Source organism: Dendropsophus ebraccatus, chromosome 4, assembly GCF_027789765.1.
Source record: "Dendropsophus ebraccatus isolate aDenEbr1 chromosome 4, aDenEbr1.pat, whole genome shotgun sequence".
Classification (NCBI taxonomy): Eukaryota; Metazoa; Chordata; class Amphibia; order Anura; family Hylidae; genus Dendropsophus; species Dendropsophus ebraccatus.
This window is the reverse complement of record NC_091457.1, coordinates 94,971,801-95,115,979: the sequence shown is the minus strand read 5'-3', so window position 1 is coordinate 95,115,979 and position 144,179 is coordinate 94,971,801. Positions and strand designations below refer to the sequence as shown.

The following is a 144,179-nucleotide window of genomic DNA, read 5'->3' as shown; positions in this document are numbered from 1 at the left end:
GAAGCATGGGGAAGAGAAGCACGGGAGAGAAGTATGGTGGAGAGAAGCACAGGAGAGAAGTAGGGGGGGGGGGGGGGAAATATGGTGGAGAGAAGTAGGGGGGAGAAGTATGGTGGAGAGAAGCACAGGGGGGAGAAGAAAACAGGCCTATGTTTCACACTGAGTATAAAGACATTTAGAATCTATATTATTAACTATATGTATAATATGTACTGTTTTAGTGTCATTTTGGTTGGTGGTGTGCCCCGGGATTTTTTAAGTATAAAAAGTGTGCCGCGGCTCAAAAAAGGTTGAAAATCACTGCTCTAATACACTATAAAAAAGTGGGATATGTAAAAGTAAGTACTATGCAATTGAACAAATGCAATTGGGCCAAGTGAATACGTGAGGTGAAAAGTAAGATGAGTGTGACCCCAAAATCATCAATGTGAAAGTGAATATGATTGTGTACAAGGATGTGGTGATTAATAAAGAGTACCCTACAAACTAAACGTGCAAAAGAATAGAGTGCACGTGAAAAAATTAGTAAGAATAATAAAAAATATTAAGTGCATAGAAAATAATAATAAAAAAAAACAATGGAAAGTGATGAGACGTAAGTATACAATACATAAGTGTATAGGTGACATTTAAGTGTTTAAATAAGTTTGTATGAGTTATATTCGCCGTAGAACAACTTTGCGCTAGCATTTTCGTTTGTTATGCACAGTATATGGTTATTTATAAACAATGCGCTCACGTGACCTGGTGAGCTGCGATCTCACTTCCGGTTCCGTGCGTTTCACAGTGGCGTGCGCTCCACGGTCTTGCGGGATCCACGGCAGGTAACCATTATCTTAATTATGGATGATATATATATACACCACCATCAACTACCCCTGATTATAACTCCTGATAAAGTTATGGTGTCATAACGGAACGCATGGGGTGTAGGTGCTATGTGCCGGGGTGCTCTTGCTAATACAGTTATTTGTTTACATTTTGGAGCATTTCATTGATTTTGTATATACTTGGTATCATAACTTGATTTTTTTATTTCAAACTTATTGCATGTGTTGGCTCCATGTTATAGTGTATTAGTAGCAAGATTTGTTATATTAGGAGAATTTTTCCCACCTGGCAGATTACTAGTTGCTCTGTTTATTGTAGGGGCACTTGTGAAGTTCTATATGGCCTTTTAGGCTTTTTTTAAATGGTTTTAACTATGTTTTGTCGATGTAGGTTTTTCAAATAAACAATTGCTATATAGTTGTGTATTTTTGAGTGTGCATATATCTGTGATTAGTCTAGTCGCTTTTCCTTTGTTGCCATAGATGCTCACAGTGTTATGTAAAGATCAAAGGTTTCGTACTCTCCCCAGCAATGAGAGAGTTAACCTGTCCACATAGCAGATTAAGGGTATACCCAGCAGCTGTTGGGGCAGCATGCCTTGGCTTGAATATCCAATTTATGATAACACTGTGGAGATCAGATTACAGGGCAGTAATGTAGCCTAGAGAAATACAGACTTTACAGACAAGGAATAAGACACAGAAGTTTGCAAGTTCTAGGAGGTTTTCTCTAAAGCCGCATCTATGGGGTATCACAATGACAAATGCCCCTTCCCCCATTAAAACTGTTTATAGAGATTACAGTGATATTGTCACCCCCTTTCCATATAAGAAATTTTCAGCACCATTCTTAAGGATTTCTTTGTGGTCTCTCTGCTCAAAAATGCATGTTACTGTTGGTAAACAATGCCGTAGGGGCGGCACCTCCCCCGTGACCTCATTGCCGTCTATTCTCCACCCCCTCCACATTCAGTGGAATAGGCAGATCTAGAGGTCTAGGCCCCGCACCCTCTAGGTCAGCCCATTCCAATGGCTCCAGAGGGGGCAGGGCTTAGACGGTGACGACTTCACGGAGGGGTGCCGCCGATGTGGGCATTGATATGGGGTTCCACGGACATAAAGCCCTGCCCTTACACCACTGTCCACCAACAATAACATGCTTTTCTGAGCAGAGAAACCACAAAGAAATCCTTTATACGGTAAGATATGAAATGACCACAATATAAGCTTAAGTGGTTGGCCATTTTATAGTAAAATAGTTCAGTCTACAGTATTAGTAAGTGTACTCACTGTATATACTGACAGCAGCTCCCTGTGTACATCATAGAGCTGATATCAGACTCCTCTCCTTAAGGCTGTACTGCCCTGCTCTGTGGTGCGTCTGACCATAAGATGGCCGACATGGAGGAGCATGTGACCATGCCCCGTCTCTAGTGTCCTCCATAGGCATATGCAAACTCAGTGATGTGCTTCCAGCAGGTATAGATTAGTAACAAAGAGTTATGGAGGCAATCCTGGCGGCTGCTCCCTGCCCAACCCCGGTTTCTGACCATTTTTAAAAACTATGACCCAGATTTATCAATCTGCCAGAGACAAAAAATCTCTTATTTTGCACTAAACAACCAATTACCGCTCAGCTATTATTTTAGCAGACCTCAATATGATAGGAAAGCTGAGCTGTCACTGACACTTGTGAACACACCCTAACAGTAGGTCTTCACAAAATATATATTCAAGGGTTTGAAGTGAATGTACAGCTAGATTTACTCAATAAACAGTTCCATATTTCCAACTGTACTGGTGCAATCTATTCCTCATATTGCTGCCTGGGTCCTGAGATTTGTATATATACAAATTTGCTAGTTTGGTGGATTGAAGGCAGTCCCAGCAACCCCAGTTCACCAATATCTCCTCCCCTCAGTGATGCACCAGGTAAGGGAAAGACTTCGGAGCACTGGGGAAGAGATATCTGTGTACTAGGCCCGCTTCCAGTGCAACAAGCACATTTGCATATATACAAACCAAAGATCTTTGGAATGGCACTGCGCAGCTATATGAGAAATAGAGGGCACACTTACAATGTGGGCAGTGGCAACGATCAGGCTATATTGAGTAAATCTAATGGTATAATCGCTTTAAGGGTACAAACACACGCAGCAGATAATACGCAGCGTATATGCCGTGTGTGTTTGTACCCTTATGCTGGTCAGTAAAAGATAAAATCTATAGCAGAAAATCCACAGCATACAGCGTGTGTGAACTCTCCTAATGTTGCATGCAATGATTGCAATAATTCTGCAGCATATATAGGGCGTGTAAATATAACCTAGGGTTACAATTACCGTTTTGTATTAACTAGGGATTACTATGCTACAGATGTGCTGTACTGTGTTTATTTGCATCAATACAAATCAAATGCATTGAAAACCAGTTGCATATCTGCTGCAGATTGGTTGCACATCTGATGCAAAAAATCCACATCTGCAACCGAACGGCCCCTGTGAATGCACCCTGAGGCTATTTTATCATGTACTTAAGGGGGGGGATTTTCATCTGGTTAGGGAACAACCAAGATCAGAGGGAGGGGGGGCTTGATAGAAAATGAACAAAGCAACAGTGCAAATGAGTAGCCTGCAGCTTCATTCAGCCAAGATTTTGGGGTCCCCAGTGTTCAGACCCCTCCACTATCTTAGTTATGTCCTATCCTGTGGATACTCTGGACAAAGTATAGCTCCTCCAGATGGGAATACTTCTTTCATGTGTCGCAGATTTCATGCTGTAGATGTTCAGCTATTTATTTTGATAAAATCTGCAGCAGATTTAGTACGTGACGAAATACCCAAACAGCAAGTTCACATGGGTGGGGTTTGTTATGGATTTCACCTGCATTTATTTTTACATATATACCAAAGCTAAAAATACATGGTGAATCAACAGCAAAATCTGCATTTGAAACCTACAGAGGGAGTGTAACACATTACTATTGTCCCGGCCAAAAACATAGCTACAAGGCAGAGATTAGTGAGGAATTCACCTTAAGGGTGCCTTCACACCTAGCATCTCGCAGCAAAAATTACGCTGCGAGTCGGCTAGGTCCTGGCAGATCACTTTCATTACATACACGCTGCGGTCTGAACGACCGCTGTGTGTATGTAATTCTGCCGGCCCCTCTACCCCTTCAGCTGCCGCTCTGTATACATTACCTCTCCTCGCTGCACGGGTCCCGGCGTACTGCTCTCCCGCCCGGCCAATCAGTGTGTTGCCCTGCCGCAGCCACTGATTGGCCGGGCGGGAGAGCAGTACGCCGGGACCCGTGCATCGAGGAGAGGTAATGTATACGGAGCGGGAGCTGAAGGGGTTAAGGGGCCGGAAGAATTACATACACGCAGTGGTCGTTCAGACTGCTGTGTGTATGTAGTGAAAGTGATCTGTAAGGACCTGACAGACTCGCAGCATAATTTACGCTGCGAGTCGCTAGGTGTAAAGGCATCCTAAGGGTAGCTTCACACGTACCGACTCGCAGCATTAATAACACTGCGAGTCGGCTAGGTCCTGGCAGATCACTTTCACTACATACACGCAGCGGTCTCAACGACCGCTGCGTGTATGTAATTCTGCCGGCCGCTTAACCCCTTCTGTTGCCGCCCGGCTCCCACTCCCGCTCTGTATACATTACCTCTCCTCGCTGCACGGGGTCCCGGCGTACTGCTCTCCCGCCCGGCCAATCAGTGGCTGCGGCAGGGCAACACACTGATTGGCCGGGCGGGAGAGCAGTACGCCGGAACCCCGTGCAGCGAGGAGAGGTAATGTATACGGAGCGGGAGCCGGGCGGCAACAGAAGGGGTTAAGCGGCTGGCAGAATTACATATAAGCAGCGGTCGTTAAGACCGCTGCGTGTATGTAGTGAAAGTGAACTGCTAGGACCTAGCTAACTCGCAGCGTTATTAATGCTGCAAGTCGGTACGTGTGAAACTACCCTTAACATGATGCATCTCCAGGCAGGAGAGTCACTATCACTGCGGGCCATTTTTTTTTTGTTGAAAATTATTGCAGTCTTACCACTGCACCAGAATTCAGAGGTAATTTGTGCCAAAAAACTGAAGCACCATGTGCGCACTTTAAGGGTGCCTTCATACATAACAAGTTAGCAGCAGCTTTCATGCCGCCAGTTTTGCAGCAAATACTTGGTACCATTATACTCTATAGCCCTGCCTTCTCACAGCACATTTTCATTCTGCTGCGAGTATGCATTGACAACCGTATTCAACTAATTAGCTGTTGTGCCGCTAAAAATGTAAACAGCCCATGTTTACCTGTCAGTGCTCCCTTGTCGCGCTCCTGCCTGAGTCTCCATCCCTGCTCACTGACGACTTGCTCAGTCAATCACTGGCTGCGGAGGGACAGCGCACTGACTGGCTGAGTGGGCTGTCTGTAAGAGGGGACAGAGACTAGGGCAGGAGCGCGGGCAGGTAAGCATGGGCTGTTGATATTTTTACTGGAACAGCATTTAATTAGTTAACTATGGTTGTCATTACGTTCTTGCAGCAGAATGAAAATCCATAAGAGTGCAGGGCCATAGACCATAATGGCATTGCATGCAAACCAGTTACGTGTGAAGGCGCCCTAAGCCTAATAGTTAGTCTAAACTTAGAATAACCAATGTAAGAACACAACAGATCAACCAGCATGATACACCTTGATAAATCCTGTGCATTTTTGTCAAGTCTACATTTACTTGGTTTTAGTAAATATTGGCCAATTTTTCCTGCAGTGACACTGCCACTGCTCCTACTGAATTCTCCATATTGAAAACTGCTCATTACAGCACATCTCTCCGGAGACTAGTCCTGAGGGGTCCACAAGCAAGAAACCTTCCTTAAAATCTCTAACTAAAGAGGGGATTTATCAAGAGAAGCAATCAACGCCCTTCCCACTAACTTGGCAATAGGGCAGAGAATGGTGAAAAGTTGCACATTGTAGGTAGCTTCTACTAGGATTAGAGGAAATTATTAAAATCAGCCCATTTGGAGGATTTTTGACAATTAGAAGTATATTACTCTGTGAATGGGTAAGAATGTCCAGTCTTACCTTTGGAGTACTTTCCGGAAGGCCTCTTGGGTATCGGATCTTCTATGGAATGTGCCGATGTGTATAGTGCATTTGCTAAACTGTTACCAACACTGCTTATTGAGGTTTCTGTTCTTGTAGTCATCTGTGAGACAGAGCAGATACAATACATCATGCAAGACAAGCCACTGGGAACAGTCACTGCCTGTGACATCAACTGGGAAGGATTACATTTTGGATTTTCTATTAGAAACATTGGGGACTGGTTTTATGTATATAAAGCTTAAAGGAGAAGTCCCATAAAACAAAACAAAAAACAGAAAGGCAGAGGGGTGAAGGGACATAATAAAGTATAATTTTCACCCAGCAATCGGCTCCTCCTGCAGCAATGTCACACACCTAGATGGCTGAGCGGCAATCCATCAGCCGGGTGTGTGACGCTGCAGCTGGAGCCAGGTGCTGGCTGAAAATGAAAGCCATCAGAGAGGTACAACGGAGGCACGGGGATAGGTAAGTATACTTTGTTTATTGTGTTCCCTCTCCCCCCGTCTTCCTGTATTTTTTTCGCAGCTCTGATTGACTCCATTTTATGGTTTGCCAGATTCCGCGTCTGCCAAAAGAATTAACCCACTCATTCTTCGGGCGAACGGCGCAATCTGGCAAACCATAGAATGAACCCTATGGTAGCAGCAGAGATGTGTGCGGCAGATAGATTCCGCAAGCAGGTGTGTGCTGCGGAATCTGTAACGGGTGTTCTGTCTGGATTCCGTAGTGTGCACATTCCCTTAGATTGAAAAGCATGACCTCATACAGCCCAGATGATTATGTCATCATTTACACAAAAAACTCACATTAACTGTACCTGAAAACTATACCAGCTCATAGCCGGCATGAATTGCTATTTGTGGCTCGTAGAAAGCCACTGACATAATGTTTTTCTTAGAGGGATTGTTTAGGCTTAGAAAAGCATGGCTGCTTTCTTTGAGAAATGGCACCTACCAGTCCTGATTTTGCAGCTCAGTTCCACTGAGAACAGATGTGATGCTGTTTTTACAAGAATTCTCTCAGTAAAGTCAAATTATGTTGATGTATGTACCCCTAGAAATGTAAAGGGCTGCTGAATATGTTGGTGCTATATCAAATTATCATTATATATAAAGCAGCTGTGCTTTTTCTACTCCTGGATAACCCCTTTAAGAACAGAACATATAATGCCAGTCTTTGGTAAACTCACGCTTTTTGTTTAAAGGACACCTGTCATCCCCCGTGCTGGGGTGACAGGCTCCCGACCCCGTTAGATCCCCCTATACTTACGCGATCCCGCCGGGTCCCGCTTCCTGAGCCGGCTGGGTCCCGGAGATATCAGCTCCCGAAGCTCGGCGCGCGCGCTGACAGCAGAGTCAGATGCCCATAGAGAATGAATGGGGAGTCCGATGCTCCGTCATTCTCTATGGGCATCGCGCGCCGGGCTTCAGGCGCTGAAATCTCCGTGACCCGACCGGCTCAGGAAGCGGGACCCGGCGGGATTATGTAAGTATAGGGGGATCTAACAGGGGGTCGGGAGCCTGTCACCCCGGCACGGGGGGTGACAGGTCCTCTTTAATGCCTCATTATTAAGATCTCTGCTTGCTCTGAGTGAATTAAAACATTCTTGTTTAGACCCAAAAGCTAAAAACCTGTTTATACCTAATACTCCTCACAGCTGAGGGACTGTTACATTGCATCAGTTTAGACAATCCTGTGTGAGTTACACATGAGCAGAACCGCTACCTCCTGGGAAGGTGCTAGATATCAGTGTAACTAGAAAGTGTCAGGAGTCCAGACTGTTAAAGTAGTCAAGATTATTTCTTGATGAGCCATGCTGCCAGGGCTTGGGGAGACAGGACATTAAAGGGAACCTGTCACCCCCCGTGCCGGGGTGACAGGCTCCCGACCCCCCGTTAGAGCCCCACATACTTACCTAATCCCGCCGGGTCCCGCTTCTGGATCCGGTCGGGTGACGGAGATCTCAGCCGCTGCAGCCCGGCGCGCGCGCTGAGAGATGAGTCCAACACCCATAGAGAATGACAGGAGAGTCCAGCGCTCCGTCATTCTCTATGAGCGTTGGACTCATCTCTCAGCGCGCGCGCCGGGCTGCAGCGGCTGAGATCTCCGTCACCCGACCGGATCCAGAAGCGGGACCCGGCGGGATTAGGTAAGTATGTGGGGCTCTAACGGGGGGTAGGGAGCCTGTCACCCCGGCACGGGGGGTGACAGGTTCCCTTTAATGTATATTTACCTGCCCCGCACCACTGCAGCGGCCAGTCCCCGGGCAGCCTGCTTCGCACTATGGTCAGCGTTTTCCAACATCTGTTGATGTGCCGTTTCTATAGGAAATGGCCAGTCAGCAAGGACTCTATGCTCACCAGCCATTTCCCTGTGGGAATAACACATCGGCAGAAGTTTTCAAAATGCTGACAGAGGAACAGAGTCGGCGGCCTGGGAACAGACTGCTGCGGAGGAGCAGGACAGGCAAGTACACATTACTGTCGTGTCCCCTGTAGCATCGCTAATTAAAGAATCGCTAATTAACTTTTCATATGTTGCTGCCCATGGTGAGACTAAATATCTATTCAGTCTCCTTTCCCCAGTTCTGAGCTGCTTCTTACTGCTAGGAACACAAAACTGTGTGAGCTTTTCTCTCCATATCCCCCTCCTCCTGCCTCCCTTCTGAGACAGCTGATGTAAACAAGTTCCTGGCAGGCTTTATCTGCAACTTTATGGCTTCTCTGTAATGCTGGGAGGATTAATGTGAGGTCAAGTTGCTGATAAACTCACTGCGATTATCCTTCCCAGCATTACAAAGTTGTAGATAGGGACTTATTTACAGCAGCCATCTCGGAAGGGGGGGGGGGGGGGGGGGGGGGGGGGAGAGAAAAGCTCACACAGTTTTTTTTTTGTCTTCTCAGCAGAAAGCAGCAGCTTATAACTGGAAGAAGGAGACTCAATAGATAATAACAGGAATGAAAGAAATTGTTAGTCTCACCACGGGCAGCAACATATGAAACGTTATATTTTTATATTTGAATGGAATACCCCTTTAAAGTGATATTGTCACCCTCTTCCTTTATGTGCGGCTCCCTGCACCATCCACAAGCTTAGATGCTGCACATTTAATATATACCTGTATAACACTTGTCTGTGTCTACTTTCTGCTCTAAAATCACTTTGTTTTATCAGTGGACAGTGGCACCTAGCCGGGCTTCATGGCAATTGGGCTCCAACTTCTGCCTGGGTAGAGTGCCACAAAGCACCTAGGTGCCACTGTCCACTGATAAAATGAAGAAATTTTAGAGCAAAGGGAAGACACACAAACACACACAAGTGTTATACAGGTATATATAGAATGTGCAGCATCTAAGCTTGTGGATGGTGTGGAGAACCACACATAGAATAAGGGAGGTGACAATATCACTAAGCATTTATACTGGACAACCCCTTTAAAGCTATAAAGCATTGTTTTGACTGGATACAACCGTAACAAAACAATGGTCACATTCACTGACAGCAGAGGACCTCAAAATGATCAGAAAATAAAAACACATAGGGGGAGATTTAACAAACTGGTGTAAATTAGAAGTGGCTCAGTTGCCCCTAGCAACCAGTCAGATTCCACCTTTCATTTCCAAAGAGTCTGTCGGGAATGAAAGGTGGAATCTGGTTGGTTGCTAGGGGCAACTGAGCCAGTTTCACTTTACACCATGTTTTATAAATCTCCCCCAAAATCTACTAGAAAATGGCAGAACCTTATTATACACACATTAACCTTTATTGCATCAAACTTGACACCAGATCAACTCAGCACTTATATATAATTTAGTTACTTAAAAAAGCTACAAAAACCTTATTTGGTTTACCAACATGGAAGTGATATGGTTCATCAGGAAGGGATTTGTACAGCACAGAACTAGTGATGTTCTCAATCTTTCCACTCACATGTGGTGTGAGCAAAAATATTTAAAGGGAAATTCCCTCTAATTGCGGCCAGCTCTGCTATATTTATACAGCAGAATGGAAGCACAGGAAGCGAAGTGACCATTACTCCTGTATACCTGCAGGCACTCTCCCCCAGTGCTATCTATAGAAGGCTTTGCCTGACTGCCAAGTAAGTGACATTTCACTGATAAGCCCCCAGCAAGACACAAATTGATCATGGCCGCCTCTTACACCAAGGTCAGCAGGTGGCAAGTGTGTGACCACAGGCTGTGACAATCACCCTGGAATTCACTGTGGGCAGTCACAGGCCTGGGGTGAATATGCCAGGCTGTGTCCTCACCTGACATTTGGGTTCACACTGAGCTCTGTAACCAATCCCACTGAATGCAAGGAAAGACTGCAGCAAATCAAGTGACAGCGGCCGCATGTGCTGGTGAATAAAGTGAAAGACAGGGGGCTGGTAGGTAGACCTACAAAAGGCAGCTGGAGGGGGTATTGTGACAGGCGCCATAGCGAAAGAAGCAAGGTAAAAAGGTGCCCAAAGGGGGGGCAAAGTGGTACGCTGCCAGACAGAGGAGAGGCACAGCAACAGGCAGGCAGAGAGGTGGGCACTAAAAATGACTCCAGCAGGGGCACAGGCAGGGTGAGTGGCATAGTGACAGGCAGATGAGGTGGGGATACAGTGACAGGCAGGGTGAGTGGCATAGTGACAGGAAGATGAGGTGGGGATACAGTGACAGGCAGCCAGGCAGGGTGAGTGGCATAGTGACAGGCAGATGAGGTGGGGATACAGTGACAGGCAGGGTGAGTGGCATAGTGACAGGCAGATGAGGTGGGGGTACAGTGACAGGAAGCCAGGCAGGGTGAGTGGCATAGTGACAGGCAGATGAGGTGGGGATACAGTGACAGGCAGCCAGGCAGGGTGAGTGGCATAGTGACAGGCAGATGAGGTGGGGATCGGTGACAGGCAGGGTGAATGGCATAGTGACAGGCAGATAAGGTGGGGGTACAGTGACAGGCAGCCAGGCAGGGTGAGTGGCATAGTGACAGGCAGATAAGGTGGGGGTACAGTGACAGGCAGGGTGAATGGCATAGTGACAGGCAGATAAGGTGGGGGTACAGTGCCAGGCAGCCAGGCAGGGTGAGTGGCATAGTGACAGGCAGATAAGGTGGGGGTACAGTGACAGGCAGGGTGAATGGCATAGTGACAGGCAGATAAGGTGGGGGTACAGTGACAGGCAGGGTGAATGGCATAGTGACAGGCAGATGAGGTGGGGATACAGTGACAGGCAGGGTGAATGGCATAGTGACAGGCAGATAAGGTGGGGGTACAGTGACAGGCAGCCAGGCAGGGTGAGTGGCATAGTGACAGGCAAATTAGGTGGGGGTACAGTGACAGGCAGCCAGGCAGGGTGAGTGGCATAGTGACAGGCAGCCAGGCAGGGTGAGTGGCATAGTGACAGGCAGATGAGGTGGGGATACAGTGACAGGCAGGGTGAGTGGCATAGTGACAGGCAGATGAGGTGGGGATCGGTGACAGGCAGCCAGGCAGGGTGAGTGGCATAGTGACAGGCAGATGAGGTGGGGGTACAGTGACAGGCAGGGTGAGTGGCATAGTGACAGGCAGATGAGGTGGGGGTACAGTGACAGGCAGACAGTCAGGGTGAGTGGCATAGTGACAGGCAGATGAGGTGGAGATACAGTGACAGGCAGGGTGAGTGGCATAGTGACAGGCAGATGAGGTGGAGATACAGTGACAGGCAGGGTGAGTGGCATAGTGACAGGCAGATGAGGTGGGGATCGGTGACAGGCAGGGTGAGTGGCATAGTGACAGGCAGATGAGGTGGGGATACAGTGACAGGCAGGGTGAGTGGCATAGTGACAGGCAGATGAGGTGCGGGTACAGTGACAGGCAGATGAGGTGCAGGTACAGTGACAGGCAGGGTGAGTGGCATAGTGACAGGCAGATGAGGTGGGGGTACAGTGACAGGCAGGGTGAGTGGCATAGTGACAGGCAGATGAGGTGGGGGTACAGTGACAGGCAGGGTGAGTGGCATAGTGACAGGCAGTGGTAGGAGGAGGGGGTAACAGTGACAGGCCTCTGGAGGGGCAGAATGACATGTAGCTTGGTGGGTGCACAGTAACAGTTACCTTGCTGCTGCTGCTGACAGTGGTGGTGGGCAGGGTTGGGGGCCCCGAGCTGGCACCGTGCCTCCCCTGGATGTGGGCCAGCTCCTTGCGCAGCAGCTGCTTCTGGTGGAAGCTGAAGGCCGGGTGGTTGGTGGCCATGGTGAAGAGCAGCAGGAACTCGTCCCCGGTGCGGCCCTCATTGAGCTGCAGGCCCAGGTTGTTGATGATGGAGTCGATGTGGGTGAGGGTCCGGCACAGCACGCCCGCCGCCTCCCGGTTGTCGGAGGCCAGCAGCGCCAGGGACACGAGCAGCTTGCTCCGGACCACCTCGTCCGCCAGGTTGGTGAGGCTGCCCAGGTCGGCCGGGTTGTTGGCCTTGATGTCGGAGTCCCGCAGCGAGTGGTAGTCCTTGCGGGCCAGGTCCTCCAGGCAGGAGCCCAGGAAGCGCAGCTCCAGCGGGAGGCACAGGTCCAGCAGGCCGCACAGGAACTCGATGCGCTGGGAGGAGGAGAGCTCGGAGAACCAGCGGTACACGCCGTCCCTCTGCAGGGGGCAGCGCTGCTTCTCCACCATGGTGCCCCGGGACACACCCGGCGGCGGCTGCTGAGCCCCAGCTCTCTGCGATGCACCGAATCGCCGCCTCCCGCTCCGGCTGGGCCCGCCTCCTCCGCTCCCGCCCTCCCTCCGGGGCTGCTGAGCGCTGCTGCTGCTGCGATCTCACCGAGCCGGCCCCGTCTGCTGCATCCTCCGCTCACCGAGCTGCGGTCATGACACCTGCGGGGACAAGGAGACTTGTAAGGGCGGCTGGAGAGCACCGGGGAGCACCGGCTATACAGCGACCTCTAACATCACCGTATACACGGGTCCCCAACTGACGGACCGTCACTGGAGTGCCGGCGCCAGGACAAGGGAAGAGCGGCCTCTTGTGACCGTTTCAGTGCGGCCACGAGAAGAGGAGACGCTGGACCCAGGTGAGTATAAGTGTTGTTTTTTTATGCTATATGGGAGGGGGAGCTCACAGGAGGGGGGCTATATACTACTGTGGGGAGCTCACAGGAGGGGGGCTATATACTACTGTGGGGAGCTCACAGGGGGGGCTATATACTACTGTGGGGAGCTTACAGGGGGGCTATATACTACTGTGGGGAGCTCACAGGAGGGGGGCTATATACTACTGTGGGGAGCTCACAGGGGGGGCTATATACTACTGGGGGGAGCTCACAGGGGGGGCTATATACTATATAGCTCACATGAGGGGGCTATATACTACTATATACTACTGGGGGAGCTCACAGGGGGGCTATATACTACTGGAGGAGGCTCACGGGGGCTATATACTACTGGGGGAGCTATATACTACTGGGGGGAGCTCACAGGGGGGCTATATACTACTGGGGGAGCTCACAGGGGGGCTATATACTATATAGCTCACATGAGGGGGCTATATACTACTATACACTACTGGGGGGATATATACTACTGGGGGGAGCTCACAGGGGGGCTATATACTACTCGGGGGAGCTCACATGAGGAGGCTATATACTACTGGGGGGAGCTCACAGGGGGCTATATACTACTGGGGGAGCTCACAGGGGGGGCTATATACTATATAGCTCACATGAGGGGGCTATATACTACTGGGGGAAGCTCACATTGGGCTATGTACTACATGAGGAGCTCACAGGGGGGCTATATACTACTGGAGGAAGCTCACAGGGGGGGCTATATACTACTGGCGGGGAGCTCACTGGAGGGGGGGCTATATACTACTGGAGGAAGCTCACGGGGGCTATATACTACAAGGGGGGCTCACAGGGTGGGCTGTATAGTACTGGGGGAGCTCACGGGGGGGGGCTATATACTACTGGAGGAAGCTCACAGGGGGGGCTATATACTACTGGGGGAGCTCACAGGGAGGGCTATATACTACTGGGGGGAGCTCACAGGGGGGCTATATACCCTTAAGGACGGAGCCAATTTTCATTTTTGCGTTTTAGTTTTTTCCTCCTTGTGTTTAAAAGGCCATAGCAGTTGCATTTTTCCACCTAGAAACCCACATGAGCCCTTATTTTTTGCGTCACTAATTGTACTTTGCAATGACAGGCTGAATTTTTGCATAAAGTACACTGCGAAACCAGATAAAAATTCAATGTGTGGTGAAATTGAACAAAAAAGGCATTTTTTTTTTTTATTTAGGGTTTTTTTGTTTTTACGCCATTCGCCCTGGGGTAAAAATGACTTGTAATGCATGTTCCACAAGTTGTTACGATTACAATGATATATAACATGTATAACTTTTCTTTTATCTGATGGCTTGTAAAAAAATTCAAACCATTGTTAACAAATATATGTTCCTTAAAGTCGCTCCATTCCTACACTTATAGCGCTTTTATCCTTTGGTCTATGGGGCTGTGTCAGGTGTTATTTTCTGCGCCATGATGTTTACTTTCTATTGGTACCTTGATTGCACATATACGACTTTTTGATCACTTTTTATTATATTTTTTTCTGGATTTGATCCGACCAAAAATGCGCAATTTTGCACTTTGGGATTTTTTTGCGCTTACGTCGTTTACTGTGCGAGATCAGGAATGTGATTAATTAATAGTTTGGACAATTACGCACGCAGCGATAGCAAACATGTTTATTTGTTTACTTTTATTTAAAACCTGGGAAAAGGGGGGTGATTCAGATTTTTATTAGGGGAGGGGGCTTTTTACTAATAACAATACTTTTTTTTTTTTTTTTTACACTTATACTAGAAGCCCCCTGGGGCTTGGAAGGTGTCTGGCAGCCACAACCTCCTGTCTCCCCAGTGATGGCACAAAGCTGGAGCCAAGCAGGCAGCTACCTGGCAGCCGGGTGTATGGCTGCCTCACAGCCTCCATATTATAGTCACTACTGGCATCCCTATAGAGAGGGGAGGTTAACATAATGGGGGAGGGACATGCAGTGTAACCATGTGCCCCCATATTCCCAGCATCTGCTACCACCCCCACCATGACCCACAGTAATCATCCCCTGTGTGCCTCTTGTCTCATATACCCCCTGTACAACCCTTTCTTGGGTGATTCGTGTGCAAGGCCATAGAGATCAATGGGGACACATTCTGCAGCCAGGGGACAGAGGGTACATCCCATTAGATGGGTCCTGCCAACATAAATCCATCTGGTCAATGGCCACAAATCTAGTGGATCAGCCAAGCATCTGTGTATGGGGTCACCACTCCCGCCCTGTGACTTTTAGAGGATGTTGGATCCCCACCTGCCCAATGTTCAGGAGAGATGGCTGAAAGCCAAACCAACAGCTATCCCAAATGTATGGCAGTGATAGCTACTGCAGTATAGAGGGCCTCAGGGGGTCGCTTCTTATAAACCTAAAAAAAGACAGAAAAGAAACACAGAGGGACATTATCTTTTTTGCCCCCTGACACCCCACAGGTTACACCATAGACCAGCTAAACCTTACACACTGCTGCCAGGGGGCCTACATAACTAATAGGCTATGTTACAACAATGTACTAAAGATCGCAAACAACGTCTGTTGTTGGAAAACAATAGTTAGAATTAATGATCATTTACAGTAACGGACGTTTGCCATCTTTAGTGTGTTCTGGGAACATAGCCTTAGACCACATTCAGACGCTGTAAAAAACAGCGGCCGCTGTGTGACATGGCCCTGTCACACAGCGGCTGCTGTCTGTGATGTTCACCCACTGCCATTGTATCTGCTTTGTGTGTATTGGTATGTCGGCCATTGACTCACTATCATCCTCATCATAATCTCCTTTGCTGTTTTGTATGGGTCCTATTACACTGAGCAATTTTTAAGGATTAGCGATAAACGATCGCAAACGAGATTGTTTATCGTTAACCTGAAATCATTCACCATATTACACAGAACGATAATCGTTAGTTACGATCGTTACTATGATCGTTTATTCCTTCTAATCCCAGAAAAACAATGAACAATGTGCTATTACACTGAACGATTAGTGAAAAAATGCAGTATCGTGGAATTACAGCGAACGATTAACAATAATTTTAGGTTCAGATCTAAATCAATGGCATACAAACGATTTTCGATTGTTGCCTGCAAATACACAGAACAATTATTGTTTAAATTCGGACGATTTAACTATTTCTTTCACGATAATCATCCCATGTAATAGGGCCCTATCTGTTTTGTGTCTAGTATGTCTTGACTGATTTTTATTACCCTTCATTTGGCCTTTTTTGTAACAACCCACTAGCTCTGTGCCCTCTGACTCACTCTTACCCCTAATTGCCCCTCCCAAATTGACACCTGGAGCCTGACTCTAGCCTTTTGGAGTCAGGTAATCATAGCCATAGAACTATATCAGTGGGCACACTGGTCTTTTGAATATTCCATTGTTCGCTCCATCGCAAGTGACCCCTTTAGAATTAGACCAGAATTAAACCAGAAAGAAACCAAATGAAACCTCTGAGGAAAAACCTGTGAGTACTTCACATGCATTCCATAGACCTATTAACCGCTTAATTTTAATGTATTTTATTTTTTCTACCTGCATTATGCTGTGTATTTCTTTATACATGCTAATCTTATGTCTATATACCTATCCCCCACCCATCCCCCCTGTGGACTCTGTCCACATCAGCCCCTCTCTCCTTCCGTCACCTATGTACTGTGCACATTCACTCTTTACCTTCCTGAACCCCCATCACCTTTCTTTCTCCAAGGTGCAGCACAGATACCGTCCTTATAAGTCACTAAATCATTTAATATCTCTTACAAGGACTTCTGGTTCCGGCGCGTATGGGATGGCAGCAGTGTGAGTGAGCTCCTCCACCCTCCGCTCATAATATCGCTCCCCGCTCTGACTCCTGACATTACCGGCCCTGCCGAACCACATCTCTGACTTCTCTAAGTGCCGAGGAGTCGGAGGCACCACTTCATTAAGCGGGGAACCAGTTATACACCTCCCCATAAGCCCTCCTTCATTTAGCTCACAGCTCTGTCCCAGGGACACCTAAGATGGCGCCGACACGAGGTGCTGCTGCTGAGGCACACACAGAGGAAACACATACCTCACAAACCCCAGTGCCGGACCTCTGTGACACCATAATACCAGGACTAAATATGTCTTGCAAGGCCCTGGCAATTCAAGTGTCCAAGATGATATTAAATGACATAAAATCCTCTCTTGAGGCCACTATAGTTTCCTCCCTAGCAACCATACAAGGAGATATAGCAACGCATACCTCACAGATTACTGAACTTCAGGAGAGAATCAGCCTGCTAGAAGATGAAATACATTCTACAAAAATAAAACTACAGACTATAAATGTCACAGCTTCATTGCAAATTAAGACTGATGATCTAGAGAACCGCTCTAGGCGCAACAATTTACATATTTGGGCTGGGTTCACACTATGTATATTTGAGGCTGTATTTGTGAGGCTGTATAGCAACCAAAACCAGGAGTGGATTGAAAACACAGAAAGGCTCTGTTCACATAATGTTGTAATTGAGTGGATGGCCATCATTTAATGGCAAATATTTGCTGTTATTTTAAAACAACGGCTGTGGTATTGAAATAATGGCCGTTATTTACTGTTATATGGCGGCCATCCACTCAATTTCAACATTGTGTGAACAGATCCTTTCTGTGTTTTCAATCCACTCCTGGTTTTGGTTGCTATGAGGACCTGACATGAGGACCAAATACAGCCTCAAATATACATAGTGTGAACCCAGCCTATAGGTTTACCTGAATCCATTCCAGCCATGCAATTACATGCTATATGTTCTCTAGAAATTCCCCAAGCCTTGGGTATCCCCGGTCACATTACTGTGGAAAGAGCTCACCGTATGGGACCCCCACCAGCGAAACAAAAGCAAGATGCAAATAAAAAAGAACAGAAACCCAGACAAGTGATTGTCAAGTATCTGAATTATAATGATAAAAACAACATTTTACAAAGCTTTAAAGGGAACCAATCACGCCGAAATTGCCCCCATTGATAAGGAAACGTGGTGGTACATCAGCCAGCACGCTTCCCAAACATCCCCCTGTCCCCTCCGTCCCCTCCTTTATTACCCCGTAATCTTACTTTTGTGATGTCCCGCGCCGTATGCTAATCAGCCCCAAGTAGTCAAGGTGGGCTGAACTAGTCGCGGTCCCGGGCGCTGTAATCACGCCCAGAGGGGCGTGATTCGCCGACGTCATCTCTGGCCCGCGTTCACGTCACGTCTGGCGGCGCCGCGTCTTTCGCATGCCGCGCATGCGCAGTACGGCGGGAGAAGACGCTGACGTACTGCGCGTGCATGGCGACGTTGGCGACGCTTGCGCTCCAAGACGGCGGCGCGACGATGTCTTCCGCACGCGCAGTACGTCAGCGTCTTCTCCCGCTGTACTGCGCATACGCGGCATGCGAAAGACGCGGCGCGCCGCCAACGTGATTGCGGGCCAGAGATGACGTCGGCGGAGCGCAGGTCTTTGAATCACGCCCCTCTGGGCGTGATTACAGCGCCCGGGACCGTGACTAGTTCAGCCCACCTTGACTACTTGGGGCTGATTAGCATACGGCGCGGGACATCACAAAAGTAAGATTACGGGTAATAAAGGAGGGGACGGAGGGGACAGGGGGATGTTTGGGAAGCGTGCTGGCTGATGTACCAGCACGTTTCCTTATCAATGGGGGCAATTTCGGCGTGATTGGTTCCCTTTAAAAATCTACAGTTGATGTTGCAATTTGTGGCCACAAAATCCTTATGTTTAATGACTACTCCGCAGCAGTGGTTCAAAAACGTAAAGCTTTTGCACACATTTGCTCGACATTGGTGAAAAATCAAATACGATTTGCTCTTCTTTATCCTGCCATACTGAAAGTTTTCAAATCGGATGGTTCAGCCTCTCTTTACAGTTCTCCTGAGGAAGCCATTTCTTCCCTTAAAGATGTAAAGGGTCTCACTCCACCTATTCAAGACAAGAACAAGAGACGACGTTTGGATAGTCCTACTGACACGGTAGAAAAAATTGAATGATTATGAATGCCATCTCTATTCTGTTGGACGCTATGTTGCTCATTAAAACTGAGTATTTTTTCTCTATTTAGTCCTATATACAGTATGTTGACTAAATACTATATTAGGGACACCTTGTTACTACATTATTATTTTCTTTAGTCTAGGTAGTAATGCATTTGGTGGTGTGTGTGTGTGTGTGTGTAAGTATGTATTTACTGTATGTATGTGTATATATATGTATATGTGTGTGTGCATGTATATGTATAATTCCACCTTGTATGGTTTTAGGTTTAACCCCTTAGCGACCCATGACGTATCTGATACGTCATGGTGCCGCGGGGGGTGTTCAGAGCGGGGTCCCGCCGGGACCCCGCTCTGAACGGCGCTGATCCCGGCTGACATGTGCAGCCGGGCAGTGCCTCTATTAGCCGGCGCGGGTCCTGTTGCCGCGCCGGCTAATTAAGCCTCTAAGTGCAGCTGTCAAACCTGACAGCTGCACTTAGAGGCTTCAGACCTCACGTCCCTGGTGTCTAGTGGGACGGATCTCCCCCCCCGCGATGCGATCGCGGGGGGGAGATCCGTTCTTCTGCCCGTGCCGGGCCTCAGCGTCGGAATGACGCTGATCCCGGCTCGGCAATAGATTGCTATGCAAGCCTGCAGCAGGCCATAGTAATCTATGACCGATCTAATCGATCTTTGCTGTGTATATACACAGCATTGATCTCTATGAGAGATCAGTGCTGTCTATATACAAGTCCCCCAGGGGGACTTCTAGTTACAGTAAAAAAAAAAAGTTAAAAAGTGTTTTTATTAATAAAAAATCGCCTCCCCTAATAAAAGTCAAAATCACCCCCCTTTTCCCATTTTATAAATATAAATAAATAAACATATTTAGTATCGCCGCGCGCGTAATCGCCCGAACTATTAATTAATCACATTCCTGATCTTGCACGGTAAAAGGCGTCAGCGCCAAAAAATTCCAAAGTGCAAAATTGCGCATTTTTGGTCGCATCAAATCCAGAAAAAATGTAATAAAAAACTATCAAAAAATCGTATATGCGCAATCAAGGTACCGATAGAAAGAACACATCATGGCGCAAAAACTGACACCTCACACAGCCCCATAGACCAAAGGATAAAAGCGCTATAAGCCTGGGAATGGAGCGATTTTAAGGAACGTATATTTGTTAACAATGGTTTGACTTTTTAACAGGCCATCAGATACAATAAAAGTTATACATGTTATATATCATAGTAATCGTAACGACTTGAGGAACATGCATAACAAGTCAGTTTTACCATAGGACGGACGGCGTAAATGCAAAACTCCCCGAAATCAAAACAAATTCGTTTTTTTTTCAATTTGACAGCGCAAATGATTTTTTTCCGGTTTCGCAGCATATGTTATGGAAAAATAATGCCTGTCATTGCAAAGTACAATTGGTTTCGCAAAAAATAAGCGCTAATATACGTCTCTAGGTGAAAAAATGCAAGCGCTATGGACTTTTAAACTTAAAATGGAATAAGCAAAAGCGCAAAAACGAAAGTAGGCTTAGACCTTAAGGGGTTAACCCCTTAGGGACCAAGCCTGTTTGGGCCTTAATGACCAGGCTCATTTTTCAAAATCTGACCTGTCTCACTTTATGCGCTTATAGCTCAGTGATGCTTTAACGTATGCTAGCGATTCTGAGATTGTTTTTTCGTAACATATGGTACTTTATGTTAGTGGCAAAATTTGGTCACTGTCTTGTGTGTTTTTTGTGAAAAACATCAAAATATAATGAAAAATTTGAAAATTTTGCACTTTACGAACTTTGAAATTCTTTGCTTCTAAAAAAAAAAAGGCACATGACAAAAATTAGTTAGTAAGTCACATTATCAATATGTCCTCTTTATTCTGGCTTCATTTCGTAAACATATTTCACTTTTTAGGGTGTTATGGGGCTTAGAAATGTATCAGCAAATTATCAAATTTTCATGAAATTTCCAAAACTGATTTTTTAGGGACCAGTTCTTTTTTAAGTTGATTTAGGAGGCTTGTATACTGGAAACCCCCATAAGTGACCCCATTTTGGAAACTAGACACCTTAAAGAATTAATCTAGGGGTATAATGAGCATTTTAACCCTACAGGGGCTGGAGGAAAGTATTCACAATTAGGCCGGAAAAAAATGGAAAATAGAAATTTTCCAATAATATATTTGTTAAGATTAAAGTATCTCATTTTCATAATAAACATGAGAGAAAATGCACCCCAAATTATGTAATGCAGGTTCTCCTGAGTAGAACGGTACCCCATATGTGGGCGTAAACCACTGCATGGGCACACAGCAGGCCTCAGAAGGAAGGGAGCACCTATTAGCATTTCCAGTTCAGATTTTGCTGAAGAAATTTCTGAGCGCCAGGTGCGTTTGCAGAGCCCCTGTAGTGTCAGCAGAATAGAACCCCCCCAAAAGTCACCCCATTTTGGAAAGTACACCCATCAAAGAATACATCTTGGGGTGTGGTGACCATTTTGACCCCACAGGTATTAGAGGAAAGTATTCAAAAGAAGACAGTAAAAATGAAAAAATAGAATTTTTCCAATAATATGTTTGTTTAGTTTGAAATTTCTCAATTTCACGAGGAACAGGGGAGAAAACTCACCCCAATATATGTAACGCAGGTACTCCTGAGTAGAACGATACCCCATATGTGGGCATAAACCACTGTGTGGGCACACAGCGGGGCTCAGAAGGGAAGGAGCGCCAATTAGCATTTCCAGTTCAGATTTTGCTGAGGAAATTTCTGAGCGCCAGGTGCGTTTGCAGAGCCCCTGTAGTGTCAGCAGAATAGAACCCCCCCAAAAGTCACCCCATTTTGGAAAGTACACCCATCAAAGAATACATCTTGGGGTGTGGTGACCATTTTGACCCCACAGGTATTAGAGGAAAGTATTCAAAAGAAGACAGTAAAAATGAAAAAAATAGAATTTTTCCAATAACATGTTTGTTTAGTTTGAAATTTCTCAATTTCACGAGAAACAGGGGAGAAAACTCACCCCAATATATGTAACGCAGGTACTCCTGAGTAGAACGATACCCCATATGTGGGCATAAACCACTGTGTGGGCACACAGCGGGCCACAGAAGGAAGGGAGCGCCAAGCATTTTCAGTGCATGATTTTCCTGAAGAAGTTTCTGAGCGCCAGGTGCGTTTGCAGTGCCCCTGTAATGTCTACAGAATAGAACCCTCCCCCCCCCAAAATCACCCCATTTTGGAAAGTACACCCCTCAAGGAATTTATCTTTGGGTGTGGTGAGCATTTTGACCCCACAGGTATTGGAGGAAAGTATTCAAAACTAGACCGTAAAAATGAAAAAAATAGAATTTTTTCAATAACATGTTTGTTTAGTTTGAAATTTCTCAATTTCACTAGGAACAAGGGAGAAAAAGCACCCCAAAACTTGTAACGGAGGTTCTCCTGAGTACAATGGTACCCCATATGTGGGCATAAACCACTGTATGGGCACACAGCAGGGCTCAGAAGAGAAGGAGTGTCATTTTAGTTACAGGCAATATGTGGGTGTTTACTGGTTATCTGGGGTGGTAATAGACAATCTCAGGGTGTTTACTGGCTATCTGAGGTGGCAGCAGGCAATCTGGTGGGGTTACGGTCAATCTGGGGTGGTTACGGTCAATCTGGGGTGGTCACAGGCAATCTGGGGTGGTCACAGGCAATCTGGGGTGGTTACGGGCAATCTGGGGTGGTTACGGGCAATCTGGGGTGGTTACTGGCTGTATGGGGTGGTTATGGGCAATCTTGGGGTGTTTACTGGCTATCTAGGGGTGGTTACTGGCTATCTGGGGTGGTGATGGGCAATCTGATGGTGTTCACTGACTATCTGGGGTGGTGACGGGCAATCTGGTGGTGTTCACTGACTATCTGGGGTTGCAACGGGCAATCTGGGGTGGTGACGGAAAATCTGGGGTGGTGACGGGAAATCTGGGGTGGCTGCGAGCAATCTGTGGTGGTTACAGGCAATTTGGGGTAGTTACAGGCAGTCTGTGGCAATCTGGGGTGGTTACGGGCTGTCTGGAATGGTTATGGGCTATGGGGGGGGGATACGGGCAATCTGGGGAGGTTACGGGCAATCTGGGGAGATTACGGGCATTCTGGGGTGGTGACAGGCAATCTGGGGTGGTTATGGGCTGTCTGGGATGGTTATGGGCTGTCTGGGATGGTTATGGGCTGTCTGGGATGGTTATGGGCTGTCTGGGATGGTTATGGGCTGTCTGGGATAGTTATGGGCTATCTGGGATGGTTATGGGCTGTCTGGGGTGGATACGGGCAATCTGGGATGGATACGGACAATCTGGGGAGGTTACAGGCAATCTAGGGTGGTTACGGGCAATCTGGGGTGGTTACGGGCAATCTGGGGTGGTTACGGGTAATCTGGGGTGGTGATGGGTAATCTGGGGTGGTGACGGGTAATCTGGGGTGGATACGGGTAATCTGGGGTGGTTACAGGTAATCTGGGGTGGTTACAAGTAATCCAGGGTGGTTACGGGTAATCCATGGCACTTGACTTTGGTGACAGGCGTAAAAAAGTGCCGGCACCATTTGGAACAAGCGATCAGTGGTATATAGTATATACCGCTGATCACTTGTACTAGGACCACACCGGGTGGTCACCGATCATTGCCCCATGCTCTCTGCCACCTCCGGTGGTGGAGAGAATGAAGCTTGGATCATTTTTAGGAATCCATCACTGTGAACAGAGTCTGTTCACAGTGATGACGGCGGCCATCTTGGATCAGATGGCCGCCCTGGGAGGGGAGGGTCAGTGGCCAGGTCACTAGGGTTAATTCTGGGGATGGGGGGACATGTTTTCATCTCCTCTCACTGTGGATTCACGGTGAGAAGAGATGAAAGCGTTCAGCTGCACTTGCAATGCCCGTTACCGGTAGCCGCCTTTATACTGATAATAATGGCGATCACCGGTGAGGGGACTGGCCGGGACTGACCCCACACTCTGCCCCAACCCCTCAGCTACCTCCGATAGCTGAGAGGAGGGGGCTGCGGGCATTACCGGCGCCGCTGCACTATTCTGCACCATCGCCATAAAGAGCTGATGGCAGCAGAATAGAGCCCATTAGTGATCGCCGTAAAAATCCGTATCGGCGGTCACTAATAACATAATAAATGTATTCTCTGGGTCGCTACGGTTACGGCGATACCACATTTGTATAGTTTTTTTTTAACTATTACCGCTTTGGCGCAATAGAAACTATCTTCCTAGCCAAAACCCACAAAAACTGTCCCTGCATTGCAAGATCCATAGCGTTCTCATCTTTTGCGCGACAGAGCTGGTTTTGGGCTTATTTTTTGCGGGAAGATCTGTAGTTTCTATTGATACCAAGTTTTATATGTATATGACTTTTTGATCTCTTTTATGACGTATTTTCTAAAGTGGATTGATAAAATACAGCTATTCTAGTACTGTTTTTTTATTTTTTTTTTACAGCGTGTGTCGTGCGATATAATTATTGATATAGTTTTATAGATTGGGTTGTTACGGACGTAACGATACCAAATATGTATAGGATTTGTGTTTTTGATCACTTTTATGTAATGTTTTATAGTGTATGGGGAATGTAATGCATCTTTATTATTGGGGGGGGCTGGGGGGGGGGCTGTGTTGTGTTTGGTGCACACTTTTTTCACTTTTTTTTACTTTTACACTAGTGTACATTACTGTACACTAGTGTAAAATACTTTGATCACTGATACAATACATTGCAGTACCTGATGTACTGCAATGTATTGTATCATGCCTCATGCTGACAGGCAATAGCCGCGGCCACCCCTGTCAGCATCAGGCATCTCCATGGTGACCCCGGGGACCTTCATTAGGACCCCGGGATCACCATGGAGACATCGGGACCCCGGACGGCGCTGCGGGACATCACGATCATGTAAGTGACCCACGGCGCCGTCCGGGATCCACCGGGACCCGTTAGATGCCGCTGTCATGGTTTGACAGCGGCATTTAACGGGTTAAACTGCCCAGAGCGGAGAATCCTCCGCTCCGGGCAGTTACAGGAGGGTGTCAGCGGTCACACTGACCGCTGATCCCCCGTCCTGCAGCCGCCGCCGGGCGGTAATTTATTCCGATGCGCCCACCGTTAAAAGGCGTACGCATCGGAATAAAGCCCATTAGTGGCCGCTGTGAAAAGGCAGCATGGCGGTCACTAAGGGGTTAAAGTGTCACTGTCGTGATTTTTTTTTTTTTTTTCAGAAATCAATAGTCCAGGCGATTTTAAGAAACTTTGTAATTGGGTTTATTATCCGAAAAATGCATTTTTATCATGAAAAAGCAGTTTGAAGCTCTCCCCCCTGTCTTCATTGTTCTCCTATGGAGAAAGCTAAAGAAAAGACCAAAACAGGACAACAAAGAGTTAATCTACAAATCCCTCACGGGATATCTCCTGTGACAGTCACCAGTGACCTGTCTGAGCTCAGATTACAGCTGTCACCCAGCTCTGTGCCTGTAATCCTCTGTTATCTGCTTTCTGCTGCCGGCTAACTCCCTCCTTCCTCCTCCCCCTCCCCTCTCCCTAGAACAGACAGGGTACGTCTCCTGCAACAAGTCACAATTTTCAGATTTTTCAGAGTGGATGAAAAAGAGGAAGGAGGGGGGGACCTGGGAAAAGGCTTTTTACATGCAGATAATGGCAGATTTGGCTAATAAACCCAATTACAAAGTTTCTTAAAATCGCCTGGACTATTGATTTCTGCAAAAAAAAAAAAAAAAAAAAAAAAAATACGACAGTGACTCTTTAACCCTTTAAGGACATGGCCCATTTTCGTTTTTACGTTTTCGGTTTTTCCTCCTTGTGTTTAAAAGGTCATAGCACTTGCATTTTTCCACCTAGAAACCCACATGACCCCTTATTTTTTGCGTCACTAATTGTACTTTGCAATTACAGGCTGAATTTTTGCATAAAGTACACTGCGAAACCAGAAAAAAATTCGAAGTGTGGTGAAATTGAAAAAAAAAACGCATTTCTTTTATTTGGGGGAAATGTGTTTTTACGCCATTCACCCTGGGGTAAAACTGACTTGTTATGCATGTTCCTCAAGTCGTTACGATTAAAACGATATGTAACATGTATAACTTATATTGTATCTGATGGCCTGTAAAAAATTCAAACCGTTGTTAACCAATATACATTCCTTAAAATCGCTCCATTCCCAGGCTTATAGCACTTTTATCCTTTGGTCTATGGGGCTGTGCGAGGTGTCATTTTTTGCGCCATGATGTGTTCTTTCTATCGGTACCTTGATTGCTCATATACGTCTTTTTGATCGCTTTTTATTACATTTTTTTCTGGATTTGATGCGACCAAAAATGCGCAATTTTGCACTTTGGGATTTTTTTGCGCTGACGCCGTTTACCGTACGAGATCAGGAATGTGATTAATTAATAGTTCGGGCGATTACGCACGCGGCGATAGCAAACATGTTTATTTATTTATTTATTTGTTTACTTTTATTTAAAACCTGGGAAAAGGGGGGTGATTCAGACTTTTATTAGGGGAGGGGGCTTTTTACTATTAACAACACTTTTTTTTTTTTTTTACACATATACTAGAAGCCCCCCTGGGGGACTTCTAGTATATACACTGTGATCTCTCATTGAGATCTCTGCAGCATAGATATGCTGCAGAGATCCATGAGATCGGCACTCGTTTGCTTTCGGCTGCTGCAGCCGGAAGTAAACGAGTGCCGAGCCGAGGACGGCGCCATCTTGGACGCGTCCCCGGCCGGCATCAGTAACGGAGATCGCTCCTCCGGGACAAGGTCCCGGAGGAGCGATCTCCCCCACTAGACACCAGGGAAACGTTGCCTCCGGTAATCGGAGGTAGCTGTCAACTTTGACAGCTGCCTCCGATTAGCTAATTAGCGGGCACGGCAATCAGACCGTGCCCGCTAATAGCGGCGGTCCCGGGCTACACGCGGCACCCGGGATCGCGGCACTTCAAAGCGGGGCCGCCGCGCGGCCCCGCTTTGAAGTGCAAGTGAGGACATAGGACGTACCGGTACGTCCTATGTCCTTAAGAGGTTAAGTACAACTCCATTAAGTACTAATCATTATATACTGGCTCTTCCTTTTATTTTGTTTTATTTATTTGCTTCCCTGTGACAACTCACACATTTCTCAGGAGGGTAGGGATGTGTATGTCTTTAATTTTAATATATACTCATTTAGTGGAGCGGAGGTTGATGTGACCTCTCCACCAGTTATTTCTTTCTCTTTATTTCTTCTCCATAATGCGGAGTTTGCGAATGCTCCGAACATTGGACAATACGAAAAAAGTCCACATCTCACTTTATTCGCTTAGTTTATATTGTTAACTGTTTTATTCTTAGGTATATCACCTTGAGTTTGTCTGAATATGCTACATGCTATCCTCTTTTTTTCTGCCTGAAAGGGTTACCCACTATATTATTGTGCTTCCACGCAGTGGCGGTCTTTGGCACCAAGCACCCCAAGCGATCGCTTGGGGCCCCCCAACATCCAGGGGGGCCCCCACGCCCTGCTCTTGCGCTCAAGACGGCTGGACAGGGCCGCTGCCCCGCTCGCTGCTGCCATCTGAACTGTAAATATGAGCACTCGTAATGAGCGCTCATAATTACATGCAGCAGCACTGACAGGGCGGGAGACATTGGCTCCCTTCCTGTCAGTCACTCTTGTGGCCGCAGGAAGGGTTTTCCCTGCGGTCACAAGTGGCAGCTTTGTCCTTGTGGTGCAGGCGCTCCAGTGACATCACTGGAGCATCGGCGCCAGGACAAGGGGAGTGCGGCCTCTTGTGATCGTGAAGAGATTGTGAGTGACGAGAAGAGGAGACGTTTGTTTGTTTTATTGTGTTATATACTATATGGGAGGGGGAGCACACAGGGGTCTGTTTAACTGGGGGAGCGCACATCGAAGGTCTATATAAATGGGGGGAGCACACAGGGGTCTGTTTAACTGGGGGAGCACACAGGGGTCTGTTTAACTGGTGGAGCGCACATCAGGGGTCTATATAAATAAGGGGAGCACACAGGGGGGCTATATAACAGGGGGGAACACACAGGGGGCTATAGACTACTGGGGCTTCACAGAGGGGTCTACATACTACTGGGGGCAGCACACAAGGGGTCTATATACTACTTGGGGCTATATACTACTTGGGGCTGCAGAATGGGGTCTATATACAACTTGGAGAGCACACAGGAGGTCTATATCCAAGTCGGGGAGCACACAGGGGGGCTATATACTACTGGGGGAGCACACAGGGGTCTATATACTACTGGTGGGGCACACAGGGGGTCTATATATTACTGGGAGAACATATAGGGGGTCTATATACTACTTGTGAGGCACACAGGTGGTCTATATATAACTGGGGGAGCACACAGGGGTCTGTATACTACTGGGGCAGCACACAAGGGGTCTATATAATACTGGTGGGGCACACAGGGTTTATATACCCCTGAGGGAGCACACAGGGGTCTATATCCAAGGGGGGAAGAACACAGGGGGTATATACAACTGGGGGCAGCACACAGGGGGTCTATATACAACTGGGGCAGCACACAGGAGGTCTATATACTTCTGGGGGAGCACACGGGGGGGGCTATATATAACTGGGCGAATACACAGGGGTCGATATACTACTGGGGGAAGCAAACAAGGGGTATATACTACTGGGGCAGGACACAAGGGGTCTATATACTACTGGGGGAACCACACAGGGGGGTTATATACTACTGAAGGAGCACACAGGGGTCTAGATCCAAGTGGGGTAGCACACAGGAGGTCTATATCCAAGTGGGGGAGCACACAGGGGGGCTAAATACCCCTGAGGGAGCACACAGGGGGCCTATACACTAGTGGGGAAGAACACAGGGGGTATATACAACTGGGGGCAGCACACAGGGGGTCTATATACAACTGGGGCAGCACACAGGAGGTCTATATACTTCTGGGGGAGCACACGGGGGGCTATATATAACTGGGCGAACACACAGGGGTCGATATACTACTGGGGGAAGCAAACAAGGGGTATATACTACTGGGGGCAGGACACAAGGGGTATATACTATTGGGGGCAGCAAACAAGGAGTATATATTACTGGCGGTATCGCACAAGGGGTATATACTACTGGTGGCAACACACAGCGGTCTATTGTTTTGGAACGCGTGTCGAGGGGGGGGGGCCCAGACATAACTTCCTTGGGGCCCCAGAAATGCCAAGACCGCCCCTGCTTCCAGGGTCTCTTCTTAACACCTCCTCTTCTATTAATATTTTATGAAATTAATCACTTGGAATGTTAAGGGAGTACGTTCCCCATCTAAGAGGACTTCTATACTGAAACACCTTAAGAGACTTAGGGCCGATATAGTATTATTGCAAGAAACATATTTAACTGAATCAGATTATTTCAGACTCAAACGTTTTTGGGTTTATGGTTCACCAGCTATTAACCGTAAAGGCGGGGTAGTTATTCTTACACATAAAAATTTAGCCTGTACGGTATTATCTCAATATCAAGATGATGAAGGCAGGATATGTCATCTTCTTATTGATACTCCAGCGGGCAAATATAGCATATATAACGTTTATGGTCCCAACACTCAAGAGACCTGATTTTTAAAAAAAATTGGAAAACCTCATTCTGCAAGATGACAATAATCTTAAAATAGTTGGTGGAGATCTAAATACTGTTCTTAATACAACTGAAGATAGAAAAAGAACTAAGACCCCTACTGTATATACTTCATCAGATAATATTTTATCCAACTTCCTTAATTCTACCTCCCTATCTGATTCTTGGCGTCATCTACACCCAGATGGTAGAGAATACTCTTTTTACTCTCACTCCCAAACGGCCTGGTCAAGAATAGACTACTGTTTAGTGTCACCAGACTCTCTTGGCAGAGTAGAAGACTCTGAAATTCATGATAAAGTAATTTCGGATCACTCCCCTGTTTACAATTAAGAGATTTTTCAGAAGGGATCCGATATTATTTGGAGATTTCCTTCTCATTTAGCTAATGATGAATCATTTATCAAACTATTAAAAAAAATGGTGGTCAGACTTCTATTCTAACAATGCTGAACATACACAATCCCCAATACTTTTCTGGGAGACTGCAAAAGCAGTTCTAAGGGGCCAAATAATTTCTTATGTGGCTGCCCAGAAACGTGAAGCACGTAAAAACTATCTTCAACTTTCCCAAGATCTGCGCTCTACATACTCTTTTCCTGTCTTCCCCTACAGATGACAATAAATCTAAATGGACAGCAGCTAGACAAGCTTTTGAAATTGCACAGGAAAAACTCAATGCTACAGTATATATAGAGATCAATACATATCCCGTTTATTCCGCTATGGTAATAAATCAGGGAAAATGTTAGCTAACCTTGCTAAAGGACGTAGACCTACTACACATATCCCTGCTCTCAAAGATTCAGCGGGTAAGGCCCCGTTCCCACTGAGCAAAGCTAGCGGAATTCCGCGACGGAATTGTCCGCCGCGGAATGCCGTTAGCCTCCCGCTCATAATGGGAGTCTATGGGAGGCGCGCGCTGCTGCTCTGTACGCGCTTAAGAATGAACATGTTCATTCTTCAGCGCGGACAGGGCAGGAGCGCGCGCCTCCCATAGAGTCCCATTATGAGCGGGAGGCTAACGGCATTCCGCGGCGGACAATTCCGTCGCGGAATTCCGCTACCTTTGCTCAGTGGGAACGGAGCCTAATATACAAAAAGATCCTAAAGTCATATCACAACTTTTACAACAATTTTACCGCTCACTATATTCCAAAGATAGGCTTGATCTAGCTGCTGGTAAGAACTTTCTAGAGTCATTAACTCTACCTTCTCTTGATACACCTTCTCTTGATTCTCTCAACGCCCCAGTCACATTGGAGGAAATTACTGCCACTATCTCTACACTTAAAAATAACAAAGCTCCAGGCCCTGACGGCGACATCTCCTAATTCGTACAGGCCAATCTCTTTAATAAATTTAGACCTAAAATTGTTGGCAAAGATTATGACCAATAGATTGGCAGACATCCTACCATCACTAATAGGCAGCCATCAAGTTGGCTTTATAAAAGGACGTTCTGGTGTCACTAATATAAGAACGGTACTAGCGGCCCAGTCTGGTGTCTAATCTGGGGGTCGTTCCAGCCACTCTCCAGGTCTGTTGGCAATTGACACTGAAAAGGCTTTTGATAATATCAGCTGGGAGTGGCTGGAAATGACCTTAACAAAATTTGGTATCACAGGTCAATTCAAAGATTTTATTTCCATAATATACACATCTCCGAAAGCTAGAATTCATACCCCGGGTTTCCTTTCAGATAGCTTTCCCTTACAAAAAGGTGCCAGACAGGGTTGCCCCCTATCCCCTCTATTGTTCAATTTGGCGATGGAGCCTCTGGCTAGATATCTTATTTCTTCTGACTTTTTCTCAGGCATACGGGTTGGTTCCCAAATCATCAAAGTTACATGCTTTGCTGATGATACTTTAATATATTTAGATAACCCAGATCTACATGTTCCGGCAGTATTAGATGCCTTAAAATTCTTTGGTTCCTTCTCTGGGTATAGAATCAATATACATAAAAGTCAACTTCTTTACCTAACTGCACATAAGAGATCTACTTTGGGTCTTGCAGGGGGTCTCCATCGCTAAATCCTATATTACTTATCTTGGAATCCAGATTGGCAGAACTCCCTCCTCACTATATTCCCTGAACTATCGCCCTATAATTAAGAGAATAAAACAAGATCTCCAGAGATGGGAATCTCTACCATTGTCAATTCTAGGCCGTACCCACTTAATTAAAATGATGTGTTTTGGAAAACTGTTATATCCAATGCAAACAATACCCCTTTTACTCAAACATTCTGACGTTTCCCTACTCCAATCATATTTCACTAAATTTATTTGGCAATCAAAGAGACCTCGTATTGCTTATTCCACTCTCTGTCTCCCTACTTCTAAAGGTGGCGCTCAATGCCCAGATATTAGATTATATAATTTAGCCGCTCTCTTTCGCCATGCTAAAGATTGGATTATGGACACGTCATATTTCTCCAATATTTTAATTGAGAAAGCTTTAGCAGCACCTTGGCCTTTACCCACCCTGCTACATGCTAAATTACCAGAACTCCCCCCAGAAATTAAGAGAAGTGTTATCTTTAAAGACACCATTGCCACATGGAAGGCGATACGAAAATTATATGGTTTACCCTTTTGCCTATCGAAAAGATTTCTTCTGTGGCATTCACCACTTTACCCATCTGACTCAGACAAATTGGACTACTCAGAGTGGCAGAGTGCACATGTTTCTTCTGTTGGGGATCTGCTGGATACTAATTCCAACACTTTCTTATCATGGGATATCGTCAGAACACGATTTAAATTGTCTTCATTTCATTTACCTCAATACGATTCTATAATTGAATTTCTTACTTCCAGAGTGCGGGACATAGCAGAAGCAGAAAGTGATATGGAATTTGATAATCTATTCCCAACACCACCGGTACATAATTCTTTATCACATACATATGGAGAACTTAGCTCACGCTCTCAAAAGAATTTATCTAGACAAGTTTGTTTTTTTTTTAAAATGGTCCTCCCGTGATTTTTTCACAGGATCTGACCCAACAAATATTGAGTTGAGAGGATCTCAACTAATGCATTCTGCCACACCTAATGTGGTTCTACGTGAAATACATTTCCGCTTTATACACAAGGCTATATATGTCTTTAATATTCCTTTTTCCAACTCCCACACTGCTCACATAAACAGTTGCCCAAAATGTTCACTTCCTAAAGCAGACTTGTTTCATTGTGCCTGGGCCTGCACGCGAGTGCAGGAATTTTGGGACTCTGTGCGGCTCTATCTTTTGTCCACTTGGGGCCATGCCATACCACTTCTCCCTCTTAGTTATCTTTTATTAACTCTATTAGTTTCCCTGAAATGTTTATTAAGACACTGGATACTCTACCAGACATTTCTGAGTTAATCTCCGCTCTGAAGGAGATCTTTCATTGGGAACTTTTGGATGTATTGCGCACCAAAGAAAAATCAACAAAAACATTTATGCCCAAATGGACACAATTTCTAATTCATGATTTTACTATAGAAGAGAGAGACTCTGTCATTAATAAATTTGACGACACTGATTGGTATTGCATGGCCGCCCAAAAGGGAACTCTGGGAGCACTCCAAATATCTTAAGCTTTTCCCTTTCTCTGTTAAAGACAATTCTCTCCATTCTATTGGTAGCATATTTGAATATCTGACATCTATACCATGTTTTAAGGTGATATTTTAGGTTACAGTTTTTCTACCTATGTTTTTTGGTAAGACTACGTTGTATTGTATATGATATGTCTTTTAAAGTTATTACAAAGGCTCATTGTATCTGTATGATATTGTAAACATACAATCCTTTGTTGCCTGTGAGCGACTTTCTTTTTGAATATGTAATGAATTTTCAATATGTATGTTCAAATATAACATAAGCCACTAATAAAATATCGTTAAAAAAAAATATCCCTTACAATTCTCCTCCTTCTAGCAGCAGGAGACATTTCTCCTAACCCTAGTCCTCCCATGTTCACTAACAGCTTCTTTTCACCTACCACCTACAGAAACCCTGAAAACCTTGTCAGGATTTGCTGCTTGCCAGATCCTATCCACATTAAAGGGGTTATCCAGCACTACAAAAACATGGCCACTTTCTTCCAGAGACAGCCCCACTCTTATCTCCAGCTTGGGCGGGGTTTTGCTGCTCAGTTCCATTGAAGTGAATGGAGCTTAATTGCAAACCGCACCTTTAGCTGGAGACTAGTCGTGTTGCCTCAGAAAGAAAGTTATCATGTCTTTGTAGCACTGGATAACCCCTTTAACTGTGCTCTGTGAAATGCCCGGTTTGTCTGTAACAAACTTACCGAAATTCATGCATTACTAAATCGCTCGACCTGCTGGCTCACAGAACCATGGCTACAAGAGTCAGACACAGCCTCACCCGCCGCTCTTACCTATGGTGGTCTACACCTTTCCTATACCCCTAGACCTTATAGCAGGCATGGTGGAGGAGTGGGTGTACTTCTCTCCCCAAACTGCTCTGGACATGGTCTTCTCCAGACTTTGCCCAGTTTTCCACTTTACGAACTCTGCCAATGATCTCTCAGACCACAACTTCCTCTCCTTTATGGTCACAAATTCTCATCCTCCTCTTGACTCCCCAACCTCACTCACATACAGGAACCTACATGCTCTAGACACCCAACAATTCTTAGACACGGTACAGTCATCACTACCCCCATCTCTTCCCTCTCCTGTCCTAATCTGGCTGCCAACCAATACCATGATACCCTCAAAACCACCCTGGACATACTTGCACCTCCCATACCCCAAAAAGCCTGACACAGACAGCCACAACCCTGGCACACATCCAGAACTCGTTTTCTTAGACTGTGTTCTAGGTGTGCTGAATGCTCGTGAAGGAAATCTAAGACAACAGCCAACCTTTTACATAAGTTCATGCTTAGAAGCTACTACTCTGCTCTTCATTTTGCTAATGAATCCTACTATTGCAATTCCTTACTAATCGGCCTTCCTTCCTCTAAGCTCTCCTCTCTCCAGTCCATTCTCAATGCAACAGCCAGGCTCAACTCCCTGTCCAGCAGCTATACCGATGCCTCCCCCCTGTGCCAGTCACTGCACTGGCTCCTTATTAAACACAGGATACAATACAAACTCCCCCTGCTCACCCACAAGTCTCTCCACAGTACCGCACCTCCCTACATCTCCTTTCTCATCTCTGTCTACTGTCCTACCCGTGCCTTACGCTCCTTTAATGACTTATGACTAACATTCGCCTTAAAGTGACTGTACCACCAGGCCCAGGCTGAAGCACTGGAGGCGGGCCGATCCATCCTCAGTGGGAAGAAACCCCAGCCCCTTCATGACGTGACTCAATTAGAATCAATGGAACCCTATCATAGAGGGGCGGGGGTTTCCTCCCACTAAGGGTGGGTCGGCCCGCCTCCAGTGCTTCAGCCTGGGCCTGGTGGTACAGTCACTTTAACCCTGCTGTTTGGTCAAAAGTTACCAAATTTGAAATTTGATATTTTTTAAAATATTTCATTCATGAAACTTGTGGTTCATTGACTTTTCCTCATTTGAGGGGTGCTTACTAATAGCAGTTTTTATTTATTTATTTTTTGTTTACTTTTTGCTCCACGTCTTTTTTTACACTTTTACTATTTGAGCAAAAATGACCGATAGCCTTTTATGCTAATCCCCAGCCATTTTTTGAAAAAAATAAAGCAGTTATAATCTCATTTTGGTCTATATGGTTCCTCTACTACTATTTATCAGTTTATCTAGGACCTTTTCGTCCATGCAGAGTTACACATACATACATTTTATATAATGCTGGTGAAAATGTGACTGTAAGTGAACAACTGGTGTCATTCAGAGGTAGGTGCCCATTCAGACAGTGTATTCCAAGTAAGCCTGCAAACGATGGCATCAAAATATGGACTCTGTGCGACAGCAAAAGTTCATACACTGTAAATGCTCAGGTATACATAGGAAAAAGAGCTGAAAAAAAATCAAGATATGCGAGTAGTTTTGGATTTGACACATGGGATCAAAGGACGAAATGTTACATGTGACAATTTTTTCCCATCACAACAACTAGGGGAAGATGTTGCTGAAAAGAAAAATGACCATGCTGGGTACTGTTAGAAAAAAATGAGCCAGAACTGCTGCAAGGTATCCTCAGTGAGAGACGTTTATAGTTATATGTTTTATTTAACAACAGTAGTTTCTTACGTTCCCAAAAAACACAAACGTGTCATTCTGATGAGCACCGTGCACCATGATAATGCAACCAGTAACCGAGACAGTAAGCCAGACAGGATTTTACATTACAATGCCACAAAAGGGGCAGGTGATACTCTAGATCAGGTCGTGGGATAGGGGAGAAGAGGCAGCGGCAGCAGGTGGATGTGGGGGTTCCATCTCCTGGTCCACAATCAACTGCTGAAGGAGCCCCGGGCGGGGTAGCCTGGCGCACCACAACCCCCTCGCTGATGTGGTTTCCTGACCGGGAGCTGGCCGGACCCCTAGCATACCCCCCTCCCCGAATAGCACATGCTTCTCCCCCACGTCAAATCCACCCACCTCCACCTCCTCCATGCCTCCTCTCTCCCACCTTCACCTCCTCCATACCCCCATCACCTCCTCTTTCCCACCTTCACCCCCTCCATCTCTTTTCTCCTACCTCCACCTCCTTCTCCTCCATACCCCTCCACCTCCTTTCTCCCACCTCCTCTCTCCCACCTCCACCTCCTCTCCCACTTCCACCTCCTCCATACCCCCTTCATCTCCTCTCTCATACAGTGGGGAAAAAAAGTATTTAGTCAGTCACCAATAGTGCAAGTTCTCCCACTTAAAAAGTTGAGAGGCATCTGTAATTTACATCATAGGTAGACCTCAACTATGAGAGACAAAATGAGAAAACAAATGCCGAAAATCACATTGTCTGATTTTGTAAAAATTTATTTGCAAATTATGGTGGAAAATAAGTATTTGGTCACCTACAAACAATCAAGATTTCTAGCTCTCACAGACCTGTAACTTCTTATTTAAGAGTCTCCTCTTTCCTCCACTCATTACCTGTAGTAATGGCACCTGTTTAACCTCTTAAGGACCCATGTCGTACCGGTACGTCATGGATCACTGTCACTTAAGGACCCATGACGTACCGGTACGCGGGTCCTTTAAGAGGGCGCCGCGGACCGGACGCATGTGATCGGGAGAGATGGCCTGCAGAAATACACTGCAGGCCATCTCTCCCTGTCGGCATGGGGGGTTGTTAACCCCCCCCATGCCGACGATCGCCGCTATTGGCTTATCAGTTCAGATCAGCCAATAGCGGCGATCGGAACCTTTCCGGGTCATCGGTAACCCGATGACCCGGAAAAAATGGCGGTCGGTGCTGTCCGAGGACGGCACCGACCGCCATTACTGTAAAAAGTAATGGTGGCCAGGTGCAACCGGCCCGATCGCCGTGAACGGCCGGCCGCTACCGGCCGGCCGTTCACGGCGATCAAAGTCCCCAAAAGTTATAAATACCTGCTCCGGACCCCTCAGCTAGGTAGCTGAGGGGTCCAGAGCAGGTATTCGTACATTACTCACCTGTCCCGGGGTCCTGATCGGCGTCTTCCGGGTTCGCGGCGTCCTCATGGTCTCGTTCGGGTCTTCTGCTTCTTCCGTGACGTCACGTTCGGCTATTTTCGGCTCCAGCGTCGGGTTTTCGGGATTTTCCGCTCTGCTGCCCTCTAGCGGCTGATATGTGTAATACACTTATCAGCAGCTACAGGGATGTTCAGTATGTAATAAAGTTTTTTTTTTTTTTTTCTATTTTTTTTTTTCTATTTTCCGCACCCTATCGCCGCTGAGTGTTGATCAGCATCGCACGAAAGTGCGCTGCTAATCAGCAACTCCTCCTTCTTGGCGTAGGGTGTTTTTTTTCTCTATCCTACTGCCACGGTCTGCTGATAATTGCCGCACATAAGTGCGGCATTTATCAGCAACACCATTTTTGGCGTAGTTTTTTTTTTTTTATACTTACTGTAAAAAAACACGTAAAAAACACTACGTTACACCACACTACATTGAATAAAGTTTGACACTACACCACTACATACCCCATATACTAGTCCCCGTATAAAGATGACCCCCAGGGTGTTTTCGGCGTCAGAGGGATACGTTATTATTGCCTCCGACACCGAAACAGCCAGTGAGGATAAATGGGGGGATCCTTCGTTCCTCCATTCATCCTCATCCTCCAGTGACGTGTCTGGGGGTAGCGTAGTGTATGCTGCCTCCCAGACACGTCTTTTCCGCCAGTACCGCCAGATCACGGTATGGCGTGAAATTCTACAAACTCTGTGAGAGTACCTCAGGGTACTCTTACAGATCCAGGGTACGTGCACACTGCGCAATGGCGAAGATAAACCTTTGTGCATTCCGCAGCTGGCACCCACCGGCGGACTGATGCAGGCGCGCGTCTCCACCCGTGTCATAGACTCCATGTTATGCACAGGCGGATTCCATCGTCCGTCCAAAGAATGAATACGTTGGACAGAGAGCGGAATCCGCCCGTGCATAGAATGGAGTCTATGACACGGACGGAGACGCGCGCCCGCATCAGTCCGCCGGTGGGTACCAACTGCGGAATGCACGAAGGGTTATCCTTCGCCATTCCGCAGTGTGCACGTACCCTTAGAGTGTATGAAGGAAGGGACACCCGAATCCAGCCCCAGATGCCCCCTCCCCCCCATCCTCGGAACAAGTGGGAAGATCGTCCGGGAACTGATCTTCCCACTGCTGGATAAAGGTCACCACCTGTACGGGGATAACTTTTATACCAGCACCCCCTCTTCCGCTCCCTCGCTGCCTGAGCTACTGTAGCTTGCGGCACGATCCGTAAATATCAGAAGCCGTAATATCGCCCTAATATTTAGCAGCCATGGAGCGGACCCAGCGCTTCTGGCTATGTGGGACCCCGTATCGCACCAGGACAACATTTTCCAGGTGACGTCCCCCACACTGGAGAACGGGAGACCCCAGAAGAAGTGCAGAGTGTGGCGTAACAGGGGGATCAGGAAGGACACCATTTTCCAGTATGACGCCTGTCCTGATCACCCCGGCCTCTGCATACTGGATCGCTTCAAGGCGCACCACACGTCATTGGGGTTCTACATTATCTAAATTCTGTCCCTTATTCCTATTTCAGGGGTCACGTTGATCCAGGGATTATTCTGATCGCCATTATGGAGTCGGGAAGGAATTTTTTCCCAGTGATGAGGCTACTGTCGTGTGCCTCACGAGGGTTTTTTTGCCTTCCTCTGGATCAACACAGGTTGAGTTTTATGGACACCTGTCATTTTCAACCTTATAAACTAATAGTTGGCCTAATATCCCCAAATAAATTAGAATTGTCCCTTTTTCCCAGCTAAGTAGGTATGGCCGCCATTCCCATTAGAGGATGCCATGATGCAATTACAAAGCCTCTGTGCGGCCAGGACAGTAGAAACCCCCCACAAGTGACCCCATTCTGGAAACTACACCCCATAAGGAATCTAACAAGGGGGGCAGCGGGTATATGGCCCCCTGGTGACGGCCACATTTGGGACGTGAAAATGAAAAAAATTTTATTTTTTATTTTCACGGCACATGTTCTACACATGTGCCCGTCACCAGTGGGGTCCATATGCTCACTGCAACCCTCGTTAGATTCCTTATAGGGTGTAGTTTCCAGAATGGGGTCACTTGTCGGGGGTTTCTACTGACCTGGCAGCACAGGAGCTTTGTAATTGCGACGTGGCCTCCATCCTCCATTCAAGCCTCTAAATGGCGCTCTGTACCTTTGGTGGCTTGCCCTGTGCCCATATGGCACATTATGCCCACATGTGGGGTATTTTCGTACTCAGGGGAAATTACCCTACCTGTTTTCTGTTCATTTTCTTTTTTAACCCCTTGTGGAAATGGAAAAAAATCAAGGCTAGACCAACATTTAGTGTAATTTTTTTAAAATTTTTACTCTAAATCATTAATCTTGTCATGATTTTTTCATTTTCACAAGGGGCTAAAAGGTAAAAAAAAACACTAAATGTGTAGCGCAATTTCTCCTGAGTACGGAAATACCCCACATGTGTACATAAAGCGCCATGCGGGTGCAGGGTAAGCCTCCAAAGGGAAGGAGCGCCATTTGGTTTTTTGAGGCTGGATTTGGCTGGATTGGATTTCGAGGGGCCATGTTGCATTTAAAAGGCCATTGTGTTGCCAAGACAGTTGAAACCCCCCACAATTGACCCCATTATGGAAACTACACCCCTCAAGGAATGTAACAAGGGGTGTAGTGAGCATATGGACCCCACTGGTGACGGGCACAAATGTGGAACAATGTGGCGTGAAAATGAAATATTACATTTTTTACACTATAATGTTGGTCTAGCCTTGAATTTATCATTTTCAAAAGGGGTTAAAAGAGAAAAAAAAACACAAAATGTGTAGAGCAATTTCCCCCGAGTCCGTAAATACCCCACATGTGGACATAAAGTGCCATGTGGGCGCAGGGCAAGCCTCCGAAGGGAAGGAGCGCCATTTGGATTTTGGAGGTTGGATTTGGCTAGAATGGATTATGAACGCCATGTCGCATTTACAGAGCCCTCGTGCTGCCAAGACAGTGGAAACCCCCCACAAGTGACCCCATTATGGAAACTACACCCCTCAAGGAATCTAACAAGGGGTGTAGTGAGCAAATGGACCCCTTGATGACGGGCACATTTGTGCCGTGAAAGTGAAAAAATGAAATTTTTCACTTTCACGTCACATTGTTCCACATTTGTGCCCGTCACCAGTGGGGTCCATATGCTCAATGCCCCCCTTGTTAGATTCCTTGAAGGGTGTAGTTTCCAGAATGGGGTCACTTGTGGGGGTTTCCAGTGTTTTGGCAGCACGATGGCTTTGTAAATGCGATGTGGCCCTTGAAATCCATTCCAGTGAAATCCAGCTTCCAAACGCTCCTTCCCTTTGGAGGCTCGTCCTGCGCCCGCTTGGCACTTTATGTCCACATGTGGGGTATTTCTGTACTCAAGAGAAACTGCGCTACACTTTGTGTCTTTTTTTTCCTTTTATCCCTTTGTGAAAATGAAAAATTGAAGGCTAGAACAACGTTTTAGTGTAAAAAATACTTTTGTCTTTTTTTACGCCACATTGTTCGGAAAATCTGTGAACCACCTGTGGGTTCCAAATGCTCACCGCACCCCTTGTTACATTCCTTGAGGGGTTTAGTTTTCTAAATGGTGTCCCTTTAGGGGTGTTTTTTATGTTTTGGCAGCCCAGAGCCTCTGCCAACCTGAAGTGGTACAGTCAGAAATGACCAAATATAATGGAGCCATTGAAATTCACTAGGCGCTCCTTTGTATCTGAGGCTTGTGGTTGCGTCAAATAGCGCAATAGGGCCACATATGGGGTATTTCTATAAACTGCAGAAACGGGGCAATAATTATTGGGGTGCATTTCTCTGGTAATAGGGTCATAATTATGAAAAATATTGGATTACAATAAAATCTCTGCACAGAAAATAAAAATTTTCAAATTTCTTACACACTTAGCTTTTATTTCTGTGACTCCCCTAAAGGGTTAAAAAACTTTCTGGATGTGCTTTTGCAGAGTTTGGGGGGTGCAGTTTCTGAAATGGGGTGCTTCGTGGGGCTTTCTAACACACAGTCCCCTCAAATACACTTTAAACCTGAACAGGTCCCTAAAAATATCTGATTTTGAAATTTTACCGAAAATTTGGAAATTTGCTGCTAATGTTTTACGCTTTCTATTGTTTTAAAAAAATGAAAGATAGTTTAATAAATGCCGCCAACATAAAGTAGACATGTTGCTAATGCTATTTAATATATAATTTATGTGATATAACCATTTTCTGTATAAGCAGAAAAGTTTTAAAGTTGGAAAAATGCATTTTTTCACAATTTTTCAAGCTATTTTGTTTTTTTTCATAAAGATTTGTTATAAGTATCGACTCCAATTTACTAGAAATGTGAAGTACAATATGTCACGAGAAAACAATCTCAGAATCAGCCGGATAGGTAAAAGCATCCCGAAGTTATTAATGAATAAAGTGACACTGGTCATTTTCATAAAATTTACTCCGGTCCTTAAGGCCATTTCAGGCCCGGTCCTTAAGGGGTTAAACTTATCAGTATAAAAAGACACCTGTGCACACCCTCAGTCAGACTCCAAACTCCACTATGGTGAAGACCAAAGAACTGTCAAAGGACACCAGAAACAAAATTGTAGCCCTGCACCAGGCTGGGAAGACTGAATCTGCAATAGGCGACCAGCTTGGAGTGCAGAAATCAACTGTGGGAGCAATAATTAGAAAATGGAAGACATACAAGATCACTTATAATCTCCCTCGATCTGGGGCTCCACGCAAAATCTCACCCCGTGGGGTCAAAATGATCACAAGAACGGTGAGCAAAAATCCCAGAACCACGCGGGGGGACCTAGCGTATGAACTGCAGAGAGGTGGAACCAATGTAACAAAGCCTACCATCAGTAACACACTACGCCGCCAGGGACTCAGATCCTGCAGTGCCACATGTGTCCCCCTGCTTAAAGGACAACTCCCACGGGACCCCCCCAAAAAACCACTATATTCACCATCCCTCTGGTGACGATCGCCACTTGATTCACTCACCGTCACCTCCGTCAGCTGTCCAGCGATGTCTCTCACTTCCGGGTCCATGAGAGAGAAAAGGCTGCCAGTTTGCTTGCGCATCGGCAGCCTTTTCATTGGCTGGAGCGCCTCACATGGCTTCCAGCAAGCTCAGCCAATCAGGGCTGAGCAAGCTGGAAGCCATGTGATGCGCTTCAGCTAATGAAAAGGCTGCTGGTGTGCATGTGCACCAGCAGCCTTTTCTATCCCATTCACTTTCCATGTTACACCGAGGAGGAAGAAGACCCGGACCGCCCCCCGGCTCTGACGTCGTCGTCACCAGATGGCACCCGAGAGAAGAGGACCGTGACGATCGTAATAGGTAATGTATACATTCTTTAACTTCGGGGGGGGGGGGGGGGGGGGGGTGTCGGAATGTGGGGGAAGGGGGCCAGACCGGGTATTTAACCACATTACAAAGTTATATAACTTTTTAATGTGTGTTAAATAGTCCTTTAAGCCAGTACATGTCCGGACCCTCTTGTCCTCTTCACTATCACCTATTTCCTCTCCTCTCTTCCCTCTACCCCTTTTACCTCCTCTCTCCCCCATAACCTTCTCTCTGCCCCCTCACCTCCGTTACCTCTCCCCTATCACCTGCTCTATCCCTCTCTACCCCCTTCACCCTCTCTCTCTTCCTCTCCCCCTCACTCCTCTCTTGTTCTCTCCACCATCACCTCCCCTTTCCCTCTCTCCCCCTCACCTCCTCCTTTCTCCCCCTTTACCTCTTTTCTCTTCATCTCCCCCTTTACATCCTGTCTCCCCCTCACCCCCTTTCCTTCCTCTCTCCCCTCTGACCTCACTCTGCAGCGCCGAGCTTGGACTTGATTTTTCCCGTGGCTCGGAGGCTGGAGAAGAGAGGAAGGCCCGCTCCATGCCCAGATGAGTATGACTTTTTTTGTGTTGGAGCGGGGAGGGTGGAATGGTGGGCTTTGCTATGGGGCTCAGGGCAGTATTATGGGGGCACAGAAGGGTAGGGGACATTTACTATGGGGACATAGCAGGTGAGGACATAACAGGGGGCAATATTACTATATGGAGGCAAAGTAGGGGGTATTATTACTATATGGGGGTACAGCAGGGGTCCTTATTACTATATGGAGGGCACAGCAGGAGACATTATTACTGTATGGGAACACAGTAGGGGACATTATTACTATATTGGGGCACAGCAGGAGACAATATTACTATATGGATGGAACAGCAAGAAGCATTATTACTATATGGAGGGCACAGCAGGTGGCATTATTACTATACAATCCACACACCTAGTCACTTAATTGTAGAGTATACTAAAAAGCAGAATTACTACTGTATGGGAGCCTGTAAGTAGGAAAAAAAAGAAGGAAGTTAAAGGAAAAGTCAGGAGCTTAAGATGTTTGTCTGGCAACAGATGAATTGTAGCTGTAAGAAGTCATCATGGTGGTCTGGGCCAGATGGAGAAGAAAACATGGGGAGGTATCTGACTACATGAGGACATATTTGGCAGCAATGAGAAAGTATCTAGCTACATGGGGAAGGTATCTGTGTACATTGGGGGAAGTGTCTGGCTGCATAGAAGGAGGCATCTTGACAACATGGGGAGATATCTGACTACATGGAAGGACTTCTCTGGCTACATGGGGGAAGGTATGTGGCCACGAAGAAGGAGCTGTCTGGCTTCAGGGGGACATGTCTAACCCCATGGGATGGATCTGGCGGAAAGGGGCATATGAAGCTTCAGGGAACAAATCCGACATATCCACCTACGGGGACACACCTAGCATCTAGAAACATATCTGACTCCAGGGGGGCACATTTGGCTCCATGGGACATATCTGGCTGCAAGAGGCATATCTAGCCGAAAGGGGTATATGTGGCTGGAAAGGATGTATTCGGTTGCAGGGGACATATCTGGCTCCAGGGGCATACCTAGCTGAAAGGGACAATATCATGCTTACCTGCCCACACTTCCACCTGCTTCTCTGGCTCACGGCTCTCTGATGGCCTGTCAATGACCTCAGAGGCTTAGAAGCAGATAGGAGTGCGGGCAGGTAAGCATGATCTGTTCAAGGCCCGGCAGCTAACTAGTTAAATAGGCCGTACAGAGTGTCACAGCAGATTTTGCTGCGAAAAGTATGTGTGAATCTACCCTAAGGCAATGTTTTTAATGGATTGCATCCTTGGGGGTACTCAGCTTCAGCACCTCGTCGCATAGGGGTACTTGGCTCGAGAAGGTTGAGAAACACTGCTCTAGATCAACTCATAGGCCAATGGTTGTTTTTTATAACATTCTTGATGTGTTGGCGTACAATGCATTTGAGTTATGGCGCGAACTAGACCCAATTTTTTTTTGCAAATGTGCAAATACATGAATAATGCTATAAGGCCATGTAACATTTTTTGACACAAAAAAATAAAAATGAAGTTTTTGATTTTATTTTTAATTTGTTTATGAACAACCATGTTCACACACAATATAATAGTGCAAAAAAATTCAAATAAAACACTTAAATTTGTTAAAAAATCCAGACTTTAATAGGCCCGGTCAAAAATGACCGGAACATTATATGTGTATAGTAGAACCGAACAAAACAGCGGGGTTAATCCGCACCTCTCACTCCCATCTCCAGGACTTCACCCGAGCTGCACCAGTTGTATAGAATGCATTACCCAAGACTGTCAGCTCATCTCCAATACACAAAGCTTCAAACGTGCCCTCAAAACACATCTGTTTAGCAGGCTTACCAGGTTCCCTAATTTAACTGCTACCCTCAAACCCCCCCCACCTCACACACACAGACACACACACACCTCCACCACGCGCACACACACAGACACATACATACACACATACACACACACACGCCAAGCATTCAAGCACTTAGACCTGTGCATGCAGGCATTGGCTGGTGACAGGTTCAACCCCCTTACCTGCACTGCCTTTTTTATAAGATGGCCGGACCATAAGAACAATAAGCACTTTGCCCCTCTGCTTTTTTGTCTCGCACCCCCTCCTGATAGTCTGTAAGCTCATGCATGCAAGCAGGGCCCTCATTCCTCATGTATGTATAATTATATGTATCTCTGTAATGTCTGATTTTTGTCTATCTATGTACCGCCAGATTTGTAAAGTGCTGCGGAATCTGTTGGCGCTATATAAATAAAATTTATTATTATTATATATCCTGCAGTATGTTACATTCCAGACTATACAGCCGTTCTAGCTCACACAGTATACAGCCGTTATATATTATGCAGTACATTACAGGACCATACCAGACTATACAGCCGTTCTAGCTCACACAGTATACAGCCGTTATATATTATGCAGTACATTACAGGACCATACCAGAATATACAGCCACTCTAGCTCACACAGTATACGGTCGTTATATAACAGGTAGTATTACATTCTAGACTATACAGCCGTTTTACATTCCATCCCATATAATGAGTCCTGTAGGAATATCCCCCAGCTGTGTGCAGTCCCTATCACCATTACTCACCAGTAGCTACTGGGCGGGGTTTAGGTGACAATTATGTAATGGGTCAGGAGCTGTCACCACTCCCGACCTCCCTTTCTTCTGACGTTCCTCCCAGCTGCGGGTGAGACGTTGCCCGCTCCCTTCTTGACGGGTGTCTGTCTGGATGACCGTGTCGGGAGAAGACAAGCACAACAACCACCGACCCCAGCTGACGTGACAGCTCCCCAGGAAAACGAGGAGCAACGTCTGTCCTGACCCGGATGCAGAGTTTCCAGAGTTGCCGTTACTCGCTGTTATTTTACAGTCACCCTCACACCGCTACAACTGAACGATTGGCGCCCCAATGGTGACACGATGACCCGCCCACAGTCTGCTGTGTCAGGCTGCGACATTGGCTAGCTGCAAAAGTAGAACAGCCCACATTGTGAAAGCGCCACATGTAACTGGTCAACAGTTATGTTAATCTTTTTTTGCTGTCGTGGATTGTCGAGGCTACCTATCAAAAGGGGAGGGCTCTACCGTGCCCCGCCCCTATAGTTATGTCTTATTGGTCTGCTTGACTACTAATCAAATACAAGCAGGACGAGGATAGAACCATTCCTTATAGAGGAGAGCTGGCTGGCGCTAGTGATTAGTTGAGCTCATGATCTGTGATTTGTTACTGACCAGAATACGGGCGTCCAGAAGGTGATGATAACGTAATAGAATCGGGTGTATCAAAATCCGCCAGTAATGTGTTCATCTGTGCCACCCTCCTTGCTTGGTATAGACTGTTCCATAGCGCCCTTCTAGCTCAGAAACTGGAGCTATCTGGTGGGTCCAGATGTGTCTAGTTCTCCCAGAATGCACCTGGGTATAGAGGCTCATTGTCAGGCAAGCCCAGGCTTTTACTTATTTACTTTGCCGTGGTGGTGACAGGTTGGGCAGAACTGCTGCAGAGCTTCCCTCAGGGGGCACCATTGCAGATCCATTTTGTTTTGGAGGTTCTGAAGATAAAAATTGTTAAATATATATATACATATATAGGGTACTCAACACCTTTTAGTGAAGGTCAACTTACCGGGGTCTATTGTCAGGTGAAGGTCCGAGCTGAACATCAGTAGGTAATGTGTTGTTTTGTTACTTTTCACAAACGTTGTTGAACTATTTACATACAAAATTGATACTTATTAGTGGGAAAACTGGCATATTTTCTCTATTACCAGCCCTTATAAAGCCCCCCTGTGCGCTCCCCCCAGTAGTATATAGCCCCCTGTGAGCTTCCTCCAGTAGTATATAGCCCACCCTGTGAGCTCCCTCAGTAGTATATAGTCCCGCTGTGAGCTTCCTCCAATAGTATATAGCGCCCCCAAGTAGTATATAGCCCCAACCTGTGAGCTTCCCCCAGTAGTATATAGCCCCCCCTGTGAGCTTCCCCCTGTGGTATATAGCCCCCCCCCGTGAGCTTCCTCCAGTGGTATATAGCCCCCCCCTGTGAGCTTCCTCCTGTAGTATATAGCCCCCCCCTGTGGGCTTCCTCCAGTAGTATATAGCCCCCCTGTGAGCTCCCCCCAGTAGTATATAGCCCCCTCATGTGAGCTCCCCCAGTAGTATATAGCCCCCCCTGTGAGCTCCCCCCAGTAGTATATAGCCCCCTCATGTGAGCTCCCCACAGTAGTATATAGCCCCCCCTGTGAGCTCCCCACAGTAGTATATAGCCCCCCCTGTGAGCTCCCCACAGTAGTATATAGCCCCCCTCCTGTGAGCTCCCCACAGTAGTATATAGCCCCCCTCCTGTGAGCTCCCCCCAGTAGTATATAGCCCCCCTCCTGTGAGCTCCCCCCAGTAGTATATAGCCCCCCCTTTGAGCTCCCCACAGTAGTACATAGCCCCCCCTGTGAGCTCCCCATAGTATATAGCGCCCCTCCTGTGAGCTCCCCACAGTAGTATATAGCCCCCCCCTGTGAGCTTCCCCCAGTAGTATATAGCCCACCCTGTAGTATATAGCCTCTCTGTGAGCTTTCTCCAGTATTATATAGCCCCCGTGAGCTTCCTCCAGTAGTATATAGCCCCTGTGAGCTCCCCCCAGTAGTATATAGCCCCCCGTGAGCTCCCCCCAGTAGTATATAGCCCCTGTGAGCTCCCCCCAGTAGTATATAGCTCCCCCCAGTAGTATATAGCCCCCGTGAGCTTCCTCCAGTAGTATATAGCCCCCCTGTGAGCTCCCCCCAGTAGTATATAGCCCCCCGTGAGCTCCCCCCAGTAGTATATAGCCCCCTGTGAGCTCCCCCCAGTAGTATATAGCTCCCCCAGTAGTATATAGCCCCCGTGAGCCTCCTCCAGTAGTATATAGCCCCCCTGTGAGCTCCCCCCAGTAGTATATAGCCCCCGTGAGCTTCCTCCAGTAGTATATAGCCCCCTGTGAGCTCCCCCCAGTAGTATATAGCTCCCCCCAGTAGTCCATAGCCCCCGTGAGCTTAATCCAGTAGTATATAGCCCCCCTGTGAGCTCCCCCCAGTAGTATATAGCCCCCTCATGTGAGCTATATAGTATATAGCCCCCCTGTGAGCTCCCCCCAGTAGTATATATCCCCCCAGTAGTATATAGTAGTATATAGCCCCCTCATGTGAGCTATATAGTATATAGCCCCCCTGTGAGCTCCCCCCAGTAGTATATAGCCCCCCTGTGAGCTCCCCCCAGTAGTATATAGCCCCCGTGAGCCTCCTCCAGTAGTATATAGCCCCCCTGTGAGCTCCCCCAGTAGTATATAGTAGTATATAGCCCCCTCATGTGAGCTATATAGTATATAGCCCCCCCTGTGAGCTCCCCACAGTAGTATATAGCCCCCCTCCTGTGAGCTCCCCCTCCCATATAGCATAAAAAAACAACACTTATACTCACCTGGGTCCAGCGTCTCCTCTTCTCGTGGCCGCACTACAACGGTCACAAGAGGCCGCTCTTCCCTTGTCCTGGCGCCGGCACTCCAGTGACGGTCCGTCAGTTGGGGACCCGTGTATACGGTGATGTTAGAGGTCGCTGTATAGCCGGTGCTCCCCGGTGCTCTCCAGCCGCCCTTACAAGTCTCCTTGTCCCCGCAGGTGTCATGACCGCAGCTCGGTGAGCGGAGGATGCAGCAGACGGGGCCGGCTCGGTGAGATCGCAGCAGCAGCAGCGCTCAGCAGCCCCGGAGGGAGGGCGGGAGCGGAGGAGGCGGGCCCAGCCGGAGCGGGAGGCGGCGATTCGGTGCATCGCAGAGAGCTGGGGCTCAGCAGCCGCCGCCGGGTGTGTCCCGGGGCACCATGGTGGAGAAGCAGCGCTGCCCCCTGCAGAGGGACGGCGTGTACCGCTGGTTCTCCGAGCTCTCCTCCTCCCAGCGCATCGAGTTCCTGTGCGGCCTGCTGGACCTGTGCCTCCCGCTGGAGCTGCGCTTCCTGGGCTCCTGCCTGGAGGACCTGGCCCGCAAGGACTACCACTCGCTGCGGGACTCCGACATCAAGGCCAACAACCCGGCCGACCTGGGCAGCCTCACCAACCTGGCGGACGAGGTGGTCCGGAGCAAGCTGCTCGTGTCCCTGGCGCTGCTGGCCTCCGACAACCGGGAGGCGGCGGGCGTGCTGTGCCGGACCCTCACCCACATCGACTCCATCATCAACAACCTGGGCCTGCAGCTCAATGAGGGCCGCACCGGGGACGAGTTCCTGCTGCTCTTCACCATGGCCACCAACCACCCGGCCTTCAGCTTCCACCAGAAGCAGCTGCTGCGCAAGGAGCTGGCCCACATCCAGGGGAGGCACGGTGCCAGCTCGGGGCCCCCAACCCTGCCCACCACCACTGTCAGCAGCAGCAGCAAGGTAACTGTTACTGTGCACCCACCAAGCTACATGTCATTCTGCCCCTCCAGAGGCCTGTCACTGTTACCCCCTCCTCCTACCACTGCCTGTCACTATGCCACTCACCCTGCCTGTCACTGTACCCCCACCTCATCTGCCTGTCACTATGCCACTCACCCTGCCTGTCACTGTATCCCCACCTCATCTGCCTGTCACTATGCCACTCACCCTGCCTGTCACTGTACCCCCACCTCATCTGCCTGTCACTATGCCACTCACCCTGCCTGTCACTGTATCCCCACCTCATCTGCCTGTCACTATGCCACTCACCCTGCCTGTCACCGATCCCCACCTCATCTGCCTGTCACTATGCCACTCACCCTGCCTGTCACTGTATCCCCACCTCATCTGCCTGTCACTATGCCACTCACCCTGCCTGTCACTGTACCCCCACCTCATCTGCCTGTCACTATGCCACTCACCCTGCCTGTCACTGTATCCCCACCTCATCTGCCTGTCACTATGCCACTCACCCTGCCTGTCACCGATCCCCACCTCATCTGCCTGTCACTATGCCACTCACCCTGCCTGTCACCGATCCCCACCTCATCTGCCTGTCACTATGCAACTCACCCTGCCTGTCACTGTATCCCCACCTCATCTGCCTGTCACTATGCCACTCACCCTGCCTGTCACCGATCCCCACCTCATCTGCCTGTCACTATGCCACTCACCCTGCCTGTCACCGATCCCCACCTCATCTGCCTGTCACTATGCCACTCACCCTACCTGTCACTGTATCCCCACCTCATCTGCCTGTCACTATGCCACTCACCCCGCCTGGCTGCCTGTCACTGTACCCGCACCTCATCTGCCTGTCACTATGCCACTCACCCTGCCTGTCTGCCTGTCACTGTACCCCCACCTCATCTGCCTGTCACTATGCCACTCACCCTGTCTGGCTGCCTGTCACTGTACCCGCACCTCATCTGCCTGTCACTATGCCACTCACCCTGCCTGTCTGCCTGTCACTGTACCCCCACCTCATCTGCCTGTCACTATGCCACTCACCCTGCCTGTCACTGTATCCCCACCTCATCTGCCTGTCACTATGCCACTCACCCTGCCTGTCACTGTATCTCCACCTCCTCTGCCTGTCACTATGCCACTCACCCTGCCTGTCACTGTATCTCCACCTCCTCTGCCTGTCACTATGCCACTCACCCTGCCTGTCTGTCACTGTACCCCCACCTCATCTGCCTGTCACTATGCCACTCACCCTGCCTGTCACTGTACCCCCACCTCATCTGCCTGTCACTATGCCACTTACCCTGCCTGTCTGTCACTGTACCCCCACCTCATCTGCCTGTCACTATGCCACTTACCCTGCCTGTCTGTCACTGTACCCCCACCTCATCTGCCTGTCACTATGCCACTCACCCTGCCTGTCACTGTACCCCCACCTCATCTGCCTGTCACTATGCCACTCACCCTGACTGGCTGCCTGTCACTGTGTCCCCACCTCATCTGCCTGTCACTATGCCACTCACCCTGACTGTCTGCCTGTCACTGTACCCCCACCTCATCTGCCTGTCACTATGCCACTCACCCTACATGTCATTCTGCCCCCTCCAGAGGCCTGTCACTGTTACCCCCTCCTCCTACCACTGCCTGTCACTATGCCACTCACCCTGCCTGTCACTGTACCCCCACCTTATCTGCCTGTCACTATGCCACTCACCCTGCCTGGCTGCCTGTCACTGTACCCCCACCTCATCTGCCTGTCACTATGCCACTCACCCTGACTGGCTGCCTGTCATTGTGTCCCCACCTCATCTGCCTGTCACTATGCCACTCACCCTGACTGTCTGCCTGTCACTGTACCCCCACCTCATCTGCCTGTCACTATGCCACTCACCCTACATGTCATTCTGCCCCCTCCAGAGGCCTGTCACTGTTACCCCCTCCTCCTACCACTGCCTGTCACTATGCCACTCACCCTGCCTGTCACTGTATCCCCACCTCATCTGCCTGTCACTATGCCACTCACCCTGCCTGTCACTGTACCCCCACCTCATCTGCCTGTCACTATGCCACTCACCCTGCCTGTCACTGTATCCCCACCTCATCTGCCTGTCACTATGCCACTCACCCTGCCTGTCACCGATCCCCACCTCATCTGCCTGTCACTATGCCACTCACCCTGCCTGTCACTGTATCTCCACCTCATCTGCCTGTCACTATGCCACTCACCCTGCCTGTCACTGTACCCCCACCTCATCTGCCTGTCACTATGCCACTCACCCTGCCTGTCACCGATCCCCACCTCATCTGCCTGTCACTATGCCACTCACCCTACCTGTCACTGTATCCCCACCTCATCTGCCTGTCACTATGCCACTCACCCCGCCTGGCTGCCTGTCACTGTACCCGCACCTCATCTGCCTGTCACTATGCCACTCACCCTGCCTGTCTGCCTGTCACTGTACCCCCACCTCATCTGCCTGTCACTATGCCACTCACCCTGCCTGGCTGCCTGTCACTGTACCCGCACCTCATCTGCCTGTCACTATGCCACTCACCCTGCCTGTCTGCCTGTCACTGTACCCCCACCTCATCTGCCTGTCACTATGCCACTCACCCTGCCTGTCACTGTATCCCCACCTCATCTGCCTGTCACTATGCCACTCACCCTGCCTGTCACTGTATCTCCACCTCCTCTGCCTGTCACTATGCCACTCACCCTGCCTGTCACTGTATCTCCACCTCCTCTGCCTGTCACTATGCCACTCACCCTGCCTGTCTGTCACTGTACCCCCACCTCATCTGCCTGTCACTATGCCACTCACCCTGCCTGTCACTGTACCCCCACCTCATCTGCCTGTCACTATGCCACTTACCCTGCCTGTCTGTCACTGTACCCCCACCTCATCTGCCTGTCACTATGCCACTTACCCTGCCTGTCTGTCACTGTACCCCCACCTCATCTGCCTGTCACTATGCCACTCACCCTGCCTGTCACTGTACCCCCACCTCATCTGCCTGTCACTATGCCACTCACCCTGACTGGCTGCCTGTCACTGTGTCCCCACCTCATCTGCCTGTCACTATGCCACTCACCCTGACTGGCTGCCTGTCACTGTACCCCCACCTCATCTGCCTGTCACTATGCCACTCACCCTACATGTCATTCTGCCCCCTCCAGAGGCCTGTCACTGTTACCCCCTCCTCCTACCACTGCCTGTCACTATGCCACTCACCCTGCCTGTCACTATGCCACTCACCCTGCCTGTCACTGTACCCCCACCTTATCTGCCTGTCACTATGCCACTCACCCTGCCTGGCTGCCTGTCACTGTACCCCCACCTCATCTGCCTGTCACTATGCCACTCACCCTGCCTGTCACTGTATCCCCCCCTCATCTGCCTGTCACTATGCCACTCATCCTGCCTGTCACTGTACTCCCACCTCATCTGCCTGTCACTATGCCACTTACCCTACCTGTCACTGTATCCCCACCTCATCTGCCTGTCACTATGCCACTCACCCTGCCTGTCACTGTATCCCCACCTCATCTGCCTGTCACTATGCCACTCACCCTGCCTGTCACTGTATCCCCACCTCATCTGCCTGTCACTATGCCACTCACCCTGCCTGTCACTGTATCCCCACCTCATCTGCCTGTCACTATGCCACTCACCCTGCCTGTCTGCCTGTCACTGTACCCCCACCTTATCTGCCTGTCACTATGCCACTCACCCTGCCTGTCACTGTATCTCCACCTCCTCTGCCTGTCACTATGCCACTCACCCTGCCTGTCACCGATCCCCACCTCATCTGCCTGTCACTATGCCACTCACCCTGACTGTCTGCCTGTCACTGTACCCCCACCTCATCTGCCTGTCACTATGCCACTCACCCTGCCTGTCACTATGCCACTCACCCTGCCTGTCACTGTATCCCCACCTCATCTGCCTGTCACTATGCCACTCACCCTGCCTGTCACTGTATCTCCACCTCATCTGCATGTCAATATGCCACTCACCCTGCCTGTCACTGTATCCCCACCTCATCTTCCTGTCACTATGCCACTCACCCTGCCTGTGCCCCTGCTGGAGTCATTTTTAGTGCCCACCTTTCTGCCTGCCTGTTGCTGTGCCTCTCCTCCGTCTGGCAGCCTACCACTGTGCCCCCCCTTTGGGCACCTTTTTACCCTGCTTCTTTCGCTCTGGCGCCTGTCACTATACCCCCTCCAGCTGCCTGTTGTGAGTCTACCTACCCGCCCCCTGTCTTTTGCACAGGGTACAGTGTATAGTAGGTGTACAGGTTACACTGTGACATGTGCTCTATAGTAAGACTAGGTTCACACTGCATGTGTGTATACATATAAATAGTCGCTATATTAGAGCAGAATCCATTTCTTATAGACTTTTAGACTTTCTTATAGACGTTATGGGGATAAATGCATTGCAACATGTTTTTTATGTTTTTGTTTTTTTTAATGACTGGACTCAGTAGTCCAAACTACTATCTTGTTCTATACAACAAGAGATGAGTAACTAAACCATGCAATGTGAATCCAGCCTAAGCTGATAGAAACCCTCTGCTCTTACCTATTCTCTTCTCACATTGGTGCTAAGACTTACTGTGAGGCGGTGGAATAAGCATTGTCTGACTAGGACTGGTGGGTACAGTTGAGGGGGCACTGTGGGGCTGATAGCTCCTGTGCTACTACCCTGGAGTCTCATAGGCCAGGACACCCCTTACCTTGTCTGACAGCAGCCCAAGGACCGTGACCTATGCCAGGGCTCCACAGTGACATATCTTATGCAAGGTGCTGTGGTGTTAGAAGTTGGGGGAGGGCATTCAGTTTATTCACCAGCACATGCGGCCGCTGTCACTTGATTTGCTGCAGTCTTTCCTTGCATTCAGTGGGATTGGTTACAGAGCTCAGTGTGAACCCAAATGTCAGGTGAGGACATAGCCTGGCATATTCACCCCAGGCCCGTGACTGCCCACAGTGAATTCCAGGGTGATTGTCACAGCCTGTGGTCACACACTTGCCACCTGCTGACCTTGGTGTAAGAGGCGGCCATGATCAATTTGTGTCTTGCTGGGGGCTTATCAGTGAAATGTCACTTACTTGGCAGTCAGGCAAAGCCTTCTATAGATAGCACTGGGGGAGAGTGCCTGCAGGTATACAGGAGTAATGGTCACTTCGCTTCCTGTGCTTCCATTCTGCTGTATAAATATAGCAGAGCTGGCTGCAATTAGAGGGAATTTCCCTTTAAATATTTTTGCTCACACCACATGTGAGTGGAAAGATTGAGAACATCACTAGTTCTGTGCTGTACAAATCCCTTCCTGATGAACCATATCACTTCCATGTTGGTAAACCAAATAAGGTTTTTGTAGCTTTTTTTAAGTAACTAAATTATATATAAGTGCTGAGTTGATCTGGTGTCAAGTTTGATGCAATAAAGGTTAATGTGTGTATAATAAGGTTCTGCCATTTTCTAGTAGATTCTGATTGGTTGCTAGGGGCAACTGAGCCAGTTCTAATTTTCACCAGTTTGATAAATCTTCCCCTGTGTATTTTATGTTCTGATCATTTTTATGTCCTCTGCTGACTGTTAGTGAATGTGACCATTGTTTTGTTAGGGCCGGTTCACACTGAGCAAATACGGCGGAATGCCATGGCGGATCTCTCCACCGCGGAATCCCGCCGTGCTCAGTGTCCCGATGTGAGTTAATGAGAGGGCGCGCGCTCCTCCGCCGCTTTCCGCTCAAGGAAGTGACATGTCACTTCTTTAAGCAGAGAGCGGCGGCTACGGAGGAGCGTTTGTTCTCCCATAGACGGGCTATGGCACACAGGCGGAATTCCACCTGTGTTACTCAGTGTGAACATACCCTTATAGTTGTGTCCAGTTGAAACAATGCTTTATAGCTTTAAAGGGGTTTAGTTTATTGTCACCTCCCGTACTCTGTGTGGTTCTCCACACCATCCACAAGCTTAGATGCTACATTCAATATATACCTGTATAACACTTGTCTGTGTCTTCGTTCTGCTCTAAAATTGCTTCATTTTATCAGTGGACAGTGGCACCTAGGTGCTTTGTGGCACTTAGATGGAGCCCAATTGCCATGAAGCCTGCCTGGATGACATTGTCCATATAGAGGAGAGGGTCCACCTGCTGTGAAACCCCGCCTAGATGACACTGTCAAAACAAAGTGATTTTAGAGCAGAAAGAAGACACAGACAAGTGTTATACAGGTATTAATTGTGCAGCATCTAAGCTTGTGGATGGTGCAGGGAGCCGCACATAAAGGAAGAGGGTGGCAATATCACCTTAAGGCTGGGTTCACACTATGTATATTTGAGGCTGTATTTGTGAGGCTGTATAGCAACCAAAATCAGGAGTGGATTGAAAACACAGAAAGGCTCTGTTCACATAATGTTGTAATTGAGTGGATGGCCATCATTTAATGGCAAATATTTGCTGTTATTTTAAAACAACGGCTGTGGTATTGAAATAATGGCCGTTATTTACTGTTATATGGCGGCCATCCACTCAATTTCAACATTGTGTGAACAGATCCTTTCTGTGTTTTCAATCCACTCCTGGTTTTGGTTGCTATGAGGACCTGACATGAGGACCAAATACTGCCTGAAATATACATAGTGTGAACCCAGCCTAAAGGGGTATTCCATTCAAATATAAAAATATAACTTTTCATATGTTGCTGCCCTTGGTGAGACTAACAATTTCTTTTATTCTTGTTTCTGTCTATTCAGACTCCTTCTCCCAGTTATAAGCTGCTGCTTTATGCTGAGAACACAAAAAAAAAACTTCCGAGATGGCTGCTGTAAAAACGTCCCTATCTGCAACTTTGTAATGCTGGGAGGGTTAAAGGGGAACTCCAGGTAGAGGTTAAATAATGAAACTTCTGTAGAAGCATATAGCATTACTTACCTGTCTATCCCAGTTTTGAAACTACTAAAAATCCATTTGTTTGGGGTGGGTGGGGGTGCTCTTTATTGTGTTTCTGTCCTTCCTGGTTTAGCATTTCCCAGAATGCAATGCTTTCCCTCAGCTGACCATCACAGTCCCCCACCCACACAATCAGTAAAATTAGTGCAGCAGCTGCTTCTGGCCAGTCAGAGATGGTGAATCACTTAGGGGATTGAGGGATTCAGCCAAGCCTCCTGTTATATCACGCCCTGCCCCCTGTCTGCATCATTAGCCTGTGCTCAGCAAACACATACAAGACAGAAGCATGGAAGATTTGTCTCCTAAGGGTACAAACCCACACAGCAGATACGCAGCAGATTTGATACTGTGTTCAGTTATTTAGATCTAATCTGCTGCGTATCTTCTGCGTATCGCAGCAGTAAATACGCAGCGTATAAGCCGTGTGTGTTTGTACCCTAAGGGGGGATAGCAGAAGGAGCAGGAGACAATGTGAATTGGCACAGGGGCCATTTTTTCACTTCCTGGATTTCTATCGGCTACCAGTGTGGCAGAACTGTACAGATACGATAATACATTGTATAGACATATCTATATAACTTTTAATAGAAAACAAGTTTTTCTTATCCGGAGTTCCCCTTTATTCGCAATGAGTTTTTCAGCAACTCTACCCCACATTAATCCTCCCAGCATTACAAAGAAGCCACAAAGTTGCAGATAAAGCCTGTCAGTACTTATTTACATCAGCTGTTTCAGAAGGGAGGAGGAGGGGGAGATGGAGAGAAAAGCTCACACACAGATTTGTGTTCTCAGCAGTAAGAAGCAGCTCAGAACTGGGGAAAGGAGACTGAATAGATAGTTAATCTTACCATGGGAAGCAACATATGAAAAGTTATGTTTGAGCAGAATACTTCTTTATGGTGCGTTCACATCTACAGGATCTGCAGCTGATTTTCTGCAGCAGATTTTTAAATAACTGAACACAGCATCAAATCTGCTGCAGATCCTGTAGGTGTGAACGCACCCTTAATTAGCAATGCTGTGGGGGACACGACAGTAATGTGTACTTAACTGTCCTGCTACTCCGCAGCTGCTGGTTCCCAGGCCGCAGCCTCTTTTCAAAATGCTGACAGAGGCAAAGATCTGCCAATGTGCCATTCTCACAGGAAATGGCTGGTGAGCATAGAGTCCTTGCTGACTGGCCATTTCCTATAGAAACGGCACATCAACAGATGTTTGAAAACGCTGACCACAGTGCGGAGCAGGCTGCCCGGGGACTGGCCGCTGCAGCGGTGCGGGGCAGGTAAATATACATTAATGTCCTGTCTCCCCAAGCCCTGGCAGCATGGCTCATCAAGAAATAATCTTGACTACTTTAACAGTCTGGACTCCTTTAACAGTCTGGACACTTTCTAGTTACACTGATATCTAGCACCTTCCCAGGAGGTAGCGGTTCTGCTCATGTGTAACTCACACAGGATTGTCTAAACTGATGCAATGTAACAGTCCCTCAGCTGTGAGGAGTATTAGGTATAAACAGGTTTTTAGCTTTTGGGTCTAAACAAGAATGTTTTAATTCACTCAGAGCAAGCAGAGATCCTAATAATGAGGAATTAAACAAAAAGCGTGAGTTTACCAAAGACTGGCATTATATGTTCTGTTCTTAAAGGGGTTATCCAGGAGTAGAACAACATATTCAGCAGCCCTTTACATTTCTAGGGGTACATACATTCTTGCAAAAACTGTCTGTCCTCCGTGGAACTGAGCTGCAAAATCAGGACTCGTAGGTGTCATTTCTCAAAAAAAAAAACAGCCATGTTTTTCTAAGCCTAAGCAATCCCTCTAAGAAAAACATTGTCAGTGGCTTTCTACCAGCCACAAATAGAAATTCATCTTGGCTTTGAGCTGGTATAGTTTTCAGGTACAGTTAATGCCAGTTTTTGGGGTAAATGATGGCATAATCATCAGGGCTGTATGAGGTCATGCTCTTCAATCTAAGGGTGGTATTACACGGGCCAATGGGGGCCCGATATTAACTGTAAACGAGTGCTGATTTGCTAGATTGGCTCTCGTTTACTGGACCTATTACACGGCCCAATAATCGTTTAACAAGGGCTGCATGGACATCGTTACCAATGTCCTTGCAGCCCTTGCTAAACTGACATACATTACCTATCCATGCTCCAGGACTGCGGTCCGCTTCTCCTCGTGTCCTGCGTGCTGCAGCTTCAGAGTGCCCTGTCGGTTATGTTGCGCTGGTATCGGCCAGTCATTGGCTGAGCGGCCTGTCAGGTAAGACAAGCTGCTCTGAAGCTGCAGAGCGCAGGAGGAGCCCTGGACCATGGATAGGTAATGTATTTACTTTGCAAATCGTCAGCCTCACACAGCTATTAGACATAGCGATGTGCGGTCAGTGGCCAAAAATTATAGGTCCAAACCTATATCAACGATCATCGGCTGATCATTGTGTTTATTACACGGAACGATGAACGGCCGGATAGGGCCAATTATCGTTCCGTGTAATAGTACCCTAAGGGAATGTGCACACTACGGAATTCCGACAGAACACCAGTCACAGATTCCGCAACTCGCACCTGCTCGCGGAATCTGTCGGTCGCACACATCTCTGCTGCTACCATAGGGTTCATTTTATGGTTTGCCAGATTGCGCCGTTGGCCCAAAGAATGAGTGGGTTAATTCTTTTGGCAGAGGGCGGAATCTGGCAAATCATAGAATGGAGTCTATCAGAGCTGCGAAAAAATTACAGGAAGACAGGGGGAGAGGGAACACAATAAACAAAGTATACTTACCTATCCCCGTGCCTCCGTTATACCTCTCTGATGGCTTTCATTTTCAGCCAGCACCTGGCTCCAGCTGCAGCGTCACACACCCGGCTGATGGATTGCCGCTCAGCCATCTAGGTGTGTGACATTGCTGCAGGAGGAGCCGGATGCTGTATGAAAATGACTTTATGATGTTCCTTTACCCCTCTGTTTTTCTGGCATTTTTTTTTGTTTTATGGGCACTTCTCCTTTAAGCTTTATATACATAAAACCAGTCCCTAATGTTTCTAATAGAAAATCCAAAATGTAATCCTTCCCAGTTGATGTCACAGGCAGTGACTGTTCCCAGTGGCTTGTCTTGCATGATGTATTGTATCTGCTCTGTCTCACAGATGACTACAAGAACAGAAACCTCAATAAGCAGTGTTGGTAACAGTTTAGCAAATGCACTATACACATCGGCACATTCCATAGAAGATCCGATACCCAAGAGGCCTTCCGGAAAGTACTCCAAAGGTAAGACTGGACATTCTTACCCATTCACAGGGTTATATACTTCTAATTGTCAAAAATCCTCCAAATGTTCAAATAGGCTGATTTTAATATTTTTACTCTAATCCTAGTAGAAGCTACCTACAATGTGCAACTTTTACCCAGTCTGTGCCCTATTACCAAGTTAGTGGGAAGGGAGATGTATGCTGCTCTTGATAAATCCCCTCTTTAGTTCGAGATTTTAAGGAAGGTTTCTTGCTTGTGGACCCCTCAGGACTAGTCTCCGGAGAGATGTGCTGTAATGAGCAGTTTTCAATATGGAGAATTCAGTAGGAGCAGTGGCAGTGTCACTGCAGGGAAAATTGGCCAATATTTACTAAAACCAAGTAAATGTAGACTAGACAAAAATGCACAGGATTTATCAAGGTGTATAATGCTGGTTGACCTGTTGCGTTCTTACATTGGCTATTCTAAGTTTAGACTAACTATTAGGCTTAGGGCGCCTTCACACGTAACTGGTTTGCATGCAATGCCATTATGGTCTATGGCCCTGCACTCTTATGGATTTTCATTCTGCTGCAAGAACGTAATGACAGCCATAGTTAAAGGGAACTTGTCACCCCCACCCCCCCCAGCGAGAGAGACACTTATACTTACCCACCGCTCCTGGAGCCGGTCCCGGGACGGAGATATCCCCGCCCAAAGCCGTGCGCGCGCTGCAGAGCTGAGTCTGACGCCCATAGAGAATGATTGGTTCCATTCATTCTCTATGGGCATCGGACTCATCTATGCAGCGCGCGCGCTGGGCTTCCGACGGGGATGTCTTCGCCCCCGGACTGGCTCCAGGAGCGGGACTTGGAGAGAAGGGGTAAGTATAAGGGTCTTTAGCAGGGGGTCGGGCAGCCTTCACCCCGGCACGGGGGGGTAATAGGTCTCCTTAAACTAATTTGATGCCGTGCCAGTAAAAAAAATAATCAGCCCATGCTTACCTGCCCGCGCTCCTTCCCTAGTCTTTGTCCCTTCTTACAGACAACCCACTCAGCCAGTCACTGTGCTGTCCTTCCGCAGCCAGTGAGTGGCTGATCGGGCTGTCAGTGAGCAGGAATGGAGACTCAGGCAGGAGCGCGACAAGGGAGCACTCACTGGTAAACATGGGGGCCCAGATTTATGAAATGGTGTAAAATTTTGACTGGTGCAAACTGTCCACAGGAACAAATCATAGCTCCTCTTTCATTTTACCAGAGCTGAAAGTTGAGCTGCAATTGGTTGCTGTGGGCAGTTTGCACCAGTCTAAATTTTTCACCCCTTGATAAATCCTCTCCAGGCTGTTTAAAATTTTTAGCGGCACAGCCGCTAATTATTTGAATACGGTTGTCAGTTTATTTTCACAGCAGAATGAAAATCCTCCGGGAGAAGGCAGGGCTATAGATTATAATGGTACCAAGTATTGCAAACCATATCAAGTATTTGCTGCGAAAATGGCAGCATGAAAGCTGCTACTTACTCATTATGTGTGAAGACAGCCTTAAAGTGCGCCAGAATTCTGGCACATGGTGCTTCAGTTTTTGGCACAAATTACCTCTAAATTCTGGTGCAGTGGTAAGACTGCACTAATCTTCAACCAAAAAAAAATGGCCCGCAGTGATAGTGACTCTCCTGCCTGGAGATGCATCATGTTAAAGGTGAATTCCTCACTAATCTCTGCCTTGTAGCTATGTTTTTGGCCGGGACAATAGTAATGTGTTACACTCCCTCTGTAGGTTTCAAATGCAGATTTTGCTGTTGATTCACCATGTATTTTTAGCTTTGGTATATATGTAAAAATAAATGCAGGTGAAATCCATAACAAACCCCACCCATGTGAACTTGCTGTTTGGGTATTTCGTCACGTACTAAATCTGCTGCAGATTTTATCAAAATAAATAGCTGAACATCTACAGCATGAAATCTGCGACACATGAAAGAAGTATTCGCATCTGGAATAGCTATGCTTTGTCTAGAGTATCCAGAGGATAGGACATAACTAAGTGATAGTGGAGGGGTCTGACCACTGGGGACCCCAAAATCGTGGCTGAATGAAGCTGCAGGCAATGGATACGCACTGCTGCTTTATTCATTTTATATGAAGCCCCCCTCCAACTTTGATCTTGGTTATTCCCTAACTACTCCAGAAGAAAATCCCCCCATGAGTGCATGCGAAAATACCCTCGGTGTACATTCACAGGTGTGGATCTGTTGCAGATTTTTTTTGCATCAGATGTGCAACCAATCTGCAGCAGATATGCAGCTGGTTTTCAATGTACAGTGGTGCCTTGGATTACGAGCATAATTCGTTCCGGGACGGATGCTTGTAATCCAAATCCACTCTTAAACCAAAGCAAATTTCCCCATAACAAATCATAGAAAGGCAGACAATTGGTTCCACACCCCAAAAATAATGATTTATTATTCTGAATAACATGTAATACAAATGAAACAAACATTCAGAAACAGCAGAATATGTGATATTATAAGTTACTGTACAGTAATGGAGAGGATGGGAAACACAAGGGCTGACGGAGACTGCAGGGAGCATGAAGGAATGAGCAGGACAGATGTGGGCACATACATGCAGCACTCTCTGTCCGGGGAGAGAGGGGTTACAGCTATAAAGAGATTACCTCCACAGTCCTGTCCCCTGATGCAAGCTCCAGCCTGAAGTGGATCTGCTATGGTTTGGAAGGTGAGGGAGACACCCTGGGTCAGAGTACAGTGCTGTAGACCCCGCTATGCTGACCATGCCCCTCCCTTGCTCCCACCCAGTACAGGGAGCTCTTAAACCAAAGCAATGCTCTTAAACCAAGTCACAATTTTGAAAAAGTGTGAGCTCTTAAACAAAAACGCTCTTAAACCAAGTTACTCTTAAACCAAGGTACCACTGTATTTGATTAGTTTTAATGCAAATAAACACAGTACAGCACATCTGTACCATAGTAATCCCCAGTGGATACAATACAGTAATTGTAACCCTAGGTTATGTTCACACGTGCAATATATGCTGCAGAATTATTGCAAACATTGCATGCAACATTAAGAGAGTGCACACACACTGTATGCTGTGGATTTTCTGCTGTAGATTTTATCTTTGACTGATCAGCATTAAAGGGATTGTACCATACAATACGGCCTGATCGTTGCCACTACCTACATTGTAAGTGTGCCCTCTATTTCTCTTATCGCTGCGCGGTGCCATTCCCAAGATCTCTGGTTTGTATATATGCAAATATGCTTGTTTGGTGCACTGGAAGCGGGCCTAGTACACAGATATCTCCTCCCCAGTGCTCCAAAGTTTGTCCCCCACCTGGTGCATCACTGAGGGGAGGAGATATTGGTGAACTGGGGGTGCTGGGACTGCCTTCAATCCACCAAACTAGCAAATTTGTATATATACAAATCTCAGGACCCAGGCAGCAATATGAGGAATAGATTGCACCAGTACAGTTTTAAATATGGAACTGTTTATTGAGTAAATCTAGCTGTACATTCACTTCAAACCCTTGAATATATATTTTGTGAACACATATTGTTAGGGTGCGTTCACAAGTGCCAGTGACAGCTCAGCGTTCCTATCATATTGAGCTTTGGTAAAATAAAAGCTGAGCCGTAATTGGTTGTTTAGGGCAAAATAGAAGATTTTTGGTATCGGGCAGATTCTTAAATCTGGGCCATAGTTTTTAAAAATGGTCACAAACCGGGGTTGTGCAGGAGCTGCCAGGATTGCCCCCAGTATAAGATACCCTCTGAGGCCTAACTTGAAGAAGAACAATACATTGTATGATTCTTTCATAATATTATTTTAATGTTGGAGAATTTGGAGGAGATTTATGAGGGCAGAGTTGCCCCTTCTCCCCGGCATACACCTGCGGTAACCTCTGCTCGCCACCTCCCGCGCCTGATTTATCATGATTTACGCCTGCTCGCAGGCATAAATAATTATACTAATCTATACCTGCTGGAATCTATACCTGCTGGAAGCACGTTTGTTGCGCAATACCTGCGCCAGGTGCAGGGCCAGCCAGGTTTTCTAGGAGGCGTGAAAAAGGGTGTGTGGCTTTATTTTAGTGATCTTGTCACCCCCTTTCCATATAAGGCGTTCTCAGCTCCATTCTTGAAGGGGTTTTCCAATTTATGATAAAATTGCTTAGTATATGGTATTAGTAAGTGTACTCACTGCACTTACTTATGACAGCTTTCTGTGTACCTCATAAAGCTGAATTCAGACTCCCCTCATCCAGGCTGTGCTGTCCTGCTATGTGGTGAGATGGCCGTAAGATGGCCGACATGGAGGGGTATGTAATCGTGCCCCGCCACCTAGTGCCCATTACTGAGTTTGCATATGCCTATGGAGGACACTAGAGACAGGGCATGGTCACATGCTCCTCCATGTCACCCATCTTATGGTCAGACGCACAACAGAGCAGGGCAGTACAGCCTTAAGGAGAGGAGTCTGATTTCAGCTCTATGATGTACACAGGGAGCTGCTGTCAGTATATACAGTGAGTACACTTACTAATACTGTAGACTGAACTATTTTACTATAAAATGGCCAACCCCCTTAAGCTTCTATTGTGGTCATTTCATATCTTACCGTATAAAGGATTTCTTTGTGGTTTCTCTGCTCAGAAAAGCATGTTATTGTTGATGGACAGTGGTGTAAGGGCAGCGCTTTACGCCTGTGTAACCCCATATCAATGCCCACATTGGCGGCACCCCACCATGACGTCATCACAGTCTAGGCCCTGCCCCCTCTGGAGCCATTGGGATGGGCTTACCTAGAGGGGACGGGGCCTAGACCTCTAGATCTGCCTATTCCAGTGGCTGTGGAGGGTGTGGGAAATAGATTGAAATGACCTAGACGGGGGAGGTGCCGCCCCTACGCCACTGTCCACCAACAATAACATGCATTTTTGAGCAGAGAGACCACAAAGAAATCCTTTATACGGTAAGATATGAAATGTCCAGAATATAAGCTTAAGAATGGTGCTGAAAACTTCTTATATGGAAAGAGTGTGACAATATCACTGTTTTAATGGGGGAAGGGGCATTTGTCATTGTGATACCCCATAGTTGTGGCTTTAGAGTAAACCTCCTAGAACTTGCAAACTTCTGTGTTTTATTCCTTGTCTGTAAAGTCTGTATTTCTCTAGGCTACATTACCGCCCTGTTATCTGATCTCCACAGTGTTATCATAAATTGAATATTCAAGCCAAGGCATGCTGCCCCAACAGCTGCTGGGTATACCCTTAATCTGCTATGTGGACAGGTTAACTCTCTCATTGCTGGGGAGAGTACGAAACCTTAGCTCTTCACATAACACTGATTCACATAGCATTGATGATCATCGAAAAACAGAACATGGATACAAATATTTGTAGCCACTTTCACTAGTGTTTCTGCAACCCAATTTAAAGGAGACCTGTCAATCCCTGTGTCGGGGTGAAGGCCGCCCGAGCCATTCATTCTCTATGGGCGCCGGACGTAACTCGGCCCTGAAGCTCTTGACTAGAGATGAGTGAACCTCGAGCATGCTCGAGTCCATCCGAACCCGATCGTTCGGCATTTCATTAGCGGTGGCTGCTGAAGTTGGATAAAGCTCTAAGGTTTTCTGGAAAACATGGATATAGCCAATGACTATATCCATGTTTTCCACATAGCCTTAGGGCTTTATCCAACTTCAGCAGCCACCGCTAATCAAATGCTGAACAATCGGTTTCAGATGGACTCGAGCATGCTCGAGGTTCGCTCATCTACTCTTGACCTCAGCTGGAGCTTTGGGGCTGACCTACTCTGAAAGGCAGGTATGTCACATCTTTTCTGTACATTTTCCCTGCTCCCATTGACTTAAAGAACTGCTGTTTTGGACATGGAATATCTGTGTTTTTTTTACTTCCAAAATATTGTTTTTTATTTGTGTAGTTGAACCCTTTAAAACCCTTTTACTGCTACGATAGAGATGAGCGAACCTCAAGCATGCTCGAGTCGATCCGAACCCGAACTTTCGGCATTTGATTAGCGGTGGCTGCTGAAGTTGATAAAGCCCTAAGGCTATGTGGAAATCATGGATATAGTCATTGGCTGTATCCATGTTTTCCAGACAACCTTAGAGCTTTATCCAACTTCAGCAGCCCCAGCTAATCAAATGCTGATTCAAACCCGAACCCGGTTTGCTGTAATTGGGAGTAGTGGTGGGTTTGGAATTAATACATAGGAGCAACTGTTCTCTAGAGCTGTTATGGTGGCTGGGGGCTGTTTTGTAAGTGGGCCACCCCCATTTGTGAGGCAACCCTTTTAAGACTAGTATTTTTTTTTTATTTTTTTTTGTCAAACCAGGAGTGGTTTTAATAAAGTTGAATGGAAGAATAAAGTTTAAATGAAAAGGTTTGCACTTTTGTTTTCTACCCAGTTATCATTTTGGGCTAAAATGCTGATCAAAATGCTGTGTGTGAACCCAGCCTCAGAGTGACCTTTGCAGAGTTAGTTTCTCTGTTTCTCAGGCAGGGTTCCATGGACCCCTTCCCCCCCCCCCCCCCCCCCCCCCATGAGAAGTATGAAACCGAGAGTTAACGCATCCAATTGAACAAGTGTGTTTCCATCCAATTTCTGCTTGGATTGCTTATTTTTCTATATTCCTGCGGCTTCCTCTCACCACGTCTGTTATTTGTCCAGCATTAAGCTCTGCATTTGTAGAAATTACAGTTGTGTTCTGTGTCCTTCCAGGATAATTACACACTGTGCAGATGAGGAGTGTGTTTTCCATATCTATCCCACTGTTGTTTTATGTTTGTTGCACAGTAAGGCTTTGTTCCCACATTCACGTTTGAGAACAGAAGAGAAAATGCATAAAAATAAAAACAAAACGCAGTCATGTGAGAAAGTAGCCTGAGGCCTCATTCACACACCAGTTTTTTTTCTGTCAGGATCTTGATGTACGGACAGAAAAACGACCTGTTAATATTTATGAGGTTGTCCACACATCCATTTTAAAAACAGATCAGTGTGTGGCTGCCAATCATTTCCGCAAAAGAGTAGGACTGGTCCATTTTGTGGTCCAGCCTCCTTGCTTATCCCCTTCAGAAGGGCTTGGCCCTAGTCCATGATTTCTGCAGCACATCCTTGGACCACTGGCATTCACAGACCGTGCTTTTCTGTCTTGCCCATGTCTGCGTTGATGAGATCTAAATGGGACAGAATCTTACTAATAAACTTGTTCAGCTGATCCACAGGACAAACGCTGGATATACACTGACTGTTCCTAAATGGGTGGAGATGGTATTGATTGGTCTTTTCTAGGAGAATACATTCCACCACACAAGTAGTGTTACTAACATAGTAATTTGGAATATATATTACCAGGACATTACTGATGACAAAACAGGGATTTTAAAAAAAATACAGAATCTGTTTATATTACTAGTTAAGATCTTTGCACTGCAGCAACCCCATGTCTTTTAGGAAACTAGAGCTCTTTTATCCAGAGCTGCTTACAGAGCAGTGGAGAAAGAAAGATGGAACTTAAAAAGACCGTCAGTAGGTTTATGCCGTCCTATCTAAGGGTAGCATAAACTATTGACATAGAAGCTGAACAAAATAATGTATCACTTACATTGTTCTGTGCAGCGGCTTCAGATATCATGTGCGCAGTTAACTGTCAATCAGCAGGTGGGGGGGGGGGGCGGCAGTGGCAAGAATCCTATTCTCCTGCATCTTAGGAGAACGGCTGAATAGAATGATGAGTAATTCATCGATCTGTTCAGCAGCTTATTCTGTCCTCATTTAAGATGGAATAAATGTAGTGACAGATTCCCTTTAAACCTTATCGGTTTATATGCCATTCAGAATCTGTGAAAGGCAGTATGACATCCCTAAGGACATTAATGGCAGCCTGCAGTAGTTGACACCCAGTAACTGTTGCCCATGTAGGATAATCTATCGACAGGTTATGTCGGTGGAGATAGGGAGTTGAGTGGGATGAAAAATCACCACCCGACCCCTTTGTTTCAGGAGAGATAAGCCACAGCAAGAGCTATCTTACAGTGCCTTTCTCATCCCCCATAGAGAACATAGGAACTCTTGGCTGTACGGAACTTTCCTGTATATAGGGAAGATGGGCGGTGGGCAGGAGAGATAACCGATTGCTGAATGATCGATCGCTGTCAGTTATTTAAAGTGTCACTGTCGTGAATTTTTTTTTTGCAGAAATCAATAGTCCAGGCGATTTTTAAGAAACTTTGTAATTGGGTTTATTATCCGAAAAATGCATTTTTATCATGAAAAAGCAGTTTGAAGCTCTCCCCCCTGTCTTCATTGTTCTCCTATGGAGAGAGCTAAAGAAAAGACCAAAACAGGACAACAAAGAGTTAATCTACAAATCCCTCACGGGATATCTCTACTGACCATCACCAGTGACCTGTCTGAGCTCGGATTACAGCTGTCACCCAGCTCCGTGCCTGTAATCCTCTGTTATCTGCTTTCTGCTGCCGGCTAACTCCCTCCTTCCTCCTCCCCCCTCCCCTTTCCCTAGAACAGACAGGGGACGTCTCCTGCAACAAGTCACAATTTTCAGATTTTTTCAGAGTGGATGAAAAAAGAGGAAGGAGGGGGGGACCTGGGAAAAGGCTTTTTACATGCAGATAATGGCAGATTTGGCTAATAAACCCAATTACAAAGTTTCTTAAAATCGCCTGGACTATTGATTTCTGCAAAAAAAAAAAAAATACGACAGTGACTCTTTAAAGTGTATAGGGACCTTTTATGCCAGTGCATTGTTTGACTTTGAGAGTCACCCTCCAGTTAGCAGCAGGGTTCTTTCTTTCCTTTTCAGCAGACCCTTTTCTCGAGTCTTGCATCCCAGGTCTAGACAATGTTGGAGTGGAAATTCTGTGAATAATAACATCTGGCAGTGCTGCTTGCTTCCCGTGGATGAATCATCACTGGCGCTGCTGCAGATGGAAGCATTTTACTCCCTGTGTACTGTATGGAAACCATGTGCAGCCACAAAGGAGAAATTCTTTGATCAGCGTTTGCTGACGTAGAATGTTTTTTTGCAGCCGCCACGCTCTTTACTGGTGGAGCTGCATGTATATGAGGAGGTCACATTAATGCATCTCTCACCTTCTGCCCTGCTGGAATAAAAGCCATCATTGTATTGTGGCAGGATGACTTGTTCTAAGTAAATAGAAAATATAAGCAGAAAGCAAAATCCTCTTCTCTCTACAGACAATGAAAAATGCAGATGTGGCAAATTCTTAGTTATTGTAGAGTGTGTCTCTACAGAGAGGAGCAGAAAGCCGGATCCTAACCGATATGGCCTCTGTGACAGCTTCCACAGAATGTCATCCAGCTTTTCCAGACTTCCCAATGCCTAGTGTTACCTATAGTTATGGGATTATTATGGTTGATAAAAAAGCATGTCCTTGAAGTTTATCCAGGCAATATAAGATGATGTGGATGAAGTGGAAGGGTATGGGTAAATGTTAGAACTTGCGGTGCTGGAAAGTGAAAAAGACATAATAAGCTTAGCAAAGGGGGATTTCATTTGTTTACGTAAGTGAGGGTTTTTTTTTTAATCCATTAAGGGCCCTATTACATGGGCAGATTATCATGTGGAAAATTGTTGTATTGTACGAATTTTAACAGGCAGGCAACAATTGAGAAGTTTTTCATGTGTCATCGATCGTTGATTTAGATCGAACCCTAAAATCATTGTTAATCGTTCCCTGTAATTCCACATTCGTTTGCTGTAGTTCCGCATTTGTTCATTTATTGTTCAGTGTAATTGCACATTGTTCGTTCTTTTGCGGGGAACAGATGGAGTTACCGATTGTAACTAACAATTATCTTTCTGTGCAATATGGTCAACGATTTCAGTTTAACGGTAAGCAATCTTGCTTGCGATCGTTAATTGTTAAAAATCGCTTAGTGTAATCAGGGCCGCCGATAGGGCAGTACAACCGGTACTGCCGTATGGGGCCCGGACCCTTAGGAGACATGGGGGGGGCCCGGCGGGCCCGCCGGCCGCCGCCTCCCGCCCGACCGCTACCCCCCCACCCCGACCGCTACCCCCCCACCCCGACCGCTACGCTAGGGGGGCCCGCACGGCCCCCCTTGCCACCTGGGGGGGGGGGGTTGTGCCGCTTCGGTCCGGTGAGCTTCCGGCACACGCTGCCTCTATCACTGGCCGGAAGCTCACAGCTGCAGCCCTGCGGTCCTTCTCTCCTGCTCGGCAGCGGCGCACGTGACGTCATCGCGCCGAGCAGGAGAGAAGTTCCTGGACCGCGGGGCTGCAGCTGTGAGCTTCCGGCCAGTGATAGAGGCAGCGTGTGCCGGAAGCTCACCGGACCAACGCAGCATGGGAAGGGGGGACCTGCCTCACCTGCCTCACCTGCCTCTGCTCCCTCACCTGCCTCTGCTCCCTCTGCTCCCCTGGCTCCCCCGGCCGCTCCCTCTTCCCCCAGCCTCTCCTCCTGTACCCCCCCCCTCCAGCCTCTCCTCCTGTACCCCCCCTCCTGTACCCCCCCTCCAGCCTCTCCTCCTGTACCCCCTTCCAGCCTCTCCTCCTGTACCCCCCCTCCAGCCTCTCCTCCTGTACCCCCCCTCCAGCCTCTCCTCCTGTACCCCCCTCCAGCCTCTCCTCCTGTACCCCCCCTCCAGCCTCTCCCCCTGTACCCCCCCTCCAGCCTCTCCTCTTGTACCCCCCCTCCAGCCTCTCCTCTTGTACCCCCCCTCCAGCCTCTCCTCTTGTACCCCCCCTCCAGCCTCTCCTCTTGTACCCCCCCTCCAGCCTCTCCTCTTGTACCCCCCCTCCAGCCTCTCCTCTTGTACCCCCCCTCCAGCCTCTCCTCTTGTACCCCCCCTCCAGCCTCTCCTCCTGCACCCCCCAGCCTCTCCTCCTGCACCCCCCAGCCTCTCCTCCTGCACCCCCCAGCCTCTCCCCAGCCTCTCCTCCTGCACCCCCCAGCCTCTCCCCCAGCCTCTCCTCCTGCACCCCCCAGCCTCTCCCCCAGCCTCTCCTCCTGCACCCCCCAGCCTCTCCTCCTGCACCCCACAGCCTCTCCCCCAGCCTCTTCTCCTGCACCCCCCAGCCTCTCCTCCTGCACCCCACAGCCTCACCCAGCCTCTTCTCCTGCACCCCTCAGCCTCTCCTCCTGCACCCCACAGCCTCTCCCACAGCCTCTTCTCCTGCACCCCCCAGCCTCTTCTCCTGCACCCCCAGCCTCTCCTCCAGCCTCTCCTCCTGCACCCCACAGCCTCTCCTCCTGCACCCCACAGCCTCTCCTCCTGCAACCCAAAGCCTCTCCTCCTGCACCCCACAACCTCTCCCCCTAGCCTACCCTCCTGCACCCCCAGCCTCTCTGTCAGCACCCCCCAGCCTCTCTGTCAGCACCCCCCAGCCTCTCCTCCTGCACCCCCTAGCCTCTCCACCAGCACCCCCAGCTGCTCTCCCTGCCCCCCAGCTGCTCCTCCTGCCCCCCATCTTCTCCCCCTGCCCCATCTGCTCCTCCGCCTGTCCCCCATCTTCTCCCCCTGCCACTCCAGCTGCCCAATCTTCTCCCTGCCACCCTAGCTGCCCCCTATCTGCTCCCCCTGCCTGCCACCCCAGCTGCTCCTCCTGCCCCCCATCTACTCCCCCTGCCACCCCAGCTGCTGCCCCCGAGCTGATCCCTCTGCCCCACATTGCTCCCTCTGCCCCCCAGCTGCTCCCCCTTCCCCCATCTACTACCCCTGCCCCTCTCACCCCAGCTGCTCCCCCTGCCCCCCATCTGCTCCTCCTCCTGCCCCCAGCTGCTCCCTCTGCCTCCCAGATTCTCCCCCTGCCACCCCTAGCTGCTCCCCGTCACCCCAGCTGCTCTCCTTCCCCCTGTCACCCCAGCTTCTCCCCTTCACCCCAGCGGCTTCCCCTGGCACACCCAGCTGCCTCCCTTCCCCAGTCACCCCCAGCTGCCTGCTTGCAGACTAGTTGTGGTCGGAGAAGTCTTCTTGATTGCTGCGCCAGATGGAGAAGAAAGCAAGAAGCGACGGCAATCGGAGAAGACGTCACCGGTGAGTCATTAGTAACTGCACTGTAATCACTTCTATAGTGTGCAGAGCCTGTGTACCATTGGGGTCTAAATGGGTCAGTGTATTGTTTGCAGTAGTGTACTGACAGCCCCGCGGTCACTACAGTACACTAGCGCAAACTTTTAAACTAGGACCCAACTACAACAGCCGCAGGCACTACAACTCCCAGCATATGCTGAGGGCTGCAGACTGTCAGTAAATGCTGGGAGTTGTAGTGCCTGCAGCTGTTGTAGTTGGGTCCTAGGTGCATTATACACTAGATGCTTTGTAGCATATAAGAATACATAGATCTCTGGGGGTTCAGTGCGGTGAAGTGACCCCAGAACATCACTAATAGGGGATAGTGGTAGATGTTTTTGTTCTATCCCCTATTAGTGATGTTCTGGGGTCACCTCCCTGCACTGAGCCCCCACAGATCTTTGTATTCTTATATGCCACAAAGCATCCAGTGTATAGGACCCAACTACAACAGCTGCAGGCACTACAACTCCCAGCATGTACTGACAGTCTGCAGCCCTCAGAGTATGCTGGGAGTTGTAGTACAGTGTAGACAGATGTATTGCTGGACCTTCAGGGCTGATGGTTGTCACCCACAGATTGCAGCCACCAGGAGCCTCTGCACACAGTGATTTATTACAGGGTTGTCCTCTCAGAGACTACAACTCCCAGCATACCCTGAGAGCTGTATAAATGTAGGGATTTGTCACAGATACAGATGAATTCAGGAAAGGAGCGGGTCAGCATGTCGTGTCTCACTGGTTCTATATTGGTGGCCCCAGGTGCCCCAGTCCGACACTGGACAGAAGCGGCCCCAAAACTAAGACGTCCCCGGCCTCCTTCCTTCCTCCATCACATTTGTTTGATAAGAACAGCGGGCATCAAGCAGAGCGACACCCAAGTGCCAGGGTATATACCATGCATGTACAGTAATGGGGGGGGGGGGGGGGGCGCCTCAGCGTGCAAAGTGCCTAGGGCAGCATAAACTCTAAATACAGGCCTGGCTGCCGGCACTTCATACCAGCAGCCTATGGGAGGCCGGGCCGTGACCTCTCCGGCAGGCGTGATCATGTGACGTCATCACGCCTGCCGGAAGTCCCGTCCCTGCGGCTCGCAAGATGGAGCCCGAAGAGGAGGAAGAGCTGCTGCCTGCACAGCGCGGATTAGATGAGTAGGATGTTTGTTTTTTTAGGGGCACCTCTGGGGGCATTATTAGTTCAAGGGGGGCACCTCTGGGGGCATTATTAGTGTATGGGGGCACCTCTGGGGGCATTATTAGCATATGGGGGCACCTCTGGGGGCATTATTAGCATATGGGGGCATTATTAGTTCATGGGGGGCACCTCTGGGGGCATTATTAGTATATGGGGGCACCTCTGGGGGCATTATTAGTATATGGGGGCACCTCTGGGGGCATTATTAGTATATGGGGGCACCTCTAGGGGCATTATTATCTCATGGGGGCACCACTGGGGGCATTATTAGTGAATGGGGGCACCTCTGGGGGCATTATTAGTATATGGGGGCACCTCTGGGGGCATTATTAGTATATGGGGGCACCTCTGGGGGCATTATTAGTATATGGGGGCACCTCTGGGGGCATTATTAGTGTATGGGGGCACCTCTGGGGGCATTATTAGTGTATGGGGGCACCTCTGGGGGCATTATTAGTGTATGGGGGCACCTCTGGGGGCATTATTAGTTCATGGGGGCACCTCTGGGGGCATTATTAGTGTATGGGGGCACCTCTGGGGGCATTATTAGTATATGGGGGCACCTCTGGGGGCATTATTAGTGTATGGGGGCACCTCCGGGGGCATTATTAGTATATGGGGGCACCTCTGGGGGCATTATTAGTATATGGGGGCACCTCTGGGGGCATTATTAGTGTATGGGGGCACCTCTGGGGGCATTATTAGTGTATGGGGGCACCTCTGGGGGCATTATTAGTGTATGGGGGCACCTCTGGGGGCATTATTAGTTCATGGGGGCACCTCTGGGGGCATTATTAGTATATGGGGCACCTCTGGGGGCATTATTAGTATATGGGGGCACCTCTGGGGGCATTATTAGTGTATGGGGGCACCTCTGGGGGCATTATTAGTATATGGGGGCACCTCTGGGGGCATTATTAGTATATGGGGGCACCTCCGGGGGCATTATTAGTATATGGGGGCACCTCTGGGGGCATTATTAGTTCTTGGGGGCCACCTCTGGGGGCATTATTAGTATATGGGGGCACCTCTGGGGGCATTATTAGTATATGGGGGCACCTCTGGGGGCATATATTAGTTCTTGGGGGGCACCTCTGGGGGCATTATTAGTATATGGGGGCCCCTCTGGGGGCATTATTAGTATATGGGGGCACCTCTGGGGGCATTATTAGTTCATAGGGGGCACCTCTGGGGGCATTATTAGTTCATCGGGGGCACCTCTGGGGGCATTATTAGTATATGGGGCACCTCTGGGGGCATTATTAGTGTATGGGGGCACCTCTGGGGGCATTATTAGTGTATGGAGGCACTTCTGGGGGCATTATTAGTGTATGGGGGCACCTCTGGGGGCATTATTAGTATATGGGGGCACCTCTGGGGGCATTATTAGTATATGGGGGCACCTCTGGGGGCATTATTAGTGTATGGGAGGCACCTCTGGGGGCATTATTAGTGTATGGGGGCACCTCTGGGGGCATTATTAGTATATGGGGGCACCTCTGGGGGCATTATTAGTGTATGGGGGCACCTCTGGGGGCATTATTATTGGTGAACATATACAAATCAAACAGCCCCCCAGACCCTCGAAATTCAATAACCCCAAACGGGGCATTGCCTAGTACTCAACAGCATTCTGAATACAGGGGAACCCCTACCCCACTCTTGTATGTTGTAGTCTCCATCATAATGAGCCCCGCTGGGCTTGTAGACACGCTATAAATTGTACGTTGCAGGGGTGAATATAACGCACTGCATACAGAGCACAAGAGACGGCTATACAAGTAAGTGTCTGTATGGTGACATTTACATTGCACCTTGTTCACATTTAGTTTCTACAATTTTATAACTGTATAACAGAGGTTACATTTTAAGCCACTGGGGAAAATGGGGAATATGAGCCAGTTCTCTAGAATTGATCTGAACCAAATTATACCTCCCAGCAAGGCGTGGGGCCAACACACTATTTTTTTTTTTATTAATGTGGGGGGCCCAGACACTTTGGTTGTATGGGGCCCCGAAATTCCTGATGGCGGCCCTGAGTGTAATAGGACCCTAATTGTTTCTGCTTTGGCAAAAGTGTAAGTGGTTTTGTTGGTCACCTGATGCTGAAACACAGCTTATTGTAGACCTGTCAGCAGCTCATTGCTTACTAAAGTAAAGGCAGTGTACAACAGGGCTTCTTACCTTGAATCAGAAGATATAACTATTTTTAAGTAATACCCATTCCCATGTGATTCAATATTATCTGATTTTATATAATCTAAATAAATATTGGGTTATTTTAATAAAGCTCCTTGTCTTGTATTTGACCTCTCCCCTGGATGAACTGTATTTTATCCATCTGATCTACGTAGCAGCATTTACTTATATCATCCAATTACATCTTATCTTTTACCGCCAGGGCTAACCACTAGTATTATACATTTAGCAATTAATTTTCTAAGTTAATGCTGCTACATAGATCAGATGGATAAAATATAGTAACAATTGGCCAATTATGGTGCAGATATGGTCCATACAATACTGTGCCGTGGACAGTATTGTATCTGCCGTGTATTGTATGCACTTTCTTGTTGCTCCGGGGGAGAGATCAGGCACAGTAAAAACTGCTCACCAGTCCTAATAACAGAGCGTTCTCGGGAGCAATCTATGTCACTCATGGCAGTGCGTCCTCATGGAGGTATTTACAATTCATGTTTTATTGATGCAGCCGATTGCTACTTCTATAGTGACCTACTGTCCACTGCATTCATCTCTTGAACTGTGCATAACAGTGAATATGTTTAAACAGTATTGTATGGACTGTATGAGCACCATAATCCGCCATTTGTTACTGTATTTATTCATCTGATCTGTGTAGCAGCATTTACTTCTAACTTGCAATTACACGTCATCATTTAGGGTTAGACATGATCGAACCTCGAGCATGCTTGATTTCATCCGAACCCGATCGTTTGACATTTGATTATAGCGGTGGCTGCTGAAGTTGGATAAAGCCCTAAGGCTATGTGGAAAACATGGAAATAGTCATTGGCTGTATCCATGTTTTCCAGACACCCTTAGAGCTTTATCCATCTTCAGCAGACACCACTATTAAAATGCCTAACAATCGGGTTAGGATGGACTCGAGCATGCTCGAGGTTCGCTCATCTCTATTTAGGGTGCATTAACACAGAGTTATCTGACAAATTTTTGATGCCAGGAACACACTATAACCAGGGAACAGGTCATAAAGGAAAGACTGAGATTTCTCCTCTTTTCAAAACCATTCCTGGCTTTGTTTTAAAAAATCTGTCAGATAAAACACACCATTATCGCCTGGGCCATTTGACAGCTTACAACTAGTATTATACATTTAGCCGCTACTATTAGTTTCATTTTACTGTGTGTTGATTTTAATATTAAAACTCATTTAAATTATAGCTAACCAGGGGAGAGATAGATTTGACAATAATAGACTGGTGCCTACGGCACCTCTCACCAGTCGTGGCAATGAAAAGGTCCCGAGAGTGGTCACAGACATAGGCACAAATGTTTTCAATTCTTGTATTTATAAAAATAAATAGGTCAGTCAAGTGGAGTAGTCAGGTAGCATAGGGCTGAGCCGCCAGTCTGTTTAGTTTATATTTACTTAAAGGGGTAGTGCGGCGGTAAACAATTATTCACAGAATAACACACATTACAAAGTTATACAACTTTGTAATGTATGTTATGTCTGTGAATGGCCCCCTTCCCTGTGTCCCACCATCCCCCACCCGTGTACCCGGAAGTGTGGTGCGCTATACATTACCTGTCACGTGCCGACTCGTCTCCGATCTTCAGTCAGCATAACATACATTACAAAATTGTATAACTTTGTAATGTGTGTTATTCTGTGAATAATTGTTTACCGTCGCACTACCCCTTTAATACAGCATATTTTCCTTCTATCTTCGTTTTGCTATTTTTCATTAACAAAAGCAAAGCCAAAATGAGAGTGTTTTTAGTGCGGTTGGTTTAGGTTCGGTTTGCAAATATTTGTGAATTTGTGGTGAAATTTGCTCATTTTTAAGTGCTTTGCTCATCTCTAGTCTTGACAGTAATTCTTTACCAATTATTTCTCCTGTCTTGATATTTTTTTTACAGTGTCAGTACAGTACAGGAGAAATAGTTTTTGTTATGATGAGAGATCCAGATAAGGAAAATTTGTTTTCTATTAAAAGTACATTAAAAGTTACATAGATGTGTCTATACAATGTATTACCGTATCTGTACGGTTCTGCCACACTGGTAGCTGATAGAAATCCAGGAAGTGAAGAAAAATTATCTCTGTGCCAATCCATATTGTCTCCTCCTCCCACTGCTCTCCCACCTTAGGAGACAAATATTCCATGCCTCTGTCTCACATTGTGTGTGTTTTCTGAGCGCAGGCTGATGATGCAGACAGGGGGTAGTGCGTGATGTCCCAGGAGGCTTGGCTGGATCCCCCAATCCCGAGTGATTCACCATCTCTGACCGGCCAGAAGCAGCTGCTGCAACTTCACTGATTGTGCAAAAGTCTGCAGTGAAATTAGGGCTGTGTTCACACATGTTGGAGTTTCATTGCAGTACTGCTGCGTATTCACAAAAATGATTCAGTAACACAAGTAATCGGCAGAGAGGATCAGAGCCGGCACTGCAAATCCCACCTGGACAAAAAACAAGGCATAACCAATATATCAAATGTAAGATAATATCGGATAAACTCCTTATTGTGGGGCTCAACTTCAAAGATAAAAGATGCTTAATTGTAATGTTTGTGGATTTGAAAAAAAAAAGTTCTTAATATAAAAAATGTATAAAAAACAACTGCGCTCCTGACAGACACAGCTATTAGTAGAATACCAGTGTCCGTATAGCTGCAGGCTACCAACAAGTGGTTACTGCTCCCACTCAATAAAACTATAATACAAGGTAATAATAATAATGTTGTGCCGCGCTAAAAGGTTACCATATTGTAATGAAATGGTTAACTAATTCACATACTATCATTCATGTGCTTGTAAAAACTAGAGTCACTCACCACATAGGTGTACTAGTTGTGCTCTGACTTGTGATCCTCCGTATCAGCCAATACTGCATCCGGTAGGTTTTAGTTTTCTTTCAAATTCCTTTAAGGTCCACGGGATAAGTTAGAGTTCTCTACGTCCTTTGTAGTTGTTTGTAACTTCTTTGCAAAGCGTGCGCCCCGGCCGGTGGCGCGTGCAACCACTTGCTGGGATAATCCTGAACGGAGTCCTCTGTGACGTCACAGTACGGATCGCTGTAGGAGGCAATAATGTCCTCAACGCGTTTCAAAGGTTCCGACCTTCTTTCTCAAGAGCTCTTGTGTGGTGTTAAGTGCTGTGTGGTGTTACAGGTAGAGAATACAGTGTGCTGTATGGTGTTACAGGGAGAGAATACAATGCTCTGTGTGTTGTTAAAGGTAGAGAATACAGTGCTGTGTGATGTTACAGGGAGGGAATACAGTGTGGTGTTACAGGTAGAGAATACAGCATGCTGTGTGGTGTTACAGGTAGAGAATACAGCATGCTGTGTGGTGTTACAGGTAGAGAATACAGTGTGCTGTGTGGTGTTACAGGTAGAGAATACAGCGTGCTGTGTGGTGTTACAGGTAGAGAATACAGCGTGCTGTGTGGTGTTACAGGTAGAGAATACAGCGTGCTGTGTGGTGTAACACATAGAGAATACAGCGTGCTGTGTGGTGTTACACGTAGAGAATACAGCGTGCTGTGTGGTGTTACACGTAGAGAATACAGCGTGCTGTGTGGTGTTACACGTAGAGAATACAGCGTGCTGTGTGGTGTTACACGTAGAGAATACAGCGTGCTGTGTGGTGTTACACGTAGAGAATTACAGCGTGCTGTGTGGTGTTACACGTAGAGAATACAGCGTGCTGTGTGGTGTTACACGTAGAGAATACAGCGTGCTGTGTGGTGTTACACGTAGAGAATACAGCGTGCTGTGTGGTGTTACACGTAGAGAATACAGCGTGCTGTGTGGTGTTACACGTAGAGAATACAGCGTGCTGTGTGGTGTTACACATAGAGAATACAGCGTGCTGTGTGGTGTTACAGGTAGAGAATATAGTGTGCTGTGTGGGTGGGACCACAATAAAAAACGTACTGCAAATAATTCAGTAACGCAATGAATCTGCAATTTGTGAACACAGCCTAGATGTTCTGCAACATATTTGGCTGGGGAATGGGCAGGGTGGAGGACTGTGATGAACAGTTGAGGGAAAGCATTGCATTCTGGAACCAGTACTGCATTCTGGGAAATGCTCAACCAGGAAGTACAGAAACACAAAACAGAACAAACCCCCCCCCCCCCCCCCCCCCCCCCCAAAAAAAAATAAAAATAGATTTTTGTTAGTTTCAAAACTGGGATAGATAGGTAAGTAATGCTATATGCTTCTGCAGAAGTTTCTTTTTTTTTTTTTTTATTTAACCTCGACCTGGAGTTCCCCTTTAAGGTCCCCATACACTTTTCATGGTTGTACCCGCCACTCCCATCAGTATACATTTTAAAGGGCTCCCCCAACCATAAATAGGGGTCAGGCATGATGTAAAATCAGGAGATAGAAGAGCTCTCACTGAAGTTTACACCTTCCCTACCCACAGAGAACACAGGAATGCTCTGCCGTGAAACTTTCCTGTGTATGAGAAGGACAGGGGGTGGTCAGGGGAGATAACTGGCAGCCATATTGTCATCTAGCTGTCTGTTATTGAAGGTGTATGGCCAGCTTTATCTCTCCAGTCCTTTCTATAATCATAATTGTTCAGCATTGTTGAACGTTCATGTGTTCTTTATGGGGGGGGGGGGGTCGGCTAAGCCACAACCAGACTGCTCTGGTGCTGGCTTATGCCTCTAAGAACAAAGGGGTCGAGCAGTGCAATTTTATCTGGTTTGTCAATGAAGAATTGGGAGGCATCTATACTCATTATACAGCTGGTTAACTTTAGTATAATGTGTATAAGTACCTTTAAGGTGTGCTCACAATGGGTTCTGTTTTCTAGGAGCCATGATACATTTAATCTATCAATTATGAAGGTAAAATTCGACTATCTGAGTAATAATTGTTGTTGTTTTTTTTTGTCTCATTTTAGTGAATGTTGAAAAGATTGAACTTAAGCTTTTGCCACCTAAGAAGAAAGACAAGAATGCTGACTGCTCTTTTGAGGTAACTAGTGTTGGCTTAGTTAAAAGGGTGAAACAGTACAGCATTTTGGATATGAAAGTAGAAAAAAACAAACTTACATTGAAGAGTAAGTCCTATGATTATCGTTATTATTTAAAGTGACACTGTCACCCCCTTTTTGCATTCTGACATCTCTACACAGGTGTAAAGGGTAAATTTAGCAGTTTTCATACCTTATTTTATAGCATACGTCATGGTGCTTGTTCAAGTAAAAAGTCATCTTTAATCAACTGCAGATTGTTTTAAGTGGGTGGGGCCTTGTGGCATAAGCACCACTTAGCCTCGCCCACAACACCACAGTTGGTCCCACCCCCTCACCAGCCATTTGAATAGGCTGGCCGAAAGGTCTAGACCCCACCTCCTTTACATAGGCCAACCAATGGGCGCCAAGGGGGCGGGGCCAACGATGCCGTTATGGGCGGATCTAAGTGGCACTAATCCCGCGAGTCCACGCCCACTTAATACATTCTGCAGTTGATAAAAGGATACTTTCCTTGAACAAACACCATGACATATGATATGAAATAAGGTATGAAAAACGCTAAATTTACCCTTTACACCTGTGTAGAGATGTCAGAATGCACAAAGGGGGTGACAGTGTCACTTTAAGACTACAGTAAATTTAAACTGTCAGAATTAGCGAGCAGCCAGGGAGGGAATCAGCGGCCATGGGTTTCTCCATCGCAGGGGGTCTTAGATGGGACAGCATCATGGCCAGTGACTGGCTAACCAGGCTGTCACTGCCGAGACAAGTCTGACTCAGAAACGGAGGCAGGATAATTTAGTGGGGGGCCTGGAGACCTGTAGGAAGACACCAGGGAAGCGCAGAGAGGTAGGCATCACTTCATTCTTTGTATACTTGCGACAATCCTAAATATAATTTACCCTATCTGGATAACCCTTTTAATTAGTGATTGGGTAGTGTGTCAGACATCCTAGTGCATTATGTTATGGTCCCTCAGCATAGATATGTTTAGGCTGAAAAACCCTACTTGGTAAAACTAACTCTACTAAAACTATGTGTGTAAGTATTTTCACAAATAGTTGTTTTTTTTACTTTAGGTATTTTGGTCAGATTCCTCTGTGTCATTGGTTACCAAATCTTCAGCTGAAGTTATAGAGTTCATTTCTAAGGTAAGCAGACTACTAGTGCCCAATGTGATTACAGGGTAATGTCCTCTGTGTTTCAAGTGAATCAAGTGTCAAACTGCGGCCCTGCAGCGGTTGCAAAACTATAATTCCCATCATGCCTGCACAGCCAAAGCTTTAACTGTCCAGGCATGATGGAAATTGTAGTTTTGCAACAGCTGGCGGACTGCGAGTTTGACTCTGCTGTTAGACATTGAAACCAGTCATGCCTCCAGAAAGAAGCCCTTCACTTGGACAAAGGACTCCTGTGGCAAAGCACATTGCAGAAATCAGGGCTGTGGAGTCGCAGTCGTGGAGTTGGAGCTAGTTTTGGCTGGAGTCGGAAAAAAATGTAGAATTTAATTTTGATATGAATTTTACAAGTTTTGCTCATGAATATATATTATGAGCAACATTCTAATAGGACACTGGCCCTACTAGATAAGGGTGGTCATGGAAAAGTGGTCGGTCACTATTTGGCAGTTTGTTTCTGAGCTGAAAGAGTCCACTGTGTGGGGGGAGATCTGTGCTGTTCTCTTCCTGGATGCTGGATATGAGCAGCAGTGTAATATGAAGATATCCTGTGTAATATAGAGGAGGAGGAGAAGACATAAGTAGTGTAGCAGTAACCTCTGTCCTCGGTGTGGTGTTTTCTCTCTGGGAGAAGATTTTTTGTGTGTATGTGCGCGCGCGCTATGGCTGCAGTAGGGTGTGTGTGTGTGTGTGTGTGTGTGTGTGTGTGCTATGACTGCAGCAGACTGTGTGTGTGCGTGCTATGGCTGCAGCAGGCTGTGTGTGTGCGTGCAATGGATGTGCAGCAGGCTGTGTGTGTGTGTGTGTGTGTGTGTGTGCTATGGCTGCAGCAGGCTGTGTATGTGTTCCATGGCTGCAGCAAGCTGTGTTTGTGTGCACTATGGCTGCAGCAGGGTGTGTGTGTGTGTGTGTGTGCGCGTGCGTGTGCACGCGCTATGGCTTCAGCAGGCTGTGTGTGTGTGTGTGCACACTATGGCTGCAGCAGGCTGTGTGTGTGCTATAGCTGCAGCAGAGTGTGTGTGTGTGTGTGTGTATGCTTTGGCTGCAGCAGGCTGTGTGTGTGTGTGTGTGTGTGTGTGTGCGCGTGCCATTGCGTGCCCCCACAGTGACCTTCTATATCACTGTGAGACCCCTCTCTATATCACTATGTGTGACCTCTCTCTATATCACTATGTGACCCCCTGTATCTCACTATGGCTGACCTCTATATTACAGGTATCTGGCATTGTTAGCTGTGTTTCTTTAAGTATGGTGAATATTTAGTTAGAAACATAGAAGACTGTCAGCAGGAAAAGACCACCAGCTCCATCTAGTCTAGTTCTGAGTTGTTCAGAACATGGAGGCTGGAGACTGGCTGCATCCACTGCACACACAGGAGAAGCTGCTTTATATACAGTATTCCTTTATTCACTCAGAAGTCGCCCCAGGATCATGTAGGACATTAGGGAGAAGCTGCTGAGCCAGTGTGATAAATAACTCCACTGGTATATGACTGGCCATTTATGAAGGAGCAGGAGTCTGAGTCGGTCCTGATAAAATTCAGGAGTCGGAGTTGGAGTCGGAGCTTCGGCTTACCGACTCCACAGCCCTGGCAGAAATAGTGATACACTCTTTTTATTTTCTTCCTGAGAAGAGAGAGAAATTAACGAAAAAAGCATGGTTCCTGGAAAGTAGAGTACACTTTATATGTCACAGAGATGACATAGCTGAGCTCAGCCGAGCTTCTGAGGTGTCTGTATGTTGTGAACCAAGTGTGGAGGAAATGCTCTGTTCAAACATTGTAGCCTTAGTGCCTTATAAAAAGCCATCTCAGTTCCTTAGAAATCCAGCCATTTTCCTTTTAATCATCTGGTATAGATAAACTTTTATAACCTGTTGGATGTTTTCTTTAAAGGGGTACTCCGGGCAAAATGTATTTTAAAATATGTTATTACATAAAGAAAGTTATACAAATCTATAATATACACTAATTATGGGAAATGCATGTATTCTGCTATTTCCCTCAATTCAGTAGATCAGGCAGGCTTTACTTCCTCAATAAAAAAGTGACGTCACGTCTCAAGTCTATCCACCAGCAGGGGCCACATGTACAAGTATAGAAAGGGAATAGACGTCTATTCTCCCTGTGCTGGTCCCCCCTCCCCCTGCCCGGTCCTATTACAGCTGCTGCAGTGGGCTTCATATCCGACGCTCACCCCAACTAGCCGCCCGTCTCTCCCCGGCCCGGGCTCATTACTCCTTACCTTTTACCCGCCGCGGTGAGCGCTCATTCATCTTCTTACATACTGCCCAGATGTAAGCCGGCCGGCCTCTGCACGAGCACTCACCCGCTGCTTAGAAGAAGATGAATGAGCACTCACCCCGCCGGGACGGGGCTGCGGGTGAGTGCTCGTGCAGGGGACGGCCGGCTTACATCTGGGCAGTATGTAAGAAGATGAATGAGCGCTCACCACGGCGGGACGGGGCAGCGGGTGAGCGCTCATTCAGGGGAGGGCCGGCTTACATCTGGGCAGTATGTGAGAAGATGAATGAGCGCTCACCGCGGCGGGTGAGCGCTTGTGCAGGGACGGGGCGGCCGGCTTACATTTGGGGTAAAAGGTAAGGGGTAATGAGCCCGGGCAGGGGAAAGACGGGCGTCTAGTTGGGGTGAGCGTCGGATATGAAGCACTCACCCCACTGCAGCAGCTGTAGTAGGACCGGGCAGGGGGAGGGGGGACCGGCAGGGGGAGGGGGGACCAGCATAGGGAGGGGGGACCAGCATAGGGAGGGAGAATATACGTCTATTCCCTTTCTATACTTGTTCATGCGGCCCCTGCTGGTGGATAGACTTGAGACGTGACGTCACTTTTTTATTGAGGAAGTAAAGCCTGCCTGAATTGAGGGAAATAGCAGAATACGTGCATTTCCCATAATTAGTGTATATTACAGATTTGTATAACTTTCTTTATGTGATAACATATTTAAAAATACATTTTTCAAAAACTGACCTTTCTCACTCTGTGCGCTTATACCTCGATGAACTTTGAAATTCTATGCTTCTGAAAACAGAAAGTCGAATCACATAAAGTAGTTACTAGGTCACATTAACAATATGTCTTCTTTATTCTGGCTTCATTTCGTAAACATATTTTACTTTTTTTTAGGATTTTACAGGGCTTAGAATGGTATCAGCAAATTATCAAATTTCTTGAAATTTCCAAAACTGATTTTTTTAGGGACCAGTTCTGTTTTTTAAGTGGGTTTAAGAGGCTTGTATAATTGAAACCCCCATAAGTGACCCCATTTTGAAACTACACACCTTAAAGAATTAATCTAGGGGTATAATGAGCATTTTGACCCTACAGGGGCTGAAGGAAAGTATTCACCATTAGGCTGGGTTCACACTATGTATATTTGAGGCTGTATTTGGTCCTCATGTCAGGTCCTCATAGCAACCAAAACCAGGAGTGGATTGAAACACAGAAAGGCTCTGTCCACACAATGTTGTAATTGAGTGGATGGCTGCCATATAACGGTAAATAACTTCCATTATTTCAATACAACAGCCGTTGTTTTAAAATAACAGCACATATTTGCCATTAAATGACGGCCATCCACTCAATTACAACATTATGTGAACAGAGCCTTTCTGTGTTTTCAATCCACTCCTTGCTTTGGTTGCTATACAGCCTCAAACATACAGCCTCAAAAATACGTAGTGTGGACATAGCCTTAGGCCGTAAAAAATAGAAAATAATAATTTTTAAGTAATATATTAGTTTAGAATAAAATATCTCATTTTCACAAGCTACAGGAGAGAAAAAGTACCCCAAACTTTGTAACGCAGGTTCTCCTGAATAGAAAGGTACCTCATATGTGGGCATAAACCACTGTATGGGCACACAGCGGGGCTCAGAAGGGAAGGAGCGCCAATTATCATTTTCAGTGCTGATTTTGCTGTAGAAGTTTCTGAGCGCTAGGTGCGTTTGCAGAGCCCATGTAGTGCCAGCAGAGTGAAACCTCCCCCATAAGTCACCCCATTTTGGAAAGTGCACCCCTCAAAGAATACATCTTGAAATGTGGTGAGCATTTTGACCCCACAGGTATTAGAAAAAAGTATTCAAAATTAGACCGTAAAAATTAAAAAATAGAATTTACACCTGAGGACAGAAGTTACACCTACACTACTTATGTCTTCTCCTCCTCCTCTGTATTACACATGATATCTTCATATTACACTGCTGCTCATATACAGTCTTTCAGCATCCAGGAAGAGAACAGCACAGATCCCCCCCCCCCCCCCCCCACACACACACAGTGGACTCTTCCAGCTCAGAAACAAACTGCCAAATAGTGACCGACAACTTTTCCATGACCCCCCTTATCTAATAGGGCCAGTGTCCTATTAGAATGTTGCTCATAATATATATTCATGAGCAAAACTTGTAAAATTCATATCAAAATTCAATTCTACATTTTTTAAAGATTTTTTTAAAGCTGGAGTCGGAGTCGGTACATTTTTTTCCGACTCCGACTCCAGCCAAAACTAGCTCCAACTCTGACTCCACGACTCCGACTCCACAGCCCTGGAGGAAAGTATTCAAAATTAGAAAGTAAAAATGAAAAAATTTAATTTTTCCAATAATATGTTTGTTTATCTTAAAATTTCTCAATTTCATGAGGAACAGGAGAGAAAATGCACTCCAAAATTTTTAAAGCAGGTTTGGTTCCCCTGAGTACGGTACCCCATAAGTGGGGTATAAACCACTGTATGGGCACACAGCAGGGCTCAGAAGGAAAGGAGCGTCATTTTCCTGGAGCAAAACCGCAGCTAGTATCGGTTATTAGAATAGCGCAGTTGCTGAAAAAAAAAGTTAAAATGAGATTACAAGTAATCTGGTGTGGTGACTGGCAACCTGGGGGTGTTTACTTGCTATCTGGGGTGGTGACGAGCAATCTGGGGTGGTACGAGCAGTCTGTGGCAATCTGAGTGTGTTTACTGGCTCTCTGGAGGTGTTTACTGGATATCTGGGGTGGTAACGGACAGTCTGGTGGGGGGGGGGGGGGTGTCACAGGCAATCCTGGGTGGTGACGGGCAATCCGGGGAGGAGTGACAGGCAATCCGGGGTGGTTACTGGCAGTCTGTGGCAATCTGTAGTGGTTTGGGCAGCCTGTGGCAATCTGGAATGTCTACATACAATCTGGGGGTGTTTACTGGATATCTTGGGTGGTGATGGACAATCGAGATGGGGGGCAGGGTTACGGGCAGTCTGTGGCAATCTGGGGTGGTTACGGGTAAACTGGAGTGGTTATGAATAAACTGGGGTGGTTACAGGTAATCCGGGGCACTTGACTTTTTATCCCGGTCACCAATGATTTATGGTGACGGGATAAAAAGTGTCGGCAGCATTTGGAACAAGTGATCAGTGGTATATAGTATATATCGCTGATCACTTGTACCAGGACCACGTCTGGTAGTCCCTTATCTTTGCCCCATGCTCTCTGCCGCCTCTGGTGGTGGAGAGAATGGGAGTTTGATTTTTTTTTTTTTGTTTAGGAATCAATCACTGTGAACACTAGGGTGAATCCAGGGGGGGGAGTGGTGGGGACATCTATTCATCTCCTTTCGCTGTGGATTAACGGTGAAAGGAGATGAAAGCGTGCAGCTTCCTTTTCTGGCAGCCATCGTTATACTGTTAACAATGGTGATCGCCTGTGCGGGGACCGTCCGGGACTGACCCCACATTCTGCCCCAACCCCTCAGCTACCTCCGGTAGCTGAGAGGAGGGGGCTGCGGGCCTTACCGGCGCCGCTGCACTATTCTGTGCCATCGCCATAAAGAGCTGATGACAGCAGAATAGAGCCCATTAGGGACTGCCGTAAAAATCCATATTGGCGGTCACTAATAACATAATACATGTATTCTCTGGGTCACTGCGGTTACGGTGATACCACATTTGTGTAGGTTTTTTATGACTATTACCATTTTGGCGTAATAGAAACTAACTTCCTAGCAAAAAAAACACAAAAACTGTCGCCACATTGCAAGATCCATATCTTTTGTGCGACAGAGCTGGTTTTGGGCTTATTTTTTTGCGGGAAGATCTGCAATTTCTATTGATAACCAAGTTTTTATATGTATATGACTTTTTTTATCTTTTTATGATGTATTTTCTAAAGCAGATTGATAAAATACAGCTGTACTGTTTTTTTTTATTTATTTTTTTTATTTACAGCGTGTATTGTGCAATATAATAATTGATATAGTTTTATAGATTGGGTTGTTACGGACGTAGCGATACCAAACATGTATATGATTTGTGTTTTTGATATGTTTTATGTAACGGTTTATTGTGTATAGGGAATGTAATGCATTTTTATTATGCACTACTGCACTTTTGTAGTGCAATGTATTGTATAATGTGCCCATCCTGCTGACAGGCAATCGCTTAAGCCATTCCTGTCAGCAGGATGGGATATCCATGGTAAGCCTGGGGGCCACCATGGCGACATCGGGGGACCGGACGGCGCCCCGGGACATCACGATCATGTGAGTAAACCCGCAGCGCCGCCCGGGACCCACCTTATCCCGTTAGATGCCGCTGTCATGATTTGACAGCGGCATTTAACTGGGTTAAACTACCGCTCCGGGTAGTTTCAGAATAAAGGCCCTTAGTGACCGCTGTGAAAAGGCAGCATGGTGGTCACTAAGGGGTTAAACAGAGATGGGGAACCTTCAGCCCTCCAGCTGTTGCAAAACCACAATTCCATCATGCCTGGACAGCCCTGATTTCAACTTTTTCCAAATTAAGTGTCCACCTCTACACTGTAGGTGAATGGTGTCTTTTCTTACTTCTATACTTGTAATAAGACTTCTGTTTGTGTCCCTGCAGCTCACTTATATGTTTTCAGAAGATTTGGAGAAATGCATTCCTTACCGTGGGGGAGTAGACTCTTATCTATGGACAAAAACCATGTGGATCTTGATTTTGATCATCGGTATAATCTTTTACTGAAGTTCTTGTTTTGTTCTGCCCTTCTTATTCACAACAGTGTTTCATTGACAATTTTGTATTGTTTTTCAGGTGTTTGACGTCTTTGCCACCCACATATTAAAGAGTGACCTTATTAAAAAATTCTTCAGTACTTCAGCAAACCACCAACAGCATCTGAACTTATGTTGAGTTTTAGGCTAGGAACACATAATGGAGAAATGCGGCATATTTAAAAGGAATAAGAAATATTTCCTTCTGCCCAGATCTGCAACGTGTGGCCATATGTGTAGCATCTACTTTACTGTGTTCTGTTTACTGTTTGTATAAACGCCTGATTGTTGGGGTTACATCTCACACAGGTCCCAGCAACCCATCCATGTGAAAGTGAGCACATCTGTGGGCCCCTCTGTACGGTACGTAGGATGCAGTAGCAGAGTGTAGCCTGCCTGTAGCCTCACCTTGTGTGACTGGATATTGCTTGTATTGCAGACCGATATGCGGTGTGGCCAGTATCCAGTCTTCTCACAGCAGCATTGGCTTTGCACCACAGTGGAGCCGCAATGAACATGTCCCCATGTTCAGCTCAACTTCTGTAACTTATCGACCTCCAGTGGAGCCTCCATCCTCTACCGGAATACCTTCCAGTGTGCCAAACCCTCAAACTCAAGAACAACAGGATATATTAGAATGGCTCAGAAAGTTGCGATTACACAAATACTATGCAGTATTCAGTCAGTTGTCATGAAAAAGGTAACAAACTGGTAACTGAGTTCACACACAGTATTTTGGTTCTTAATTTTGGTCACTGGTTTTACCAAAAATTAGGAGTGGGTGCCAATCTTTCTGTTATAGTTTTTCTCTGTGTTAGATCCACTCCCTGTTTTGGTAAAATTACTGACCAAAATAGGGCCCCACACAGTCCACCTTAAAGGGGCTATCTGATTTGAACAGGCTGTACTTGTAAGACTGGTCACTTGAAAAAATTACTGATCACAAAAAGTGTCCCCTGCGTGGAATCTCCAAGCTAAAAAACTGTGAGGAAACGTGGCACTAGATGTTCCGTTTCCCTGCAGCCCTACCACAGTTGAAATTAAAGGGGTTGTCCACGTTTCTTTTAAAACAGCACCTCTCCTGTTCTCTGTTTGAAAGTGGTTTTGCAGCTTAGTTCCATTGAATGGGGCTGAACTGTAATGTCACACAGAACCTGGGAGCGAGGGTGGTGCTGTGTTTTTTCTTATCCTGGATAACATGACAGATGGCATAATGCATTACACAGTGCTAAAGGTGAGTGAATTTACTTTAGATACAGATTTGTCTAGAACTTTTTTAGAGAGTTTGCTTTGTTTAATCTGAAAAGTTAATGTAAATTTACTCACCTCCACACAATGTCTATTCGAATCAATGAATGGTCTGTGTTAATATAGCACAGGAAAAGTCCTCCTGAGTGATATACCGTCTTTGTAGCCCCTCTACTCTGGCCAGGAGATGTGGATATAGAACAGAGCTGCCAGGATGCCCATTGACTCTCCATATATTGCTTTTCCTCAACATATTAGTTGAATATAAATATATAAATATGACTGTTTCCCAGCCTGCTCAAGCAAAGTTCATTGACTTAAAAGCGCCACCTGCAGACTGAAATTATATAGTCCACTCTGGGGAATGTTCACCAGTGTAAATAAATAGAAACTACAGAACATTACAATTTGAGGCTATTGTTACCAGTGTGGAACTACTTGCCATAGCAGCCGTAGCCGCTGCTACGGGGCTCCTCACATCAAGGGGCACGGTCAGTTTGCCATGTGTGATGTTTCCACTCTCCCTGGTTATCTGTTCGGGACTTTGTCCTGCCACTAGCTAACCGGGGAGAAACTGTACTGAAGCCGTGCCCTGCCCCGCGTCTCGGCCGGCTCCTGCTGCACTGCTGGGCAGGCACAGCAGAGGTCAATTGCTAATTCCTTATGGTGTTCCAGAAAGCACAGGCACAGTCTCCTCCCCAAGGTAAGTGTATTTACACAGGTCCCCTCTTCTGTGCCGTTACATGTCGTTGGGTTACATGTTGTGTATTGTGTGTGTACTGGATGTTTTGGATTTGTAGAATGTGTTTTCATGAATGTGTTAGTGTTAGTGTGTGTGTGTGTGTGTGTGTGTGTGTGTGTGTGTGTGTGTGTGTGTATATATACCAATCGGAGCAGAAGTGTTGAGGTGCAGTCACCATGTACTGTGTATTGGAGCTGCAGCCATTCTCAGGCCTCATCAGTCATATGTAATTGTTGCATGTGACCACTGGGCCGCCGTGATTGGCTGGCTGCATCAGTCACTTGAGTAGTGTATGATGTCACTAATGTAATTCTGTGTTTTATTCTGGTGTTATTCAGTCCCTATATGGTGGTCACTCTATGGTGGTAATATTGGTCTGTATATAGTGTGTTTCTGGCTCTTTATGCCCAGAAGAACGGGCGGGGGCCCTCACCTGGGATAGCTAAGTATATTGTACTGTATCCCGACTTAGCTTGTATTTGTATCTGACTTAGCTTTGTATCTTGTATTACTATTTTCTTACTTTTATCACTTAAATAAACTTTATGCGCTTCTTATTGTATGTGGACCTATTTATTCCCGCATCTTAGAACCTACTATAAAACAGAGTCATTATGTTGCGTTCACTCTATCGTGGTAATATTGCTCGGTATATATTGTGTTTATAGAGTCTTTATGTGGCATTCACTCTATGGCGGTAATATTCGTCTGTATATAGTGTGTATATAGAGTCATTATGCTGTGGTCACTATATGGCAGTAATATTGGTCTGTATATAGTGTGTTTCTGGGTCAGGTGGTGGTAATATTAGTCTGTATATAGTGTGTTTCTGGGTCATTATGCAGTTGTCATAGAGTGGTGATATTATCGATATTTATATAGTGCGTCGTCTTCAGTAACAGTAATTATTTGGTCCTAATAATATATTTAAAAAAAAATCAACCAAAAAAATAATGCATATAAATAGTTTTTGGTGTCGGTTTTTTACCACACCAGTGACGGTCCTGGCTTGCCACCTTCTGAGCTGAGTAAGTGTGACTAAACTTTCAATAACTGTTGGCTGAACAATCCTTTGCTGACAATTCTCGCTCTGAGAACAAAGAGGTTGTGCATTGATTTGCCATCATGTCCGAACCACTAGGTCCACAGACATCATTTGTCAGAGGACTGTCTGGAGACCCCATACACCTTATACTGACGTACCGAACCCGCCTGAGCAGCCGGTACCCGCCGACAAAAGTGTGAAGTGTATGGCGACCTTAAATTGTGGCCACAACATTTCAGCATTTGGGGGCCCCACCTTTAACTTTGCCCAGGGCCACATTTTGTCTAAAACGGGGGGGGGGGGGGGGGGGGGGGGGGGGGGGGGGGGGGGGGGGGGGGGGGGGGGCCATTGGAAAGTTTGCTATGGGGCCCATCCACTTCTAGTTACGCCCCAGATTGTTACCTTTTGACATGGGGAAAAATTAAATGTGCTTCTCTTTTGGATAAGATTGGGGGTGCCTTCACACCTACCGGATCCGCAGCGGGTCCACTTCTGCGGATTTCGTAGCGAGATTCAGCTGTGGATCCGGTACCATTGACCCCCCTATGATAGCACACACTCGCAGCCGGGATTGACATCCCTCTGTCAGTATGTGCTTTAACCCCGCTGCCCGCAGCCCCGCCGCCCGAATCTACCATCCTCGGCCGCATCAGTCTATCCACGGCCGCATCAGTCTATCCTCGGCGCATCCCCCCATCCCCGGCCAAATCCTTCACAGCCTGCCCACCGCCCGCATCTCCGATCCCCTTGGCGCATCTCCCCACCCCCTGGCCGATTCCTGCAGCCCGCCGCCGAAGCATGCATACAGTACCTCGCTCAGGCGGCGTGGCTGCAGTGAGGCTGCCGGCTCCAGTCACCACTCAGATCAGCTGAGCGGGGACCGGAGCCGGGAGCCGAACTGCAGCCGCGCCGCCGAAGCAGGTACTGTATGCTCTCGGCTGCGGCCCGGGATGGGAGGATGCGCCGGGGATCGGAGATGCGGGATGCGCCGGGGATGGAAGGATGCGCCGGGGATAGACTGATGCGGCCAGGGATGGGGGGATGCAGCTGGGGGTCTGGGGGGATGCAGACGGCGGCGGGCTGCTGGATGCGGCCGGGGTATGGGCTAATGCGGCCGAGTATGGACTGATGCGGCCCGAGGATAGTAGATATTCGGGCGGGCAGGGCTGCGGGCAGAGCGGGGGGGGGGGGGGGGGGTCAAAGCACATACTGACAGCGGGATGTCAATCCCACTGCGAGTATGTGCTATCCTAGGGGCGTTCAATGGTACCGGATCCGCAGCTGATCTCGCTACGAATCCGCAGAAGTGAGATCCGCTGTGGATCCGGTAGGTGTAAAGGCACCCTAAGTGTAGTTTCTGCTCTTGTTAGTTTATTATCAGACATGGCCTCCTATCCTGGGGACCATATATTCAATGGATTTTTAGAACACGGAGATGGAAAAAGAGCTTGCGCTGTCCTCTCCAGACATTGACTGGTTATTGCAGTGCTTCCAGGTTCAGTGAAAAGAATGAATAAATGTGCATACTTTAGGTTTACCTTGTGTTTTAGGCTGCAGTATTTATTTTATACGCTGCCAACCCCTGACTCTTCTTATGTGGGCATATCTCTCCCAGAAATATATGGCTGCTTATCTCTTTTGTACCTGCACAGCTTTATTCATGTACTGATTTCTTAGGGCTTATTCCCACGTCCTGTAGCCCCAATAATATACGGCATGTGGAATAAACCCTTATTCTACGATTGGGTGATGGATCTTTTCTTCCTTGTGTTGACAGAGGGTATGATCCTTCTTTTTACTTTTATGGACAGTCTGTGTAATCCTCTCCTTGTGTGTGTATATTTCCTTCTCTATTTACATTGTGATATGAACATCTTCTAGGGTGTGCTTTCTTCTTTTTCTGTGATGTATCTGCTATGTACACCCTACCCCTCCTTCCTGCTGCTTGAAAGGCAAAGAGAGCATACAGCCAGTAGCAGTTACACACTTAGTGTAGCAGCAAAATGATTGCAGCATTTTATTGAGTTCTATTGAGAACTTTGGTTAGTTTCTCATTTAAATGGGTTGTGCCATTAATAAACATGGGTCTGAACTGATTTATTATCTACAATGAAATATATGTAAAATGTCCAAGTATTTCTGCAGTTGTGCTGTTTGAGAGAGAGACCTAGGGTACTATTACTTGGCCCGATAACTGTAAACGAGCGCCGATCTGCTAGATAGGCGCTCGTTTACTGGGCCTGTTACACGGCCCGATAATTGTTTAACAAGGGCTGCATGGACATAGTTACCGATGTCCTTGCAGCCCTTGCTTGAACTGCATACATTACCTGTCCAGGGCCCCTCTTGTGGTCTGCTTCTCCCCGGTCCCGCGCTGTATCTTCAGAGCGGCCTGTCTCAGCTGACAGGCCGCTCCGGTCCTGGCCAGTGATTGACTGAGCGGTCTGTCAACTCAGACAGACCACTCTGAAGCTGCAGCGTGCGGGATTCGGGGAGAAGCGGACCGCAAGGGGAGCCCTGGAGCATGGATAGGTAATGCATACACTTTGCAAATCGTCAGCCCACCGGCCGAGCATCGCTATTACTAGTAGCGATGCGCGGTGGGGAGCCCAAATTTTATAGGTCCCAAACCTAAATCAACTAGCAGCCGAGGGTCGTTGTCATCAGCTGATCGTTGTGTTATTACACGTAGCGATAATCTGTGAGATAGGGGTGATTCGGCTGATCATCATTCTGTGTAATAGGGCCCTTAAGGTTTTCCAGGGAAGTTTTAGCAGTTGGTCTCTACTGAGCCTGCAATAAGGGGGATTGTGGGAAAGTGTGTGCATGGCAATGGTAGGGTCACAATTCAGAGATTCAGGAAATCAGTAATTAGTTACATAAAGAAATAAAACAGTACAATAGTTGCTAAAAACACCACATGTATGTATGTGGAACACATCTGATGTTACCTTTTGACACAACCCCTTTGAAAGGAGAAATCCATCTCTGGTCACTATTTTCTAAAAGGCAGGGCCAGGGGAGGGACATAATAAACTATTATTACTCACCTGTTCCTGTGCTTCTCAGCGCCGGATCATCTATCCGGGATCTTTTCTAAACAGACCTGGTTGATGGACTGGGTCAGCCAGTCATTGACTGGGGTTGGACAACGCGGGGGGAGGGGGGATGCCTTCCCGGCGGGGGTCCCCGCAGTTTGCCGCACAGCGCTTCACGGGCACATATAGAGGTTAATAGTGGTTTGTTATTATGGCCCTCTCTGTCGTCTGCCAGTATTTTTAAATGGCCAGACTTCTCCTTTAAGAAGCAATGAACAGTGGAAAAAAAAGTGCAAAGATGTTCATCCCTGGTTTGGAAGATAGTGATGAAATAAATGTAAACCTCTGTGGCTTTGTCTGCTAAGCTTGGTTTAATCACAGCATTACCATGACTCATACTACAACTTAAATATTTTCCTGTAACAAAATGTTTCCTGCACATCGGTTTCCTATTGGGAAACATTGTAATTGTCTCATGATAATGCACTGATTTTAACACATCTTACAGATCACATAGTTTTCCCTTGGAGTCCTGGACTAAAATGAGAACAAGTCAATGTTTACAACAGTTAGATGAAAGCATGAAAGCAAAAATAGGCATTTACTTAATTTCCTGTGGCAAAAAAGTAGCATATGCTAATGCCATTTTATCTATTGGTAAGTGAGTAAGGTGTCATGTTTTGCACCATTATCTGAACTTTCTTTCGGCACCTTGCTTGCATATTTGCGAATTTTTGATCACTTAATACAATTTTTCTGGGATTGCGGCTGTTCAGAGTGGGGTAGCCGCGCAACCCCTCTCTGACTCAACCCCCCTCCCGTATAAGGACGTACAGTTACGTTCTGATGCAGGAAGGGGTTAAATAGCAGTCATTCACTAAATTTCAACAGTGTGTGAACATAGCCTTTCTGTGTTTTTAATCCACTCCTGGTTTTGGTTGCAAAATAGTGAGCAAAAAAAAACTGTGTTAACCCAGCTTTCACATGTATGTTCTTTTCTTTTCAGTTCTTGAGTCTCACAGAAGAAGATTTAAATAAGTTTGAATCTCTTACGATGGGAGCAAAAAAGAAGCTGAAGACTCAGCTGGAGCTTGAGAAGTGAGTTCCATAGCCGCGTCTTCACTAATGCAGTGTTACTACCTCTTGAATGATTAATGATTTTAGAATGATCTGTAGGGTGAAGCCCTTGTAACAATGACTGGATATTTAAGATCCCAGTGAGCAAAGCAATATCTGGAAGACAATCCACTTAAAAGATTATAAAAGATTTTTAAACCTTTCTTTTGTCATGGCTGAACTTTTTCCAGAAAATGAAGTATTCCTCCCACAAAATTATTGCAATTACACATATTTTGTTATACACATGATTATTTTCTTTGTGTGTATTGGAACAGCACAAAACACGGAGGAAAGAAAGTGAAATTTGACATGATTTCACACAAAACTCCAAAAATGGGCCGGACAAAATTATTGGCACCTTTTTCAAAAATGAGGGTAACTAATGCTGCGTTTACACGGAACGATTATCGTGCGAATTTGCATGATAATCAAATTCGAACGATAATTGTACGTGTAAACGCTGCGATGATCAAGCGCCGAGTGATCGTTCATTTTGATCTTTTAACAAGTTCTCAAATCGTCGTTGATCATTTGCAAAAAATTCGCAGATCGTTCCGTGTAAACAGTCGTTCAACGATTTACCGTATGTGTGGGATGGGCTTAAGCGATCACAAAACGAATTTTCCGTATGATATATCGTACCGTCTAAACGCTGATCATTATGAAAAACACATCGTTACTTCAACATTGTTAATCGTACGATCGGGCATGTGATGCTCAGTCAACTGTGACAAATAACAGGTGTGGGCAATTTAAAAATCACAGATAAAAACAGGGGAAGTTGACAATCTTTTCATTGTGTGTCTATGTGTGCCACACTAAGCATGGAGAACAGAAAGAGGAGAAGAGAACTGTCTGAGAACTTGAGAACCAAATATATCAACAATTCCAAGGTTACAAGTCCATCTCCAGAGATCTTGATGTTCCTTTGTCCACGGTGCGCAACAAAATCAAGTTTACAACCCATGGCACAGTAGCTAATCTCCCTGAATGTGGACGGAGGAGAAAATTGATAAATTTTAAATATTAGTCCGGATGGTGGATAAGCAGCCCCAATGAAGTTCCAAAGAAATTCAAGCTGTCCTGCAGGTGCAGGGTGCATCAGTGTCAGCTCGAACTATCCAACGACATTTGAATGAAATGAAACACTATGGCAGGAGACCCATGAGGACCCCACTGCTGACACAGACATAAACAAGCTAGACTGCAGTTTGCCAAAATCCTTCTGGGAAAACATCTTGTGGACAGAGAGACCAAGATAGAGCTTTTTGGTAAAGCACATCATTCTACTGTTTACCGGAAACAGAATGAGGTCTACGAAGAAAAGAACACCGTACCTACAGTCACATATGGTGGAGGTTCAAAGATGTTTTGGGGTTGTTTTGCTGTCTGAAACTAAGTGCCTTGACTGTGTGCAAGGCATCATGAAATCTGAAGATTACCAAAGGATTTTGAGTGGCAATGTAGGGCCCAGTGTCAGAAAGTGGGGTTTGCATCCTAGGTCATGGGTCTTCCAGCAGGACAATGACCCCAAACATACAATAAGCACCCAGAAAAAGATGGAAACAAAGCGCTGGAGGACCATTTTTGGAGTTTTGTGTGAAGTTATGTAAAATTTTGCTTTTTTCCCCTTCATTTTTTGTGTTGTTCCAACACACACAAAGGAAATAAATAGGTGTATAACAAAACATGTGTAATTGCAATAATTTTCTGGGAGGAATACTTCATTTTCTGGAAAAAAAATCAGGGGTGCCAACACTTTTGGCCATAACTGTATATAAAAATAGATTTTTTTGCACCATTTTGATGTCCAGGTCAGATTTTGCAAGTATAAAGAAAACAATAAAGAAGCTATGCTTACCACTCTGCAATCCTCCAGTGTCCTCCACTCCATGTATCGTAAGAGTGGTGTACTTTGGAAGTTTGAGGGACAACAATCTCTGTCTGTGGCACTTTTAAATTGTTTTTGAACACTTATAATGCTAATTTACCACTATCACTCATGTAATATAATTTCAGTTCCGCTCCATCCATACATTTCATTATTGCGGCTGGGTCAGGAGATCACCACACAGACCACCAGAAAATGGCATGCTTTCCTGAGTAAGAGTGTGGGGTATCTCCTGCTTGGCTGCCTTTTTGTAAACTGCAAAATTGTATAATTGCCATAATCAGATTCCTCTTGGCCGCTCTTGGCCTCCTTCTTACTTAGATCTGCCCTGGTTCATGTTTATGTGCCTCCACATTCTTTGTGTGTATTGGTACAACACAAAACACGTTAGTTTGTTGCTAAAAATATAATTTGTTTCCTAAAAGACCAGGAGAGCAGTGATATAGTAGTAGATTTCATACAGTGATTAGTTGCAGAGCTACGCGACAGAGTTTCTGACAGAGTTTCTTGACCTGGCAGAACAGATTCAGAAAATTTCACACAATAAAAGTTACAAACCTGATATAGTCTAATGCACTGCAGCCCATCATCTAAATGTTACCTCTTCTATTTTTGGAAGTTAATTAGCAACAATAAGAGAAAAGGGAACGTGCATCCAGCTGAGGCCCCAGGATATAATGAGTTTCCTTTGCAGGTTTCAGGAAATTAAATATAATGTTCTGTAGGCGATGAGGAAACTTTGGAAAATCCAAGCACAATTTTATTTCCCGATAAGTTTGTGACCATTGAAATATTGGTCACAGATAAAAATCTTATTTGCTGACAGCTACTGAAGGAATGAAGAATCAACACAGTCTGCTAAAAAGCTGCTGGACCTTAATCATAAAGCTTTAATCACTCAAAACCAGATGTTCCCTTTAACACACCTCCTTTAGTAGCCACTACTTCAGCTGATGCATATCTAGAGGCTATCAGCTTTCATTGTACGCTATATTCTTTTTATTAGAGAGAAGTCTGAAAAAAGATGTCTGAATGCAGCATCGTGTACCTTTACCAGCAGTGGAGTTGCGCGGGTCCCTCCTACCAGTCATGTGGGGCCTGTTCAAAACGTCCATTGCATCCATTCTACAGGTAAGCCTACTTCTGTGATATCTGGATGGTCATTGTTCTCAAAGGTCATTGTAGTTTGTGACTGGGGCAGATGATTTGGAATCATAAAACAGCTGCTTTCTAGATTGCTTTAGTTTTGGACTGCACCTGTAGCAATTTTTTTTATCTCCTTAAAGATGACGCTGAGGGTATGAAAATATAATTTGAAACTCATGATTGCTTTGTCTTTTATACAGATTTGTCGTATTTTGTTTTGGGTGCGTCCTCATATATCATGTGTATGAAGTTGAATGAAGGACCTGCATAGACTTATGACTCTAATGAGATTAGTGTTTATCTATATTCTGATAAATCATATTTATCAGTAATCAGTGAGTGCTGCCCTTTGCAAGCTGCCAGCCCTAAATTTTAGCAATATCCCGTTTATGTTCTAGAACTGTCTGTAGACGTGGAGCCCACAGCCTCACAGATGCCTCAAGAAGGCAGCTCATCGTCAGAGTATTCTAGCTCACCATCAAGCCCGATGGGACTCCAGGCTCGAGAAGAGAGCTCTGATAGTGCAGAGGAAATGGACAGACGTAAGGAATCTGCTTTTATCTTTATTAAGCAACACCAATTCTTTTGCTCATAAGTTGTTGTTCTTTATTTTAAATTCCTTGTTTATTTGAACCAGCACTGAAGCTGTCCATACACTTTAATGTCTTTTGCATTTCATCAGTAACAGCTAACACTGACAGAAAATGTGTAGAGATGGATCTGGCAGTTGGATCCCTTTACTCCCTAGGGAGAGGTTTCTGGCAGATAGAGGCTTGCTGCTCTATCCCCATTCAGAACACATGCATACTACAGAATTAGGCTACATTCATACATCTGTAACTTTGCAAACCTTATGGACAGGGAAGGTCTATAATGGATTGTTTCGCCACCCGGCATGATGTATGAACATCATGCCAGCAGTGGGGAAACTGTTTGAATGTCCGCTGGACTGTAGTGAAGAGCCACGTGTGACTACAGTGCTGCAGAGATCCAAACATTTTCTCTGCTCCTAGCATGATGTTCATACATCATCCCGGGGGGGGGGGGGGGGGAGACTCCATTACAGGCCTTCCCTGTCCATAATGTCCCCAAAATTTACTGGCGTGTGCATGTAGCCTTAAGCTGACAGCTATCTAGGGAATAGACCATACTATGAAACCCAAAACCCATACCATAAAACGTGACTGTTCTTTCTGAAGAAAATGAATTACAAAATTGACAGCTTGTAGCTTTTGATTTAGTTGCTGATAGATGCAATCTATTTCTCATTGTTGTCAGCCTATAGTGTATTCTCTATCAACTGACTGTATCCTTATAATCGGCTATTTAAGGGTATGTGCACACTGAGGAAAATACGCGGAGCACTAGTGGCGCACGCTCCTGCTTCCCTCTCCACCTGTGCCATAGACTCCGTTCTCTGTTCAGGCAGATTCCGCCCTCCGCCCAAAGAATAGACGAGTTAATTCTTTCGGCGGATTGCAGAATCTGCCTGACAAGTGAATACAGTCTGTGATTCCTGTGAGTCATGGAGAGGCTAGTTGTAATGTTGTTTTGTGGATGCGTACAGTACCCCATGCCACTATTTTAAATGGGTTGTCCAGCGAAAAGCTTTTTCTTATAAATCAACTGGTGTTAGTTATAGTTATATAGATATAGTTATATAGATTTGTAATTTACTTCTGTTAAAATTTCTCAAGTCTTCCCATACTTATTAGCTGCTGTATGTCATGCAGGAAATGTTTTATTTTCAGTCTGACACAGTACTCTCTGCTGACATCTCTGGACGAGACAGGAACTGTCCAGAGCAGGAGAGGTTTTCTATGGGGATTCATAGAAAGCTGAGACAAAGTTCCTGTCTGTGCCAGAGATGTCAGCAGAGAGCACTGTGTCAGACTGAAAATAAAGCAACATTTCCTGCATGACATATAAGAGCTAATAAGTATGGGGAACCTTGAGATTTTTTAATAGAAATAAATTACAGATCTATATAACTTTCTGACATCAGTTGATTTGAAAGAAAAAGATTTTCGCTGAACAACCCCTTTAAGACAAATATCTCAAATGCTAAGAACCGCAGAGCATTTACTTTATCTATTAGACAGTCCCACTTATTCTGATTCAGCATTTTTACTGCTTGTAAAAGGTTAGTTTATAGTATTGGTTAAGTTTATATAACAACTTAAAGGGTTTTATTTTGAGATCCTTCCAGCGCTATAACTGTTCAATCTACCTGATCTTTTCAGGGATTTATTTTTGATTGATGGTTCTCTGATGACATCACTGCTACTGGCCTGAACATGTGCAACTCCAATGCTGCTATAGAAACCACTCATAGCAGTGTCAGGACACAGGGAAGCTTCCTGCTCCAGCATCAGCTTTTTCATTCCATTGGATCGTCACCATAAGACCATGATAAAAGCAGTTGTGTCGTTCCCTTGTTAACCTTTCTCAGGGCCATAGTACGTAGCCTTACAGCTGTCGCAGCAGTAGAGCTTCTGTGTGTGTGTGTATATGGGGAGAAAAAAAGTGTTTGTCCATAAGGCATGGCCAAGAATATGGGGTAGCAGATTTAGAATTGTCCTGTATGTCAACTGCAAGAACAGATCTGCTTCCTCATATTAAAAGATACTAGGAAAGCCATGGGGAGGACTATAAATCAACATAATGTCTGATAAACAGACAGCTCCAGGATTTTTGCACCTGCCCTCAAGTTAACAAATAAGCCCACTGTCATATCTAGGGGATGGGAGCTACTGCACATGCATGTATATATACGAGCTCCCAAGCCCCATTGTGCTCCTCATGCACGAAGTAGGGGAGACGCGGCTCACGTGTGTTCTGAGCAACCCAGGCCAGGAAACAATGGCAACCCAATGTGAAGAAGCAAAAGCAGGTTAAGAAACATATATGCAGAAATACTTATTGTGGCAAGGTTGATCATTAGAGACCATGTTTGTAAAGCGGGGAAATTCTGAGGTCAAAGAGGTCAGTGCTGACTTCAGAGGAGAGAGCCCGTAATTTAGCTGTAAATTAACGCTTTGTTGTCCGGTTTTGGTGCCTTATTTCCCTTCACCCCTCCCCCTCCATAGGAAAACCATTAAGACGGGGGAGAGCTTCAAACTGCTTTTTCATGATAAAAATGCATTTTTCGGCTAATAAACCCAATTACAAAGTTTCTTAAAATCGCCTGTACTATTGATTTCTGAAAGAAAAAAAAATTAAACGACGGTGAGACTTTAACCCCTAAGCGACCCTGGACGTACGTGTACGTCCAGGGCTGCCTCCATGTGTTCAGAGCGGGGCCGCGCTGTGAACCGCTGCGGTCTCGGGTGCTGCTCGTTGTCCGGGACCGCGGCTATTAGTGGGCACGGTCCGATCGCCGTGCCCGCTAATAAAGTAATCGGATGCAGCTGTCAACTTTGATGCAGCCGTTCACTGATGTCTAGTGTGGTGGATAGCTCCGTCCGGGGTCAGCGCCGTAATGGCACTGATCTTGGCTCGGCACTCGATTGCTTCCGGCTGCAGCATAGATCTGTATGAGAGATCAGAGTACTTATAATAGAAGCCCTCCTGGGGGACTTCTAGTATAAGTGTAAAAATAAAAGTGTTGTTATTAATAAAAAGCCCCCTCCCCTAATAAAAGTTTGAATCACCTCCCTTTTCCCATGTTATAAATAAAAATAAATAAACATGTTTGCTATCGCCACGTGCGTAATCGCCCAAACTATTAATTAATCACATTCCTGATCTCGCACGGTAAACTGCGTAAGCGCAAAAAAATCCCAAAGTGCAAAATTGTGCATTTTTGCTCGCATCAAATCCAGAAAAAATGTAATAAAAAGCGATCAAAAAGTCGTATATGCGCAATCAAGGTACCGATAGAAAGAACACATCATGGCGCAATAAATGACACCTCACATAGCCCCATAGACCAAAGGATAAAAGCGCTATAAGCCTGGTAATAGAGCGATTTTAAGGAACATATTTATGTTAACAATGGTTTGAATTTTTTACAGGCCATCAGATACAATGAAAGTTATACATGTAACATATTGTTGTAATCGTAATGACTTGAGGAACATATATAAAACAAAAAAAAACCAAATAAAAGAAATGCGTTTTTGAATTTTTTTTTCTGGCTTCGCAGTGTACTGTATGAAAAAATTCAGCCTGTCATTGCAAAGTGCAATTAGTGGCGCAAAAAAAAGGGGCTCATGTGGGTTTCTAGGTGAAAAAATGCAAGTGCTATGGCCTTTTAAGCACAAGGAGGTAAAAACGAAAACGCAGAAATTGAAATTGGCCCGGTCCTCCAAGGCAGTGCTTCTCAAACTTTTTCTACTGGAGCCTCACCCAACAGACCAAGGTAATGCCTGGGCCTCACCAGACTGACCAAGAGGATGCCTGGGCCTCACTATCTGTGGTGAAAGTCCATTTAAAAGCTGAAAATAATGCTAGGGCTACCTTTTACCCATCTCCCAAGTTCTATATACTAATAAAGTAAGTACAAAATAAATTAATATTGTTGCTAAAATGGAGATTTTTGCAAACAGCTAAAGGACTGTGGCGATCATAGTTATTGTGAAAACTGGCTCTCCAGCTGGGCCTCACCAAGGCCCGCCTCACAGTTTGAGAAGCACTGCTCCAAGGGTTAAATGTGTAGGAAACATTAAGTTAAATATTTTTGTATTTGCATTCATTTAGCAAACTTAGTCTCCTTCTCCTGATAACCCTTATTGTTTTGTAGGTCTTGGAAGGCACTTGGACTGCACAGAGAAAGACAAGTCTGTTTTGCTGGTGAATCACTTTACATCAAGTTCAGTTCGCCCTACAGCTCAGGTTTTACCAGTGCAAAATGATAGTGGTTCCAGCCCTTCAAGCCATCATCCAGTATCACTTCAGATAATAGCCGGGGGCTCCTCTCACATTGCTCCCCTTAACCTCATGAACACTTTGCACAAATCAGATCGGGGTGGCACAGAGATTAAAATCCTTCAGCCGTCTCCACACTCCGTTTTGTCTTCAGAAGATAAGAGTAAAGTTTTATCTGGATCCAGAAGTGGCATGAAAATAGAGAAGAGCTTTGGGAATCTGCTCCTGGATGTTAAAGCTTCATCCAGCCCATTGCAGCCTGGTCAGGTACTTCCCATAATCCCTGACAGCAGCTCCATGCAGCAGACTGTAAACTTTGGTGTCCGGGCTAAAGTTGGAAATACTTTGTCTGGGGAGAGAACGGTAAAACCAGCTCAACAGCCAGCCCTAATGGTGGAAAGCAATGCCCCCACCACCATGCCATCCACTTCAGTCTTCCACGTTACCCGCACACCAGTGAAGCTTCTTGTATCGTCATCGGATTCTTCTGTGGTTGGACAGATAACTTGCACCAGTGTCTCTCCTGCAATAATAAACCCCAGAAGTGTTCTGTATACAGCCAATACCAAAGTTGCCTTTTCTGCTTTGAGTGGCATGCCTGTAGCCCAAATGCCTGGCAACTTCTGTGCAAACAGCATCGCCACTTCCAGCAACCATGCCTCAACGTCATATAGTAATGTGACAAACCTGCCAAGCTGTCCTGTCCCCAGCTCGAGCCCATCAGTTTCCTCCACATCTGATAACAGCCACTACAGTGGCAGTGGCAATGCACCAACCATGAACATTCAAATTTCCAATCAGACTCCCAGCCACCACCATGTTCACCACCACCATCATCAGCAGCAGCAGCCACCACAGGCGGGGTGCACAGTCTGCAGTTCCTGCGGCTGCAGTGGCAGTTGTGGGTCTGGTGGAGTCACTGTCAATTATGGCAACTATTTCCAGCATCAGTTTTCAACTCCCTCAGTGTTTCCTTTCTCTTTTATGCCATTCAGCCCAGTGTGCAATAACGGATACATTAACACCCAGCAATACAACAACAGTGGTTCATTTCCAGTAGTGCACACACCATACAATAACAGCTTGAATCCGGACTCTATGCTAACAGGGCAGCCAGGCTTTTCCTTGCCTCCAATGCAGAACTTTATAACAGGCACAGCAGGTGTGTACCAGCCCCAGGGCATGATGGGAACCATTAATGGCACAACACACAAAAAGACTGGGAACATTTCATGCTATAACTGTGGTGTCAGTGGCCACCGCGCTCAGGACTGTAAGCAGCCGTCAATGGATTTTAATCAGCAAGGTAACGTGTTCTCAGCCACAGATTTATGTTCAGTGAATTTCATTATATTTGTCTAGGATTATATGTGTTCGTATATGTAGGGGGTTTTTCTATTTAAATTTGAATAACATAGCTTGTACATTTAATGCCTTTTAAACAAAACATAACATAAAATCTTCCCTGCAGTGTATTACAAAGCTGAGTGCCCCTGCATGGAAACATCATGAAGCCACTCAATCTTTACCTCACCCTGCTCACAGCCCTTTAGTCTGTGCAATGTACAGGTCACCTGCCTGTAATGTAACTAGTGTTGTGTACATTGCATTGGCTGGAAGGGTACGAAACTTTTAAAATTTCTTCACAGAAATGTGTGTGACTATCCTGTTACTCTAAATGGGGCTTGTGGATCCCATTCAAATAAAATGAACCCATGTGTGAATCTACCTGAAGAGCCCTGCTGTTGTTTAATAAACCAAATACTCCCAGATGACCTCTTTTAAAGTGTTGTCTGAAACCATATTGATTGCCTAGCCTTAGGGTACGAATTTGAACGATAATCGTTCCGTGTAAACGCAGTGAACGATCAAACGAGAAATCGTTCATTTTGATCTTACGTTCTCATGTCTTATGTTCTAAAATCGTCGTTAGCAAAAAAATTCCCAGATCGTTCCGTGTAAACAGTCGTCACGAAAGTCCGGCCCCCTGCTCGCAGCCCGGCCCCCCGCTCGCTGCCCGGCCCCCTGCTCATCCGCCGCCCCCTGCGCCGGCTCGCTCGCCGCCCCCGCCGCGAGCATACCTTACCTGCTCGGCGTAAGTGCTGCCATGCATTCATTGGCTAAAGAGTAGAGGCGGGAATTTCAAACAGCACCTCTTCAGCCAATCAGTGCTCCTCTTCAGCACTGATTGGCTGAAGAGGAGCCGTTTGAAATTCCCGGCTCCACTCTTTAGCCAATCAATGCACGTCAGCACTGATTGGCTAAAGAGGAGCTGTTTGAAATTCCCGGCTCTCCTCTTCAGCCAATCAATGCACTGAAGAGGGGAGCCGGGAATTTCGAGCACCCGCTACGCTGAGCAGATAAAGTATGCTCGCGGGGATGGCGATCGGAGTGGAATGGGTGGCGATCGGGGCAGCGGGGGTGGCGATCGAGCGGCGCAGGGGGCTGCGGATAAGCGGGGGGCCGGGCTGTGGGCGGGCGATCTTAAAACGATCGCAAAACGATTTTTCCGTACGATATATCATACCGTCTAAACACGGATCGTTATAAAAAATAAAATTGTTACTCAGACATCGTTAATCGTACGATCGGGCCAATTATCGTTTCGTGTAAACGCAGCATTAAAGGGCTGATTGGCTGAGCTGCAGTGTCTCGCTTTGACCATGGAAGTGTAGTGCACCGTGACAGTGGCGTCATTGGAGGAGTGAGGACATGTGTTTAGTATTTCCCCCCACCTGTCTGAGCAGAAAGTTAAAAAAAAAAACGACATTCTACCTTGAAAACCCCTTGAAGGTCTCCCAGAGCATAGTGTTCCTCTATTGTTCAGATAGTTAGGAGTGACTTGCAATACTAGGTATTGTCACTACCAGAAGTATGATATTGTGCATGGTAAAGAACAAATGCAGATATGGTGTCTGCTGGCGCCTGTCTAATTCAGTCAGCCAATCAGCAGAGATGCTGGCAGTCAGACTTTCATTGATCTGATATTTATGGCCATCAGTAGTGTAGTCCCAGTAACCCTATATAAAACAGCCATAGATGCAATACCGCTTTGAATAATTTGACATTAGCTATGATTATATTTATGTCTCCAGGGTTGAGAGTGGTGTAGTGATAATTCCTTTTGTATGCACTGGAAAATTCAGTGTTACATAGGGAGGCTGTCCTCTAACCAAGGTTAAGCTTGCACTTCATAGGATTATTAACTGTAATGGAGCCTTTGAAGTGATCATTTGCTTCAATAACCTTCTTAATCATTGATACCTGTCTCTGATAAAGGAATCTTGTACATTAGAGAAGCCCCTTCTCTAGTGAATTGCTAAGTCAGTTGTCTGTGCACATGTGACAGTTTATTTTCTATAGTCTTGTTAGTAATGTTTATTTTTTTTATTTATCCAGGAACTTTCCGTCTTAAGTTTGCTCCACCATCAGACGGCCTAGACTCTGCCGATTAACCATCTGGACCTTGGTCTCCTCACCCTGCGTCGCCCATCTAAAGGTGCTTTAGTTTTACCCAGGCTGAAGTGAAACACGTTCAGGGCCTATGTTTCTGTATTGCCAAATTTTGCTTCAAGAATATCATTACTCTTAATGGCGACCATGATGACCTTGGCCTGTGTGAACCTCACATTTTATAGGACATTTAATTGAGAAACAGTTTCATTGGTGAAGAACTTGTTTTGTTTTTTTAAATATGTTCTTTGTTTTTATTCAAACGCTATCTAAAACATTTAGGGCAGCTACAATAAACATTAAGGTAAGGTCTAAGAGGTAACAGTGCCGAGACTTGTGTCTTTTCACCTGCGTTACATGACATGAGCGCTCGCCAGGAAGTAATCACTGGGATTCTTCTAGATTGCACTAGGGTAGGACTATCCAATTTATCTGTTTGTAAATTTTACTGGGATAAAAGAAATGTTGGACGGCCTATTAAAAGACTAAATTCTTTGTCCTCTTCCTCTGGCAGTAAACCCCATTATACTTTATCTATGAGGAATTTTGCACTTTAATTTTTTAAAATATTTTATTGGATCTGTGTTACAAATAAGGATGCCTCTGAGAGTGCGCCATCCTCAAAAAGAAGAAAAACATATGAGTGATAACCTAAAAGAAGACTTCCTGCTTGCTATTGAGTTACTGCAAGCACCAGGGCCTGGGACCCTAAACCTGACAGTATTATCTGTGCCGAGGACTCGTATCCAAGGGCTATAGCTTCTCTAAAGTGTAAACACTACGTCTAAACCATCATTAGATTCATGTGATGTTCTCTGGTCTTGAAAGCTGAGGCTGCTGGCTTAGAAGTGTTGCTCCTTTCCAGACAGGTGTTGATCAAACTATAGATTTTATTTAATTATTTTTTAAACCTATCTTGCAGACATTCACTGCAAGACAGTTCTGTGTTGATAACCGTAAAGTATTAACAGCCGACAGGAGGAACGTCATTCAGCACTAAATACTTGACCGCTGCAGTGACACCAGAAACAGGCTCTGAGTGCCTGAAAAACCAAAGATTCAAGTGATGTGTAGAGGAGACTCACAATGCTTTTCATGATTGTTTCCTACTTGGAATCTCAAATGATTGTGACGTACTAGACTCCGAGAGTCCTAAAGCCCCACTACAAGAGTCTTTCTACATTGTCACAAGGTTCTTTTCTACTGTGGGTTTATGCAGTGACAACACTACAGAAAAGTCTGAATGTTCATCACCCTATCCCTAATGCCTGTAGTGAGGATCAAATTGTACTTTAATTGTGTTTTGAACGTCTCTTGAGATTCAGGTACACGGCTGTGTTATACATCTGTGCTGTATGGGTCCATAGTGCAGTACCAATCTTTTAGCTTGCATATGGCATTGTGCCATAGATATTGTTTATAGCAGAGCACACAGCACCATATGGCAGCACACAAAGTACCTACAGTTCTGAGCTGAGCTGTGATTGGTTGGTATGGGCAGTGTACACCTGTGTCTATTGTACAGTCTGATAAATCTGGGCCTTTGTGTGCCACCGTCTAGGCTCTGTCCTCATGTCACTGCTGTGTTCAAAAAAACCTTATGCACTAAAGTGACTGCACCAAGTGAATCCAAGACTAACATGTATCTTTGGTCTTAAATGTTGGCCAAGATTTATCAAGCTCCTTGAAGCCCACACTGTCTGGTTTTCTCAGCAAACAGTCACAGCTCACGTTTTATTTTACCAGACCTTGTTCAGATATGATACCTGAGCTATGGGGAAAGTCAGACAGTGTGCGCATCAGGCAGCTTGACAAATCTGGACCATTGTTTTATCATCTAAATATAATGTTGAGTAAACTTACAAAGACTTAACCCTCTTTGTGTTAGCTGATATTGTATTGTATTGTATTGTATTCACATTCAGGCATTTACTGGCATCACACATGAATGTCTGAACAGTGCATGCAGGACTGCGGTGCATTGTTTTTTCTTCTTTGTTCTTCATCAGACATGCCTGAACTACCACAATGCAACACCACAGGGAATTGTAGATTATGATCTAGATATACATGGTATAATAATATTTAGAGGTCATGCTGCATATTAAAGCAGGTCGTAGAATGTCATCTGTTCATGTTGATCGTGACGTAAAATTGTAAATCTGCTGTTATGACAGAACAAGGCATTATGGGTTAATATGTAGTAATGAGTCCAGGCCCTCAGCATAGAGCAATATACAACTGTTAAACGTTCCTTTATACTGTAATAAGCAAGAAAAGAACTTGCATCAAAGGATATTACATCAAAATGAATGGTTATATCTACAGCCTGACTTCTAAAAAGACACTAAGCCTTAGTATATTGTAATCCATGGCACGCACATTACCGGACAGTGTATAAAGAGTCTCTGGTTTTAGATGTATATTTTTTAATTTTTTTTAGTTTTTTTAATATTATAGAAGATCTGCATTGGCCTTTTTACATGGTCTACTCGTGTGCTAAAAGCCAAACTTATGTTTTTTTAAGAAAAAAGTTGTCTAAACTTGAATTGTATTTAATGACATAGGAATAATAATGTAAATATGTCTATTTTTAAAAAGAAAGTGATGCCTTTTACTTCCATTTGATGTTTCAATGGCCAGCGCACAAAAATATACAAAAAATGGAAAAAGATGAAAATTTCTCAGTCATGTGCTGTGTTTCATACTGTCCCTGATGGGAATGTGTGGCGTCCAATGCCTTTATCTCGTGCGTTACTGCTCTACAAGATTAGGAGGACATCCATCTCTTCTGTTACATTTCTAAGGCATTTAGTTTTATCTTGATCATATTTGCACCTTAGGATTTACCCTGTTGGTGGAAGCAAATGTCACAGTCATTCAGACGTTACTTCTGCTGACACTTGGCTACATTATTGGCCCGTGTGTGTGGAAGAAAGTGAAAGCACTTGTGTCAGTATTTGGAATACATTCTGCTTTGCTTTAGCACTTTTTTTTCAACCCTGATCATGAAACTGGAGCTCCAGTTGTACAGGTATATTTGTAATAGGAAGAAAATAATTACAAAGAAGCTGAATGTAAATGGCTTTCTTATGCACATGGTTATATTATCAGGGTTGTCTCACCAAGGGGAACCCTATCAATATTGGAGCTGCCATAGTGATCAGCTGATTTCTTCAGGTATGACTCCTGACACTCAGTAAGCTGCAGCCAGTAAGAGGATTTCATGAAAGGCCATCCATGTAAATCATGGTCAAACGGAGAACCACTCTCTGTGAATACCATAAACCCTAGGGCATGTAAACAGGGATGCTTGTTATACAGATCCATAATATGGTGTTCATTGATTGTGCCTCCAATGCATAGCAAGGATTTTTCTCACAAATTTATATGGAATTCTTAAAGGTAAAAATCATGGCATGTTTCCCCAGATGCCATATTATGGTAGTATGGGATGCATTGCATCTAGAGAGGAAGTGGAGTACAGTGCAGCAGAAGTAGCCTTACAGAAAAGCACCTTGTGATTCCTGCCCTTTAATATCAAACTCTATGTACTTCTGTATCGGGTGCAGACAAAGCTGTGTGCAGGACTCCTGTGGTCTGTCCGTCATGCTCAGAAGTAGAGATAAGCCAGGTGCTTATGTAATTGAAGCAAAGGGCTTTGTTTGATCAGCGCTCCACTCATCAAGTTGGCTGGCTGTCGGCGCTGCTCTGTTCCCTGCTGCTCCACCACGGGTGACGGTGAAAAGCTGGATCCAATCTTGGGAAACTGGGAGAACTTTCCCAGAAATGGATCCAGCTTTTCCCGGCATCTTGGGAGGAGTGGAAGGGAGAGGAGCAGTGCTGGCATCCAGCCAACTTGATGAGCGGATTGCTGATCAAACATCGCCCTTTGCTTCATTTAGATGAGTGATTAGCTCATCTCTACTCAGGAGTCCTGATTTATCAAAATGTGTAAAATAGAAACCAGTGTAAACTGTTCATAGCCATTACCAAACACATCTCGGCCTTTTATTCTACCAGAGCGGTGATTGGTTGCTGTTGGCAATTCATACCAGTTTCTCTTTTACATGCTTTATGATTCTTGCCCAATGTTGCCATATAAACAGGCAACCTACCTGTCACAGTGAGCTGGAGTAGAGGGTTTAGGGGCATTAGTATTTGCTTCTTTCTTTACTATACTAAGGTGTTTGTTCATGTGGGGGAAAAAAAAGACTTGTTATTGAATAAAGACCAACTCTATACAGTGATTAACATCCCCTCATGTTCACAGTGTGTACCCTTTTTATTTCCTATGAATGAATAAGCACAGGTACAGTGGGCATGGAGCATTAAAAAAAAAAAAAAAAATTAAAAAACCTAGCCGCTTTCTTAAACAAAATTTTGTTTTGAGCCATTCTAGCTAAAATGGAGTGATTTCCTGCAGTATTACAAGGCATGCATGTTCCACCTGTACATATTTCATGCTCTCAAATTAACTGTACCTTGTTGTGTGTTTGGTTATTGTATTTTTTTATGTTTATTATACTTTGTTAAGAATTATAACTGTACATTTTTAGATTGACGTTTTTATCTAAGTACTGAAGATAAAATATGGTTTATACAGAAATGCACAAAAAGTGAATAAAATAAAAATGTTTCCTTTTTTTTTTACAGGAAGTCTTTGTTTACTTTTTTTTATTGTGTTCTGACAAGTGGGCTACCAAGTGGTTTACATAACCACCGAGCAATGAAGAGAAGAAAAATACAGCTTTTAAAAGGGTTTAATAACATACCTTGTTAGTCTAACATCTCTCGAACATAGAGGTACCCAACATGTCCTGCATTACAAGAGTTACAGACTATACAAAAATCTTTTCCTTGGAGCCATTACCACCAAAACTGAAAAATGTAGGAGTCTCATGAAGTTTGTTGCAATAATTATAGGATGTTATAATAAAAAAAACTATACTGCGTGCAGTGGCCAGTATCTTCCTCCTCTTTGCTGGACAGTCAACTGTCACCTGTTTTAATTCTGCCCAAACCTATGGGCAATGTGAAGCAGGTACAGATGGCAGAATGCGGGTTACTCTGAATCACAATTATAAAAAGCCAGAAACTGGAAAATGATAAACCCTTTGCTAAATCTCCCTAGTAATGTTTATAATTAAAGTCAAGCAGAAAGAAATTATATTGCAGAAAGAAATTCTATTTCAGTAATACAAGATCGGGGGGGGGGGGGGGGGGGGGGAGGAGATTAAAGCGCAAGAGGACATTTTAGAGTGTTTTGTAAGATACTATAAAAAATTATATACTACAGAAAACCAGTGTTCCACAGAGGAAGTACAATCTTTTCTGGACACTATTAACCTCCCGATTGTAACAGAGGTTGTGAATGTTACTACTAGGGTACAAGAATGTAGTGCCGGTCATGAAAGAATTGGGTGAAAAAGTAGAAACCTCGATAAAACTGGTGAGATCCAAAGTGGACAGAATAATGTTGATAAAAATAATTATACTCCCAAAAATACTTTATCTCTTCAATACCTCCCTGGTATGGGTGGATGAGCAAACCGAACCGTAACAAACCAGTTTTGTTACGAACTTTGCAAAAAGTTTGTAACGAATCTGGTTAAAATAACAATAACAAATAAAATCACAGAATAGACCAGGATAGAAGGGATTATTACTCCTATAATCCCTCATATCCTGGTTTTCTTAGACATACCTGGGTGCTGCCTAATCAAAAATGTAATGTGACAGCTGTCTGTGAGTATCAACCAAGACACATGAAAGCAACTTCAGTGTTCAAGCTGATCTACTTTATTAAGTCAAAATCTCAGTTCATATTTTTACAATAAAGGTTCAAAAAAATAGGAGAACCTCCTTTAGCCACAAAAATCAAAAAAGTGCAAAAAAAATCCCATCACTGCACAGTTGTGTAGAAAAATGTTGGCAACTCATTGGGATTCTTAGTGTCCAAGACCGTGCACCCCAGTGCTGATGTCTGGTCCTTTAATTATAGGCAAGGGCAGTACATGTCTGTTACTGCCCATTGGGTCAACATTCCCCCAGAAGACCATCAGAAAGCTAGCCCATTCTTGCCACTGTCACCTCCAGACAGACAGCAGACAGTCAATATGACAGCACTCTGTGCACCCATAACACCAGTGCTTTAGGGGGCCAGTTCTGCACAAGTTCTGCCTCCACCAACTTGCAACCATCCACTGCTTTGACTGCAGTCCAACCTGCCCCGGTGTCTTACCAACGATGTCAGGCCCGGAGCTCTCAGGCTGTCCTCTATTTTGTGAGCCTGGGTGAAGGGAGTCACAGTGGGCAGGAGCTCCTCCGGACTATTAGGTAGGAGATATATGAATGGCTGACCCAAGGCCAACTAACGGTGGGAAGTGTTGTAGCCCACAAAGGGAGGAACCTTTTCTCTGCAGTGCAGCAGGGAGGGCTGCGTCATACACCTTGTATGGCACATGTGATAAATCTCAGGTTTCTGCGAACATGTCCTGACAATTGTTGATCTCTTTTGAGGACGCAACACTGTTAGCAGGCATGACTATGGGATCAACGACATCATCCCACTCATCCGTGTTCTGGAAAGTGGATCGAACCGAACTTTTCAAAAGTTCACTCATCCCTAATATATATCCAGTGTACAGCATATGACATATACCCTGTGTACAGCATATAATATATACACTGTGTGTAGCATATGATATATACCCTGTGTACAGCATATATCTATACCCAGTGTCGGACTGGGGTACCTGGGGCCCACCAGAGGAAATGTTCCTTGGGGCCCACCAATATAGAACCAGTGAGACACGACATGCTGACCCGTTCCTCTCCTGGATTCATCTGTATCTTTTTTTTTTTTTAAAGGTTTTATTTATGCAATTTTTTAAAAACCAACAGACAACCAGACTGTACAGGCATCAAGTACAACCAGACAGACAACCAGGAAGCAGATTCCATCATGAGGCTGGGTTCACACACAGTATATTTCAATCAGTATTTGGTCACTATTTTGCAACCTCAACCAGGAGTGGATTGAAAACACTAGGCTATGTTCACACAATGTTCAAATTGAGTGGATGGCCGTGATATAACGGTAAATAACTGCCATTATTTCAATACAACGGCCTTAGTTTAAAATAACAGCAAATATTTGCCGTTATATGGCGGCCATTCACTCAATTTCAACATTGTGTGAACAGAGCCTTTCTGTGTTTTCAATGGTTGAGGTTGCAATATGAGGACCAAATATACTGACTGAAATATACTGTGTGTGAACCCAGCCTGAAGCATAGAACATAATAAAGAGTCCCAAAACCAGAATGTTTCAACCATATTAACATAACCAAGAGGAAGGCCAAGTGGATTCATCTGTATCTGTGACAAATCCCTTGTGAATAACATTTGCAGTTGAACTAAAACTTTTAGAACCCCCTACATTTATACAGCGCTCAGGGTATGCTGGGAGTTGTAGTCTCTGAGAGGACAACCCTTTAAAAATTACTGTATGCAGAGGCTCCTGGTGGCTGCAATCTGTGGGTGACAACCATCAGCCCTGAAGGTCCAGCAATACATCTGTCTACAGCGGCAGTTATCAGAGGATTGTACTACTGTACTACAACTCCCAGCATATCCTGAGGGCTGCAGACTGTCAGTACATGCTGGGAGTTGTTGTGCCCACAGCTGTTTGTAGTTGGGTCCTAGGTGCATCATACACTGGATGCTTTGTGGAAGATGAGAATACATAGATTTGTGGGGGCTCAGTGCAGGGAAGTGACCCCAGAACATCACTAATAGGCGATAGAACAAAAACATCTACCCCTACCATATTATCACCATACTGTCACGCTATTACTAGTCAAATCCAGAAAACCAAGAACAATATTACCAATAATACCTGTATATAAAAAAACAAATATTGTCACCTCACCATGACCCCCACCATTACCACCACATAGTGACTAAGGGGACATTAACACATTTGTAGAATTTTGTCCGTACATGGAAGGTGTTCTGTGGACTGGACCCCCATCATGATGTCAGGAGCTCCTAGGCAGTTTAAAAGTTTGCGCTAGTGTACTGTAGTGACCGTGGGGCTGTCGCAAACCACCACAAACCATACACTGACCAATTTAGACCCCAATGATACACAGGCTCTGCACTATAGAAGTAATTACAGTGCAGTTACTAATGACTCACAGGTGACGGCTTCTCTGATGTGGGGGTGACTGGGGCAGCTGGGGGGTGACTGGGGAAGGGAGGCAGGTGGGGGTGAATGGGCAGCTGAGGGTGACTGGGGCAGGGGGGCAGCTGGGGGTGACTGGGGAAGGGAGGCAGGTAAATTTGAATGGGCAGCTGAGGGTGAGTGGGGCAGGGGAGGCAGCAGAGGGTGACTGGGGCAGCTGGTAGTGACTGAGGAAGGGAGGCAGGTGGGGGTGACTGGGCAGCTGGGGATGACAGGGGAGCAGCTGGAGGTAACTGGGGTTGACAGGGGCAGCGGGGCACCTTGGCGTGACAAGGGAAGGGGGAGCAGCTCACGCCTCTGGAGAGGGGAAGAGGACCGCCTGAGTGGGTGATGGTGCCGCAGGGGTTGCTGGACAAGTGACACTGTCACCCCCTTTGTGCATTCTGACATCTCTACACAGGTGTAAAGGGTAAATTTAGCGTTTTTCATACCTTATTTCATATCATACGTCATGGTGTTTGTTCAAGTAAAAAGTGTCCTTTTATCAACTGCAGATTGTATTAAGTTGGCCTCGCGGCATTAGCGCCACTTAGCCCCACCCACAACGGTGCCGTTGGTCCACCCCCTTGACGCCCATTGGTTGGCCGACGTAAAGGGGTGGGGTCTAGACCTTTCGGCCAGCCTGTTTCAATGGCCGACGAGGGGGCGGGGCCAACCGTGGTGTTGTGGGCGGGGTTAAGTGGCGCTAATGCCGCGAGGCCACGCCCGCTTAACACAATCTACAGATGATAAAAGATCACTTTTTACTTGAACAAGCACAATGACGTATGATATAAAATAAGGTATGAAAACTGCAAAATTTACCCTTTACACCTGTGTAGAGATGTCAGAATGCAAAAAGGAGGTGACGGTGTCATGTCTGTTCATATGTACCATAACTCCCAGCATATACTGAGGACTGCAGATTGTCCGTAAATGATGGGAGTTGTAGTGTTTGCAGCTTTTGTAGTTGAAGGGTCCTAGGTGCGTTGTACACTGCAGAAGATCGGAATACATAGGGAGAAATGTATCATTTATGCCCCTGGACCCACTAGATTTACTAAGAGGTGTGCGTTTCTTACTAAATCCATCAGTATGCATCGGCATATTATTGAAGACCAGCGAACAAGTATGCTAATAATTTCCCCTGAAATGTTCTGTGGAGTCTTAGTGTGTAGAAGTTACTCCAGAACCCCAGGGGATATAACAAACTTTTGACATATCAGAGAGACAGTTTTGATCGATCCGCGGCTGAGTGTTCAGACCCGTACTGATTGTGAGAAGACCGCACTCAGAGCAGTCTGCTCCCTGCTCCGTGTCGGTGAAATCAGTCGGGCTCCATAGACCCTGAGCCACATCACATGACACAGAACCCGGAGAAGAACGCTCTTACCACTGTCTTCTGGCTCTCACAGTCTGTACTGGTCTGAACACTCAGACCAATCAAAACATTTGACATGTCTCTCTGATATGTCAAAGGTTTTGAGACACTTTAATGATGCTATTTGTAAGGGCATTTTTACACAGGCAAATTATCGGCAATAACCATTCCTAGAAATGCTCATTGTCAGACAGTGTAAAAGGGCCGGCGATCAGCTGATGAGTGGGAAAAATGTCCACCCATCGCCTGATTGGAACTTTTGACAATGGACCATGTAAAAGGACCCATAGAGCCATATTAGACAGACTTTATGTTATATATATTTGATTGTCCATGTAGCCCTTGCTTAATAAGTGTAAAATAATAAAAGTACACATATCTGTCCGCGCTTTGGCTTTGGGAGCTTTGGCCCGCTCCCTGCAGTGTCTGAAGTGACAGGCCGCACAGCCAATCACCAGGACAGTGCTGCGGTCAGTGATTGGCTGAGCGGCCTGTCACTTCAGACACTGTAGGGAGTGGGCCAAAGCTACAGGACATTAGGGTGCATTGACAGGTTTGTGTACATTTATTATTTTTTACACATTTATCAGCCATTGGCCCCGCATCGCTATGACATGTAGTCATGTGCGCCTGGCAGCTGATTATTTTAGGTCAGGACCAAAAGACATGATCTTTGTCATTGGCTGATCATTGTCTTTATTACAAGGAGCGAAGATCCGATTCGGCAGATTATCGCTCCATGTAATAAGCCCCTTACTATAGGAATATGGGTCCTGTACTGTGATTAGCTGTCACTTCTCTGGCCCTCTCAGTTTCTTTTTATTGGAGACTTCTGCAGCAGCAGACTATTGCAGGTTTAACCCTTACAGTGCCTTCACAGACAACTGATTCATGAGCTCCAGAAACTTTCAACAATAAATACAAGTTACTGTATTTATACTGTAATGAGAAACAAGGGAATTCAGAGAAAGAAGCTGACCCCCCACCCCCTACACACACACACACACACACACACACACACACACACACATAGCCTGACACTGCCTGCCGTCTTCCCACAGTGACACCTCACCCTTTCCCCTCCAGCTCAGCCCTAAAGAGATAAGAGAGAGCAGGACTTACAGAATGCTTTCTCTTCCACTGTGTCCCGGCCGGGTTAGGGGAGAAGCTGTCACCAGGTGCTGCTGCCTGTGTGTACAGAGCGGGAGATCATTATCACAGCAGCCAGGGACATCGGGAAGTTCCTGTTAGGGTCCTATTCCACGGGCCGAGGAGGGCCCGATCAACTATGTAAACGAGCAGCGATCTGCTAGATGCAACATGTTGAAAAACAAACAACTGCAACGATCAGCCGACATGAACGATGTCGGCTGATCATTGCTGTCAATTCCACGGGCCGATTATCGGCCGTAACGGCCGATATCAGCCGATAATCGTTCCGTTGAATAGGGCCTTTACTATGATCGTTTATTCCTTCTGATCCCAGAAAAACAATGAACAATGTGCAATTACACTGAACGATTAGTGAAAAAACGCAGAACTTGAGCAAACGAACGTGGAATTACAGCGAACGATTAGCGTCAATTTTAGGTTCTGATGTATATCAACGATCAACGTCATACAAACGATTTTTCAACCGTTGCCTGCAATTACACAGAACGATTATCGTTTAAATTCGAACGTTTTAACGATTTTTCCCACGATAATTGTCCTGTGTTGTTGGGCCCTTACAAGTCCTGGTTCCGCCTGCAATTAACAACTGCATATGCTATCTGTGGTGGCTAACACAGTGGGCAAGAGAGCACAGAAAGTGCTAAAGTGCTTTGTTCTCACATTGCTTTATTAACATAAACACAAAATGAGAACACACTGCGATGCTCACCCCTCCCCCATCCTGTCTCTAGGGCCTGGCATCTTCCTTTGCACTGCAACCTCTAGTGACCATCATATGCAGAAAAGAGGGGGATGCTGAGCCATACAGCCAGGAGTGAGGAGGGGTAGGTACTTAGTCCCCTACAGTAAGTAGCCCCTTGTATAAATCACTGTACGGTTTATCTTGTCGCCCAGGGCCTTCACCAACCTTAATCCGGCCCTGAATATATATATATATATATATATATATATATATATATACATATATATATATATATATATATACACACAGACACACAGTGGTCTCTCAGTTTAAAGGAGAAGTCCAGCGAAAAATTTTACTAAAGGCTTATAAAGTTCTTTTTCCCTGCACTTACTACTGCATCAAGGCTTCTCTTCCTAAATAAAATGGTGATGTCCCGACCCGACTCCCAGAGCTGTGCAGGCTGTGGCTGCTGGAGAGGATGATGGCAGGGGGACACAGAGGGACACAGGGCACTGGAGGGACACTGAGCATCCCTCTGCCATCATCCTCTCCAGCAGCCACAGCCCGCACAGCTCTGGGAGTCGGGTCGTGACATCACCATTTTATCCAGGAAGTGATATCACCATGTTATTCAGGAAGTGAAGCCTTGATCCAGTAGTAAGTGCAGGGAAAAAGTACTTTATAAGCATTTCCTGTAATAAGTGTATATTGGTTATTTGTATAAATTTTGGAGGGCAATACAATACTTTAATAAAAATTTTTGCCGGACTTCTCCTTTAAGAGAAGAGGTCACGTTTTTTTTTTTAAATGTAACTTGGTTTAACCCCTAGACGACCCAGGACGTAGAGTTACTTGATGGAAGTCTGTCACCAGACGACCCTGGACGTAACTCTACATCCTGGGTGTTTCTCCGGCTATGAAGCGCGCTCCGGAGCGGAGCGCGCTTCACAGCAGGTGGGGGCCTCACCTGGCAGCCGGGACCTCACCGGTAATGACACGCTTCAGCGATCGCACTGCCGCGTGTCATTAACCCCTTAAACGACTGCGGCGTTTAAGTGTAAGTGACAGGGGGAGTCCCCTGTCACTTACCGATCGGGACCCCCGCAGTGTGACTGCGGGGGTCCCGATCATTGAAACGGACCGCCGGAGGTCTCTCACCTTCCTCCGTGCGGTCCGATTGGCGATCTGCTGCACTAAGCCTGCACAGGCAGGCTCAATGAGCAGATCGCCGATAACACTGATCAATGCTATGCCTATGGCATAGCAATGGTCAGTGTAGAAATCACTGGATGTACTGGATGTAAAAGTCCCTCAAAGGGACTTCAAATGTGTAAAAAAAAAAAAAGTTAAAAAAACTATTACACTACCCCAAAAACCCTCCCCCAATAAAAGTTGAAATCACCCCCCTTTCCCATTATATAAATAAAACATATAAAAATAAATAAACATATAATATACCGTAGCGTGCATAATTGTCTGATCTTTTAAAGTATAACAAGCGTCATTGCGAACGGAGAATGGCGTAGACGAAAAGAGGGAAAAAAGTGCGCGGATTACCCATTTTATGTTACATTATATATATAAAAAAATTCATAAAAAGTGATCAAAAAGTCGGATCTTCACAATTGTGGTATTAATAAAAACTAGAGATCATGGTGGAAAAAATGGCGCCCCATACAGCCCCATGGGGGAAAAAATAAAACCGTTATAAGCGTCACAATAGGACCATTATATTATTAACTAATTGCCCAAAAAAAAGGATTTAATAAAAAAAATTTACATAACATTAGAGAATCTGTGTAACCTGCATATGGTTGTGATCGGACTGAGCTATAGAGTAATAGTATCATGTCGCTTTTACCATATAGTGTATTACGTAGACACAGGAACCCCCCAAACGTTACCATATTGCATTCTTTTTTACGATTTCACCTATTTATATCTTCATAAATAATATATTTGGGGTTCCATCATACATGTTATGGTAAAATGAAAGACGCCATTACAAAGTACAACTATTCCTGTAACAAACAAGCCTTTACATCGCCTTGTAGATAGAAAACTTGAAGTGCTGGAGCTCTTAGAAGGGGAGGAGGGAAAAACGAAAGCGCAATGATCAAAATTTGCACGGTCCACTGGGTCATTTTGGGCCTGGTCCTCAAAGGGTTAAAGAAGAACTCCGGGCAAAATCGATTTTTTTATATGTTATTACATAAGCAAAGTTAGCCAAATTCCTAGGCTTCGGGCAGGCTTCAATTTCTCTAAAAAAAAGTTATGTTACAACCTGGTCGATATACCTGAAGGGTCCAGCAGGGGGCGCAGAATATGTAGAAGTACAGTATAGAGGCAGAAAGTATAAGCAGTGAAATCATCCTGATCCTCCCCTCCCATGCTGCATCTTCCTCCCTCCCCAGGCTCCCCGTTGCCTTGCATCTTCCTCTCTCCTGCCATGTGCTGCCTGGTGCCGTGCAGCAGGGTGAGGGACAGATAAGGAGCGCTCACCCCGCTGCATGGAACCGGGCAGCACAGGGCGGGAGGGAGATGAGCTTATTGGCATCGGGAAGCACTGTCCTCCTCCACAGCTCTGTGATTCTCATTTCCTGATTGGTCCATGCTGAACCCACACCCCTCCCCAATTGCTGTCATGTGACCACACAGCCCTCTGACAGCAGCCCTGCTTCTCTATTCTAGCCTGTTGTACTACACTACTGCATTATAGGGATCTGCATTTACATCCTGTATCTACAAACTGCTGCTGTGTTTTCAGGTTTATGCCCTTACTATACATTATACTCCACATACTGATTGCTATACTGTACAGTAACTTATATCACAGAATCAGCTGTTTCTCATTATTTGTTTAATTTGTTTTACATGTTATTCAGAATAAAAAAAAATCATTATTTTCCTGTGGAACCAACTCTCTGCATTTCAATGTTTTTTATGGGAAAATTTTCTTTGGTTTAAAGCGACTTTGTACCCACAATCTGACCCCCCAAACCACCGTCAGATAGCTGCTTTGAATCCAAGATCTGTCCTGGGGTCCGTTCGGCAGGTGATACAGTTATTGTCATAAAAACAACTTTTAATCTTGCAGCGCTGTTTCTTACAGCCGGGGCTTACATTTGTATATGCATTAGGCTGGCACACCCTCTCTGTCCTTCCTCCTCACCCTCCTCATCATTAGGAATGCTCCAGGCAGATTGCTTCCTATTCCTCAGCTGTGTGTATAATGAACATGGGCTGGATCGTTAATACACCTGTGCAAATCTCAAACAGCAGTAAATGTTCCTGGATCATTCCTAATGATGAGGAGGGTGGGAAGGAAGGACAGAGAGGGTGTGCCAGCCTAATGTATATACAAATGTAAGCCCCGGCCGTTAGACACAGCGCTGTAAGATTAAAAGTTGTTTTTATGACAATAACTGCATCACTTGCCGAACGGACCCCAGGACAGATCTTTGATTAAAAGCTGCTATCCGAAGGTACAAGTGGTTTGGGGGGGGGGGTCAGATTGTGGGTACAGAGTCACTTTAAGAGTGGATTTGGATTACAAGCACAGTCCCAGAACGAATTATGCTCATACTACAAGGCACCACTGTATTTGCCATATGTGAGGGTGATCCGTAGTTTTTATTGGTAAAACTTTTTGATCACTTTTTATTCATTTTTTCTACACAGTGATGGGATCAAATATTTAAAATTTTGGACTATGATTCTTTGTGCATTTCTCCAAACATCATTTTCTTTGTTTACATTTTTGTGTTTGTATGATGGAATTGATAAAAATTTTGCATTTTTAGTAGATGACCCTTTTTTGTGACTAACTGAAAAAGATAACAAAATGTGAGCTTTCAAGGCTACTTCATCAGACATGGCCTAGAAGCCTCAGAAGCTCACATTTTGTCAGCTCACATTTCAATTTTAATTTTTATCATTTCTATTAGGGAAAGAATTATTTCTATAAAGCCTTACTACTCCTTTTCTTTCAGTTATTTAGTTATCTTAGTAGAAAAATGAAGAGGGTATATGCCTCCCCTCCTTTCCCACAGAAACCTGTAGGGAAATTACTATTTCAGGCAAAATGTTTTAGGCTATGTTTACATTATGTAAAAACAATGGCTGTATTTCATAACAACAACCATATTTCATAACAGCAGCTGTTGTTGTGCAAACAATGCACATTATATCTTAAACAACGGCTGTTGTTATGAAATACGGTCTTTGTTTTTACATGGTGTGAACATAGCCTTAGATTGTATGTATGTAGTAGTAAGAACATAGCCTTAGATTGTATTATGTTGTAGTAAAAAGTTTACTTCACTGGATATATTGGCTTTCATAATAACCATTATTGTGCAAATAGCGTACTTATTTGTGAAATATAGCTATCCAGCATTAGAAAAACATGGCCACTTTCTTCCAGAGACAGCACTACTCTTGTATCCAGTTCACTTCTTCTTTACAATTAAGCTCCATTCATTTCAATAGAACTGAGTTGCCAATACCCGCCCAAACTGGAGACAAGAGTGGTGCTGTCTCTAGAAGAAAGTGGCCATGTTTTTGTAATGCTGGAAAACCCTTTAAACACCATGTAAAGGTTTGTTTGTAGTTGAGGTTTATAAGAAAGTTAAAGGAGAAGTTCGGCCAAAAGTATTTTTTTTTTATATGTTATTACATAATGAAAGTTAGACAAATTCCTAATATGCACTTATTATGGGAAATACACATTTACTGCTTTTTTCCTCAATTTAGTAGATCATGCAGACTTCAATTTCCCCCAAAAAACGTGACGTCACTAATCAGGGCAGAGCTGGGTGTAATTCCTATGAAGCTACCAGCATGGGGCGCAGTATATGGAAAATTTACATTGTAATTCCGGCACAGGTTTCAGTCATTCATAGCAGCTTGTGCACTGACTGGGTGGCAGGAAAAGGCTCCCCTATGCCCCCCAAGGTCCCCCCCCCCACCGGTCCATGCCGCCAGCCGCCCTCCCCTAGCCCCCCTGCTCCCATTCATGCTGCCGGCCTCCCCCTGCTCCCATTCATGCTGCCAGCCCCCCCCCCCTGCTCCCATTTATGCTGCTGGAAGCGCGCCCCCCCCCCCGCACCTGGTTATGTCTGGCTGCCATCCCCCCCCCCCCGTACCTGTCCATGCCTGGCCACCCCCCCCCCCACACCTGTCCATGGCTCAGCGCCCCCCCCCCCCCCCCCGCACCTGTCTATTACTCCATAATTTAGCATTCCATAAGTCAGCATCTAAAACCACGGGGCAGCACTGCACACAGGAGTGGATTGTCCCGATAAACTCACTGTAATAATATTACAGGTACAGTGGTGCCTCAGATTACGAGCATAATTTGTTCCAGGACTGTGCTTGTAATCCAAATCCACTCTTAAAGTGACACTGTCACTCCCTTTTTGCATTCTGACTTCTCTTCATAGATGTAAAGGGTAAATTTTGTAGTTTTCATACCGTATTTTACATCATATGTCATGGTGCTTGTTCAAGTAAATAGTGATCTTTTATCATGCGGATTGTGCTAAGTGAGCGGGGCTTCACAGCAACTTCGTCACTTAGCCCCGCCCACAGCACCACCGTAGGCTCCACAGTTTTGTGGCCACTTGGGCGACACAGTCTCAGCGGGCCCCTTTGTGGACCACTCCCGTGGTGACAGCAAAATAGTTGCACTCTTATAGATGCCCCCCTCTGCCAGACAAACATCTTAGGCACTTCAGCACCTTCCTCTATACAAGCTCCCAACAGCAACGGGCCCCTACGCTAGGGGGGGGCCCGCACAGCCCCCCCCTTGCCACTTCCTCCTGTGCTCCCCCAGCCCAGCACCTAATCAGATGACAGCAAGCACCAGCGCCCCCTCCTCCAGTAGTGGACTGCAGGTGACTACTACATTATCTGTACTCAGAGATATCACTGTGTTATCTGTGGTGTTACATAAGACTGCAGGTGACATCTACATTATCTGTACTCAGAGATACCACTGTGTTATCTGTGGTGTTACATAGGACTACAGGTGACTACTATATTATCTGAACTCGGAGATACCACTGTGTTATCTGTGGTGTTACATAGGACTGCAGGTGACATCTACTACATTATCTGTACTCAGAAAGATATTACTGTGCTATCTGTGTTGTTACATAGGACTGCAGGTGACATCTACTACATTATCTGTACTCAGAGAGATATCACTGTGTTATCTGTGGTGTTACATAGGACTGCAGGTGACATCTACTACATTATCTGTACTCAGAGATATCACTGTGTTATCTGTGGTGTTACATAGGACTGCAGGTGACTACTACATAATCTGTACTCAGAGGGATATCACTGTGTTATCTGTGGTGTTACATAGGACTGCAGGTGACAGTTACTACATTATCTGTACTCAGAAATACCACTGTGTTATCTGTGGTGTTACATAGGACTGCAGGTGACATCAGGTGACTTCTCCAGGTTGCAGAAGTTTAAACTTCATCGTGCCCTGCTGACAGTTTATTATGGGAGTTGTAGTTTTGCAGCATGTGGCTCTTCAGGTTGCAGCACTACAACCCCCATCGTTTCCAACTGGCAGTTAATGATGAGAGTTGTAGTTTTTTCAGCTGGAGAGTCAAAGATTGGAAAACAATGATTAGACAATGACAGTACAGTCCATTAATTATAGGGGGCAGTAGTGCAGTACATGAGGCAGTGGCAGTGCATTAGAACATGGTGGCACATTAGAGTAAGTGGATACAACGTTAGATATGACTTTGCCTGATCGGGTGAGATGGGGGGGGGGGGGGGCCCAAGCTAAAATCAGCCTTTAGCTACACCCCTGACGGGACCCTCTTTGTGCCTTTAAAGTTATTTCCTTTCTTTATGCCATATTCTGTGGTTAGGATCCCATCTGTAGTTGAGCCCCCTCTTAGTGCGCATATCAATAGTTAGGCCTCCTTTCTGCCCCTCATCTGTAGGTGAACCCTTTGGGCTTCAATCTATAGTAAGGTCCTCTCTTTGTGCTTTGCCTTTATGAACTGTGCCACTGCTCCCCCCCTCCCTACAATAAACTCTCACTGCCCCCCAATAATCCGTGCCACTGCCCCCCAATAAATTATGCCACTGCGCCCTAGATAAATTGTGCCATCGTCCCCATAAATCAGTGTTTCCCAACCAGTGGCTCGACAGTTGTGGCCAACCTACAACTCCCATCATGTCCTGCCAGCAGGGGATGAGGGAAGTTGTAGTTTTGCAGCACCTAGAGAGTCACATGTTGGAGAACACTGCACTAAATAAACTTTGTTCCCCAATCAGTGGCTTTTCAGCTGTTGCCAAACTACAATCCCCATTATGCCCAGCCAGCAAAGCATAGTAGTTGTAGTTTTTCAGCAAATGGAAAGTCACATGTTAGAGAACACTGCACTGATAAACTGTCCCACAAGTCACTGTTTCCCAAAAAGTGATTCTTCAGTTGTTGCCAAACTATAACTCTCATCATGTCCTGCTAGCAGTACATGGTGAAAGTTGTAGACTTTCTGTAATTGGAAAGTTATATGTTAGGGAACACCACACTAAATATACAGTCCCATAAATCAGTGTTTCCCAACAAGTGACTCTTCAGTTGTTATCAAACTAAAACTCCCATCATGTCCTGCTAGCAGTGCATGATTGGAGTTGGAGTTTTGCAGCAATTGGAGAGTCACATGGTTTCTAAACACCCCACAAAACCCTGCCCCCCTCCCCTTTGTACACTCACCAGTCTCCTGGCCGGGGAGATGAGCTGCTCTGCTGCTCTGGCCTCCTCTAATCAGGTCTGGGCCAGGGCAGAAAGATGCAGGGAGTGCAGATAAGGCTGATCTACAGCACCTAGGAGATGCTGGCTGGCCGGGCAGGTAGGTCAATGCTCCCTATCTCAAGCTAGTCTCAGTGAGGAAAGAGAGCAGCCCTGGCGGGTCTGAGCCCCTAGGGGTGCTGTGGGCCCCGGCACTTGCCCAGGCAAGCCAGGCGCTGACGCCGGCCCTGACCAAGGGGGCGGGGCCTATGTGTCGACCATGTCAGGGGCATGACCAACTGTGTTGCTGTGAGTGGGGCTAAGTGGCACAGTTGTCGTGAAGCCCCACCCACTTAACACAATCTGCAGATGATAAAAGATCACTTTTTACTTGTACAAGCACCATGACGTGTGATGTGAAATAAGGTGTGAAAACTGCTAAATTTACCGATTACACTTGTGTAGATGAGTCAGAATGCATAAAGAGGGTGACAGTGTCAATTTAGACCAAAGCAAGTTTTCACATAAATAATTGAAATGCGGAAAATTGGTTCCACACCCCAAAAATAATGATTTTTTTAAATTCTGAATAACATGTAGAACAGATTAAACAAACATTTAGAAACAGCTGAATATGTGATAAGTTATTATAAGTTACAGTTATTATAACTGTACAGTATAGCAATCAGCATGTGGAGTATAATGTATAGTAAAAAAAACAGCAGCAGTTTGTAGATACAGGATGGAACTGCAGATGCAGATGCAGGAGCGTAGTACAACAGGCTAGAATAGCGAAGCAGGACCAATCAGGAAGTGAGAATCACAGAGCTGTGCAGGAGGACAGTGACAGAAACTTTTCTATACAGCAGTGTGAATGGTTGAGTGTAAGTGAAGGCACATTATAGCAGCAGTGTGTATAGCTGAGTGTGAGTGCAGGCACATTATAGCAGGAATGGAGAGGATGGGAAACACAAGGGCTGACAGAGACTGTAGAGAGCATAAAGGAATGAGCAGGGCCGATGTGGGCACATACATGGCAGCACTCTCTGTCCGGGGAGAGAGGGGATACAGCTATGGAGAGATTACCTCCACAGTTCTGTCCCCTGATGCAAGCCCCAGCCTGACATGGATCTGCTATGATTTGGTAGGTGAGGGAGACTTCCTGGGTCAGAGTACAGTGCTGTAGACCCCGCTATGCAGACTATACCCCTCCCCCACTCCCACTCGCACCCAGTACAGAGAGCTTTTAAACCAAGTTACAATTTGGAAAAACTGTGAGCTGTTCTTGAAAAATGCTCTCAATCCAAGTTACTCTTAAAGCGAATGTACCATCAGATACATTCGCTTTAACCTGACCCACAGGTAGATCGGCACCGGGAAGCCAGTGCCATGGTCCATTTTTTGAACTGCGGCCTGGTTCCCATGTACGGCGCCGTTCTATCCACGGGTATCGGGCCGGGGCTGAAGCACTGGAGGCGGGTCGGCCCACTGATTCTGCGGCTCCATTGATTCTAATGGAGCCGCGTCATAGAGGGGGGATTCCTCCCACTGGGGCAGCCCAGCCCGCTTCCAGTGCTTCAGCTCCGCCGGCGCCAAATCTATCTGTGGGTCATGTTAAAGCGAATGTACCTGATGTACATTCGCTTTAAACCAAAGTACCACTGTATATATATTTGCTAGGGTCTGGAGAAGGGTCTTTGATCCAGGATTTATTCCAGATTTTGAATCCAGAAAGTTTTTTTTGGGTTTATTTAGATTAGGATGATGGCCATCTACTCAATTACAACATTATGTGAACAGAGCCTTTCTGTGCTTTCAATCCACTCCTGGTTTTGGTTGCTATGAGGACCTGACATGAGGACCAAATACTGCCTGAAATATACTGTGTGTGAACCCAGCCTTAGGCTATGTTCACACTACGTAAAACTACGGCCGTAGTTCTCGCTGCAGAACTACGGCCGTAGTTTTGCGGTGTGTGACGTAGCTTTATGTTGAATGGGATCCCGGGTGGAGCGTACATACATCATACATGCTCCGGCCGAGAGCCCATGCGGCACCGGAACAAAACTGTCAGTGCACACAGTCAGGGGCTTAGCTAATGTCTCCTGGGCCACACACACACCAAGACAGATATTAACAATAACATAACATATTACCGCCATACTGTTACTGACCAAATCCTGTACACTGAGACCAATATTACTAATAATACCAGTATAAAAGGGGGAAATATTACCGCCACACCACAACCACTACCATCACCACCATATTGTTATTGACCAAATCCTGTATACTAAGACCAATAAAAAACACAGTACCAGATAACAAGTAACAAATAATTCCACCACATGCTGACTAACACCGCCACATACCGACTAGCACTACCACATACTGAATAACACCGCCACATACTGACTAACACCAACGCTGCTACTAATACCACCACCACATACTAACACCACCGCTGCCCCTATCCCCGGCAGCACGCGCATCATAGAGATCCCTGTGGCTGTGACTTCCTGCACAGGGAGCGCACGTTAGAGACGCTCCCTGTGCAGGAAGTCACAGCCACAGGGAACTCTATGATGCACGCGCTGCCGGGGATAGGACGCGACACCCCCGGCAGCCGCGCATCAGCCAGGGGCAGACGGAGTCAGCCTCTTGTGACCGCAAGCAAAACAATGCTTGCGGTCACAAGAGTGATTGATGTGGCGGGCCGGGTCGCAGCGGCGACCGCTGCAACCCTGGTAGTTACGCCACTGCACACAGTAAAGCGAGCGGCTCCGGCTGCTCGCTTCACTGTGGACTATGGGAAGCTCTGATGCGGGCGCGCGCTGATGCGCCCGCATCAGAGCTCCACGGAGGAAAGATCATCCGGCCGGTACGGGGTCACGGAACGGCCGGTCTGGTACGCAGTGTGAACATAGCCTTATACTGTATATGCTACATCTTATATAATAGCAATTTTTACAATGGGTAGCTCTAGAAGCACTGCTGTGTCTGTATATATGCTGCATGTCTATAATCCACAGCTGCTAGATGAAGAAAAAAAACATGTGTATTGACACAAACCAGGGGATTAGACTGAATAAGGATTTTCCACAATCCTATTTTCACAATAAAGTAGCTCTCTGCAATCCTGCCTGATTTACCAGATACTGAGGCTTATGCTGCCGCTACCCGGCGTGACTGTTATGGAGATGTTCAGTTGTTTGTTCTATCCGTTTCTAGAGTCCCTATTAATATGTCATAAGTGGCTGTCACCCAACTTTCCTAGACCACTGCATGTAAGCTATTATTCCATAAAACCAATGCAGAGAATCGCTGCTCCACATTGACAGGAATATATTACTAGCCCCTCTGGGTATTCTATACAGTAGAAGGGGAAGATGACAGTAGAGAATTAAGGAGATTTTGCTGCTCTTTTGTAGGATTAGGAGTAATTGATGTAATTATCCCCAGTGAGGAGCTCAGAATCACAAGACTATTGTGTCTGGCCCGGGACTCCTATCTGATCTGTATTCTTCATCCTGTGAGTGATGCTTGCCTAAATTGTCTGAGCTCTTGATATTTAGAGGAAACTGGAAAAGAGACACTTCCTTGTATCTAGAGATGAGCAAATCACCCATCTAAATGAAGCAAATCGCTTCGTTTGATCGGCAACCAGCTTATCAGCCACTTACCGGGGGCTGGGAAAAGCTGGATCCAGTCTTGGGAAACTTCTCCCAGTTCTCCAGAACTGGATCCAGCTTTTCCGACACCCGGGAGCAGAACAGGGTTGAAAAGCTTGCGGCTGATAAGCCGATTGCGGATGAAACAAAGCGGTTTGCTTTATTTGGATAGGCGATTTACTCATCTCTACTTGTATCTGACATGTTCAATGTGTTAGTATGATATCAGTAGTGGATTATAATAGGGGCGGCAGCCCGGGGACCTGAGCTCCTGGGGGGCCCATGACCACCCAAAAAGACTTATACTTTCAATGGTGTACTGTCTCCTGGCTACACTTCCGCCATGATTTGCAAAAATCACAGTTTTTTTATGGCAATTTTACGCGTTGGCCCACATTTATCATAAATGTGTTCACAGCTCAAAGTGATGTCATTGGTTGCTGTCTGCCTGATACATAAACCAGACAGGTAATCCAGGCCATGTTGTAGACCATGAGCTCTGATTGCTTAAGCCAACTAAAAGAGTCTTTCTTTTATTCAGTTTGACAAATTTCTCACATTGCTCTGGTAAAATGAAACAAGCGACTGACTGAGACTATTATGATAAATCAGCCTCATTGAGTTTTCTTGTATACTTTTCAGGGCTCTAATACTTCAGATTGCCCAGCGTCCACTAATCTTCCTGTCTGGGTGGTCATAAGTTGTCATGGGCTGAGTCTTCCCGTTTTAGAATAATTTGAGCACATGTCTGTGCATCTCTATCACGCTATTTATTTAGGTCCTTAGACCCACAGTCCGACTGACACTAGGATGTGATACAGTTACAGATAACCAAATTACACTAATATAAAATTAACATATACTAGTTTTAGATATCTAACTGTAACAAACAATGCGATAAGGTTTTATTGAGCAGGTTGTGCAGAAAATTGAAATAAGACAGCAATAGTTAAGAAATCTATTTCCTTAAAATATTTGTTTGCTGAAAGACTGTGGTTACCCTACGTAAGCGCAGTACCTCTCTTTGTCCACTTGGTGACATACTAGTTCTATGTGACCATCTCACATAATATGGTGCTGTATTCCACAGTCATCCAAAGATTCCCACATCCCACATCCCAGGTTCCTCCAGCGACTCCCTGATGCCCAGAATCTCACACAGATCGCCGCTGTTTCTACTGATTCCTGGATCTCAGGGCCTGCAATTTATGGGCTTCTCTATATACTGTAGCTTACACACACAGTGTAATATATTCTGCAGATCATTACAACACTGACCGCCCTTAACATTGTATTGCATTCAGATATGGGGGTAGTTTTCTGTAATTACATATAAATTATGTCAAATCTGCTGTGTTTGGTATTTCCACAACAGAATCTTGTTACCTCCTGGTTACCTGCGGGTTATCTATTCAAATTTCAACCATGACCTCTACAGAGATCTGCAGAACATTGCTCTGCACTCTCTGCCTACTTCAGGAAAGATACATAGTGATATATTCTGATTGTTACACTACTGAATTTCCCTTGAGATCTGCTGTGTCTTCTCTGCCCCTAACAGATACAGAATGATATATTCTGAAAACTATTACACAACTGCATCTGCAGAACATTGCTCTGCCCCCTCTACTTTCTAATACATATTGATATATTCTGATTATTATTACACACATCTACACTCTCAGGATCAACAGAACATTGCTCTGTCTCCTCTAGTCATTGACAAATACATAACTATATTTTCTGCAGATTATCACACCTCTGACACCTTCCTGACAGATACATTGTGATATATTCTGACTTCTCTTCAAATCTACAAAACATTATTATCTTCTCTGCCTTGACAGATGCATAACTATATACTTTACAAATTGTTAGAACACTGACCTCTGTAGGCATCTGCAGAATACTCTCTTCCCTCTACCTTCTGTTAGATACATAGTTCTGTATTCTGCAGATCATCGCACTAACCTCTGAAGAGAAAAACATTGCTCTGACCACTCTACTTCTACATGATACATTTAGCAGCTTTTTACATCATTGACCTCTGCAGAACATTGCTCTGCCTGATTTACCTCTTGCCAGATGCATTCTATATTCTACAAATTATTAAACCAATGACCTCTAGCAGCAGACTACTGCTATTTTCTTTCAATATCCTGACAGATACTTGTTGATATAGTCACATATTATTCTGCAGATCATTACATCTGTGACTTCTGTAAACATCTGCAAAATATTACCAAAGACGTTCAAGCTTTGTGGTGATAGACATAGTACCAGAGGAGCTCCCTCCCCTTTTTGCAGTCCTGGAATCTGCTGGAGGGGAATGTCCGACGAACAGCTCAGAAATTCCTCGGCTGTTCCAGAATAAAAGCACAGCTGGAGCATTGGTGGTTCAGTGGTAGAATTCTCGCCTGCCACGCGGGAGGCCCGGGTTCGATTCCCGGCCAATGCAACACTATGTTTTTATTAATGGATATATATATATATATATATATATATATTATTTTTTTTTTACTATTTATTTTTGAAATGCCCTTGATTCCAGAGTGTTATACAAATTACAGGTTAACATACAGAATTTACCCATATAGAGTGTAACATAAAACTAAGAAAAAAAAACTACATGACTAAAGTAAATGACAGACTGGAGCATAGAGAGAGAGAACCCTGCCCACAAGGGCTTACAATATTACCATGATCATAGAAAGTAGAGATGAGCAAATTTAAAGCGCTTCATTACACTCTGTAAGCTTGTCAGATGGTTTCCTTTGATCTTCGCTCCCTGGGAAAGCTGGGTGCAGTCCTCGGAAACTTTGTTCTTCTCTTGGCCTATTCCCAGCCATCTGTGATTTTTGATCATTGTAAAAATCTTTTAATTGACCTTAAAGTGAATGTACCATCAGGTACATTGCTTTGGGTTTTTTACCTTAACAGATCTGCAGTGGATTGCCGTTGGCGAGGTCCCTGTGCCGCCGCCCATCCATTAAGGTAAAAAAAAACAAAAAAAACAAAGCAATGTACCTAATGGTACATTCACTTTAAAGTCTCCTGAGAAGTGGTTTCACAGATGGTATTTTTCTAACAACAGAAAAAAAAATCTATGAAAATAATGCCCATAAAAATTCAGTACATTTTTTTAATATAATGCAGTTTGGTCTAGGTGCATTTTTTTCCGTAGACCTCCATAGTTTAAGGTGAAAATGTATGTCCCTCAAAGTTGTCCGTGATTCATATAGTCTGTTCTATTATGGATTAGCAATCCGTATGGCAAAAAAAACAGGACATGTCCTAGTGCGGGTTGTGATTGTGGTATGGATTACCAATAAAAGTTTAGAGGAGCCGTGTTTTTTGAAAATGTCATATTCATGAGGTCCATGAAAAAATCTGATCAAATCTAAGAAAACTAGTTATTTTTATTTTTTACCAGTTTAACTTTTGCTGATGTGGATGCAGATATGGATGCAATTATGGACCATATTTCACAGATCAGGGAATAAAAATAGCGGACCTTTAGGGGGGGACCTAAAAAAATCACTGAATGTGTGAATGCTGCCTTAGAAACACACTAGAAAAACTGCACAAAAAATGTGTTGCTAACCCCATGCTGCAAAATGACATTTCGGGAATGTCATGAAATGTCATGAGTTCTTGCAATATGATGTTCCTGGAACATCATGCTGTCTCTCGTGGAAGTGAAAGGTGGGTGATGCACATTGCCTTCTCCCGCCGCCACTGCACAGAGAGGAGCCGCACTTTCCCCCGGGCAATTAAAGGACAACTCCGGCGTTAGCAAATAAAAAAAAAAAAACACTAAAAGACACAGATCCCATGCTCACCATACCTCCTAAGTTGATCGCCATTAAAAAAAATCCCGCCGGCCGCGATCCCTATCAACTCGTCCGCGTCTTCATCTTCTTCCTTACTTCCGGGGTCCAACGGCATGAATGAGACTGAAAAGGCTGCCGATGCATGTGCACATTGGCAGCCTTTTCATTGGCTGGATCGCGTCAGATGGCTTCCAGCTTGCTCAGCCAATCAGAGGTGAGCAAGCTGGAAGCCATGTGATGCATTCCATCACAAAATGGCGGCGGGAGAAGAGGACGGGGGTCGACAGTAAATTCGTAAGTATGTTTTTTTTTTTTTACTTCCGGGGGGCGTTCGGGGGGGGGGGGCGTTCGGGGGGGGGGGGGGGGGGGAGATGGGGAATAGGAGGAAAGATCGTCTCCCTCCTTCACTCGTCGGGCGAGCGATCACACAGCTCCGAGGTAGCCATAGAAACCCAGAAGCCAGCCGTTTGTTCTTAGTTGCTGGCTATTGTAACTGATCAGGCTCCTGCATTTAGGCAGGAGTCTGATCTGTATGAGTTGTCAGTGTGTAACTGACAGCTCATACAGGGTATATAATACATTATAGCACAGATCATGCGCTGTAATGTATTACATATATTTGATCAATTGTTAAGAAAAAAAATAAAAGTAAAAAAAAATGGCAATTCTTCCCTTAAAATTTTTTAAAAAAGCAATTAAAAGGTTGTATGCACTCAAAAAGTGCACCCCTACAAAATGTCAGCTTATGCCTCAAAACAAAAAAAGCACCCATTTAACTCCATTATTGAAAAAATTTAAATATTGCAGCTTTTACAATACAGTTTTTATAGTATAAATGTCATAAACTATAACAAACGCTATTCGTCCCACCTCATAAAAAATGTAAATAAAAAATTATTGTCCCCCAGAATGGTACCAATGAAAATGTCAACTTGTCTTGCAAAAATATTTTGGCACCCCTCGGTGACTTGATATAATGGCTAAAAAACCCTAAATAAAAAAAAGACCCCAAAATTCACCAAGCCTCTGTCATGTCTGAGGCCTGTGGTTGAGTTAGGTGACACTAAGATGAATCAATAGTGAGTTGCATTTCTAAGTTAGTATTTGCTGTGATTAAAATGGCATATTTGCAAAAAGAAAAAAAAAAAATAATTTTTAAATTTCCTCTCCAAGTTGATTAAATTTTTGTGAAGCACCTAAAGGGTTAATAAAATTATAAAATGTTACTTTGAATACTGAGGGGTGCAGTTTTTAAAATGAAGGGATTTATGGGGGTAACTAACCTACAGACAACACAATTCCACTTCAGAACTGAATTGGTCCCTAAAAAAATCTGAATTTGAGATTTTCCTAAAGATTTAAAAAATGTATGCAAAATTTCAAAGCCCTCTAACATCCTAAAAAAGTAAAAGGGCGTTCACAAAATGACGTTACCATAAAGTAGCCATGTTGTAGATGTTGCAGTGATAATTAGGTTATGCGGCATGACTATCTTTCTTAGAAAAAGATCATTTTGAATAAAAAGAAATTTTTCTAGATTTTGCACTCTTTTTTTTGTTTACAAAAAACTACTGAGTGTATCAACAAAAGTTTACCAGGAACATAAAGAGGAATATGTCATGAAAAAACATTCTCAGAATACCTGCGATAGTTAAAGGGGAACTCCAGGTAGAGGTTAAAAAAAAATGAAACTTCTGCAGAAGCATATAACATTACTTACCTATCTATCCCAGATTTGAAACCAAAAATCCATTTGTTTGAGGGGTTTTTGCTCTGTATTGTGTTCCTGTCCTTCCTGGTTTAGCATTTCCCAAAATGCAATGCTTTCCCACAGCTGATCATCACAGTCCCCCACCCATACAATCAGTAAAATTAGTGCTGCACCTGCTTCTGGCCATTCAGAGATGGTGGATCACTCAGGGGAATGGGGGATCCAGCCAGGCCTCCTGTGACATCACGCCCTGCCCCCTGTCTGCATCATCAGCCTGTGCTCAGCAAACACACACAATGTGAGACAGAGGCATAGAATATTTGTCTCCTAAGGTGGGAGAGCAGTGGGAGGAGGAGACAATGCGAATTGGCACAGGGGCCATTTTTCTTCACTTCCTGGATTTCTATCAGCTACCAGTGTGGCAGAACCGTACAGATACAGTAATACATTGTATAGACACATCTATGTAACTTTTAATGTTTTTCTTATCCGGAGTTCCCCCTTAAAAGCATTGCAGAGTTATAACTGCATAAAGATAGACAGGTCAGATTTGAAGCATAGGCCCTGGGCATTAAGGTCCTCAGCTGTTAACTAGTCACGGCTGACAGGAAACCTCTTCGTAAACACACCTACCTAGGAACATCAGGGAATAGCGGCCAATAGTGTCACAGAGGGGCAGTCTCTAAGTGCCAATGCTCCCAGGGAGGTGTGATAAATAAAGATGTTTTAATGCCAGCCGTGACTAGTTAGCAGCTGAGGACCACCCCCATGCTTACATAGGTAAGACTTACAAAGTACCTTTTCAGGCCATTTAAAGGGAACCTGTCACCCCCGATGCCGGGGTGACAGGCTCCTGACCCCCACTAGAGCACCTTATACGTACCTGATCCCGCCAGGTCCGGCTTCTTGATTCGGTCGGGTGACGGAGATATCAGCGCCCGAAGCCCGGCGCGCGTGCTCCTGAGATGAGTCCAACGCTCATAGAGAATGACGGAGCGTCGGACTCACCAGTCATTCTCTATGAGAGTTGGACTCATCTCAGGAGCGCGCATGACGGGCTTTTGGCACTGATATCTCCGTCGCCCGACAGAATCAAGAAGCGGGACCCGGCGGGATCAGGTACGTATAAGGTGCTCTAGTGGGGGTTGGGAGCCTGTCACCCCGGCATCAGGGGGTGACAGGTCCTCTTTAAGTAACACTCATAGCATTTACTTACAGTTGAAACCGAAGTTTACTATATAAAGTTTACTATATAAAAAGGCACATGTGCATGTTTTTCTCACTGTTTGACATGAAATCAGAATAAACCTTTCCTGTTTTAGGTCAATTAGGATTAGCAAAATTTATATTTGACAAATGCCAGAATAATGAGAGGAAGAGAAATTTTTAAGGCATTTTTATTACTTTCTGCAAACTCAAAAGTTTACATACACTAATTCCTAATATACTATACTTTTAAAGACAATCAATTACCTTTTTTTTATTCTTTCATTGAATTAATAATTACATTATTATTTTTTTTCTAAATATATAGAAAGATAGCTATATCTCTTTTCCTGGTATGCAGAGCGGTGGAATGGCCTGCCATGATCCTTTACCCACTGCTCCGTCAGTACACAGTGATCTGGCTGAAGCTGGTAAGAGTGTGTGATGAATCAAACGAGTATTGTGTTGACATGGGCTGAAAGGCCACTTTGCCAGGAAGAAGCCAGACCTGTGGTCTGATTAAACTAAAATTAAACGGTTTGGCCATAATATCCAGCATTACGTTTGGAGGAAAAAGGGAGAAGCTTGCATGCCTAAGAACACCATCCCAACTGTGAAACACAGGGTGGCAGCACCATGTTGTGGGGTGGTTTTGCTGCAGGAGGGACTAGTGCACTTCTCAAAATACATGGCATTACGAGGAAAGAACGTTATGTGGCAATACTGAAGCAAAATCTCAAGACATCAGTCAAAAAGTTAAAGCTTAGGCGCAAATGAGTCTTCCAAATGGACAACGACCCGAAGCATACTGCCAAACTGGTTACAAAGTGGCTTCAAGGACAACTCCAGGCAAAATTTTTTAATATGTTATTTCAAAAGCAAAGTTAGACAAACTCCTAATATACACTTATTATGGGAAATGCACAAATAGTACTATTTCCCTCAATTTTGTTGATCAGGCAGGCTTCAGTTTCTCTAAAAAAAAAAAAAAAAAGTGACGTCACCACTCCCCGCTGCCTACATCGGGGGCTGTCTACTGGAGGATTACCTACGGGGGGACGCCTGAATGGTGCACTGTGCCTACTGGGGCAGACCTATCTACTTAAAGGGGTATTGCGGCGCTAAGAAATCATTCACAAAATAACACACATTACAAAGTTATACAACTTTGCAATGTATGTTATGTATGTGAATCGCCCCCTTCCCCGTGTTCCCCCACCCCCGCACGTGGACCAGGAAGTGTATTGTACCATACATACCTGACGCGCGTCGTCCCCGTCCTCGATCTTCTGTCAACGACGTAATCTTTGCTCAGACGCGGCAGTGAGGGGCCGGCATCAGGGACGCCTGCAGTGATTCGGCCGGCCTCCTGAAGAATACGTCGTTGACAGAAGATCGAGGATGGAGACGACGCGCGTCAGGTATGTATGGTACACTACACTTCCGGGTCCACGTGCGGGGGTGGGGGGACACAGGGAAGGGGGCGATTCACAGACATAACATACATTGCACAGTTGTATAACTTTGTAATGTGTGTTATTTTGTGAATAATTTCTTAGCGCCGCACTACCCCTTTAACTGGGCACTGTACCTACTGAAGGCAGCACTGTATAGTGCAGGGGGCACTTTACTTACTGGGGATGCAACACTATTTACTGGGGGACACTGTACCTACTGAGGGGGAAATCCTACTTTACTGGAGGGTGTAGGTTTTCTTAATATTTTTCCTCCGGAAAAATGTTATATGTGGCGCACGCAGAGGCCATGCCCCCTCTGCATGCTGCCGCACCCCTCTTATGCCCCCTCCCCGCCCTTCTGGCGTGAGCAGAACAGAGAAGCGACTTGCGCATAAATTATTTGCACATAGATTTATGCAGGTTCGTACATACAAACCTGATGGTAAGTACATGTAGTTCATTGCACGCTGATTCGAAGTATATCCCTTGTTGTTTGATCTGTTGCGCTGACATTTGGTAATTTGGTGCACTGGGAGCAGGTGAGTGACATTAATGGGAGGGTGACGCTGGGAATATATTTGGTGGCAGGTAAATGACATTCATGGTATACATGGTGAGTCGCATAAATGATTAGATATGATGACACGCAGAGTATATCTGGTGAAAGGTGAGTGATATTAGTGGTATATATGGTGGCGGATAAGTGACATAGTGGTAGATATGGTAGATGCTGTGACATTAGGGGTCCATCTGATGATAGGTAAGTGACATTAGGGGTATATATGGTGATAGGTAAGCCCCAATATTGGTAAATATGGTGAGACTTGGGGTTTCTCTGGTGATAGGTGAGTGACATTAGGAGTAGATTTGGTGACAGGTGAATAACATTAGTATTAGATATGGTGACAGGCAAGTGACATTAGTAGTAGATATGATGAGACCAGGATATCTCTGGTGATAGGTGAGTGACATTAGTGGAAGAAATGGTGACACTCGTGGTATATCTGGTGATAGGTTTTAGACATTAGTGGTAGATACTGTATGGTGACAGTTGAATGACATTTGTGGAAGATATGGTGACACCAGAGGTATCTCTGGTGGTAAGTACGGACATGGAGGGAAAGGAGCTGCTGCACCTCACACCCATGGCTGACACTAATGTCTCTCGACTACATTTAAAAACCAATGCCAGGATGTTGGTATATAATTTGATTAAACCATGTTGCTTCATGTAACATGTGCAGGTCCCCTGGTTCACATGAGTCCCTACACTAACTCAACACTGTGTCAGTCAGTGACAGCCAACCCTGCAAAGCGACTGCAAGCAGGGAAGGGAGGCCACCGAATGACCCTGCAACCCCACTGTCACAGGACCAAACTCTAAGGGCCCCCCTAAACCTTGTAAGACCCATGTGACCCCAATAAGCAGGAAGCCCTTGTGCACACATGGTAAGTACCTCCTATTTCTCCAATTCTACCTCCGGTGTAGTGGTGAGTAGTAAGACCCTGTTCACACTTGTGTTGCTTGGTGGCCACTTTCACCGCCGCCGGTGCCTGCTGGGTTTGGGGGGCCCTTGGGGTTTGGTCCTGTGACAGTGGGATTGCAGGGCCATTCCATGGCCTTCCTTTCCTGCTTGCGCTCACTTTGCGGGGTTGGCTGTCTCTGACCGACACAGTGTTGAGTTAGTGTAGGGACTCATGTGAACCAGGGGACCTGCACGCGGTACAAGAGGCAATTTGGTTTGATCAAATTATATACCAACATCCTGGCGTTGGTTTTTAAATGTAGCCGAGAGGCATTAGGGTCAGCCATAAGTGTGTAGTACAGCAACTCCTTTCTCTCCATGTCTGTATCTCTGGTGATAACTATGTGACATTAGTGGTACATATGGCAGCACTAGAGTTGTATCTGGTGATAAGTATGGTGACAGATGAGTGACATTAGGGGTATATGTAGTGACAGGTGAGTGACATTAGTGGCAGGGGCGTAGCTAATGTCTCCTGGGCCCTGGTGCGAGAGGCCAACTTGGGCCCCCCCCCCCCTCCTTTCACGACCAAGTGATGCTATTGTTGTGTGTGTGTGTGTGTATATATATATATATATATATATATATATATATATATATATACACACACACAGTGGTGCCTTGGATTATGAGCATAATTCGTTCCAGGACCGTGCTTGTAATCCAAATCCACTCTTAAACCAAAGCAAATTTTCCTATAAGAAATCATGTAAATGCAGACAATTGGTTCCACACCCCAAATATATTTATTATTCTGTACTGTACAGTAATGGAGAGGATGGGAAACACAAGGGCTGACAGAGACTGCAGGGAGCATGAAGGAATGAGCAGGACAGATGTGGGCACATACATGCAGCTCTCTCTGTCCGGGGAGAGAGGGGTTACAGCTATGTAGAGATTACCCCCCCCCCACAGTCCTGTCCCCTGATGTAAGCCCCAGCCTGAAGGGGATCTGCTATGATTTGGAAGGTGTTTAGAGTACAGTGCTGTAGACCCCGCTATGCAGGCCATGCCCCTTCTCCACTCGCGCTCCCACCCAATACAGGAAGTTCTTAAACCAAAGCAATGCTCTTAAACCAAGTCACAATTTTGAAAAACTGTGAGCTCTTAAACCAAAACGCTCTTAAACGAAGTTACTCTTAAACCAAGGTACCACTGTATGTATATATATATATATATATATATATATATATATATATACACACACACACACACACACACACACCAAGACAGATATTACCTATTACCGCCATACTGTTACCGACCAAATCCTGTATACTGAGACCAATATTACCAGTAATACCAGTATATAGCGAGGAAACATTACCGCCACACCACAACCACTACCATCACCACCATATTGTTACTGACCAAATCCAGTATACTAAATCACCTCATCCAGTCATATAGAGGTGGCCCCAGCTCTACACAGGCTCTATACACCATATACATTACTGTGCAGTTATATCAGGTGACTCACAGGAGACGTCTTTTCTGATCGGAGTTCTTTCCTTTTCATCATCTTCTCCATCCGTCCTAGGCCGTTATGAGAACTTCTCCGAGCCACGAATCCACAGAATCTGCCAGACAGACATATTAGGCTCCACACTCTGACACCATCCTCATCTCTATACACACTGCACATCTGTATTGTCCCCTTTACACCCTCATTTAGTGGGTAGCCTGACTCTATGTGACCTCCTAATAATATATGCCCCCCTCTGTGTATTCCCTCTCCCCCTATGTTGCCCCCCCCAAATAGATGGCCCCCTCTACCCCCTCCCTTATAGATGGCCCCCTCTACCCCCTCCCTTATAGATGGCCCCCTCTCTCCTCACCCTCCCTTATGGATGGTCCCCTCTCCCCCCCCCCCTCCCTTATAGATGGCCCCCTCTACCCCCCTCCCTTATAGATGGCCCCCTCTACCCCCTCCCTTATAGATGGTCCCCTTCCCCCCCCCTCCCTTATAGATGGTCCCCTTCCCCCCCCTCCCTTATAGATGGTCCCCTTCCCCCCCCTCCCTTATAGATGGTCCCCTTCCCCCCCCTCCCTTATAGATGGTCCCCTTCCCCCCCTCCCTTATAGATGGTCCCCTTCCCCCCCCTCCCTTATAGATGGTCCCCTTCCCCCCCTCCCTTATAGATGGTCCCCTTCACCCCCTCCCTTATAGATGGTCCCCTTTACCCCCCTTTATAGATGGTCCCCTTCCTCCCTCCCTTATAGATGGTCCCCTTTCCCCCCCTTATAGATGGTCCCCTTTCCCCCCCCACCCTCATAGATGGCCCCTCTTTCCCCCCACCCTCATAGATGGCCCCTCTTTCCCCCCACCCTCATAGATGGCCCCCTCCTTCCCCCCCTCCCTCATAGATGGCCCCCTCCTTCCCCCCACCCTCATAGATGGCCCCCCTCTTTCCCCCCACCCTCATAAATGCCCCCCTCCTTCCCCCCCACCCTCATAGATGCCCCCCTCCTTCCCCCCCTCCCTCATAGATGGCCCCTCTTTCCCCCCACCCTCATAGATGGCCCCCTCTTTCCCCCCACCCTCATAGATGGCCCCCTCTTTCCCCCCACCCTCATAGATGGCCCCCTCTTTCCCCCCACCCTCATAGATGCCCCCCTCCGTCCCCCCCACCCTCATAGATGCCCCCCTCCGTCCCCCCACCCTCATAGATGGCCCCCCTCTTTCCCCCCACCCTCATAAATGCCCCCCTCCTTCCCCCCCACCCTCATAGATGCCCCCCTCCTTCCCCCCCACCCTCATAGATGGCCCCCTCTTTCCCCCCACCCTCATAGATGGCCCCCTCTTTCCCCCCACCCTCATAGATGCCCCCCTCCTTTCCCCCCACCCTCATAGATGCCCCCCTCCTTTCCCCCCACCCGTACAGGCTGATAAAAAAACAAAACTTAACTCACCTGACATCGCGCTCCCACGTTGATCCTCACTCCTTCGGTCTGTCCTCGGCTGCTGCGCGGCTGCCGGGGGTGTCGCGTCTTATCCCCGGCAGCGCGCGCATCCCAGAACTCCCTGCGCGCCGAAAACCGGAAGTCAGGGCCCAAGGCGCGCAGGGAGTTCTGGGATGCGCGCGCTGCCGGGGGTAAGACGCAACACCCCCGCCAGCCGCGCAACAGCCGTGGGAAAGACGGAGCCAGACTCTTGTGACCGCAAGCAAAACAATGCTTGCGGTCACAAGAGTGATTGATCGGGGGGCCCCGCGGGCCCCCCTTGTGGCGGGCCCGGTCGCGGCGGCGACCCCCGCGACCACGGTGGCTACGCCACTGAATATGGTGAAAGGTGATATTAGTGGTATATATGGTGACAGGTAAGTGACATTTATGGTAAATATGGTGACAGATGATATTGGTGGTGTATATGGTTACAGTTGACATTAGTGGTATATATGGTGACAGGTGACATTGGTGGTATATATGGTGATAGGTGACATCAGTGGTATATATATATATATGGTGACAGGTGACATTGGTGGTATATATGGTGATAGGTGACATCAGTGGTATATATATATGGTGACAGGTGACATTGGTGGTATATATGGTGATAGGTGACATCAGTGGTATATATATATATATATATATATGGTGACATTAGTAGTTTATATGGTGACAGGGGACATTAGTGGTATATATGGCGACAGGTGACATTGGTGGTATATATGGTGATAGGTGACATCAGTGGTGTATATATATATATATATATATATATAATATATATATATATAGTGACAGGTGACATTGGTGGTATATATGGTGATAGGTGACATCAGTGGTATATATATATATATATATGGTGACAGGTGACATTGGTGGTATATATGTTGATAGGTGACATCAGTGGTATATATATATATATATATATATATATGGTGACAGGTGACATTGGTGGTATATATGGTAACATTAGTGGTTTATATGGTGACAGGGGACATTAGTGGTATATATGGCGACAGGTGACATTGGTGGTATATATGGTGATAGGTGACATCAGTGGTGTATATATATATATGTGACAGGTGACATTAGTGGTATATATATATATATATAGTGACAGGTGACACCAGTGGTATATGTATATGGTGTCACGTGACATTGGTGGTATATATGGTGACTTTAGTGGTATATATGGTGATAGGTGACATCAGTGGTATATAGATAGATAGATAGATAGGAGATAGATAGGAGATAGATAGATAGATAGATAGATAGATAGATAGATAGAGATAGAGAGATAGATAGATAGATAGATAGATAGAGATAGATAGAGATAGATAGATAGATAGATAGATAGATAGGAGATAGATAGATAGATAGATAGATAGATAGATAGATAGGAGATAGATAGGAGATAGATAGAT

The 144,179-nt window shown here is 45.9% G+C and overlaps 1 protein-coding gene, 2 non-coding genes and 1 pseudogene across 3 annotated transcripts; 3 read left to right on the top strand and 1 right to left on the bottom strand.

Annotated features, from left to right (window-relative positions):
- Window positions 1-5,618: 5,618 nt before the first annotated feature.
- On the bottom strand, window positions 5,619-17,089 carry LOC138789305 (zinc finger CCHC domain-containing protein 2-like). The gene is made up of 4 exons (XM_069967910.1): window positions 17,072-17,089; window positions 12,024-12,776; window positions 5,919-6,042; window positions 5,619-5,719 (listed from the first exon to the last, which is right to left on the bottom strand). The coding sequence occupies exons 2-4, from the start codon at window positions 12,573-12,575 to the stop codon at window positions 5,619-5,621; spliced, it is 777 nt and encodes a 258-aa protein (XP_069824011.1). The 5' UTR covers window positions 12,576-12,776; window positions 17,072-17,089.
- Window positions 17,090-48,760: 31,671 nt separating this feature from the next.
- On the top strand, window positions 48,761-111,821 carry LOC138789304 (zinc finger CCHC domain-containing protein 14-like; annotated as a pseudogene).
- LOC138790177 (U2 spliceosomal RNA) lies at window positions 92,965-93,163 on the top strand. Its single transcript, XR_011362870.1, has one exon. It is a non-coding gene; the product is annotated as a U2 spliceosomal RNA (small nuclear RNA).
- A 20,642-nt stretch (window positions 111,822-132,463) lies between the features above and the next one.
- On the top strand, window positions 132,464-132,534 carry TRNAG-GCC (transfer RNA glycine (anticodon GCC)). The gene has a single exon. It is a non-coding gene; the product is annotated as a tRNA-Gly (tRNA).
- Window positions 132,535-144,179: the final 11,645 nt, after the last annotated feature.

Coding starts and splice junctions, on each gene's coding strand:
- LOC138789305 (XM_069967910.1), bottom strand. CDS start 12,575: ATGGTGGAGAAGCAGCGCTGCCCCCTGCAGAGGGACGGCGTGTACCGC. Junction 6,043..12,023: donor CTGTCAGCAGCAGCAGCAAG/GTAACTGTTACT, acceptor TCTGTCTCACAG/ATGACTACAAGAACAGAAAC. Junction 5,720..5,918: donor TTCCGGAAAGTACTCCAAAG/GTAAGACTGGAC, acceptor TCCCCTCTTTAG/TTAGAGATTTTAAGGAAGGT.